General features: G+C 44.8%; 1 protein-coding gene across 1 annotated transcript; it reads right to left on the bottom strand.

Moving 5' to 3' along the window:
- Window positions 1–23,071: 23,071 nt before the first annotated feature.
- On the bottom strand, window positions 23,072–95,487 carry LOC115109740 (LHFPL tetraspan subfamily member 3 protein-like). Its single transcript, XM_029635034.2, has 4 exons — window positions 93,901–95,487; window positions 39,439–39,675; window positions 25,621–25,645; window positions 23,072–25,330 (listed from the first exon to the last, which is right to left on the bottom strand). The coding sequence occupies exons 1-3, from the start codon at window positions 94,331–94,333 to the stop codon at window positions 25,632–25,634; spliced, it is 684 nt and encodes a 227-aa protein (XP_029490894.1). The 5' UTR covers window positions 94,334–95,487; the 3' UTR covers window positions 23,072–25,330; window positions 25,621–25,631.
- Window positions 95,488–144,179: the final 48,692 nt, after the last annotated feature.

Below are 144,179 nucleotides of genomic sequence, written 5' to 3' on the forward strand. Positions count from 1 at the left end.
TTGAATTTTGTTAACAAAAACATGTAATGGCTTATTTGCTACATGTGGCTTATTTGATCAATTAGAAGTTTCGTAATTAATAAGTTGTTGCAAGTTCACTGATATACGAAAAAGTATGTGAACCCTTTGGAATGATCTGGATTTCTGCATAAATGGGTCATACAATTAGATCTGATCTTTATCTAAGTCACAACAGACAAACACAGTCTGCTTAAACTAATAACACACAAATTATTGTATTTTCTTGTCTATATTGAATACATAATTTAAGCATTTACAGTGTAGGTTGGAAAAAGTATGTGAACCCCTTGGCCAGTGCTTCTTAACCTGGGTTCGATCGAACCCCAGGGTTTCAGTGAGTCAGTCTCAGGGGTTCGGCAGAGGTCAAGACACACATCGGACACATGATTTGTGATGACACGCCCCGCATGGCCATCATTGGCTGCAGGTGATCACGCAACATCGCTTGGTCTATCTGTGCTGCAGGGAATTTGGTGTGCTCAGTAGTCGACTTGTGACTGTTGTGATGGTACGTCATGTGATTTCTTTCTTAATATTTTAATCCCTACCCGCGGAACTGAAGCAAGCAATTGCCACGCACTTAGATGAGCTTGCAAAGTCTCTCGACGGATACTTCCCTACAAGAGAGTCATATCCAGCATGGGTGAGACAGCCGTTCACGTTTAGTGTTGAGACAACAGATGTCAATGATGAATACCTCGATGAAATCATTGAAATTCAGCAGAGCCAGGTCTAACAGCAACTCTTCAGAACAACAACGCTTTCAACGTTTTGGTGTCAGCAAATGGTAACGTACCCTTTTATTGCTAAGAAAGCTCTGGAGATTTTCATACCGTTTGTTACAACATATCTTTGCGAGCAATCCTTTTCGAGGATAGTGGACATAAAAACGAAGAAAAGGAACAGACTTTGTTGCGAAAATAACATGAGAGTGGCACTTGCCAAGGTGAAGCTGCGCATTTCTGACTGGTCTCTGAAAGGCAACAGCAGAAGTCACACTGATTTGCAATAAATATTCATTATTATGTTTTTGTTTTTTGCGTGAAAATCATGTTTTGATGATTTTGTTCTTTGAACACAGTGATGTTGATGCACGGTTCTATGGTTAGTTGCCTGTATCTGCACTTGTTTATATATAGCGTCACATTCGTTTTGTTGTTTCTTCGTTAATGAATGTATTCACATCACGCTGTGCCTTGGTCTCCCTCATTCAACGAACGTGACAGGAATGGAGAATATGTACATAAAAATATATGAATGAGTGATGGTACAGAACGGCATAGGCAAGATGCGGTAGACGGTATAGAGTACAGTATATACATATGAGATGAGTAATGTAGGGTATGTAAACATAAAACATTGGCATTGTTTAAAGTGGCTAGTGATACATTTTTTAAATCAATTTTTACATTGTTAAAGTGGCTGGAGTTGAGTCACTATTTTGGCAGCAGCAACTCAATGTTAGTGATGGCTGTTTAACAGTCTGATGGCCTTGAGATACAAGCTGTTTTTCAGTCTCTCGGTCCCCGCTTTGATGCACCTGTACTGACCTCACCTTCTGGATGATAGCGGGGTGAACAGGCAGTGGCTCGGGTGGTTGTTGTCCTTGATGATTTTTGGCCTTCCTGTGACATCGGGTGGTGTAGGTGTCCTGGAGGGCAGGTAGTTTGTCCCCGGTGATGCATTGTGCAGACCTCACTACCCTCTGGAGAGCTTTACGGTTGTGGGCGGAGCAGTTGCCGTACCAGGCGGTGATACAGCCTGACAGGATGCTCTCGATTGTGCATCTGTAAAAGTTTGTGAGTGCTTTTGGTGACATGCCAAATTTCTTCAGCCTCCTGAGGTTGAAGAGCCGCTGCTGCGCCTTCTTCATCACGCTGTCTGTGTGAGTGGACCAATTCAGTTTGTCCGTGATGTGTACGCCGAGGAACTTAAAATGTACTACCCTCTCCACCACTGTCCCGTCGATGTGGATAGGGGGGTTATCCCTCTGCTGTTTCCTGAAGTCCACGATCATCTCCTTTGATTTGATGACGTTGAGTGTGAGGTTATTTTCCTGACACCACACTCCGAGGGCCCTCACCTCCTCCCTGTAGGCCGTCTCATTGTTGTTGGTAATCAAGCCTACCACTGTAGTGTTATCTGCAAACTTGATGATTGAGTTGGAGGCTTGCATGGCCACGCAGTCGTGGGTGAACAGGGAGTACAGGAGAGGGCTGACAGCGCACCCTTGTGAGGCCCCAGTGTTGAGGATCAGCGGAGTGGAGATGTTGTTACCTACCCTCACCACCTGGGGGCGGCCCGTCAGGAAGTCCAGTACCCAGTTGCACAGGGCGGGCTCGAGACCCTGGGTCTAGTTTGGAGCGTACTATGGTGTTAAATGCTGAGCTGTAGTCGATGAACAGCATTCTCACATAGGTATTCCTCATGTCCAGATGGGTTAGGGCAGTGTGGTTGCGATTGCGTCGTCTGTGGACCTAATGTGGCGGTAAGCAAATTGGAGTAGGTCTAGGGTGTCAGGTAGGGTGAAGGTGATATGGTCCTTGACTAGTCTATCAAAGCACTTCATGATGGCGGAAGTGAGTGCTACGGGCGGAAGTCATTTAGCTCAGGTACCTTAGCTTTCTTTGGAACAGGGACAATGGTGGCCCTCTTGAAGCATGTGGGGACAGCAGACTGGGATAAAGATTGATTGAATTTGTCCGTAAGCATACCAGCCAGTTGGTCTGCGCATGCTCTGAGGACACGGCTGGGGATGCCGTCTGGGCCTGCAGCCTTGCGAGGGTTAACACATTTAAATGTTTTACTCACGTCGGCTGCAGTGAAGGAGAGTCACAGGTTTTGGTAGCGGGCCGTGTCAGTGGCACTGTATTGTCCTCAAAGCGGGCAAAGAAGTTGTTTAGTCTCTCTTGGAGCAAGAAATCCTGGTCCGCGACGGGGCTTCTTTTCTTCTTGTAATCCATGATTGACTGTAGACCCTGCCACATACCTCTTGAGTCTGAGCCGTTGAATTGCGACTCTACTTTGTCTCTATACTGACGCTTAGCTTGTTTGATTGCCTTGCAGAGGGAATAGCTACACTGTTTGTAGTCGGTCATGTTTCCAGTCACCTTGCCCTGATTAAAAGCAGTGGTTCGCGCTTTCAGTTTCGCGCGAACGCTGCCATCAATCCACGGTTTCTGGTTTGGGAACGTTTTAATAGTGGCTGTGGGTACGACATCGTTGATGCACTTGCTAATAAACTCGCTCACCGAATCAGCGTATTCGTCGATGTTGTCGTTTGACGCAATGCAGAACATATCCCAGTCCACGTGATCGAAGCAATCTTGAAGCGTGGAATCAGATTGGTTGGACCAGAGTTGAACAGACCTGAGCACGGGAGCGTCTTGCTTTAGCTTCTGTCTATAGGCTGGAAGCAGCAAAATTTAGTCGTGGTCAGCTTTTCCGAAAGGAGGGCGGGGGAGGGCCTTATATGCGTTGCGGAATTTAGTATAACAATGATCCAGGGTTTTACCAGCCCTGGTAGCACAATCGAAATGCTGATAGGATTTATGGAGTCATGTTTTCAGATTGGCCTAGTTTAAATCCCCAGCTACAATGAATGCAGCCTCAGGATATGTGGTTTCCAGTTTACATAGAGTCAAATTAAGTTCATTCAGGGCCATCAATGTGTCTGCCTGGGGGGGAATATATGCGGCTGTGATTATAATCGAAGAGAATTCTCTTGGTAGTTAACCTCATAGTCCGCCCCATCCCGCATGCGGTATCGTTACTACAGCCTCAAGCTCATTACCATAACGCAACGTTAGCGATTTCTAAAAATCGAATATGAAATGAAATAAATATGCCTGCTCTCAAGCTTATCCTTTTCTTAACAATCCTGTCGTCTCAGATTTTCAAAATATGCTTTAGAACCAGAGAAAATCAATAATTTGTGTAAGAGTGGTGATAGCTAGCTTAGCATTTAGCGTTAGCATTTAGCACGCAACATATTCACAAAAACCAGCAAAGGAATCAAATAAAATAATTTACCTTTGAAGAACTTCAGATGTTTCAATGAGGAGACTCTCAGTTACATAGCAGATGTCCAGTTTTTCCTAAAAGATTCTTGTGTAGGACACATCGTTCTGTTTTGTTACTATGCATTTGGCTACCGAAACTAACCGAAAATTCAGTCACCTACACGTCAAACTTTTTTCCGAATTAACTCCATAATATCGACTGAAACATGGAAAACGTTGTTTGAATCAATCCTCAAGGTGTTTTGTCATATATCTCTTCATTGAAATGCCGTTCCTGGAAGCCTGCATTCTTCTCTGATTCGGATGGAAAAATACTGGTAGCTGACTTTTGCGCACCAATTTCCACGCAGACACCGTGCGGGACACTTGGCAATTGTAGTCTCTTATGGTCAATCTTCCAATGATATGCCTACAAATACGTCACAATGCTGCAGACACCTTGGGGAAACGATAGAAAGGGTCCGTTCATTCCTGTCGCATTCACAGCCATATAAGGCGATCATGGAAAACGTAGCTTCAGAAATCCTGTTCATTTCCTGGTCGCTCAAACATCTTGGTTTTGCCTGAAGGTTTTGTTCTAAGGCACTCACAGTGAAAATCTTTGCAGTTCTGGAAACGTCAGAGTGTCTTCTTTCCAAAACTATCAATTCCAAGCATAGTCGAGCATCTTTTCGTGACAAAATATTGCGCTTAAAACGGGCACGTCTTTTTATCCAAAAATGAAATAATGCCCCTAGAGGACTAACAGGTTAATGCGTTCGACATTTGATTGTGAGGAATTCTAAGTCAGGTGAACAGAAGGACTTGAGTTCCTGTATGTTGTTATGATCACACCACGTCTCGTTAATCATAAGGCATACATGCCCTTCTTCTTACCAGAAAGATGCTTGTGTCTGTCGGAGCGATGAGTGAAGAAACCAGCTGGCTGTACCAACTCAGATAGCGTGTCTCGAGTGAGCCATGTTTCCGTGAAGCAAAGAACGTTACAGTCTCTTATGTCTCTCTGGAATGCTACCCTTGTTCGGATTTCATCTAACTTGTTGTCAAGAGACTGGACATTGGCGAGTAGTATGCTCAGGAGGGGTGCGCGATGTGCCCATCTCCGGAGCCTGACCAGAAGACCGCTTCGTCTGTCTCTTTTACGGCGTTGTTGTTTTGGTTCGCCGGCTAGGATCCGATCCATTGTCCTGGGTGGTTGGCAAAACAGAGGATCCGCTTCGGGAAAGTCGTATTCCTGGTTGTAATGATGCTGAGTTGACGTTGCTCTTATATCCAATAGTTCCTCACGACTGTATGCAATAAAACCTAAGATTACCTGAGGTAACTATGTAAGAAATAACACTTAAAAACAAAACAAATTACCGCATAGTTTCCTAGGAACGCCATCTCTGTCGGCGCCAGAAGTGTTGTATCTGTGTTGTATCTGTGATTAATGCCTGTAATGTGACAATGGTTATCCCTCAACCAACAAGAGTGGACAACAACAGTGTTGGATTTGTGACTAATGCCTGTAAAATGTCCCAGGTTATCACTCAAACAACTAGAGTGGACAACAGTATTGTTTGATCTGTGACTAATGTTTATAAAATGACCCAGGTTATTACTCAACCAACTAGAGTGCATATAACTAGTGTTGGATCTTTGACTAATGCCTGTAAAATGTTCCAGGTTATCACTCAACCAACTGGAGTGGATTACAGAATCGTTTGATCTGCGACGAATCCCTGTAATATGAAACAGCTTATCACCCAAACAATTAGAGTGACAACAATAGTGTTGGATCTGTCACTAATGCCTGTAATATGACTCAGGTTATGACTCAACCTACTAGAGTGGACAACAATAGTGTTGGATCTGTCACTAATGCCTGTAATATGACTCAGGTTATGACTCAACCTACTAGAGTGGACAACAATAGTGTTGGATCTGTAACATGACCCAGGTTATCACTCAATCAACTAGAGTCCACACCATCAAAAAATATATATATTTTACCTTTATTTAAGAACAAATTCTTATTTTCAATGACGGCCTAGGAACAGTGGGTTAACTGCCTGTTCAGGGGCAGAACGACAGATTTGTACCTTGTCAGCTTGAACTTGCAACCTTCCGTTTACTAGACCAACGCTCTAACCACTAGGCTACCTTGCCGCCCCAATGGGGTTGGTTCTGTGATCAACCAATCAACCAATCAACCAACTAGAGTGGCCAAACAAAATTGTTGGATCTGTGAATAATTCATTTAATTTGACCCAGGTTATCACTCAACCAACTAGAGTGCATACCAAAAGTGTTGTATCTGTGACTAATGCCTGAAATATGACCCAGGTTATCAATCAACCAACTAGAGTGCATACCAATAGTGTTGCACCTGTGACTAATGCCTGTAACATGTCCCATGTTATCACTCAACCAACTAGAGTGGAGAAGATTAGTGTTGGATCTGTGACTAATGCCTGTAAAATTACCCAGGTTATAACTAAACCATCTAGAGTGGAAAACAATGGTGTTGGATCTGTGACATGACCCAGGTTAATACTCAACAAACTAGAGTGAACAACAGTATTGTTTGATCTGTGACTAATGCCTTTAACATGACCCAGGTTATCACTCAACAAACTAGAGTGGACAACAACATTATTGTTCCTGTGACTAATGCCTGTAATATGACCCAGGTTATCACCCATCCACCTAGAGTGGACAACACTCGTGTTGGATTTGTGACATTGTGACGGCCCTGAATTTTTCTGAACCGTCCCAGTGCTTCTCCTTCCAATAGGGTGCTTTCCCTTTAATTCCCAATTAAATAGCCAGCAGCTGCGCAAAAGTGGGGTTGTGATGGAGACGTGAATGAGGATGTGTTCAACCGTCAGTTCCCGAAGCTTCTCTATTCGGTTTGTTTTGTTGCCGTTAAACGTGTGTTTTGTAGCCTAAGAGAGTTTACCCAGGATCGGATCCACTCTTTGCGTCCGTGGACTTACACCTCTCCGTTCTTCGTGGCCTTTCTCCGCTGGAGATCTGTTTGCGGATTGGATTGTCTGACTGACCGACTGACTACCACTTTTAGGTATATGGTATTTCATTTGTTTTGATGTGATGTATACTGTGATTTATGTAGTTAGTTGTAGTTGAGGACTTAGTAAGAGTTGATACGCTTTAAAGTTCTGTGGTAAAATAATTGTTATATTGATTGTGTAGTATCTGGGATCTACATCTGTTTATATTAGTTACTGTGCTGTTACTAAGCAGTAATGCATTACGGCAGTGTTACGTTACTACACCTAATAGGAAATGCACATGCGCACTGGAATGCCGGGAACTGTAGGGCACGAGGGGTTTTTGACTAAACGACAACTAACTGTACTCCCGTCTCCTGCCTGGTCATTTCTCCACAACACAAATATTACAGTGGCGACGAGGTGATTAAACTACATAAACGGACATTGCTTGAAGGGAAGAATGTTGCGTGAGTAATGAAACTCAAAATAATTATGTAATTCGTCAGTTATTTTTTATTTTCTTTCGCCAGTAGAGTAGGCTAACCACTGCTAGCACTGCTAGTACAGTATTCAGGAGCTGCCAAGTAGCAAGACTATTGGAGTCCAGAATAGCGACACTGCCCTCTGGTGGTTAAATAAAAGAAACTGTCATTGAACCCATTGAAATTAGGCGATCTCAGTGGAGAAATATTGTCAAAGGGAAGAAAAAAAAGGAAGAAGGGACGTAACACGGTGTGTACATTAATACAAATGAGTGCAGTGAATGAAGTAATTGCAGAAACTTCTGAAGTGAAGAAGTAGATGAATATTCAGAAAATTAAGGAATATAAGGAAACTGAACAATTAACGGTGAAAATGGAAACCATTGGTCGAGTACCAGAGTTTGAGGCTACAAAAGAGGATTTTGATTCCATTTGGAGCGTTTTGAGCGTTGGCTGGCTGCAAATGAAATCAAAGATGGAAAGAAATCAGTCGTATTTCTCAGTGTTTTGGGTCCAACTGAGTATGGATTGCTGAAAGGTCTCATTGAACCAATGAAAGCAGTGGAGTTGAACTATGCAGAACTGACTGAAACTCTTTCAAGGTATTTCAAGCCTAAGCCAATTCTCATTGCAGAACGTTTCAGATTTTACCAACGTCACCAGAGTCAAGGGGAAACCGTGTCTGACTACATCCTTGCTTTGAAAAGGCTGGCAAGTACATGTGAGTTTGCACGATTTCTTGATGATGCTCTCCGAGACAAGTTTGTATGTGGTCTCACAGGTGAAGCATATCACAGAAGGCTCCTGTCAGAGAAGGACCTGACCTTTAAGAAAGCCTGTGATATAGCACTTGGACTCGAGCTTGCCCACAGGGATACTATTGAGCTATCGGGACAGGCAGAACGTCAGAAAGGTGTTCACAAGGTCAGTGATGCACGTGGTGAAAAAAGCTCACAAAAGTCACACTTTTTTCAGTCCCGTCCTCAAGGTTACACAAGAACAAAGCAGCCCACATCTCAAAGGTCTAAGCCAAGTTGCTACAGATGTGGGGGAGATAATCATCAGCACAGTGAATGTCGATTCCAAAAGGAAAAGTGCCACAATTGTGGAAAGGTTGGACATTTGCAGAGAGTGTGTAAAGCCTCGAAACGCACGGCAAGAGCGCACAAAGTGTCAGACGCAGCACAAGAAGAGGAAGGTACAACTGAAACAGTAGTGGAACTGTTCACAGTGTACACAGCTCAACAACTAAAAGATGGAATCTATCTCAACATGGAGTTAGCAGGAAAACCAGTTAAAATGCAGCTGGACACCGGAGCGTCTGTATCCCTGGTTCCAGAGAGACTCTACAAAGAAAAACTGAAAGAGTCTTCAGCCCGCGTCCATCCGCCTTTCTTCATACACTGGTGACACTATACCTGTGTTAGGGCAGATCCAGGTACCAGTCCGGTATGAGGGGAAGGAGTGGACGCTACCGCTTGTCATTGTTAACCTCTTGCCTCTACTTGGGACGCTTGCGTCCCAACTAGAGCTCTGGAAATGCAAATGCGCTATGCTAAATGCTAATAGTATTAGTTAAAACTCAAAAGTTCATTAAAATACACATGCAGGGTATCAAATTAAAGCTACACTCGTTGTGAATCCAGGCAACAAGTCCGATTTTTAAAATGCTTTTCGGCGACAGCATGAGAAGCTATTATCTGATAGCATGCACCAATACACTACAACAGAAAAGCACAGCAGGGGACGTAAACAAAATAATTAGCATTTCGGCGTTACACAAACCGCACAATAAAATAGAAAACAGTCATTACCTTTCACCATCTTCTTTGTTGGCACTCCTAGATGTCCCATAAACACTATTGGGTCTTTATTTCGATTAAATCGGGCCATATAAAGCCAAGATATCGTTATATGTAGACTGTGTGATAAACGAAAAAAACAGCGATTTCACAACGTAACGTCATTTTTTAAAATTCAAAAAGTAGACGATAAACTTTCACAAAACACTTGAAATACGTTTGTAATGCTACTTTAGGTATTAGTAAACGTTAATAAGCGATAAAAATCATCCGTAGGCGATGTAAATATCATTAGCTGTCGTCTTGGAAAAAAATTCAGGAGAGAGCTCTTCCGGAATGATCTGGGCGGAGACCGGAGGTAAGCGGTGCCCCTCTTTCGGTTCAACCAAGAATCAAAGATGATTCAATTCACAAGACTCTAGACAACATGGGGATGCTGTGGGAGTTGAATGCTCGGTCTTATCTAATTCGGCTCACTGTTAACAATTGCTGGACGTGGCGCAAGGATATTTATTTCCATTTTCTGTGATCAGGTTTTCCTGCGCTTTCCGATGTAACGCACGTTATGTAATAGCCACAGTCGTGATTTAACCAGTTTTAAAAACGTCCGAGGGTTTCCTATCCACACATTCTAACCATATGAACGTACTATATTCCTGGCATGAGTAGCAGGGCGCTGAAATGTTGCGCGATTTTTAACAAAATGTTCAAAAAAGTAGAGGGTCGACTGAAGAGGTTAAAGGAGAAAAATCAGCCTTGCTAGGCAGAAACTGGCTACAAAAGATCAAGTTGAACTGGGGAGAAATCTTCAGTCTGAGAAATGACAAACCAGTGAGTCAGGCTACACTCACTAACATGCTGGAGAAGCACAAAGAACTTTTCAAAGATGGCTACGGTGAAATACAAGACTTCACAGCAAAAGTCAGAGTGCAAGAAGGAACCAAGCCTATCTTTCACAAACCACGTCCAGTTCCCTATGCTCTTAAGGAAGCAGTATAGAAGGAACTGGACCGCCTACAGAAGAATAACATAATAACGAAAGTAACGAGGAGCGACTGGGCCGCTCCGATTGTTGTAGTCCCAAAGAAAGACAAGACCTTCAGAATGTGCGGTGACTACAAGGTCACAGTAAATCGATGCATACTACCAGAGGAATATCCACTACCAAACGCTGAAGATCTGTTTGCCACTCTAGCTGGTGGGAAGGTTTTCAGTAAGCTGGACCTGGCATTCGCTTATCAGCAACTGAAGCTGGATCCGGAGTCAGAACAGTATCTGACCATCAATACACACAAGGGGCTATTCAGATTCAATCGCTTGGCCTATGGAATCTCGACAGCTCCAGCGATATTCCAACAAACAATGGATCAGATCTTGGACGGTATAGACCATGTTGTGTGCTTCATGGACGACATCCTCGTGTCAGCACCAACCATTGGAGAGCACCTTGTAGTGCTGGACAAAGTGATGTCAAGACTGGAGAAATACGGAGTGAGAATGAAATGCAGCAAGTGTGAGTTCCTCCAGGACTCAGTGGAGTATCTCGGATACAAGATTGATGCACAAGGCCTGCACCCAACCAACAGCAAGGTGGAAGCAATCGTAAACGCTCCAGCACCCACAAATATCTCAGAGCTGAGGTCATTTTTGGGGCTCCTGAACTATTACGGAAAGTTTGTGGCAAACTTGTCCACATTGTTGCATCCGCTTCACCAACTGCTGCAGGCCGATACAAAGTGGAATTGGTCCCCACAATGCGAAGAAGCATTCAAGTCTTGCAAACAGTGTCTGCTAAAGAGCAAATGGCTTGCCCACTATAACACAGAGATGAAGCTGAGACTCGCGTGTGATGCATCTCCATACGGAGTAGGAGCCGTCATCTCACATGTTCTACCGTCAGGTGAAGAACACCCTATTGCATTTGCATCACGGACTCTGTCACCAAGTGAGAAAAATTATGCTCAAATTGAGAAGGAAGCCCTGAGCATAATATTCGGAGTGAAGAAGTTTCACAAATACCTCTACGGAAGGAAGTTCCAACTGCTGACAGATCACAAGCCTCTGTTGGCCATCCTTGGACCAAAATCAGCTATACCAACCCTTGCGGCACTTCGAATGCAACGTTGGGCTCTGATATTGTTAGCCTACGACTACGAGATTGAGTACAGACGATCCAGTGATCACGCAAATGCCGATGCACTATCGAGACTACCGTGCAATAGTGACTCCGACAGTGAAGATTGTAGAGCAGTCTTCCAGATCTCTCTCATTGATGAACTGCCCATATCTGCTTCTGACATAGCAGAGGAAACAAGGAAAGACCCAGTGCTTTCCAAAGTCTTGGACTTAACATTAGGCGGTTGGCCAACCTTCGTAAATGACGATAACCTTCGTCCATTCATCGACAAGAAAGACCAGTTGTCCACTGATCAAGGGTGTGTTCTGTGGGGATCAAGGGTGGTGGTACCTCACAAATTCCAGAGGAGACTGCTATCTGACCTGCATGAGGGACATCCAGGGATCACTCGAATGAAAGCACTCGCTCGCAGTTATCTGTGGTGGCCTGGACTGGATCAGGACATTCAACAGCATGTAGGCCACTGCTCACCTTGTGAAGCTGTTCGCAACAAGCCTGCTGCTGCACCTCTTCATCCATGGTCCTGGGCTGCTACACCTTGGGAACGCATCCATGTGGATTACGCCGAAATTGACAAGCAACACTTCCTTGTTGTCGTCGATGTCCATTCCAAGTGGATGGAAGTGTTCCCTACTCAACTGACCACAGCTGAGAAGACCATCAATCTTCTCAGACACCTGTTTGCATCCTTTGGACTAGTCAAGGAGCTCGTATCGGACAATGGCCCTCCGTTCACGTCAAACGATTTTGAAATGTTTCTCAAGAACAATGGGGTAAGGCACATCCTGTCACCACCTTACCATCCGGCATCAAACGGAGCAGCGGAGAGAGCCGTGCAAACCTTTAAGAAGGCCTGAACTAGACTCGAGGTTCCAGTCTGTGCCCATCCACCAAAGGCTTCCCCGATTCCTGTTTACTTACCGTAACACCCCACACACAGTAACGGAATGTACACCAGCTGAACTGTTTCTGAAACGCCAACCACGCCTGACATTGTTGAAACCAGACTTGTCAAGCACTGTGGCAAAGCACCAGCTACAGCAGAAGAAAGCTCATGACAGACACTCAAAGACTGTCAGAGAATTCAAAGAGGGAGAGAGGGTGATGGTACGTGATTTCAGACACCCCAAGCGCCTGTGGAACTCAGGTGTGATCTTGCAACGCAGAGGACCTTTGACTTACCAAGTCCAAATTGGTCATCGCCAGGTCAACGTTCATGTGGATCATCTGCTACGGTCCAAAACCCCAGCAGAAAAAACAAAAACGACCCCCAGGACTATTCTCCTGGCTGTGGACGTACGGGAGAGACAGAGCCTGACCTTCCACCCGAACCTGGCCCACCACAGGAAGCCCAGGAGGAGCGGAGATATCCTATTCGACAGCGAAGGGCACCTCAAAGGCTTGACCTGTGAGTTTAGCTGGTTAAGGAGATAACAGACAGTAAAACAAACACTTTAATATGTCCTAGATAAAAGGGAAGAAAAAGGACATTACCTGGGTTAGTTATTAGGACACAAACTCCATCTTCGGGGCAGAATAATCCCCTGGATTTGTTCTGGGCTCTGAAAAGTCTGCTTCAATCCAGTAGTTGAAAAATGTTTAAGAATGCATTGTTCAGATATTGCATTAGTAGTTACCTAACATATTTACCTTGTTCTCTGGGAGTTAAACACTATGGGGGAGGAGTGTAGTATCTGGGATCTACATCTGTTTATATTAGTTACTGTGCTGTTACTAAGCAGTAATGCATTACGGCAGTGTTACGTTACTACACCTAATAGGAAATGCACATGCGCACTGGAATGCCGGGAACTGTAGGGCACGAGGGGTTTTTGACTAAACGACAACTAACTGTACTCCCGTCTCCTGCCTGGTCATTTCTCCACAACACAAATATTACAGATTGTATGTTTAATACTGGGTTTACGCTACACGGAATGAACGGACAAACATTGCGTGACAAAAGTCACTTGTTCACTGAACTCCTTTACCGGGCTGGACTCTTTTTAGGCCCGAGGTACAGGACATTTCTGGAGGAACCAGAACTCATTGTGTTATATTATTATATGTGTGTGTAATCATTGATGTTGTTAATACAACCCACGCAAAAGAATATAGTTGTTTTGGAAGTTCTTTCCAATGTTTTAAGGGTTTATGAAAAGTTTATTTCCATCCTGACTTTTACATAAGTCCTTTGCATTGGTGTAGACTTGACGGACCAGATGGGACTCGTTCCCTCCCAAACCAAAAGGAGAAACCAATGTTTTCTCTGGTAGGCACAACCTACCTGGCACCCCTATAAATAATAACCTCAAGTCAAAACCGTTACAACATGACCCAGGTTTTCACTCAACGAACTAAAATAGACAACAAAAGTGTTGGATCTGTGACTTATGCCTATAATATGACCCAGGTTATCACTCAACCAACTAGAGTGGACAGCAATGGTGTTGGTTCTGTGACTAATGCCTGTAATATGACCCAGTTTATCACTCAACATTTCTAGACTGCATACCTGTAGTGTTAGATCTGTGACTAATGCCTGTAAAATGACCCAGGTAATCACTCAACCAACTACAGTGGACAACAGTGGTGTTGGATCTGTGACTTATGCCTGTAACATGAAACAGGTTATCACTCAACCTGCTAGACTGGACAACAGTAGTGTTGGATCTGGGACCAATAACTGCAATATGATCCAGGTTATAACTCAACCAACTAGTGTGCAAACCAATAGTGTTGTGTCTGTGACTAATGCCTGTATCATGACCCAGGTTATCACTCAACCAACTAGAGTGCATACCAATTGTGTTGGATCTGTGACTAATGCCTGTAACATGAAACAGGTTATCACTCAACCTGCTAGACTGGCCAACAGTAGTTTTGGATTTGTAACTAATGCCTGTACTATGACCCAGGTTATAACTCAACCAACTAGAGTGGGAAAAAATAGTTGTTGGATCTGTGACATGACCCAGGTTACCACTCAAATAACTAAAGTAGACAACAATAGTGACTAATGCTGTAATATGAACCAGGTTATCACTCAACACATCTAGAGTGCATACCTGAAGTGTTGGATTTGTGACTAATGCCTGTAATATGACCCAGGTTATCACTCAACCAGCTAGAGTGGACAACCGTAGTGTTGGATCTGGGACTAATAACTTTAATATGATCCAGGTTATAATATGATCCAGGTTATACCAACTAGTGTGCAAACCAATAGTGTTGTGTCTGTGACTAATGCCTGTGTCATGACCCAGGTTATCACTCAACCAACTGTAGTGCATACCAAAAGGTGTTGGATCTGTTACCAATGCCTGTAATATGACCCAGGTTTTTACTCAAACAACTAGGGTGGACCTGATGAAGACAGCTTGGCTGTCGGAACGTTGGTAATTACATTTTTGCATCTGAGCTCCTAGAGTGTGTGGCTCTCTTTTATTTTCAAGTTTTCTACTCCGCTAGCCAGCACCTCATCTTAATAGGTGTGTGTTTATTTTTCTTCTAAAAGGACCTGTGAGTAATGCCTTGAATATGACCCAGGTTATCACTCAACCAACTAGAGTGTACAGCAATGGTGTTGGATCTGTGACTAATGCCTGTAATATGAACCAGGTTTTCACTCAACCTACTAGAGTGGACAGCAATGGTGTTGGATCTGTGACTAATATTTGGAACATGACCCAGGAAATCACTCAGCCAACTAGAGTGCACACCAAAAGTGTTGGATCTGTGCTAATGCTTGTAACATGACCAAGGTTATCTCTCAACCAGCTTAGAGTGGACAACAGTAGTGTTGGAGCTGTGACTAATGCCTGTAATATGACCCAGGTTATCACTCAACCAATTGTATTTCATACCACTAGTTTGGATCTGTGACTAATGCCTGGAAAATGACCCAGTTTATAACTCAAACAACTAGAGAGGAAAACATTAGTGGTGGATCTGTGACTAATGCCTTTAATAGTTGGCTGAGTGAAAACCTGGGTCATATTACAGGCATTGGATCTGTCACTAAAAACTGTAATATGATCCAGGTTATAACTCAACCAACTATTGTGCATGCCAATAGTGTCGGATCTGTGACTAATGCATGTAATATGAACAAGGTTATTACTCAACCAACTAGAGTGGACAACAAGTGTTGTATCTGTGACTTATGCCTGTAATATGACCCATGTTATCAGTCAACCAACTAAAGTGGACAACAAATCAAATCAAATCAAGTGTATTTATATCGCCCTTCTTTACATCAGCTGATATCTCAAAGTACAGAAAGAAACCCAGCCTAAAACCCCAAACAGCAAGACATGCAGGTGTAGAAGCACAGTGGCTAGGAAAAACTCCCTAGAAAGGCCAAAACCTAGAAAGAAACCTAGAGAGGAACCAAGCTATGAAGGGTGACCAGTGCTCTTCTGGCTGTGCCAGGTGGAGATTATAACAGAACTTGGCCAAGATGTTAAAATGTTCATAAATGACCACCATGGTCAAATAATAATAATCACATTAGTTGTCGAGGGTGCAGCAAGTCAGCATCTCAGAAGTAAATGTCAGTTGGCTTTTCATAGCCAATCATTAGGAGTGTCTCTACCGCTCCTGCTGTCTCTAGAGAGTTGAAAACAGCAGGTCTTGGACAGGTAGCACGTCCGGTGAACAGGTCAGGGATCCTTAGCCGCCTGCAGAACAGTTGAAACTGGAGCAGCTGCCCGGCCAGGTGGACTGGGGACAGCAAGGAGTCATCATGCCAGGTAGTCCTGAGGCATGGTCCTAGGGCCCAGGTCCTCCGAGAGAGAGAAGGAAAAAGAGAGAGAATTAGAGAGAGCATACTTACATTCACACAGGACACTGGATAAGACAGGAGAAGTACTTCAGACATAGCAAACTGACCCTAGCCCCCCGACACATAAACTACAGCAGCATAAATAATGGAGGCTAAGACAGGAAGGGTCAGGAGACACTGTGGCCCCATCCGATGATACCCCCAGACAGGGCCAAATAGGAAGGATATAACCCCACCCGCTTTGCCAGAGCACAGCCCCCACACCACTAGAGGGATATTTTCAACCACCAACTTACCATCCTGAGACAAGGCAGAGTATAGCCCACAAAGATCTCCGCCACAGCACAACCCAAGGGGGGAGCGCCAACCCAGACAGGAAGATCACGTCAGTGACACACCGACCCTGGGGACGGCGTGAAAGAGCATCAGTAAGCCAGTGACTCAGCCCCTGTAATAGGGTTTAGAGGCAGAGAATCCCAGTGGAGAGAGGGGAACCGGCCAGGCAGAGACAGCAAGGGTGGTTTGTTGCTCCAGAGCCTTTCCGTTCACCTTCACACTCCTGGGCCAGACTACACTCAATCATATGATCCACTGAAGAGATGAGTCTTAAGTAAAGACTTAAAGGTTGATACCGAGTCTGAGTCTCTCACATGGGTAGGCAGACCATTCCATAAAAATTGAGCTCTATAGGAGAAAGCCCTGCCTCCAGCTGCTTGCTTAGAAATTCTAGGGACAATTAGGAGGCCTGCGTCTTGTGACCGTAGCGTACGTGTAGGTATGTACGGCAGGACCAAATCGGAAAGATAGGTAGGAGCAAGCCCATGTAATGCTTTGTAGGTTAGCGGTTAAACCTTGAAATCAGCCCTTGCCTTAACAGGAAGCCAGTGTAGGGAGGCTAGCACTGGAGTAATATGATCAAATTATTTGGTTCTAGTCAGGATTCTAGCAGCCGTATTTAGCACTAACTGAAGTTTATTTAGTGCTTTATCCGGGTAGCCGGAAAGTAGAGCATTGCAGTAGTCTAACCTAGAAGTAACAAAAGCATGAATACATTTTTCTGCATCATTTTTGGACAGAAACTTTCTGATTTTTGCAATGTTACCTAGATGGAAAAAAGCTGTCCATGTCTTGATATGTTCGTCAAAAGAGAGATCAGGGTCCAGAGTAACGCCGAGGTCCTTCACAGTTTTATTTGAGACGACTGTACAACCATTAAGATTAATTGTCAGATTCAACAGAAGATCTCTTTGTTTCTTGGGACCTAGAACAAGCATCTCTGTTTGGTCTGAGTTTAAAAGTAAAACGTTTGCAGCCATCCACTTCCTTATGTCTGAAACACAGGCTTCTAGCGAGGGCAATTTTGGGGCTTCACCATGTTTCATTGAAATGTACAGCTGTGTGTCATCCGCATAGCAGTGAAAGTTAACATTATGTTTTCGAATGACATCCCCAAGAGGTAAAATATATAGTGAAAACAATAGTGGTCCTAAAACGGAACCTTGAGGAACACCGAAATTTACAGTTGATTTGTCAGAGGACAAACCATTCACAGAGACAAACTGATATCATTCCTACAGATAAGATCTAAACCAGGCCAGAACTTGTCCGTGTAGACCAATTTGGGTTTCCAATCTCTCCAAAAGAATGTGGTGATCGATGGTATCAAAAGCAGCACTAAGGTCTAGGAGCATGAGGACAGATGCAGAGCCTCGGTCTGACGCCATTAAATGGTCATTTACCACCTTCACAAGTGCAGTCTCAGTGCTTTGTTGGGGTCTAAAACCAGACTGAAGCATTTCGTATACATTGTCTTGTCTCCAGGAAGGCAGTGAGTTGCTGCGCAACAGCTTTTTCTACAAATTTCGAGAGGAATGAAAGTGTTGGATCAATGGTGTTGAATCTGTGAATAATGCCTACGACATCACCCAGGTTATCACTCAACCATCTAGAGTGGACAACAATAGTGTTGGATCTGTGACTAATTCCTGGAATATGACCCAGGTTATCACTCAACCAACTAGAGTGCATATAACTAGTGTTGGATCTATGACTAATGCCTGTAATTTGAACCAGGTTATCACTCAGACAGCTAGGGTGGACAACAATGGTGTTTTTTCTGTGACTAATGCCTGTAACATGACCCAGGTTATCACTCAAACAACTAGAGTGGACAACAATTGTGTTGGATCTGTGAATAATGCCTGTGACATCACCCAGGTTATCACTCAATCAACTAGAGTGGACAACAATTGTGTTGGATCTGTGACTAATGCCTGTTTTGAATTTGATGACATCTGTGTTGGAGAGGTGAAAAACGACTTATCTATCAGTCATAAGCTACCTTGAATAGGCAACCTTGAAGGGAAACTATTGAGAATGGTAGTAGACTGTATTGCTACCCCTATTTGGTACATCTATAACCAAAGGGTGTCCAAAGGCGTGGAAGGAATCCTTAGTCATTCCCCTGCCTAAAAATGGTAATGCACCATTTGCTGGCTCTGACAGCAGCCCAATCAGCTTGCTGCCTTTTCTTAGTAAACTGGTGTTTGAAGAAATACAACGATTATTTTTAAGAGAAAAATTTAGCTACTGACTTTCAGCATGCATATAGAGATGGGCACTCATCTTGTACTGTACTGTACTGACTCCGATGACTGATAACTGGATAAAATAAGTGGATAATAAAAATGGTAGTTGGAGCTGTGTTGTTTGATTTCAGTGCAGCCTTTGATGTTATTGATCATAAATTGTTAATTTTGAAACTCACTTGCTATGGCTTTACATCACCTGGTTGGAGATTTCTATCCGATATAACTCAGAGTTTTCTTCAAAGGAAGCTTCTCTAACATTAGATGCAGTGGTTGCTCAACTAAAAGTTTTGAGATAATGCTGTGGGACTTGTGGTTTAGTACGGTACCCTGCGTCACTGCTCCAGACCAGCGCAAGGGGGAGTTAGAGCAGTGATTATGCTTACCGGAAAATACTCTTTCAAAATGAATGGAAGAGGCAAGTCGAAAGGAGAGAAGACGGCATTCAGAGGTCAAGACAACACTACTCTGAGACAAGCATGGGGGCTGGTCTTGAGAAATCAATTAGATTTTTATTTTCACTGAATCTCCGTTTGGGTATTGGTTAGAATACAATGAAGGTGTGGAAAGCTGAGGATTATTTGGCTTTTACTGTAATACTGTAGCCATCTATCGACCGGTCACGTTGTACAAAGCCATCATGGGCAACTAGCAGGACAATATATACTTTTGTGCAAGGCAATTGATCAGCATTAAAAACATTGTGGGTGGGGCCTCCCGGTCTAAGACACTGCATCTCAGTGCAAACTGCGTTGCTACAGATGCTGGTTCGATACCCGTTGCCAGCTGTGACTGGGAAACCCATGAGGGGACGGTGGGCTTTTGGTTTCTCTCCCTCTAAAAACATAAATAAATCAATCTAAATAACATATTGGCTTTATTCACAAATTAGCAAGAATGTCTCACACCATGTTCAAGAATGGCCTTTTTCCTCCCTCACTTTAGGTTATTTGAAAATGAAATCTCCAAATATATCAGGGCACAAGGCGAGACCCAGATGCAGACACGGAAGGCAGATGGTTTGAGTCTCAGAAATGTATTATAATCCAAAGGGTAGGCAAGATTTTGTATTAGCCTTTACCAGATCTATTCTACTACATTCCTTTCACGTTTCCTTAAACTTCAGTGTTTCCTTTCAAATGGTACCAATAATATGCATCTCCTTGCTTCAGGGCCTGAGCTACAGGCAGTTAGATTTGGGTATGTCATTTTAGGCGAAAATTGAAAAAAAGGGGCTGATCCTTTAATAGTACCTGCAAAACACCAGTCTCAACGTCAACAGTGAGGAGGTGACTCCGGGATGCTGGCCTTCTAGGCAGAGTTGCAAAGAAAAAAAGCCCAATCTCAGACTGGCCAATAAAAATGGGCAAAATGGACAGAGGAACTCTGAGTCGCCTCTTCACTGTTGACGTTGAGACTGGTGTTTTGCGGGTACTATGTAATGAAGCTGCCAGTTGAGGACTTGTGAGGTGTCTGTTTCTCAAACAAAAACAAGGACATTTCTAAGTGACCCCAAACTTCTGAACGGTAGTGTGTGTCTATATATATATATATATATATATACACTGTAATTCTAAATGAATAATAATCCCCCAAAATTTAAATAAGAATATTTTGGAGATTATTTTGTTTTCAAATAACGTAAAATGAACAAGAAAAAGTCCATTCTTGAACAAGGGGTGAGACATAGTTACTAATTGGTAAATAAGGTCAGTTTGTTATTTATAATGATATATTTCTGTTTTTAGAGGGAACCAAAAGCCTTCCTTCGCCTCATGGGTCTCCCGGTCATAGCAATGTAGTTTGCACTGAGACGCATTGTCTTAGAACACTGCGCCACTCAGGCTCTATACAAATGTTACTGGTTGGTAGTAGGCTACAGTGCTACAGTAAGAGCAAAATAATCCTAACATTTCCACATCTAATTGTAGTCTAAGTTTCTCTTAGAATAAAAACCTTAGAGTAACAACAGTTTTCGTAAGAAATACTGAAGTCGTGTGTAACAGCTGTTTGAAGAAGAGGACCAATGTGCAGTGTGGTACATGTTCATGATTTTTAATAAAACTGAACACCAGAACAAAAAAGAACAAAGCGGAACAAACGAAACAGTTCTGTCTGGTGCAGACACACAAAACAGAAAATAACTACCCACAAGACACAGGTGGGAAAAGGCTACCTAAGTATGGTTCTCAATCAGAGACAACAGTAGACAGCTGCCTTGGGACCCAAAAGCATAATCAGTGCTCTAACTCCCCCTTGCGCTGGTCTGGAGCAATGAAGTAGTGATGCAGAGCACTGTACTAAACCACAAATTACCTCTAAATCCCGCAGCATAATTGAAAAACGTTTAGCGGAGCAACCACTGTACATGTAGTTAGGGCAGGCCTACAGAGAACATAAAAAGTAAGCCTACTGTAACAATTAAAATAAATAAATAAAGCATAGTATCCCCACAAGCGCTGAAAGCTGCTCGATATAATCTCTCTCTCTCTCTCTCTGACATAAACAAACAAACCATTCAAATCGACTTCACATGACAGACCTTTTCTGTGAAACAGAATACCTTGTGACAAGTTGTGAAGTTGATCTCAGACTCACTGCTAATCTCCGGTTGAAGCTATTTCTTAAATTGATTGACTGAACAATTCCATTGCATGTGCTCTGCTTCATAGTTTACATTCTCTAAGGTGGTCTGGGCTTTTGCCGCTCAGACATGCAGTCATAAACGGACACGACAGACATGGCTATAGCAGTGTTTCCCTAACTCGGTCCTCGGGACCCAAAGGGTTGCATATTTAGTTTCTTTGCTGTATCACTACACAGCTGATTCAAATGATCAACTCATTATCAAGCTTTGATTATTTGAATCGGCTGTGTGTGTAGTGCTAGGGCAAAAACCAAAACGTGCACCCCTCGGGGTCCCCTGCCTAGTCCCACTGTTAAATTGTATTGATTCTGAGATTGAGGAACCTACATGAGTTCCTGCAGTATTGCTATGTGATCATGAGTCTGTCAGTCTGTGGTCCAGTACCTATGTTTCAAGCGCACACACTCACACACCTATGTTTCAAAGGTAGCATATCCTCATACACAAAGATAACAGCTCTTTCTGCCTGTGTTTATCAAGAATGGTCCACAACCCATATGACATCCAGTCAACTTGACACAACTGTGGGAAGCATTGGCGTCAACGTGGGCCAGCATTCCTGTGGAACACCTTCGACACCTTGTAGACTCCATGCCCCAACGAATTAAGGCTGTTCTGTGGGAAAAAGGGGGTTGGAGAGTGCAACTCAACATTAGAAAAAGTGTTTTTCTTGTTTTGTACACAAAGTGCATATACACTAGATGACTGACAGGAGGCGCTGTTTTGAAGCCACTGCACCTCTATCTTGGCACTTATCCACCATGGTAAATATTTTATAATTACATTTTAATTTTCACATGCTTTGTAAACAACCGGGGTAGAATTACAGTGAAATGCTTACTTACGGGCCCTTCCCAACAATGCAGCATTGGTTTGTGGTGGTAAATAGACAGCTGAAAAATATAGATGAAAACTCTCTTGGTAAATACTATAGTCTACATTTCATCATGAAGTATTCTAACTCAGGTCAGCAGAACCTTGATATTAGAGATCATGCAATATGGCCTCCCATAGCATCAGCAATCCAGGGATTATATACATAATTGTACACTTGCGTGATAAGCTGTATATGCACTGTGTCTGTTTTATGTCGAACAGACACGCAAGTGTACAGTTTTCTTACCCTGTTTACATCAATTATGTATATAATCCCTGGATTGCTGATGCTATGGGAGGCCATATTGGCCCGATCTCTAATATTAAGGAAGTCTCAAGGTTCTGCTGGCCTGAGTTAGAATACTTCATGATAAGCTGTGCTAGTGCTCGTTTCTATAACTAGACAGCATAGGGTGCCAAAGGTCCCATAACATGATTTTATTTAACTAGGCAAGTCAGTTAAGAACAAATTCTTATTTACAATGACGGGCTATCTCGGCCAAACCCGACGACGCTGCGCCAATTGTGCACCGCCCTTTGGGACCAGATGTGATACAGCCTGGAATCGAACCAGAGTCTGTAGTGACACCTCTAGCACTGGGATGCAATGCCTTAGACCGCTGCGCCAACTCGGGAGCCCCCAGTGATCAGTACTGCCCACAAAATCTATGCAAATCCATGAAAAAACACTGGGCAAACACACCATTGTTCTACAGTGAAAACCTTTATTAATCATATTCATATATTCTTTATAATAACTTTGTTTATTCCATTGCGGTTACCCTTCTCGTCCATGTATTTGCTTAATGTTTGGTATCTGTAATATATTTATATTTACATTGGTGGTACATAAATACATACAGAAGAGGCTGGGACAGGCCTTTCGTTCCTACAGTATTAACACTATTAGCTCCTCATATTCATCCCCTTTCTCCTCCCCCTCTTTTTGCTCTTCCTCCCCTCAGCTCATGATGGAGGTATAGGACTTAAATAACCTCACCAGGCCTTCTAGATTAATCAATCAATCAATTATTATATATGTCCCTCTCCACAATTAATATTACCTGCACGTCCCCATAATGAATTATGAATACATACTGAAAAAGAGACATGAGAGAGAAAGAAAGTGAGCGATCAAGAGAGGGAAATGAATAAATATGTACATGACTACATAGTATAAGACTCGTTATGAGATGAGGCTGGTGTGTTGGTACATTAAAAAGGTGCATTTAACAAACATACTCATACTGAAAAAACATGGAAGAGAGAGAGAGTTGATGTGTTGGTACATTAAAAAGGTTAATTTGACAAACACACTCATTCGAAAAACATGAGAAACAGAGAGAGATAGAAAGAGAGAGACAGCTGGAAAGGGGGAGAGAGAGGGAGTGTGCAATAGAGAGAGAATGAGATGGAGAAAGAGCGAGAGATCAAGAGAGAGGGAAATAAATACATTTGTATGTTCAGGACTATATAGTATAAGAGTCCTTATGAGACGAGGCTGGTGTGTTGGTACATTAAAAAGGTGCATTTAAAAAACACACACAGGTTTTGTTCTTCTATCCTCGTGGGGACCTAAAATTGATTTCCATTAAAAATCATATTTTCCTTAACCCAAAACCTAACTCCTAACCGCTAACACAAATATAACCCTAACCTTAAACCTAACATAGCCTTTGTTCTCATGGGGACATGGGAAGTGTCCCCCCTGTGGACAATTTTCCTTATTTTACTGTCATGGAGACTTTTGGGGATTTTAGAGCCCAAGGATAGAAGAACCAACCCACCCCCACCCCCCTACATTCACACTCATACAAACACGCATTCACCCAACAGCTACAAGATATGGAGCAGACATACAGTCAAATACCTCCCCCATCACAGTGAATAAGAATATACCATACCACAAACTACAAAACTTTGAGATTCTCCTCAAATGCAAGTAGTGTGCAAAACGAACTGAGCTGGGCATCGACGACGTACGCTTGAAATGGAGTAACAAACTGAATTCCAACAACAGTGCTTCTTTTATATTTGAGTATTTATACATATATTTCAGCCCCAACTTTGTAAAACTAGAATTAATTATCTATATACAGTAACTGTAGCCACTCACGTTAGACAACAGTGCTCTAGTAAAGACGGCTTTTGAGGAAGAGGGGGAGAATGAGGAGGAGGGATAGGTTTTGTTTGTAAGAGTTCACACATTATTTTGAGATATCGTAAATTTACACCCAATATTAGATGAGAATAGGTAATTTCCTTTTCACAACTAAAACATAAACACATACTCAGGAGATGGCATTGTACACTAATATACAATATCTACTGTTGCTCAACGTGTTAGCGTATGGATTTATTACAAGGTTAAAGTCTAAGGATATGTATTCACGTGTGACTTTAGATGTGTGTGTGTGTGTATTTGCTCACCCACGTGCATTTATGTATGTGTGAACTGTACTACCGTGTTTGTGTATTTGTATCAGTATAATACTTCAACATAGTACAACCCATCCACATTCTTGCAGATAATCCATACGTCTTCAGTTGCTCAGTCAAAGTCGCTGTCCCTGTCTTGGTTGATTATCGGTTGTGTAAGGGTTGTCAGTCTCTGTTGGGGTTCTACAGGCTCAGTGATAAGGGAGTAGTGTGGGGTAGAGACTCTCGATAGGGCTAGGACTATGAGCAGGACGGACAACAAAGACACACGTATGTACATATCATTGGCAGATACAGTATATATTATAAACTAGAGGGTGAGGGGTGGAATATTACAATGTGAACGTGCAAGTGTGAATGGAGTGGAGGCGTCTAGTTCCATAGCTATCCATTTCTCCTCCTCTTCCCTCCTTTCTCCCCCCTCTCTCTTTCTTCTCTCTCCCACAGCCATTGTGTGCTGTCCTCTTCTGGGGATGATGGGTAAAAAGCTGGAGAGTGATGAGCGGTGAACACACACACTAGGAAACACACCTGGGGGGGAGAAATAAAGGGGACATGGTTAGGGTGTGACAAATGAAATTGTTTATGCACAGACATTTCAATTTAGGACCCATTTCCTCTGTAGTCCCACAATAGCACAGTGAGGACATATATTACATTTCCATGCCAATCAAGCCAGTTGGAATCATATTCAATTAAATAGGTCATGATAGTTTTATGCGACGTGGCCGCCACTGCTAATTGAAATCATAGATACGTTTTTGGGAGCCAAAATGTAGTTTGTCAGTGAGGGCAGTTTCACTGTATTTTGGATCACTTACCTATGGATGTTTTAGGCATTCCCAGCTTCTGTGTGAGAAGAGAAGGGGAGAGGTGTAGAGCCAGTGGGGGAGAGAGAAAAATAGATTGTTTTAGCAAAAACACACTGATAAGTGGTGTGTGTAGTATCTATAACAACCAGCATTGTGTGTCACATGAGTGTAGTATGCCAATGATACTTCTGCAATTAACCTCGCTCTCTCTCTCTCTCTCACACTCACTCACTCACTCACTCACTCACTCACTCACTCACTCACTCACTCTGTTGTCTGGTTCCATTAAAACCTACACAGGGATCCCATTCCCCAACGGGGTCGTTTGCGTAAGGATAGAGCTCTATCAAGAACCATTTTCATCTGAAGAACCCCTTTTGGAAGAAAGCATTGTTTGGCGATTATTTGGGAAGAAAGAACAGTTCTACATAGAACTGTTCAGAATAAGCTTTTTATAGTAAATGTTTTTCTGTTAAATAGTGCCTGAGCATTAGTGGTTACCTCAGTGTTTAAACTTCAACATTAGGAGTGGGTAATCTGATAAATGTAAAACGATAGGAAGATGTGAGAATGTTTAAAACTGTACCTATAAGGGAATATTTGTGCATGTATCTGGTATTACATGAATCATTTTACATATACAGTACTTTTTTTTAACCTTCATTTTACTAGGTCAGTTAAGAACAAATTCTTATTTTCAATGACAGCCTAGGAACAGTGGGTTAACTGCCTGTTCAGGGGCAGAATGACAGATTTATACCTTGTCAGCTCGGGGATTCGAACTTGCAACCTTTCGGTTACTATTCCAACGCTCTAACCACTTGGCTACCCTGCCGCCCCAATGCATTTGGGAAGTATTCAGACCCCTTGACTTTTTCCACATTTTGTTACGTTACAGCCTTGTTCTAAAATCAATGAAATATTTGTTTTGCCTCATCAATCCCATCAATTTTTTGCCTCATCAAATTTATACTTAAAAAAACAACTTTCCATATGATATTACATTTACATAACTATTCAGACCCTTTACCCAGTACTTTGTTGAAGCACCTTCGGCAGCGAATACAGCCTTGAGTCTTCTTGGGTATGACACTACAAGTTTGGCACTCCTGATTTGGGTAGTTTCTCCCAATCTCCTCTGCAGATCCCTTTCAAGCTCTGTCAGTTTGGATGGGTAGCATCGCTGCACAGCTATTTTCAGGTCTCTCCAGATCGGGTTAAAGTCCAGGCTCTGGCTGGACCACTCAAGGACATTCAGAGACTTTTCCCAAAGCCGCTCCTGCATTGTCTTGGGTGTGTGCTTAGGGTCATTGTCCTGTTGGAAGGTAAACCTAAGCCCCAGTCTGAGGTCCTGAGCACTCTGGACCAGTCTCCCATTCCCTGCCGCTGAAAAACATCTCCACAAGCATGATGCTGCCATCACCATGCTTCATCGTAGGGATGGTGTCAGGTTTCCTTCAGACATGACGCTTGGCATTCAGGGCAAAGAGATCAATATAAAAAATTGTACCAGATAATCTTGTTTCTCATGGTCTGAGAATCCTTTAGGTGCCTGTTGAAAAACTCCAAGCGGGCTGTCATGTTTATTTTACTGAGGAGTGGCTTCCGTCTGGCCACTTTACCATAAAGGTGTGTGTGTGTGTGTGTGTGTGTGTGAGAGAGAGAAAGAGAAATTGCAGAAGTCTCATTGAAACACATACTACACTTTTTTTCTTCTTATCATTATTCTTTAAAAAATTCTTCAAACTCTGTCAACTTGATTGTGGATCATTGCTAGACAGCCATTTGATTTTCAGGCCAATTTAAGTCAAAACTGTAAGTAGGCCACTCAGGAACATTCAAAGTCGTCTTGGTGAGAAACTCCAGTGTAGATTTGACCTTGTGTTTCGGTTATTACCCTGCTGAAAGGTGAATTTGTCTCCCAGCATCTGTTGGAAAGCAGACTGAATCAGGTTTTCCTCTAGGATTTGTTTATGTTTATGGCTGCATTATTAAAAATGTTATCCTAAAAATACCTCCCTAGTCCTTGTCGATGACAAACATACCCATAACATGATGCTGGAAAATATGAACAGTAGTAATCAGTTGGATTTGGCCACAACATAACGCTTTGTATTCAAGACAAAAAGTAAGTTTAGTTGCCACATGTTTTGCAGTAGTACTTAAAGCTGCAATATGTAACTTTTTGTATTTTTTTAATGTTCAAAAGCTCCACTAATACCCTGACTACACCGCTCGCGTTGCAAAATTGCAACCACACTGCTCACGCACGTCAACGAGCGTCTGCGTTGCCAAGGGCTAAAATAGAAGTCATTCCTATTTCTGACGCAGATCTCGCTGCAAGTCCTGCCTCTCCCATCTCCTCATTGGTTAAACCCGCGTGGGTGATTTAAAGACTAACTGTTTTTCCGTTCGTCGTGGTAATACTATGAAAGTTTAGATGCCAATCACCATATAAGTTCAAAGATGAAAAAGCATGGAAGGAGGAGAGATGACTAGAAATGATTCGGTTGACCGTTTTATGTGTGGATTAATTGTCAGAGTAGAGGACCTTGTGCATTTCAGGTTAAATAACAACCTAATGTTTATATCCCAGGACAAATTAGCTAGCAAGTGCAAGCTAACTAGCTAAATTGCCATAAATGTTTAATGCTTTTCGACCTTGTTTTGATATATTTAACTTGCGTGTTGTTTTCTCGTTTCGGGGGACAAAATAAATGTATGCACTATGGCGCACGCACGCAGCTGGTTTTGGTTCCGTGTAAGTCGCTAGTGGTCATCCAAAGTGATGCAACAGTGACAATAGTGCGCCCCCAGCTTGCCTGAGAACTGCTGTATTCACTGATATTCATTTTCCCAGTAGGGTCAGATTTTCCCACTACATTTTGTGGTGTGCACAATGAGTGACTGGTTTTCTCAGTGATGTTATTAGCGAACTATTATAGCTAGGAGTCAGAAGGACAAAGGATTGAATGCATGCCAAAGCCAATGTTATTTTCTATGAATGGAGAGCTATGATAGTCAAAATTACACTTTTACAATCAATACATTTACATTTACATTTAAGTCATTTAGCAGACGCTCTTATCCAGAGCGACTTACAAATTGGTGCATTCACCTTATGACATCCAGTGGAGCAGCCACTTTACAATAGTGCATCTAAATCTTTTAAGGGGGGGGGGGGGTGAGAGGGATTACTTTATCCTATCCTAGGTATTCCTTAAAGAGGTGGGGTTTCAGGTGTCTCCGGAAGGTGGTGATTGACTCCGCTGTCCTGGCGTCGTGAGGGAGTTTGTTCCACCATTGGGGGGCCAGAGCAGCGAACAGTTTTGACTGGGCTGAGCGGGCCAGAGGTGGATGAACGCAGTGCCCTTGTTTGGGTGTAGGGCCTGATCAGAGCCTGGAGGTACTGAGGTGCCGTTCCCCTCACAGCTCCATAGGAAAGCACCATGGTCTTGTAGCGGATGCGAGCTTCAACTGGAAGCCAGTGGAGAGAGCGGAGGAGCGGGGTGACGTGAGAGAACTTGGGAAGGTTGAACACCAGACGGGCTGCGGCGTTCTGGATGAGTTGTAGGGGTTTAATGGCACAGGCAGGGAGCCCAGCCAACAGCGAGTTGCAGTAATCCAGACGGGAGATGACAAGTGCCTGGATTAGGACCTGCGCCGCTTCCTGTGTGAGGCAGGGTCGTACTCTGCGGATGTTGTAGAGCATGAACCTACAGGAACGGGCCACCGCCTTGATGTTAGTTGAGAACGACAGGGTGTTGTCCAGGATCACGCCAAGGTTCTTAGCGCTCTGGGAGGAGGACACAGTGGAGTTGTCAACCGTGATGGCGAGATCATGGAATGGGCAGTCCTTCCCGGGAGGAAGAGCAGCTCCGTCTTGCCGAGGTTCAGCTTGAGGTGGTGATCCGTCATCCACACTGATATGTCTGCCAGACATGCAGAGATGCGATTCGCCACCTGGTCATCAGAAGGGGGAAAGGAGAAGATTAATTGTGTGTCGTCTGCATAGCAATGATAGGAGAGACCATGTGAGGTTATGACAGAGCCAAGTGACTTGGTGTATAGCGGGAATAGGAGAGGGCCTAGAACAGAGCCCTGGGGGACACCAGTGGTGAGAGCACGTGGTGAGGAGACGGATTCTCGCCACGCCACCTGGTAGGAGCGACCTGTCAGGTAGGACGCAATCCAAGCGTGGGCCGCGCCGGAGATGCCCAACTTGGAAAGGGTGGAGAGGAGGATCTGATGGTTCACAGTATCGAAGGCAGCCGATAGGTCTAGAAGGATGAGAGCAGAGGAGAGAGAGTTAGCTTTAGCAGTGCGGAGCGCCTCCGTGATACAGAGAAGAGCAGTCTCAGTTGAATGACTAGTCTTGAAACCTGACTGATTTGGATCAAGAAGGTCATTCTGAGAGAGATAGCGGGAGAGCTGGCCAAGGACGGCACGTTCAAGACTTTTGGAGAGAAAAGAAAGAAGGGATACTGGTCTGTAGTTGTTGACATCGGAGGGATCGAGTGTAGGTTTTTTCAGAAGGGGTGCAACTCTCGCTCTCTTGAAGACGGAAGGGACGTAGCCAGCGGTCAGGGATGAGTTGATGAGCGAGGTGAGGTAAGGGAGAAGGTCTCCGGAAATGGTCTGGAGAAGAGAGGAGGGGATAGGGTCAAGCGGGCAGGTTGTTGGGCGGCCGGCCGTCACAAGACGCGAGATTTCATCTGGAGAGAGAGGGAGAAAGAGGTCAGAGCACAAGGTAGGGCAGTGTGAGCAGAACCAGCGGTGTCGTTTGACTTAGCAAACGAGGATCGGATGTCGTCGACCTTCTTTTCAAAATGGTTGACGAAGTCATCTGCAGAGAGGGAGGAGGGGGAGGGGGAGGAGGATTCAGGAGGGAGGAGAAGGTTGCAAAGAGCTTCCTAGGGTTAGAGGCAGATGCTTGGAATTTAGAGTGGTAGAAAGTGGCTTTAGCAGCAGAGAGAGAAGAGGAAAATGTAGAGAGGAGGGAGTGAAAGGATGTCAGGTCCGCAGGGAGGCGAGTTTTCCTCCATTTCCGCTCGGCTGCCCGGAGCCCTGTTCTGTGAGCTCGCAATGAGTCGTCGAGCCACGGAGCGGGAGGGGAGGACCGAGCCGGCCTGGAGGATAGGGGACATAAGAGAGTCAAAGGATGCAGAAAGGGAGGAGAGGAGGGTTGAGGAGGCAGAATCAGGAGATAGGTTGGAGAAGGTTTGAGCAGAGGGAAGAGATGATAGGATGGAAGAGGAGAGAGTAGCGGGGAGAGAGAGCGAAGGTTGGGACGGCGCGATACCATCCGAGTAGGGGCAGTGTGGGAAGTGTTGGATGAGAGCGAGAGGGAAAAGGATACAAGGTAGTGGTCGGAGACTTGGAGGGGAGTTGCAATGAGGTTAGTGGAAGAACAGCATCTAGTAAAGATGAGGTCGAGCGTATTGCCTGCCTTGTGAGTAGGGGGGGAACGTGAGAGGGAGAGGTCAAAAGAGGAGAGGAGTGGAAAGAAGGAGGCAGAGAGGAATGAGTCAAAGGTAGACGTGGGGAGGTTAAAGTCGCCCAGAACTGTGAAAGGTGAGCCGTCCTCAGGAAAGGAGCTTATCAAGGCATCAAGCTCATTGATGAACTCTCCGAGGGAACCTGGAGGGCGATAAATGATAAGGATGTTAAGCTTGAAAGGGCTGGTAACTGTGACAGCATGGAATTCAAAGGAGGCGATAGACAGATGGGTAAGGGGAGAAAGAGAGAATGACCACTTGGGAGAGATGAGGATCCCGGTGCCACCACCCCGCTGACCAGAAGCTCTCGGGGTGTGCGAGAACACGTGGGCGGACGAAGAGAGAGCAGTAGGAGTAGCAGTGTTATCTGTGGTGATCCATGTTTCCGTCAGTGCCAAGAAGTCGAGGGACTGGAGGGAGGCATAGGCTGAGATGAACTCTGCCTTGTTGGCTGCAGATCGGCAGTTCCAGAGGCTACCGGAGACCTGGAACTCCACGTGGGTTGTGCGCGCGGGGACCACCAGATTAGGGTGGCCGCGGCCACGCGGTGTGGAGCGTTTGTATGGTCTGTGCAGAGAGGAGAGAACAGGGATAGACAGACACATAGTTGACAGGCTACAGAAGAGGCTACGCTAATGCAAAGGAGATTGGAATGACAAGTGGACTACACGTCTCGAATGTTCAGAAAGTTGAGCTTACGTAGCAAGAATCTTATTGACTAAAATGATTAAAAATGATACAGTACTGCTGAAGTAGGCTAGCTGGCAGTGGCTGCGTTGTTGATTCGGGGGCTAGCTGGCTAGCTAGTAGTGTTGATTACGTTACGTTGCGTTAAAAGAACGACAATAGCTGGCTAGGTAACCTAGAAAATCACTTTAGACTACACAATTATCTTTGATACAGAGACGGCTATGTAGCTAGCTATGTAGCTAGCTACGATCAAACAAATCAAACCGTTGTACTGTAATACACACCTTCATAGCCATAGCTCTCAAGAATCAAGACAAGGAGCCATGCCCATAATATTATTAGCTAGCTAGCTAGTATAGGAGTCTGAGAAAGGCAAAGGACTTGCCAAATCCAAGGTTATTTTCCATAAAGAGCTATGACAGTCAAAATTCTTCCTTTTACACAGCTTTTTTTATGAAAGTGTGATAACTAATGTACTAAAGCTATCATCATTTTCAGTGGTGATTAAAGCATGTAAATCTTGTAAATCAAAGCCACCACACAACGCATCACTAAACAATACATTCATTGCAGTATAATGGTAACAAACGGTGCCCATAAACTGTTAGGGCCTACATAAAGCTGACCACACCTTACCACTGCTACACCTGGCTATCAGCGGAGACTTGTCTAGCAGTGAAACAGTTCATTCAGCCTCATTTACTGCCTTTAAAAAAAACATAGCTGATATGGCTGACTTGTTTAAACAAATGTGGTTTCTACAGACAATTGAGATGAACAAACTATGACATAAGGGGACGACGAGTAGATTAGAGGCAATCCATAATTTCGATTAAGACATGAATGGGCACTTTTGAAATGTACAGTGACAGAATTCAGAACATGGGCATTTCTCATTATTTCTCTTCATATGACAAGGATTGAAAAGGATTTGCCAGTAGATTGTCAACTTGATTCATGATGATGACTGCTAGCTTGCTAGCTAAGATTTTGAAAGAATGATGTTGATCAGTCCAATCAAAGCTTCTCTAGATATAACGTGATTTGACATCATTTTATCTGTGCCCAATGACCTTGAGCCTCTTGGATGGACACTTCTAATGTAACTCTATGGCAGCACCAAAGAGGCTAGAATTGTAGAGCTCTCCCCGTAAATTCTGAGGTGATGTAGTGTCCTCATGAGTGACAGAACACTGAGCCAATCACGGCGCAACTATAGAACATTACCAAGCCATATGCTCCGTATATTCCGCTGGCTCCCCCACCACCACAAAAAGCACTAACCTAGGCTGAAACACCTCCCTTTTGGAGCTGCCTTAGTCAAGAGGGCAAAAAAGAGACAATGTTTGTATGATATATCTATTTATTTATTTTTTACATTGTTTGCAAACTGTTTTGTGACACGTATTATTCCGAAAATAACATGCAAAACAGGCCAATATATATATATATATATATATAAACATCTGGGGCAGAGCCCTGAATGACAGGTCGGCACTGGTCATATTGTTAACTTGCACCAGGCAGGGAAACTCATGGTAGCGATTATCAACCATGTAGCTAGCTACAAATAACTAAGTTAGCTAGCTACCTTGAAATGGCTATTTTTTTAATTGAACCTTTATTTAACTAGGAAATAAAGGTTAAGGCTGTCCTTCTAAATTCTTATTTACAAGGATAGCCTACCAAAAGGCAAAATAAAAGGCCTCCTGTGAGGATGGGGGCTGGGATTAAAAATACTAATAAATATATAAAAATATAGGACAAAACACACACCACGACAAGAGAGACAACACAACACTACATAAATAGAGACCTCAGACAACAACAGCCTGTCAGCAACACACGACAACACAGCATGGTAGCAACACAACATGGCAACAACATGGTAGCAACACAACATAGCAGCAGCGCAACATGGTAGCAGGGTACAAAATTATTAGGCACAGACAACAGCACAAAGGGCAAGAAGGTAGAGACAACAATACATCGCAAAGCGGCTACAACAGTCAGTAAGAGTCTCCATGATTGAGGCTTTGAATGAAGAGATAAAACTGTCCAGGTTGAGTGTTTGTTGCAGCTCGTTCCAGTCGCTAGCTGCATTGAATTGAAAAGATGAGTGACCCAGGGATGTGTGTGCTTTGGGGACCTTAAACAGAATGTGACTGGCAGAATGGGTGTTGTATGTGGAGGATGAGAGCTGTAGTAGATATGTCAGATAGGGTGGAGTGAGGCCAAAGTAAAAAAAAAAAAAATAACCATCAACCAGTGGCCAGATGACCAGTTTACGGAAGAGTTTAGAGTGTAGTGATGTGTCCTGTAAGGAGCATTGGTGGCAAATATGATGGCCGAATAGTAAAGAACATCTAGCCGCTCGAGAGCACCCTTACCTGCCGATCTATAAATTACTTCTCCGTAATCTAGCATGGGTACTGATGGTCATCTGAATCAGGGTTAGTTTGGCAGCTGGAGTGAAAGAGGAGCAAATACGATAGGGGAAACCAAGTCTAGATTTAACTTTAGCCTGCAGCTTTGATATGTGCTGAGAGAAGGACAGTGTACAGTCTAGCCATACTCCCAAGTACTTGTATGAGGTGACTACCTCAAGCTCTAAAGCCTCAGAGGTAGTTATCACACCTGTGGGGTGAGGGGCATTCTTCTTACCAAACCACATGACCTTTTGTTTTGGAGGTGTTCAGAACAAGGTTAAGGGCAGAAAAAGCTTGTTGGACACTAAGAAAGCTTTGGTGTAGAGCATTTAACACATAATCCGGGGAGGGGCCAGCTGAGTATAAGACTGTATCATCTGCATATAAATGGATGAGAGAGCTTCCTAATGCCTGAGCTATGTTTTTGATGTAAATTGAGAAGAGCGTGGGGCCTAGGATCGAGCCTTGGGGTACTCCCTTGGTGACAGGCAGTGTCTGAAACGGCAGATTTTCTGACTTATACACTAAACTCTTTGAGAGAGGTAGATAGCAAACCAGGCCAAAGACCCCTCAGAGACACCAATACTCCTTCGCCGGCCCAAATAATGGAGTGGTCTACCATATCAAAAGATTTGGCCAAGTCAATAAAAATAGCAGCACAATATTGCTTAGAATCAAGGGCAATGGTGACGACATTGAGGACCCTTAAATTCGCAGTGACACAAACATAACCTGAGCGGAAACCAGATTGCCTACCAGAGAGAATACAATCAAGAAAGACAGTCAGTTTTTCCAACATGTTTGATATACAGGGCAAAATAGAAATAGGCCTATAACATAAGATCAGCTTGATCTCCCCCTTTAAATAAAGGATGCACCGTGGCTGCCTTCCAAGCAATGGGGACCTCCCCAGAGAGGAGAGATGGGCTTGGTGATGATAGGGGCAGCAACCTTAAAGAAGAAAGGGTCTAAACCATCTGACCCAGATTTTCTGTGGGGGGGGGGGGGGTCAAGTTTAAGCATGTCCCATTTTAAGTCACCTATCAGGACAAATTCAGACTTAGTGCAAGGGGCCAGGAGAGAGCTTAGGGCAGGTAGGGTATAGGCCGGTGCTGATGGAGGATGATAACACCCAGCAACAGTCAAAGTAGAGCTCTTTTAAAGTGTATTCCTTAAAACCAGTAAATCAAATTGTTTGAGGACAGACTTGGTGGAGACAACCAAGCACTGAAGGTGATCCTTGGTAAAGATTGCCACTCTCCGACCTTTGGAAGATCTGTCTTGCCAAAAAAGGTTATAACCAGAAAGTTTAGCATCAGTATCCAAAACACTCTTCCTTAACCACGTCTCCAACATATTGGAGCTGTGAACCCACACTTTCAATTGATCCATTTTAGGTAATAAGCTTCTAGTGTTAATGTGCAGAAAACCCAGGCTTTTACGAGAGCAGAAATCAATGAAGCATATATCAGAATTTGGGCTAGCAACAGTAGATAGGACAGGGTGTACATGCACATTTCCAGATATCATCAACAGTAATACAATCAAGGCACTGCAGAGGACAGGGAGAGCTCTGCAGTGTTGATTTATGACATTTGAATGTTCATTAGATGGCAACATGATGCTACTGTACAGCAATTCCATCAGGTAACATGAATACAAAGCCGGCGAGAGGTGGTTAGAATAGGATGGGAGGCCAAAAGTCTGTGTAACCAATAGAGTCAGAGTCCTGAGTGTGGGACCAAACATAGTCTGTCCCACAGGTTGGGTAAATAAAAAAGTGAATTGTCAGCAATGCATGCAGGAGTCATTTTGAAAATAGCAAAATGCACAAGGAAAAATATATAACGACATCGCCACAACAGAGAGGTAGAGAGGTAGAGAGGGGGAGTGTGGTGGGGGTACCTGTACCAGACAGGGGGAGACAGGCCAGGGCAGATGGTGAACAGATCGCCAGGTGGAATCCAAGCAGCAGTGCAGCAGGCAACGGGAGTAGGTGTCACACCCACTTCGGAGAAGCTTTTATTTCTGGAGGCAGATTTCTTGTATAAAATGTCAGTGGATGGTCTCTGAACAGTGGGAGAGAGCTGCAAAGGCCTCTGGATTTGGGTGGGGTAACCTGTGAGACTCCTGACATTTGTTGGGCTCAAAGGCATCAACACCTCTCACTTCACACCTCAGTGATAACTGAAGTTGTATCTGGTCTGTCTCAGTTCCAGGTTGGAAGGTGTCCTCAGGTGCTGTTTGTTTCCCAGAGCGCCCTCTGTTTTGCCAGGGAAAAGGAATCCTTGGTAGTTGTAATCCTTCCAGGTAATTTTGTCCAAAATTAGGTTGTAGGTTTGGAGTTTTGAATCTGGAGTGAAGGTTATGCTGTGAAGGGTAGTATCCTGTATAAGTCCCTGTCGTAAAATCCAAGTTTATCTAACTTCAAATCAACATGCTGAAAAATGTTAGAGCTCACACGCAGCTGTGTCTCTCTCTCTCCCTTCCTTTGTCTCACGTTATCTACCTTTCTGGCTGATAACGTAAATATTATAACATGTATAAAAAATGTGTACCTTTTCTGAAGACATTGTTGCTCAAATGGAATTATCTTCAATCTTGTCCGTAGCTGTTATCGCACAGTCTCAAATTTCCCGACACTTTTGGCTTGTCACTAGATAACACAGCCACAAAGTCTCAGAGCGGATGTTGATGCTACTTCATCCCAGCTGCGAATAACAATGAGAGCTGGGGTTTCTTGGATATCATGTTCAAATCAACAACAACAAATACTGCATTCTTGCCAGAGGGGTCTTCAAAAACACCTATACACACATAGTTACGCAGTTCATGTTTAATTGCTTTGTTGCAAACAGGATACATGTTTTGGAATAATTGTATTCTGTACAAGCTTCTTTCTTTTCACTATGTCATTTAGGGTAAGTATTGCGTTAGGAAGGAAGCCTGTATCTTTGTAGTGACTGGGTGTATTGACACACCATCCAAAGCCTAATGCATAACTTCACCATGCTCAAAGGGATACGCAGCATCTGCTTTTCTTGATATTACAAATCTACCAATCGGTATCCTTCTTTGCGAAACATTAAAAAATCCTCCCTAGTCTTTGTGGTTGAATCTATGCTTGAAATTCACTACTCGATTGAGGGACCTTACAGGTATGTGTGGGGTTCTAGAGATGGTGAAGTCATTCAAAAATCACATGAACCACTATTATAGAACACGGAATAAGTTCATGCAACTTATTATGCATGGACTCACTCCTGAACTTATTTAGGCTTGCCATAACAAAGGGGTTGGATACTTATTGCCCATTTTAATTAATTTCTAAAAATGTTCTACAAAGAAATGTGTACTTTGACATTATGGTGTATTGTATGTAGGTAGATAAGTGACACAAAATCTCAATGTAATCCACTTTAAATTCTCAACAAAATGTGGAAAAAGTAAAGGGGTGTGAATACTTGTGTGTGTGTTGTCATGACTCTCCTGTGAGGATCCAAGGATCAGGTTACGGTGGATTAGCGTCAATATGAGGGGGTTTTATGACACCTCACGTCAATCGCAAACTTTAGGCAGCCGATGATTCCTTTTGGGGTCTAATGTGGGCGAATGGAATGTCTCTTTGTGTTACAGAAGAGTTTGCCGCCTAAAAACTTCAACATCAAACAATGGACACTGGGACATTATATTTCAACATTCGAATGGAATATTGAAAATGTATGTCTATTTTGTGATGTCATTAAAATGATTATAAACATGTTATAACGAATACATTTTAACTTCAAGAGCTTTTACACTGTGTTTATTAGGTTTACATTCTTTACATTGTGTAGAAAATATCAAGGATAAAAATAATATTTTTGTGATTTTAGTTTTGTAACGAGATCATTGTAATTCTGATACCTTGCCTCGTAACTACCCCCCCCCAAGTAGCCCAGAGAGCATGTGTGAATGACGAACCCCCCCGTTTTACCCGAGGGTATAACAAGATTGAGCGAGGTCTACGATAGTCACGACCCCGGAATGCAACGTGAGGTTGAAGAAGACAAAATAACCCCTTAACAATCAATGCTATGGTCGAGTAACTGAACTGTATCTAAGAAGGTGATTTTAAGTAGGACCATCCGGTTCTTCTCTTCAAATCATTGTTTCCTACACTGCTTTCACCAATCTGGGATCATGAACACGGCTGATTAGCCGTCCTCAGGAGACCACTCTTCCAGAACGAGTGCAAGTAAACAGACACGATGGACATCGTGAACTCTTGTGGACAATCAGAGACTTACTCCAGAGAACAAAAGGAGAAGGCCATCCGAAATAAGAAGGCCCAATTGAACCCTCCTCACCAAGTGAAACCCTGCCCACGAAGGCCTGGGCCCGGCAGAGATACCCGATGAAGATCTTCAACACGTAAATACATGCATTACTTCTTGCCCAAAAGAGAGGCAGTTCGGGGCATGGTATTACGATGACTGTGAGCATAGTTCCCAAATGTATCCAAGTGTTGCTTCTCTTTCTCTCTCCTTTTAACTCTCCATCTTGTGTAACAAGTGTCATATTGCGTTAGACCGCCAGGGACTTGTTATCGTCGTAATCAATAACCTATACCGTGTGTGTGTGTATCCTATGTTATCATTTAGTGTTAGTAAATAAATTAACAAATCAATGTGTGGTATGGAATGATCAGTGAGACCCGGGTTTGTGCAGATCTACGACGTTCAGAACGAGAATATGAGGAAATGATTATTTAGTGACTGTAATGATATCCATATATTCTTTAGTTAATTCGGGAAACGGTAACTCATTAAACAACTTTTCCTTTGGTGCCCCAAATTCCTAATGAGTTAATTGTTACATGATTCATTTAATTGAGTATCAATTAAACATAGTTAGTTGATGAAATAAATAACAGTCGTCAGATTAATGAAAGTCACGTCACGACAGTGTGTGTGTGTGTGTGTCTCTGTGTCCTGTTTGTGTGCTGCTTGCTTGCAGTGTATTCATAGTGTCTTCTACACTCCTTATAGGAACCGCACAGCACATGATTTGCTCCAAAATGCTCCTATTGCTCCACCATACCTTTTATTTGGTTAGTTCCCTACCACTTTTGATCAAGACATTGTCAAGTAACTAGTCAAATAAAGGTATGGTGGAGCAATAGTGTGTACGGGTCCTCATGGACTGCATTGACTATTCTCCAGTATTACCCTTGCTCTCGGCCAGCAGTTCCTCGGTCATGAGTCCGTCCTGCCTGTTGCCCAGTACGAAGGCCAGGAAGGAGAGCATGAGGGCATTCAGGACCCCCATGATAGCCAGGATGTAAGCCCAACGCATGGAGCACGCTCCCAGGGAGTACTTGTCTGTCTGCTCACCGCACATCCTCCGCACCTCATCACTGTCCCAGCCATCAGGGTAGATTATACAGCCCATCACCAGACACACACCTGGAGGAGAGGAGGAGGGGGGAGAAGGGGTGAACGGAGTAGAGGAGTAGGAGGGGATGAGAGGTGGGAGGAGAGGAAGAGAAAAATGAAGAGTAGGGGTATAGCAAAGGAAAGTAGTGGGATAAGGAGGGTTAGGAGAGAGAGAGAATGATAGAGAAAAAACAAATATTATTTCCAGTGCTTTCCAAGTCTTTGCCCTTCTATCATCACCCTGTTTGCTATTAATGCATTCATCTATCAATCCCAGACCTCTGCTCTCCTGGGAACCACAAGAGTTTATATCTGCAAGCTCGCAGGGGGAAAGTGGATGTGATGGTCAGTGAACTGACAGTCCGGGCTGAGCTAGCCTGTTAGTTAGTCTTGTTCTGCTACATGACATATTCATAAACTCCATGCATAGTACACACACTGAAGAGACACGCAGACCATGCACAAATGTGCTGCTTTGAATTTGACTTTCACCCCTTCGCCTCTCCATCTTCAATATTAAGCAGCTACGGCTTGATTGCGGTTTGGTTTTCGCCCAAGGGGAAGAATCTCCCTGATCTTCAACTTGGATGAGGTGTATGTATGTGTGTGTGCTGTGTGTGTGCGCGTGCTTGAGAGTGTGTGTGTGCATGCATGTGTGCGTGCGTGCGTGAGAGTTTGTGTGCAGGCGTTAGAGTGTGTGTCTTTGAGTTGATGCTGTGGCAGTATAAGGTAGAAAAGGAGCTGACTGCACAGTTACCCAGAATGCATTTCAACATTAATAATACAACATGTTCCTCCACTTCCTCACCCCCACAACTTCCCTCACATCCCTTGACACTGTTTGTGTCTGTATATGGGTGTTTGTGTGTGTGTGTCTGGCTGGGTGTGTGGGTGTGTTGTCTTCATGATACAGTGTAAATGAGGATGTGTATGTGAATTTGGACTCTCATGCTCTCATCTCCTCCCTTTCCCTAAATCTTTCCTTTAGTACTTTGACCTCCTTTCATCCCCTCCTTCCTCTCACAATGATTTAGTTCTACAGAAGAGGGAAATTAACTACAACTGAGCTACTTGCTTCACGAGTACAGTACAGCTGCGGTAATATTCCTGAAAGACATCAGGAGGGAGAGGAGAGAGAAGGAGAGGAAGCAGAGTGTTTGTGTTTGAGAGAAAGGATAAGGCCAGACAGAGAGAGAGAGGATAGCGACATACAGTGTGTGAGAGAGAGGATAGTGACAGAAAGAGAGAGAGAGAGGATAGCAACAGACAGAGAGTGAAAGAAAATAATGAGAAGGAAAGAGCAGAGCTGTATGCTGCTGCAGAGCTGCAGTCTAACTGCATACTAAAAATAACTTAACATAACCCGGTTCTATTATACACTGCTCAAAAAAATAAAGGGAACACTAAAATAACACATCCTAGATCTGAATGAATGAACGGAGGTCTGGATTTGGAGTCACACTCAAAATTAAAGTGGAAAACCAAACTACAGGCTGATCCAACTTTGATGTAATGTCCTTAAAACAAGTCGAAATGAGGCTCAGTAGTGTGTGTGGCCTCCACGTGCCTGTATGACCTCCCAACAACGCCTGTGGACGTCGGGCCCTCATACCACCCTCATGGAGTCTGTTTCTGACCGTTTGAGCAAACACATGCACATTTGTGGCCTGCTGGAGGTCATTCTGCACTACCTGAGCCACTTGTGTGGGTTGTAGACTCCGTCTCATGCTACCACTAGAGTGAAAGCACCGCCAGCATTCAAAAGTGACCAAAACATCAGCCAGGAAGCATAGGAACTGAGAAGTGGTCTGTGGTCACCACCTGCAGAACCACTCCTTTATTGGGGGTGTCTTGCTAATTGCCTATAATTTCCACCTGTTGTCTATTCCATTTGCACAACAGCATGTGAAATTGATTGTCAATCAGTGTTGCTTCCTAAGTGGACAGTTTGATTTCACAGAAGTGTGATTGACTTGGAGTTACATTGTGTTGTATAAGTGTTCCCTTTATTTTTTTGAGCAGTGTATTATGAGTCGAGATCACTCATGATGGAATGGAAGATCCAATCACACAACGTCTGTCGTAGACAGACAGGAGCAACGGCCAATAGTGGACCACTCCACTTCCCATATAAGGTGCCGTAGTCCGCTCTTATCTTCACTTGTAAATACATGTCGTCTTTCTTACACAAAGCGTGAAGAGACCTCACTCTTAATATCAGAGAACCGGGGTTAGGTTAAGTAACCCTAAGTTCTATTTCAATTACTCGTTCAGTCTTTTACTTCTGGGGATATAGCGCTCATATACTCTCTGAACTCAAGTCTAGACAGGATCAACCCTCAGAAGTCCCGAAAACAAGCACTGTATGCGCTAACAAGGGGCGCAGAGACGTCCAGTCGGTAGAACCTCATCAAGGTAAAATGGCGGCAGAAGTTTTATGTGCCCCCAACGATTGTTTTTTTGTTTGTTTATGTGCGTTGATTGTAACTTATTTTTGTATAAAATGTTGCCGCTACCGTCTCTTATGACCGAAAATAACTTCTAGACATCAGGACTGCTATTACTCACCACGGTCTATCAGAATGCTTTTTCTTCTTTCGCGACTCTGACAAGCTTAAGGCGGAGGATATACGGCTCCCTTGGAAACAGGCCCCGACCCCAGTGATCTGCGTGAAGAGGAGGCGGAGAAAGAGAGGCCGGACGGCGAGTTTCCTTCTGAGGAGTAGGAGGCGATCAAATATACCCCCACTCCCCTCAATTCTGCTCGCAAACATGAAAACTTTGGACAATGAAATGGACAAGTTATTGGGAAGATTAAACCACCAACAGATATTAAAAACTGTAACATCTTATGCTTCACGGAGTCGTGGCTGAACGACGACGATATCAACATATTGCTGGCTGGTTATACGATGTACAGGCAGGATAGAACAGCGGCGTCTGGTAAGACAAGGGGCGGCGGTCTATGTATTTTTGTAAACAACAGCTGGTGCACGATATCTAAGCGCCAAGTACCAGAGCGCCAAGTCTATGTCCAAGAAGCTTCTAAACAGTTTCTACCCCCAAGCCATAAGACTCCTGAACATCTAGTCAAATGGCTACGCAGACTATTCACCCCCCCTTTCCACATAACTTTCACTCTCTGTTGTCATCTATGCATAGTCACATTAAATACCTCTACCTACATGTACATACTACCTCAACTAACCGGTGCCTCCACACATTGATTCTGTACCGGAACCCTACTGTATATATTGTTATTTTTTACTGCTGCTCTTTAGTTACTTGTTATTTTATCTCTTATTCTTATCCATATTTTTTTAAACTGCACTGTCAGTTATGGGCTCGTAAGTAAGAATTTCACTCTAAGGTCTACCTACACCCGTTGTACTCGGCGCATGTGACTAATACAATTTGATTTGATTTGATGGTAAGGGGGGGTTCCCCGACATGCTGTATTACAGATCTCTTGAACAGAGATGCCTTTGAATAATTCCCATATTGCCATACCTCCAGCCCTCCAGAGGTGTCAACCCCTTACAATATATGCCATTATAATATCTTCCACTATGCAATTGGATGTTTATCCCATCACTCGCTAGTGTTTACTAGCAAGTGATGGGCCTCCCTGTGTGGGGATGTGTCCAAGATTGAGGTAGTTAATGTGAGTGAGGTGGAGTTGTGGGGGCCATAGTCCGTTCTCATCTCTGCCCTCGTAAACTGCTCCCCACCCTGTGAGAGATTAGTCTGTCATCGTCACCTTCCTCATAGCTACTACCCCTAGGGGAGAGGCTTTGGCGAATGTCGAAGGGCCCCTCCAGTGGCTAAGAGCAGCAATGCAGGACGAGGATACCCTTACCCACTGTTCGAGATGAAGACGGGGACACACATGTTGGGCAGAAACTCAGCATTGGAAATCTCTCATTATCAATAATTCCAGTGGGACGACTGATATGGTGGAGGCCATCAACCCTAGTAAACGGAGTTTGTAGTTTGACTGTATGCCCTAATTGGAACAGGCAGAATGATGTGACTTGCCCTTCTGAAATGTGATTTATTCTGATACCCAGGTATTCTATGTTCAGAGCCGTTTCCACAGATTTACTGAATGTTCTTGGGAATAGAAATAGTTTGAATGGGACAACAAGATATTCTTAGGTCGTGTCCTGGAAGGCAACCTTGAGAAATATTGTTTGTGCTGGCAAAATGCTTATGTGAAAATATGCATCTTGTAGATCGACTGTGGTTAAACAATCGTCTTGAAGACAGCAGCCCCATTCTAAAACTCTCGCAGCGGCACAGCACCAATCTGCCTTTTAACTGTGTTACATAACATAATGTGATCAAGACAAAGGAGATGATAGTGGACTACAGAAAAAGGAGGACCGATGGGGCTGGAGTGTAGTGGAGCAGGGTGAGAGCGTCAAGTTCCTTGGTGTCCACATCAACAACAAACTATCATGGTCCAAACACACTAAGACAGTCATGAAGAGTGCACGACAATGCCTATTCCCCCTCAGGAGACTGAAAAGATTTGGCATGGGTCCACAGATCCTCAAAAGATCTTCAGCTGCACCATCGAGAGCATCCTAACTGGTTGCATCGACGCCTGGTATGGCAACTCTGTGGCCTCTCACCACAAGGAACTACAGAGGGTAATGTGTACGGCCCAGTAAATCTTCTACCCCCATTGCCCACACCCCACCCCCCATTTTTATGCTGCTACTCCATGCATAGTCACTTTACCGCTACCCACATGCACATATTACCTCAATTACCTCGACTAACCGATGTCCCACACTAGAGGTCGACTGATTAATCGGAATGGCCGATTAATTAGGGCCGACATCAAGTTTTCATAACAATCGGAAATCAGTATTTTTGGATACCGATTTGGCTGATTATTTAAAAAAACTTTTTAATTTTTTTATCAATAAGTGCATCGAGGACGTTGTCCCCACAGTGACTGTATGTACCGACGAATCTTATTTAATCTTTATTTAACTAGGCATGTCAGTTAAGAATACCTTCTTATTTTCAATGACGGCCTAGGAACGGTGGGTTAACTGCCTTGATCAGGGGCAGAATGACAGATTTTTACCTTGTCAGCTCGGGGATTCGATCTTGCAACCTTACAGTTAACTAGTCCAACGCTCTAACCACCTGATTACATTGTTATTGTGTTATTATGTTACAATTAAGTCTATGATTCGATAGAGTAGTCTGACTGAGCGATGGTAGGCACCAGCAGGCTCGTAAGCATTCATTCAAACAGCACTTTCGTGCGTTTTGCCAGCAGCTCATCGCTGTGCTTCAAGCATTGAGCTGTTTATGACTTCAAGCCTATCAACACCCGAGATTAGGCTGGTGTAACCAATGTGAAATGGCTAGCAAGTCAGCGGGGTGTGCGCTAATAGCGTTTCAAACGTCACTCGCTCTGAGACTTGGAGTGGCTGTTCCCCTTGCTCAGCAAGGGCCGCGGATTTTGTGGAGCGATGGGTAACTCTGCTTCGAGGGTGGCGGTCGATGTGTTCCTGGGTCGAGCCCAGGTAGGGGCGAGGAGAGGGACGGAAGCTATACTGTTACACTGGCAATACTAAAGTACCTATAAGAACATCCAATAGTCAAATGTATATGAAATACAAATCGTATAGAGAGAAATTGTCCTATAATACCTATAATAACTACAACCTAAAACTTCTTACCTGGGAATATTGAAGACTCCTGTTAAAAAAGGAACCACCAGCTTTCATTTGTTCTCATGAGCAAGGAACTTAAACGTTAGCTTTTTTACATGGCACATATTGCACTTTTACTTTCTTCTCCAACACTTTGTTCTTGCATTATTTAAACCAAATTGAACATGTTTAATTTTATTTGAGGCTCAATTGATTTTATTGATCTATTATATTAAGTTACAATAAGTGTTCATTCAAGTATTGTTGTAATTGTCATTATTAAAACGTTTTATTTTTATTTTTAAATTGGCCGATTAATCGGTATCGGCTTTTCCGGTCCTCCAATAATCGGTATCGGCGTTGAAAAATCATAATCAGTCGACCTCTACCCCGCACATTGACTCTGTAACCGAACCCTCTGTACTGGAACACCTTGTTTATAGCCTCGCTGCTGTTATTTTATTGTTGCTCCTTTATTATTTGTAATATTTCCATAGTTATTTTCATTTTTTTTAAATTATGTTTAAGTGCATTGTTGGTTAGGGTTTGTAAGTAAAAATTTCACTGTAAGGTCTACCTGTTGTATTCGGCGCATGTGCCAAATAACATTTGATTTGATTTAATAACAAAACCAAGGCTTAATCACAACCACAACCACCCAAACCAGCTGCGTGCGTGCACCATCGTGCATACATTTATTTTGTCCCCCTACACCAAACGCAATCACGACACGCAGGTTAAAATATCAAAACAAACTCTGAACCAGTTACATTAATTTGGGGACAGGTCGAAAAGCATTTAACATGTATGGCAATATAGCTAGCGAGCTTGCACATGCTAGCTAATTTGTCCTATTCAGCTAGCTTGCTGTTGCTAGCTAATTTGTCCTGGGAAATAAACATTGAGTTGTTATTTTACCTGAATGCACAAGATGCACTACTCAGACAATTAATCCACTCATAAAATGGTCAACCGAATCGTTTCTAGTCATCTCTCCTCCTTCCAGTCTTTTTCATCTTTGAACTTACATGGTGATTGGCATCTAAACTTACATAGTATTACCACAACGAGTGGCAAAACAGTTTGTCTTTCAATCACCCACGTGGGTATAACCAATGAGGAGATGACACGTGGGTACCTGCTTCTATAAACCAATGCGGAGATGGGAGAGGCAGGACTTGCAGCGCGATTTGCGTCAGAAATAGGAATGACTTCTATTTTAGCCCTGGGGAACGCAGACGCTCGTTGACGCAATAATTTACATGTCCAGCATTGTGGGTGCAATAATTTACGTGTCCATGCTGACCAGACGTGTCCGGTCTGGTCAGCATGTCAGTCCAGATTTTGGGATAGAGGGTTTAACAAACTGACCATCTCGAATCCCACCGTACCTTCGCTGTGCAATCTGGTTTCCGAGCCGGTCACGGGTGCACCTCAGCCACGCTCAAGGTACTAAATGATATCATAACCTCCATCGATAAAAAACAGTACTGTGCAGCCATCTTCATCGACCTGGCCAAAGCTTTTGACTCTGTCAATCATCATATTCTTATCAGTAGCCTCGGTTTTTCTAATGACTGCCTTGCCTGGTTCACCAACTACTTTGCAGACAGAGTTCAGGGTGTCAAATCGGAGGGCATGTTGTCTGGTCCTCTGGCAGTCTCTATGGGGGTGCCACAGGGTTCAATTCTCGGGCCGACTCTTTCCTCTGTATATATAAATGATATTGCTCTTGCTGCGGGTGATTCCCTGATCCACCTCTACGCAGACGACACCATTCTGTATATTTCTGGCCCTTCCTTGGACACTGTGCTATCTAACCTCCAAACAAGCTTCAATGCCATACAACACTCCTTCCGTGGCCTCCAACTGCTCTTAAACGCTAGTAAAACCAAATACATGCTTTTCAACCGTTCGCTGCCTGCACCCGCACGCCCGACTAGCATCACCACCCCGGATGGTTCCGACCTAGAATACGTGGACATCTATAAGTACCTAGGTGTCTGGCTAGACTGTAAACTCTCCTTCCAGACTCATATCAAACGTCTCCAATCTAAATTAAAATCTAGAATCGGCTTTCTATTTCGCAACAAAGCCTCCTTCACTCATGCCGCCAAACTTACCCTAGTAAAACTGACTATCCCACCGATCCTTGACTTCGACGATGTCATCTACAAAATAGCTTTCAATACTCTACTCAGCAAACTGGATGCAGTTTATCACAGTGCCATCCGTTTTATTACTAAAGCACCCACCACTGTAACCTGTATGCTCTAGTCGGCTGGCCCTCGCTACATATTCGTCGCCAGACCCACTGGCTCCAGGTCATCAACAAGTCCATGCTAGGTAAAGCTCCGCCTTATCTCAGTTCACTGGTCAAGATGGCAACACCCACCCGTAGCACGCGCTCCAGCAGGTGTATCTCACTGATCATCCCTAAAGCCAACACCTCATTTGGCCGCCTTTCCTTCCAGTTCTCTGCTGCCTGTGCCTGGAACGAATTGCAAAAATCGCTGAAGTTGGAGACTTTTAACTCCCTCACCAACTTTAAATATCTGCTATCTGAGCAGCTAACCGATCGCTGCATCTGTACATAGTCCATCGGTAAATAGCACACCCAATTCACCTACCTCATTCCCATACTGTTTTTATTTATTTACTTTTCTGCTCTTTTGCACACCAGTATCTCTACCTGCACATGACTACCTGATAATTTGTCACTCCAGTGTTAATCTGCTAAATTGTAATTATTTGCCTAACTCCTCATGCCTTTTGCACACAATGTATATAGACTTTTTTTCTACTGTGTTATTGACTTGTTTATTGTTTACTCCATGTGTAACTCTGTGTTGTTATCTGTTCACACTGCTATGCTTTATCTTGGCCAGGTCGCAGTTGTAAATGAGAACTTGTTCTCAACTAGCCTACCTGGTTAAATAAAGGTGAAATAAAATAAAATAAACTGTGGGGTTTAAACACACTGTAGGAAGTGACAGAGTTGACAACAGGTTGTAACCTGGTTATACTGTATATATTGCATAATTTCAACCAGTGTCACGGATCCCTCCGGAACTTTCATTATGCACACCTGGCCCCTATTCCCAGTGATTAGTAATTTTATAAGTGTGTCCTTGGTTTACCAGTGTCCTGTCAATTATTGTTACAATGTCCGTTGGTGCGTGTGAATACCTGTGCTGTGTGTTTTGGCTACTCCTCGCTCTTTTGATTGGGTTTCTACCCTGTGTTTTGTATAGTGTTTGTTTGGTCTTTGACCCCGTGCCTTTACACGGCACCCCGTGCCTTTACACGGCACGCTGTAATTTGGGTTTAATAAAAAAAACTATTACGCATTCCTGCGCCTGTCTTCCGAATCATTCATATTGACGTGACAACCAGGGTTTTTTCTCTCAACCCCAATCCCACTGCTTCAAGTTGCTTTGCACAGACATTTTAGGGAATTGGGGATATATTTACATTTACATTTTTACATTTAAGTCATTTAGCAGACGCTCTTATCCAGAGCGACTTACAAATTGGTGCGTTCACCTTAAGACATCCAGTGGAACAGCCACTTTACAATAGTGCATCTAAATCTTTTAAGGGGGGTGAGAAGGATTACTTTATCCTATCCTAGGTATTCCTGAAAGAGGTGGGGTTTCAGGTGTCTCCAGAAGGTGGTGATTGACTCCGCTGTCCTGGCGTCGTGAGGGAGTTTGTTCCACCATTGGGGGGCCAGAGCAGCGAACAGTTTTGACTGGGCTGTGCGGGAACTGTACTTCCTCAGTGGTAGGGAGGCGAGCAGGCCAGAGGTGGATGAACGCAGTGCCCTTGTTTGGGTGTAGGGCCTGATCAGAGCCTGGAGGTACTGAGGTGCCGTTCCCCTCACAGCTCCGTAGACAAGCATATATTAAAGTGATTCTACACAACACTGCTTATTGTAGTAAATATATTAATAATCTCTTATGCGCTGGTTATCTTTTATTTCTAAATGAAAGTCTGACATTAGAAATGAAGTAAATCATATATCACTAGCTAAAACATGCAATACTCTAGTACAGTTGACATCAGTGTTTATTTGTTCAAGCATTTCATTACTGTAAGTACATCTGAATGTGAAGACTGACCCTTCATTTACTGAGTAATATTCTGAGATGGGTGAATTATGCAATGAGTCATAGCAACAGCATCATTACCACCTGACTGCATGCAGCTGTCTATCAAAGAAGATGTTAACTGATGACATTTTCTCCTCTTTTAGCTATGCCCTTTTCTCTCTGTACCGTTCCCTCCAGAGCAAGAGAAAGAGAGAGAGAAAGAGCGTGAGAGAAAGAGAAAGGGAAGGAGAGGAGAGGGAAAGAGAAAGCGCGTAGAGAAAATAAAATGAGCAATTAGAAAGAGTGCTAGAGAGGACAAATAAGAGAGAACGGTGATGGAAGCAAAGAGAGAGGGAGTGATAGAAAGAGAAAGGAAAGGGAAGAGTGAGAGAGAGAGAGCTCACAGCATGTTCCCTGGATGGTACAGTACCACTACACATATCACACACATACACATGCACACACACACGTCATCATGACTCTGGCTGCCATATGCCTCAGCCTCGAGCCCAGAGTCCTTCGGCACAAAGAGGCTATTCTCAGGCACCCAGCTGAAACACTGGGATCTTGGGATTGGAAAACTGGGCTGTCTGAAAATGTTACCAGCCAAATGTGTAGACTTTACCGTGAAATTCTTACTTACGAACACTTTCTCAACAATGCAGAGTTAAAAAAAGTAAGAAAAGATGAGCAATTAAAAAGGAAATACTAACACATTAAAATACAATAACAAGGCTATACAAGGAGTACTGGTAAAAAAAAATGTAAGGTCACGGAAGTCTCGAACTATCCTAACAACATCCTTTCAAAACTCGTTGAATGGCTAGTTTTACCCCTTTAAGCACCTGCAACTGGTGAGATAAATTACACATTAAATGAGAATTGCCTCCAACCAAATAATTTAAACTTTTAATAATTTAGTCCAGACCATATTTTACTTTGAAGTGAAAAACCTCAATTCCAGATTATATATTTTTTAGTCCTGTGCAGTTGTAAACCAAATAAATGTAACCAATAGTTTTTTCAACTTTCTTTTAAAGAAACGGTGAATCATCCAAGGGTGCCAATATATTTGACCGCATCTGTAAAGTAATTTTCTGGCCGTTTTAACCAGTGTACTCCGATGAATGGTATCATTTTGTGATACAAATACACTAAAACAAATCAGTCCAATAGCTCATCATGTTACATTGCAGGCAGCATAACACAGAGAATATAATAGGAAGTATTCTGATAGCTGTACATCTGTCTGTATATATATTATTATATTGGTCTTTATATACCGGGAGGTTCGAGCCATGAATGCTGATTAGATGAAAGCAGTGGCATATCGGACCATTGGTAAGCAGTTTATAATAGCAATAAGGCACCTCGGGGGTTTGTGGTATATGGCCAATATAGCACAGCAAGTGCTGTATCCAGGCACTCCGCGTTGCGTCGTGCATAAGAACAGCCCTTAGACATGGTATATTGCCCATATACCATTGCCCATATACCAATTTGCCCACTGCCATATAGTGGGCAAATTGAGTACTGGTGCTGGTGCAAACGGTACTGGTGCAAACGGTGCCCACAAACTGTTAGGGCCTACATAAAGCTGTCCCAACAGCAGTCCCAACAGCTTACCACTGTTACACCTGGCTATCAGCGGAGCCTTGTCTGGCAGTGAAAAAGTTCATTCAGCCTCATTACTGCCTTTAAAAAAAACAGCTGATATGGCTGACTTGCTTACACAAATGTGATTTCTAATAACAATTGAGATGTACAAACTATGGCATAAGGGAATGACAAACGGATAATAGGCAATCCGTAATTTCAATTAAGACATTAATGAGCGAGCTAGGATGGACTTAGTCAATATAACTATTTGTTTAGCACTTTTGAAATGTACAGCGACAAAATTTAGAACATGGGCCGTTCTTACTGTGTTCTCCCTGTACACCAAGTCAGAACCATAGGACAAATAAAGAGGTCATATAAGCATACAATGAAAGCTCTTACAATATCTTATGATTACATTTCTCTAAAACAGGTTATAGGCTACATGTGCACCACCAAGTCAGAACAGTAGGCAAAATGAAGAGGGGTAAATATACCAAATTATTAGGGTGAAGCATATGGGCTACTAACATCTTACTACACAACATACACTATAATTACTTTTTTAGCTATAGTATACATATCTCCCTGGCATATTACATAATTAATGCTGCATCATACAATACATTTTTGGATTCACCTTGTTGTGCTCTGCTCACTTGAACAGAAAGGTGGCGCGGGAGTCCTTTGTGGGCAAGTTTTGTCATCAAAGTCTGGCATTCTCTGGATTTATGGTGCTTTCAAAACAACTGGGAACTCGGGGAAAAAACAAGGTCGAATCATGATGACGTTAAGGATCTTCAGGTCGTAGCTCTAGAAAGAGGCCAGATTTACAATTCCGAGTTGGATGACCGTTCAAAACATATTTTCCCAGTCGGAGCTCGTTTATTCCTGACTTCCCAGATGTCTTGATCTTGAAGTTTTTTTCAGTTCAAAGTTAACAGTTGTTTTGAGCGCAGCTCAAATCATGCTTCATTGACAGCATGGCCAATGTTGAATGTTTATAATTTTAAACTTGGAAAAGAGTCCCTTAATCCCAGATTAGGGACTACACAGCCACTGTCACTGATTCCTTCCAAACCACTCATTGTTGAATTTGCAATTTCCAACTTGTGTAATGTTTATGTCCAATGGCCCATGAGCACCGATACGTTTTATCTATAATTTCTCTTCATTATTTCTCTTCATATGACAAGGATTAAAAAGGATTTGGCAGTAGATTGTCGACTTGATTCATGAGCTAAGATTTTGAAAGTATGATGTTGATACGATCAGTCCAATCAAAGCCACTGTACATATAACGTGATTTGATATCATTTTATCTGTGGCCAATGACCTTGAGCATTCTTGGATGGGCACTTCTAATGTAACTCTATGGCTGGACTCAAGGGGCTAGAATTTTCCAGGTCTACCTTTAGACTTGGCGGTGATATATTGTCCCCATGAGTAACAGAACACTGAACCAATCATGGCGCAACGCTCTGTATTTTCTGCTGGCTTGGGCTTGCCCCACCACCACAGAAATCATTGAGCTAGGCTGAAACACCTGCATTTGGAGCTGCCTTACTTCATTATTAACTAAATTATTATCTCTGCGCCAGTTTACATACACTTAGGTTGGAGTCATTAAAATTCATTTTTCAACCACTCCACAAAATGTCTTGTTAACAAACTATAGTTTTGGCAATTCGGTTCGGACATCCACTTTGTGCATGACACAAGTAATTGTTTACAGGCAGATTATTTCACTTCTAATTCACTGTATTACATTTCCAGTTGGTCAATAAGTTGACTGTGCCTTTTAACAGCTTGGAAAATTCCAGAAAATGATGTCATGGTGTTACGGTTTTCTTCCGTCGAAGGAGAAGAGGACCAAAATGTAGCGTGGTAATTTTTATACATGTTTAATAAACGAATAAACACGAACAATACAAAACGAGAAACGTAACGCGAAAACCTAAACAGCCTATCTGGTGCAAACCAAACACAGAGACAGGAACAATCACCCACGAAACACTCAAAGAATATGGCTGCCTAAATACGGTTCCCAATCAGAGACAATGATAAACACCTGCCTCTGATTGAGAACCACTTCCGGCAACCATAGACTTTTCTAGAAACCCCACTGTACCACAATCCCAATACCTACAAAAAAAACAAGACGAAACACACCACATAATAAACCCATGTCACACCCTGGCCTGACCAAAATAATAAAGAAAACACAAAATACTTAGACCAGGGCGTGACACATGGCTTTAGAAGCTTCTGACAGGCTAATTGACATAATTTGAGTCAATTGGATGTGTACCTGTGGATGTATTTCAAGGCCTACCTTCAAACTCAGTGCCTCTTTGCTTGACATCATGGGAAAATCAAAAGAAATCTGCCAAGACCTCAGAAAAAAAATTCTAGACCTCTACAAGTCTGGTTCATCCTTGGGAGCAATTTTCAAATGCCTGAAGGTACCACGTTCATCTGTACAAACAATAGTACGCAAGTATAAACACCATGGGACCACGCAGCCGTCATTGCAGCTCAGGAAGGAGACGCGTTCTGTCTCCTAGAAATGAACGTACTTTGGTGTGAAAAGTGCAAATCAATCTCAGAACAGCAACAAAGGACCATGTGAAGATACTGGAGGAAACAGGTACAAAAGTATCTATATCCACAGTAAAACCAGTCCTATATTGACATGATCTGAAAGGTCGCTCAGCAAGGAAGAAGCCACTGCTCAAAAACCACCATAAAAAAGACAGACTACGGTATGCAACTGCACATGGGGACAAATATCGTACTTTTTGGAGAAATGTCCTCTGGCCTGATGAAACAAAAATAGAACTGTTGGCCATAATGACCATCTTTATGTTAGGAGGAAAAATGGGGATGCTTGCAAGCTGAAGAACACCATCCCAACGGTGAAGTACGGGGGTGGCAGCATCATGTTGTGGGTTGTGCTTTCCTGCAGGAAGGACTGGTGTACTTCACAAAATAGATGGCATCATGAGGGGGAAATTATGTGGACATATTGAAGCAACATCTCAAGACATCAGTTGACACTAAGCTCACTTCCAAATTTGAGGCAAAATGGCTTAAGGACAACAAAGTCAAGGTATTGGTGTGGCCGTCACAAAGCTCTGACCTCAATCCTATAGAAAATGTGTGGGCAGAACTGAAAAAGCGTGTGCGAGCAAGGAGGCCTACAAACCTGACTCAGTTACACCAGCTCTGTCAGGAGGAATTGGCCAAAATTCACCTAACTTACTGTGGGAAGCTTGTGGAAGGCTACCCAAAACATTTGACCCAAGTTAAACAATTTAAAGGCAATGCTACCAAATACTAATTGAGCGTATGTAAACTTCTGACCCACTGGAAATGTGATGAAAGAAATAAAAGCTGAAATAACTCATTCTCTTCACTATTATTCTGACATTTCCCATTCTTAAAATGAAGTGGTGACCCTAACTGACCTAAAACAGGGAATTTTTACTAGGATTAAAAGGCAGGAATTGTGAAAAACTGAGTTTAAATGTATTTGACTAGGGTGTATGTAAACTTCCGACTTCAACTGTATGTGTGAATGTATGCTGAACATTTTCTCATACATATTTTACAAATTGCTTCATGGTACTCCTGCCTCCTGGGACTTTATTGTGATGTCTGCCAAGCTTTGTACTTCATACACATTATGAGAGCAGAACATGTCAGTTCATGCTGAAAGAGCTCTGATGGGTTGGAGAATGTCCTAATTAGGAAGTTGTAATAATTACTGTGTAAGACTATGGATGGGGGTGAGAACCATTAGCCTCCTATGTTTAGTATTAAAGTCAATGTACCCAAAATGTCGCCGACAGAGGTGGTCGCATCGCTTTGAGTTCTTGGGAAACTTTGCAGTATTTAGATTTTTTAAATGTTTTATTTCTTATATTGTTACCCCAGGAAATGTTATTACATACAGCTGCTTAGAACTATTGGATATAAGAGCAACGGCAACGTACCAACATTACGACCAGAAATACGACTTTCCCGAAGTGGATCCTCTGTTTGGACCACCACCCAGGACAATGGATCTAATTCCAGTAACCAACCCAAAACAATGACGCCGCAGAAGGGGCTGTCTGCAGTCCTGGTCAGGCTCCGTACATGTGCACTTCGCTCATGAGTATACTACTAGCCAATGTCCAGTATCTCGTCAAAAAGGTAGATGAAATTCGAGCAAGTGTTGCCTTCCAGACAGACATCAGAGATTGTAACATTCTCTGTTTCACGGAAACATGGCTCTCTCGGGATATGTTGTCGGAATCGGTTCAGCAACCGGGCTTCTCCATCCATCGCGTTGACCAAGATAAACACCTCTCTGGGAAGAGGAAGGGCGGGAGTGTATGCTTGATTGATTAACGACTCATGGTGTATTCATAACAACATACAGGAACTCAGATCCTTCCACTCACCTGACCTAGAATTCCTTACAATCAAATTCCGACCATTTTACCGACCAAGAGAATTCTCGTCAGTTATAGTCACAGCTGTGTACATTCCCCCTCAAGCCAACACCAAGATTGCCCTCAAGGAACTTCCCTGTACTCTATGTAAAATATAAACTATATATCCGTAGGCTGCATTTATTGTAGCTGGGGATTTTAACAAATTTGGGAACAAGGCTACCTAAATTCTATCAGCATATTGATTGCATGACACGCAGGGCTAATACTCTCGACCACTGCTACTCTAACTTCCGCGATGCATACAAAGCCCTCCCCCGCCCTCGCTTCAGCAAATCCAACCACGACGCAATCTTGCTCACACCGTCTTATAGGCAAAAACTCAAATAGGATGTACCAGTGACGAGAACCAGTCAACGCTGGTCTGACCAATAGGAAGCCACGCTTCAAGATTGTTTTGATAACGCGGATTGTTCCGGTCAGCCTCAGAGAACAATATTGACCTATACGCTGACTCGGTGAGTGCATTTATAAAGAAGTGCATTGGAGATGTTGTACCCACTGTGACAATTAAAACCTTCCCTAAACAGAAACCGTGGATGGAAGCGCGACCCACTGCATTTAACCATTGGAAAGAGGTCTGGAAATATGGCTGAATATAAACAGTGTAGTTATTCCCTCCGCAAGGCAATCAAACAAGCGAAATGCGGTTACAGGGACAAGGTGGAGTGGCAATTCAACTGCTCAGACACGAGACATATGTGGCAGGGTCTACAGGAAATCATGGACTACAAAAACAAAAACAGCCACATCACGGACATCGACATCACGCTTCCAGACAAACTAAACACCTGCTTTGCCCACTTTGAGGATAATACTGTGCCAAAGACTGCGTCCCCCCTCTCCTTCTCCGTGGCTGACGTGAGTAAAACATTTAAACGTATTAACCCTCGCAGGGATGCTGGACAGCATCCCTAGCCGCGTCCTCAGTGCATGGCAGAAACTCATACCAGCTGGCTGGTATGTTTACGGACATATTAACCCTGACAAACTTTTACAGATGCACAATTGAGAGCATCCTGTCGGGCTGTATCACAGCCAGGTACGGCAACTGCACCGCCCCCAATCGCAAGGTTCTCCAGAGGGTGGTGCAAAATGCATCACCGGCGACACATTACCTGCCCTCCATGACACCTACAGCATCCGATGTTACAGGAAGGGCAAAAAGATAATCAGGGACATTGCCTGTTAAAACCACTATCATCCAGATGGCAAGATCAGTACAGGTGCATCAAAGCTGGGACCGAGAGATTGAAAAACAGATTCTACCTCAAGGCCATCAGACTGCTAAACAGCAATCACTAACTCAGAGAGGATGCCGCCTACATTGAGACCAAATCACTGGACACTTTAATAAAAAGATCACTAGTCACTTTAAACAATGCCACTTTAAATATTGCCACTTTAATTATGTTTCCATATCTTACAATACTCATATCACATGTATATACTGTATTTTATACAATCTATTGCACCTTCCCTATACCGCTCGGTCATCGCTCATCCATATACTCACATGTACATATTCTCATTCACCCCTGTCCTATACCGCTCGGTCATCGCTCATCCATATACTCACATGTACATATTCTCATTCACCCCTGTAGATTTGTGTGTATTAGGTAGTTGTTTGGGAATTGTTAGATTACTTGTTAGATATTACTGCACTGTCGAACTAGAAGCATACGCATTTCGCTACACTCACATTAACATCTGCTAACCATGTGTATGTGACCAATAACATTTGATTTGATTTGAGGAGGACGGAAGCTAGCTGTCCTCCGGCTACACCATGATTCTACCCTACAGTAATGTTGTAATGTTGAGGCTACTGTAGACCTTCATTGCAAAACAGTGTGTTTCAATCAATTATTTGGTAATATGTGATTTTACAGGGTAACTTTTTAAAAGTTTCACTATTTTTATTTTTATGAAATTCACTGAAGATGGTCTTCCCCTTCCTCCTCTGAGGAGCCTCTACTGGTGTGTGCGTGCATTTGCGTATGACTATGCGTGCGTGCATGTGTTCATGCCTGCATGCTTGCCTGTGTCCGTGCGTGTGTGTGAGCATCTCTCTGCAGGGCTCAGTAGCTGTGCTCTTCTCATCTCTGCATCATCTGCAGTAGCATATCTACAGTAAGAAGCCATGAAATGGGATTATGATCATACCAAAGTTTATTTGTTGCGTACACAAATTAGCAGATGTTAAAGCAGGTGAAGTGAAATGCTTGTGTTTCTAGCTCATGCAGTGCAGTAAATGTCTAACAATACAATACAAAGATAAAAAAATTAAAAAAGCGAAAGAAGAAATTAAGAAATATCAAAACGAGCAATGTCCCCCACAATTCCCCACTCTCCAATGCCGAATAGCCTGAAGCCACAGGGCTCTTCTCGCAGGCTCCATTTCCCTATGTGGGATCATTGCAAACTATACTGTAGGTCGAGATTTGTGACCTGTTTATATGTACATTGAACAACACAGCAGCTTTTCGGCATGTTTTGTTATTTACGCCGAAGTTGTCTCTTTTACACTGGGGGCCAATGGGAAAGAATGTTTGTTTTCCCCAATTTGTGGGCGTGGTCTAGGGGAATAACTTATTATAATGTGAATATTAACTTGGCGTATGGACGATATATAAGTATGTACAGCAGTAGTTAAATAGGAGGACCTACTTTATTTAGAGAATACAGCATGTACATATAAAATCAGATCAAATAAAATCTCAACAGAATAATGCTGCAGGAATGGTAATCTTATTTGTATCTAAGTAAGGAAACAATTTCAGAACAAAAAGCATTATTAAAGTGACCAATATTCAATGACTCTATGTACCTGCACAGCTTCCACTGTCCTTTCTGGAGCACAGCTATCTCCGTGCTCACATCCTTTGTTACATCTTGCAGTGACACATCCTCTTTGTGCCGATAAATACGTTTGCATGTTTACTTAACAGACAGTCTCCCTAGAAACATGCATATTAACTAGTGTCTGAAATGTCATAAGGCTGTCAGGATGGCATTTCAGGTAAAAAAAAAAAAGTTAAATGTATTATTCTGAACAGAACTTGCTATATTATTTTGGGGAGACAGATTTTATCCCTGTGGGGATTTGTATTATTATGAATATTTATCAGTATAGCCAGACAGTGTTACAAATGTTATTCTCCCAAAGCCACAGGAGCCACAGGTGCAATACTGACCCAAATGTGCCCAAAACACAATGAAGCAAAAATAACAAGAGTTTGTTCCCTAGTGTGGTTTAATAGGTATGATCCAGTTGGCTACCTGGCATGGAAACTATGACCTCTCCCCAGGGCCTTTGCCCTCCAGACTCTAGAAGATGCCCTGCCCTACAGACACTATGTGCTCCTGTGTGTCCCTGTTGTCTGGCATGATCTTACCAGTCTAGGACCTCCAGGCATAGGGACTCTGGCTATAGAGGATAACTGGATGACTGGATGAGTCACTCCCTGGAGGCACCACACTGCATGCCCAGACTGTGTGGAAGTAGTGGAGCTGGCTGCTGGTAGCTTGTGGCTGTGTGGATCAGTTGTTAAGTGCATGCTGGTAAGAGTGTGGCTCTACCAGCAATGCCAAAGTTAATTCCAGCAAGGATCACATACACATACTATGAGGCTGGATGAGGATGTCCTAAAATGGACTCCATACTGTGAGAACAGAACCAGCTCCATCTTCTCACTCACTAGGGACAATCAGTAGATCCCCAGTCAGACTAAGCTAAATCCCAGGTTCTGCTTGGCATAATTGAGGGACAAATAAATGGAGCAATTTGGATCATGCAGGAAGTAAAGACAGTTAATGACATGTGGAGAGTTTGAGGAACTCAGAGGACATTGAGAGAGAGCCCTTACTGTCAACATGTATTTTCTGTCCAGCCAGCAACATAATACCTGTCACATAAATTCAGGGATTATGTTCTGCTAGAAAACAGTTTAGTCCATCACCATCTCATCTCTGATGGACCCCTGATGGACCCTTTGTGTTTGGACTGAGTGAGAGTACGCGTGTGCACGTGCATGTACTGAATATAAGAGCAGCGTCAACTCACCATCAGTACGACCAAGAATATGACTTTCGCGAAGCGGATCCTGTGTTCTGCCTTTCACCCAGGACAACGGAATGGATCCCAGCCGGTGACCAAAAAACGACTTCGTAAAAGAGGGAAACGTAGCGGTCTTCTGGTCAGACTCTGGAGACGGGCTCATCGTGCACCACTCCCCAGTATACTTCTTGCCAATGTCCAGTCTCTTGACAACAAGGTTGATGAAATCCGAGCAAGGGTAGCATTCCAGAGGGACATCAGAGACTGTAACGTTCTTTGCTTCACGGAAACATGGCTCACTGGAGAGACGCTATCGGAGTCGGTGCAGCCAGCTGGTTTCTCCACGCATCGCGCCGACAGAAACAAACATATTTCTGGTAAGAAGAGGGGCGGGGGCGTATGCCTTATGGCTAACGAGACGTGGTGTGGTCACAAAAGCATACAGGAACTCAAGTCCTTCTGTTCACCTGATTTAGAATTCCTCACAATCAAATGTAGACCGCATTATCTACCAAGGGAATCTCTTCGATTATAATCACAGCCATATATATTCCCCCCCAAGCAGACACATCGATGGCTCTGAACGAACTTTATTTGACTCTTTGCTAACTGGAATCCATACATCCTGAGGCTGCATTCATTGTAGCTGGGGATTTTAATTTAAGGCTAATCTGAAAACAAGACTCCCTAAATTGTATCAGCATATCGATTGCGCAACCAGGGCTGGCAAAACCTTGGATCACTGCTATTCTAACTTCTGCGACGCATATAAGGCCCTGCCCCGCCCTCCTTTCGGAAAAGCTGACCACGACTCCATTTTGTTGATCCCTGCCTACAGACAGAAACTAAAACAAGAGGCTCCCACGATGAGGTCTGTTCAACGCTGGTCCGACCAATCTGATTCCACACTCCAAGACTGCTTCCATCACGTGGACTGGGATGTGTTTCGTATTGCGTCAGACAACAACATTGACGAATACGCTGATTCGGTGTGCGAGTTCATTAGAACGTGCGTTGAAGATGTCGTTCCCATAGCAACGATTAAAACATTCCCAAACCCGAAACCGTGGATTGATGGCAGCATTCGCATGAAACTGAAAGCGCAAACCACTGCTTTTAATCAGGGCAAGGCGACCGGAAATATGACCGAATACAAACAGTGCAGCTATTCCCTCCGCAAGGCAATCAAACAAGCTAAGCGTCAGTATAGAGACAAAGTAGAATCTCAATTCAACGGCTCAGACACAAGAGGTATGTGGCAGGGTCTACAGTCAATCATGGATTACAAAATGAAAACCAGCCCCGTCACGGACCAGGATGTCTTGCTCCCAGGCAGACTAAATAACTTTTTTGCCCGCTTTGAGGACAATACAGTGCCACTGACACGGCCTGCAACCAAAACATGTGGCCTCTCCTTCACTGCAGCCGAGGTGAGTAAAACATTTAAACGTGTTAACCCTCGCAAGGCTACAGGCCCAGACGGCATCCCCAGCCGCGCCCTTAGAGCATGCGCAGACCAGCTGGCTGGTGTGTTTACGGACATATTCAATCAATCCCTATCCCAGTCTGCTGTTCCCACATGCTTCAAGAGGGCCACCATTGTTCCTGTTCCCAAGAAAGCTGACTCACTTCCGTCATCATGAAGTGCTTTGAGAGACTAGTCAAGGACCATATCTCCTCCACCCTACCTGACACCCTAGACCCACTCCAATTTGCTTACCGCCCAAATAGGTCCACAGACGATGCAATCTCAACCACACTGCACACTGTCCTAACCCATCTGGACAAGAGGAATACCTATATGAGAATGCTGTTCATCGACTACAGCTCGGCATTTAACACCATAGTACCCTCCAAGCTCGTCATCAAGTTTGCGGACGACACAACAGTGGTAGGCTTGATTACCAACAACGACGAGACGGCCTACAGGGAGGAGGTGAGGGCCCTCGGAGGGTGGTGTCAGGAAAATAACCTCACACTCAACGTCAACAAAACTGAGATGATTGTGGACTTCAGGAAACAGCAGAGGGAACACCCCCCTATCCACATCGATGGAACAGTAGTGGAGAGGGTAGCAAGTTTTAAGTTCCTCGGCATACACATCACAGACAAACTGAATTGGTCCACCCACACAGACAGCATCGTGAAGAAGGCGCAGCAGCGCCTCTTCAACCTCAGGAGGCTGAAGAAATTCGGCTTGTCACCAAAAGCACTCACAAACTTCTACAGATGCACAATCGAGAGCATCCTGGCGGGCTGTATCACCGCCTGGTACGGCAACTGCTCCGCACACAACCGTAAGGCTCTCCAGGGGGTAGTGAGGTCTGCACAACGCATCACTGGGGGCAAACTACCTGCCCTCCAGGACACCTACACCATCCGATGTTACAGGAAGGCCATAAAGATCATCAAGGACATCAACCACCCGAACCACTGCCTGTTCACCCCGCTATCATCCAGAAGGCGAGGTCAGTACAGGTGCATCAAAGCTGGGACCGAGAGACTGAAAAACAGCTTCTATCTCAAGGCCATCAGACTGCTAAACAGCCACCACTAACATTGAGTGGCTGCTGCCAACACACTGACTCAACTCCAGCCACTTTAATAATGGGAATTTATGGGAAATGATGTAAAATATATCACTAGCCACTTTAAACAATGCTACCTAATATAATGTTTACATACCCTACATTATTCATCTCATATGTATACGTATATACTGTACTCTATATCATCTACTGCATCTTTATATAATACATGTATCACTAGCCACTTTAACTATGCCACTTTTACATACTCATCTCATATGTATATACTGTACTCGATACCATCTACTGCATCTTGCCTATGCCGCTCTGTACCATCACTCATTCATATATCTTTATGTACATATTCTTTTTCCCCTTACACTTGTGTGTATAAGACAGTAGTTTTGGAATTGTTAGTTAGATTACTTGTTGGTTATTACTGCATTGACGGAACTAGAAGCACAAGCATTTCGCTACACTCGCATTAACATCTGCTAACCATGTGTATGTGACAAATACATTTGATTTGATTTGATGTGTGGGGTGTACGGATGTGACAAATGTAAAAAAAATATCAGCATTAAAACGTCAATTTTTTGAAACGTTTAAACATTCGTTTTTTTTTATAATAAAAAGACGTGAATTCACATTTCAGATATGGTACTGCATATGACTGTGTGATGGAACATTTTATGTTTGTGCTTTTCTAATAACCCATTTCTATGTTCATGCAAGTTATTGACTCACTATCAGTATCTGCAATTTGGCAGTGCGCACAGAACCTTGTTTTGAGAATGAAATGGATATCCCAGTTTCAAGGTCTCAGCTTAGAGAGAAGAAGCCTCGTGAGGTATTGGTCTGTCACATGCATGAACAAGTATTGGTCAGTCACATGCATGAACCAAACATTAACCTGTTGCTTCTACCCGGGACGCTTGCGTCCCAACTAGAGCTCTGGAAATGCAAATGCGCTACGCTAAATGCTAATAGTATTAGTTAAAACTCAAAAGTTCATTAAAATACACATGCAGGGTATCGAATTAAAGCTACACTCGTTGTGAATCCAGGCAACAAGTCAGATTTTTAAAATGCTTTTCGGTGAAAGCATGAGAAGCTATTATCTGATAGCATGCAACACCCCAAAAGACCCACAGGGGACGTAAACAAAATAATTAGCATTTCGGCGTTACACAAACCGCACAATAAAATAGAAAACATTCATTACCTTTCACCATCTTCTTTGTTGGCACTCCTAGATGTCCCATAAACACTATTTGGGTCTTTATTTCGATTAAATCGGTCCATATAAAGCCTAGATATCGTTATATGTAGACTGTGTGATAAACGAAAAAAACATCGTTTCAAAACGTAACGTCATTTTTTAAAATTCAAAAAGTCGACGATAAACTTTCACAAAACACTTCGAAATACGTTTGTAATGCAACTTTAGGTATTAGTAAACGTTAATAAGCGATAAAATTCATCAGGAGGCGATGTAAAGATCATTAGCTGTCCGTCTGGAAAAATGTCCGGCTAGAAACTCAACGAAAATATCCGGTCCTAGACCGGATTAGATACGGTGTCCTGTATGTGTTTGACCAAGAAAAAACTCGAAGGGAAATGACAAGACTCTAGACACCCTGTGGAAGCTGTAGGTACTGCAACCTCAGTCAATTAATTGTGGTTCACGTTTATCAATGGGTTCAAGTAGCGCATGGATATATTTTCCCCATTTTCAGTGATCAGTTTTTCCTGTGCTTTTCGATGTAAATGCCGTTCTGGTAAAGCCACAGCAGTGATTTAACCAGTTTTTTAAACGTCTGAGTGTTTTCTATCCACACAGACTAAGCAAATGCATATACTATATTCCTGGCATGAGTAGCAGGGCGCTGAAATGTTGCGCGATTTTTAACAGAATGTTCAAAAAAGTAGAGGGTCGACTGAAGAGGTTAATGATGAATTAATTATGAATGATGAATAAGCTAAATCATGCAAATATAACTTGACTGTGTAAGCAGTATATAAGAGAAGTAACGGGACTGCTCCGGTGGAGCTCACTTCAGACCAGTACTTTATGCATCTAAGTTTGATTGTGATCTCTCCAGCTTGCTGTTAAAAAACAATGATTAATTTATGATTGACTTAGTGTCCCTGTGTATAATTTCAACAAACATGTGGTGTCAATGAACAGGATGATTGATTCTGCCTGTGGAGCTTTCCAGTGGGGGTCTGAGAGGAAAACCGGTGGCACATTTTATGAAGCGTGAGGGAAATTCCCGTCTGACCAAAAGACGACGAGAACCCGCCCAGACCAGACGCTTAATGTGAGCTGCCCAGAAGGAAACAAATCATCTGCAAATAATTGAGTGACATGGCAACTGAATTTAAGTAAGGTAAGTCAATTTCAATGAATCTGTATAAAAAAATAAAACTAATAGTACTGAACAATAAAAAGGTAACCATTGTCACTAGGCAGTAGGCAGGAGGCAGTGGCAGGTTTAAAACTACTGAATTTATTTAAGCACCATAGATCAAAGTGGGACGAAACCCAAATGCTGTTGTGCTCAAAATAATTATTCATAAACAAAAAGGCACTGGGCGAACCCAAATTGCAAAATATAAAGTGCTCAGGAAATAATAGGTGAGATTCCTCTTAGGAAAACAAGTAACATTTACAATGACTGACAAAGACAAAATGGAAGAGGGGGTACATATACAGTGATAGAGTGGGGATTGGAACCAGGTGAGTGTAATGATGACGAGACATGTCCGGGGTTGATGAGTGAAGGGCCGAACGGCTGAGCTGGACAGAAGGGGGAGCCAAAGCGAAGACTGGTGTGACACCCATAGTCTTATGGTGAGAAGACTAGAACGATGGTGAATAACGGTACCTTTGAAAGCCCAGCTGACAGCTGTCTGTAGGCATTTATTGAAGAAATGTCTACGTAGTCTGCAGCCACTACAAATAGCACAAGGTGTTACTGACCATGGGGTGTTATTGTATATGTATAGAAAGTAGTGGCAAGAGAAACATTGAAGATACAGTTGAAGAAAGAACTTTACATACACCTTAGCCAAATACATTTAAACCCAGTGTTTCACAATTCCTGACATTTAATCCAAATAAAAACTCCCTGTTTTAGGTCAGTTAGGATCACCACTTCATTTTAAGAATGGGAAATGTCAGAATAATAGTAAAAAGAATGATTTATTTCAGCTTTTATTTCTTTCATCACATTCCCAGTGGGTCAGAAGTTTACATACACTCAATTAGTATTTGGTAGTATTGCCTTTAAATTGTTTAACTTCGGTCAAACGTTTCGGGTAGCCTTCCATAAGCTCCCCGCAATAAATTGGGTGAATTTTGGCCCCATTCCTCCTGACAGAGCTGGTGTAACTGAGTCAGGTTTGTAGGCCTCCTTGCTCGCACACACTTTTTCAGTTCTGCCCATACATTTTCTATAGGATTGAGGTCAGGACTTTGTGATGGCCACTCCAATACCTTGACTTTATTGCCCTTAAGCCATTTTGCCACAACTTTGGAAGTGCAAGGGGTCATTGTCCATTTGGAAGACCCATTTGCGACCAAGCTTTAACTTCCTGACTGATGTCTTGAGATGTTGCTTCAATATGTCCACATAATTTCCCCCTCATGATGCCATCTATTTTGTGAAGTACACCAGTCCTTCCTGCAGCAAAGCACTCCCACAACATGATGCTGCCACCCCATGCTTCATGGTTGGGAAGGTGTTCTTTGGCTTGCAAGCCCCCCCCCCCTTTTTCCTCGAAACATAACGATGGTCACTATGGCCAACAGTTTTATTTTTGTTTCATCAGACCAGAGGACATTTCTCCAAAAAGTACAATCTTTGTCCCCATGTGTAGTTGCAAACCGTAGTCTGACTTTTTTATGGTGGTTTTGGAGTTTGAAGGTAGGCCTTGAAATACATCCACAGGTACACCTCCAATTGACTCAAATGATGTCAATTAGCCTATCAGAAGCTTCTAAAGCCATGACATCATTTTCTGGAATTTTCCAAGCTGTTTAAAGGCACAGACAACTTAGTGTATGGAAACTTCTGACCCACTGGAATTGTGATACAGTGAATTCTAAGTGAAATAATCTGTCTGTAAACAATTGTTATAAAAATTGTAGCTAGCAAAGATGGGAGATGGAGGGATGAATGGAGGAGTGCAGTCAGTGGTAACAGGAGCAATGTGCTGAGCAGAGCAGGGAGCACAGGTTGAAGAAGAGGTTTTTGTTGGGGGATTGAGGGATGGGGAGGAGTGCAGTCAGTGGTAACAGGAGCAATGTGCTGAGCAGAGCAGGGAGCACAGGTTGAAGAGGAGGTTTTTGTTGGGGATAGAGGGATTGAGGGATGGGGGAGGAGAGCAGTCAGTGGTAACAGGAGCAATGTGCTGAGCAGAGCAGGGAGCACAGGTTGCAGAAGAGGTTTTTGTTGGGGGATTGAGGGATGGGGGAGGAGTGCAGTCAGTGGTAACAGGAGCAATGTGCTGAGGAGAGCAGGGAGCACAGGTTGCAGAAGAGGTTTTTGTTGGGGATAGAGGGATTGAGGGATGGGGGAGGAGTCCAGTCAGTGGTAACAGGAGCAATGTGCTGAGCAGAGCAGGGAGCACAGGTTGAAGAAGAGGTTTTTGTTGGGGATAGAGGGATGGGGGAGGAGTGCAGTCAGTGGTAACAGGAGCAATGTGCTGAGCAGAGCAGGGAGCACAGGTTGCAGAAGAGGTTTTTGTTTGGGATAGAGGGATTGAGGGATGGGGGAGGAGTCCAGTCAGTGGTAACAGGAGCAATGTGCTGAGCAGAGCAGGGAGCACAGGTTGAAGAAGAGGTTTTTGTTGGGGATAGAGGGATTGAGGGATGGGGGAGGAGTGCAGTCAGTGGTAACAGGAGCAATGTGCTGAGCAGAGCAGGGAGCACAGGTTGAAGAAGAGGTTTTTGTTGGGGATAGAGGGATTGAGGGATGGGGGAGGAGTCCAGACAGTGGTAACAGGAGCAATGTGCTGAGCAGAGCAGGGAGCACAGGTTGAAGAAGAGGTTTTTGTTGGGGATAGAGGGATTGAGGGATGGGGGAGGAGTGCAGTCAGTGTTAACTGCAGTGTGCAGAGCAGGCAGCAAAGGTTGTAACTAGTAGAGCTGGGTGATGGAGGGATGAAGGGATGGTAGATAGATGGATGGGAGAGAGTAGTGCAGTTGATAACTCCAGTTTGTAGCTAGCTAGCAGAGGTGGGTGATGGAGGGATGGGGAAGAGTGCAGAAGGCAGTGTTAACTGCAGTATGCAGAGTCGAGCAGGAAGCAGAAAGCAGGCAGCAAAAGTGGGGCTGCAGAGCTCGCTCTCTCTCTTTCTCTCTTATATAACTGGTCCAGATGCGTCCCAAGCCCGACCCCGTATACCTCATTAGAGGATGGGGATTGGCCAGGCCGGGCAGGGCTACCATGCTGCAGCGAGGATCAAAAGGATTGAGAGCTGGACATTGGGAAGAGGCCATGACTGGATCTGAGGGCTTGTATCTTTCAGTCAGTGATTCACCGACCAAATAGTGTCAATGTGAATGCAGGCCAGGATTAGGGCTAAGGGCCTGTGGGGGTTTGGTACCGCCTGCTAAAAGAGGTCATTGACTTGACTAATTATGTGGCGAACACTTTCGAGCCATGCATTATGAAACCATGGAAATGGCCATAGAAAAAGAAAAAAGACAGACCGTTGCCCTAAATAAATCATGTACATTAATGTAACAGAGTAAATTAATGGTACATGCATACCCTACCAAGCAACAATATATACTATGCTAATCAGTTCTACCATTAGAACAAAACAAAAATGCACTGGCAAATAAACCTTCTGACCCCATACTGACATAGAGAATCTTTCCAGTACTATGCAAAAAGTCACGAATGAACACACACTCATGCACCCATGCACACAAACACTCACTCACAGACAAGCACACACATCCATGCACACGCGTACACATCCACATGCTGCTGCTGTCACTACAGTGTGGTGAGTTTTAATGGGTCACAGTGTCCTTGTTGTCTCACCTCATCTCTGGAATAAATCATCAGCAGTGTGTGTGTGTGTGTGTGTGTCTGTCCCTCCCAATCTCAGATCATAGAGATCATAGCTCCGATAGGAAATCTATAGTCCACACCCAGCGGGGAACTCTGGGACACTGGAGGAGTCAGGCAGGATGACATGGCATGTCATTTGGGACGTCTTACTCTTATTCAACCTGGTGGATCCCACTGATATACACAACCAATGTATTCATTCATCAGCATTGACCGTTTTGGTTTGAATTCCACAAACATTGTGACTTTCCCTAACCATATTCTTTATATCGTTCCTTTCTGTAAATTGTTTTACTGGTGAAATAGACATTTGTTTTAATATTCAGATCTGTTACGGATACAGTTATCCTGTGTGTGTGTATCCTGTGTGTGTGTTTCTTTTCTCTCCTTCTCCCCTCACAGGTGAAAATCATCACTCCCCAATCAGTCAACAATCAATCATCAATCAGAAGACACACCTCCTCCTATTTCCTACCCTATCACAGTTCCTTCCCCATGGTTTAAAAACTCCATCATTTGTTTGTTCGGGAGCAATCTCTAGCTCAATCTCTAGCTCAATCTCTCGCTCAATCTCTCTGTAAATGCCATGTCTGTAGGTCTCTGTGTTTCACTCTCGCTTTGTGTCTTAACCTCTCTTTTGTTTAAAGCACCTCCATAGCACTTTGTCATCACCTGTGAGTATTGTTTTTGGTTATGGTGTTTGTTTGTTGCTGGTGGGAAAAGGGGGAAACCAAGACAAGTCGCCCATGGGCATACACTACCCGTAGGTGAACTTTGTTAAATACACTAGTTAGAACTGGGCGGACCACCCACTGTATTTTTGGTTAGTTAGTTAGCTGTTGTTAAAGTAGGCTAGTCTAGCTTAGGGGTGTTTTTGAATACTTATTGTTTCTTTCCTTGGGTCCAGCTCAGCCCCTTTTCCTGCTCCCCCCATTACCGTGTGTTTATAAATAAACCTGGAGTTTGACGGTAGATTTCTGTTGTCGTGGTTATTTCGTTCACACTTTTACTTTGTCACAATAATAATTTGCATGAGTTATGTTACGGGTCTCATTACCATCCCCCCTAGACTGTCGGGCCGAAAGGGATTCGTAACATAAGTGGGGGCTCATCCGGGATCTGTCATAACTGACACCCATGCCGCTCATGTAGATTGTTGTAGTGGTATAGTTCAGTGATGAGCGTCATAGCTGAAGTAGCATTAGTGTTTGCTATTTTCTTTGGCACTTGTGAAGTAGTGTAAAATGACTACTTTTGATTTGAAATCCTTTTTGGATAACCCTTCGTGGGAGGTTTTTGACAAATGTCGTAGAGTTGATTTAATGACCTTGGCTGACCATTATTCAGTATCGATTCCACAGAGTTTAGTTAAGGCGGAGGTTAAACGGCTAGTATTAAATGTATTGTTGGAAGAGCAGGTGCTTGTGTTACCGCTGCCTGAGCCTACTACCCCTGTAGCGGATGTTGCTGCTCCTGTAAGCCCATTGGTGTCTGATAATGAGGGCGAGGCTAAAACACCAGCCACATTGTCCCGTTTTGATCCACTCTCCCCACTGTCAAATGGTGATGCCAGGAGGGATGTCCGTTTAGCACAGTTCCAACTGGAGGTGGAAGAGAGAGCCCAAATTAGGCAAGAGACTCTCCAGTTGGAGATGTGTAAAATAGAGGCAGAAAAAGAACGAGAACAACGGCATTTGGAGATGTGTAAAATTGAGGCAGACAGAGAACAAAGGCAGTTGGAGTTCAAAATGCGCCAGATGGAACTGGAGGCAGAGACAGCGAGGCTAGCCTCCGGTCCTACTGTGCTGCCTGTTTGTGAGCCGTCCTCACCTGCTGTGTCCTCAAAACGTTTGACATTAGTAGGCAGATTGCCGTAGTACCTTTGTTCAGAGAGTCAGAGGTTGACTCCTATTTTAGTGTATTTGAGCGTATAGCCGTAGCATTGAAATGGCCTGAAGAGGTATGGTGCCTATTACTTCAGTGTAAATTAACTGGTAAAGCCCAAGAGGTTTTGTCAGCGCTACCTCTGGAGGACAGTTTGAATTATGAAGTGGTCAAAGCTACTGTTCTTCGTGCCTATGAGCTTGTGCCTGAGGCATACCGACAGAGATTTAGGTCTCATAGAAAGTCTTCTAGTAAGACTTATATGGAATTTGCTAGAGACAAGGGAAATCTGTTTGATAAATGGCATGCTGCTAGTAAGGTAACTGATTTCAACTCTCTCCGGGAGTTAATCTTGTTGGAAGAGTTTAAAAATTGCTTGCCCGAACGCATTGTAGTTTACCTAAACGAACAGAAAGTATCCTCCCTGGCAGAAGCGTCTGTGATGGCAGACGAGTTTGTGTTGACGCACAAGAGTGTGTTTTCGGCTCAAACTGAGAGTAGAGCCACTGAGTTTCCTACCTTTAGCCCTAGTCGGCCAGCAGTAGTATATCAAGCACGCCAGACGAATGAGCGTCCCTGTTTCTATTGTCATAAAGTAGGACATATGATTAATGATTGCTTCCTGCTTAAATGCAAACAAGGGATGCCTCTTCGTGCCAAGCCACCAACAGGTGTTGCTCTAATTCGTACGGTTGTGAGGTCTGCAACAAAACAGGTGCCTCAGGGTAACTGTAGTTTGAAAGTCTCAGTCCCCGACCGCAGTTATGAACCATTCATTTTCGAGGGGTTTGTGTCCCTAAAGAATGACGAAGCGTCTCAGCGACCGGTTAAAATCCTTAGAGATACTGGTGCGACGCAGTCGTTTATATTGTCTGATGTGTTGCCCTTATCTGACGATACATACTGTGGTTCCAGTGTGTTAGTGCAGGGTATTGAAATGGGTTTTGTCCCAGTGCCATTGCACTTTGTGAAAGTACACTCTGAGTTAATCAGTGGAATATTCAGAGTGGGGGTACGCCCTATGTTGCCAGTGAAAGGTGTGACCTTTATAATGGGTAACGATATTGCCGGAGGAAAGGTAGTACCCGTATTGGAAGTATTGGATAAAAGTGACCACTCTCTCTCGAATGAGCTGGCACAGAGTTATCCACATGTGTTCCCCGCTTGTGCTGTCACTCGTGCTCAGGCACTACAAGAGGGTGACGTGATAGATTTGTCGAACACTGTTCTGTTCAAAGAGGTTGATCAAGAAGATGGATTGTGTGATACCTCTGAGAAGCTGATCACCTCTGACAAACAGCCCAGGAAAGAATCAAAGAACGTTGAACTTATGGCTGATGCAATACAGTTACCAGTCACTCGTGAGCAGCTGATTGCTAACCAAAAGGTTGACAACAAGCTTACTAAATGTTTTTCTAGTGTTGTCTCATTGGAAGATGTGAAGAAGAAGAACGTGGCTTACTTCATTGATGGTAATCTCCTCATGCGTAAATGGAAATCCCATGTTGACGCGGATGGAGATTGGAATGCTGTTTACCAAATAGTGATTCCTACAGCCTTTCGACAAAATGTGTTATCCCTTGCTCATGATCACCAGTGGTCTGGTCATTTAGGAATCACAAAAACTTATGATCGGATCCTTCGACATTTCTTTTGGCCGGGTTTAAAACAAGATGTGGCTCAGTTCTGTCGGACATGCCACACATGTCAGATAACAGGAAAACCAAATCAGGTTATTCCTCCCGCTCCTCTTTGTCCCATACCTGTCATAGGTGAACCATTCGAGCATGTGGTGGTTGATTGTGTCGGACCGTTACCGAAGACAAAATCGGGTAACCAGTTTTTGTTAACGATAATGTGTATGGCTACAAGATACCCCGAGGCCATTCCTCTGAGAAGGATTACAGCCCCGGTAGTGAGTAAAGCCTTAATAAAATTCTTCACGACATTCGGGTTACCTAGGGTGGTACAAAGCGATCAAGGAACCAATTTCCTATCCAAGCTCTTCAGGCAGGTGTTAAAATCCTTGTCAATTACGCACCGTGTGTCAGCGCCTATCACCCAGAGTCTCAGGGTGCACTTGAAAGATGGCATCAGACACTGAAGTCTATGCTACGTAAATATTGTTTGGAATCTGAGAAAGATTGGGATGAGGGAGTTCCTCTAGTTTTGTTTGCTGCTCGTGAAACTGTGCAGGAGTCCCTAGGTTTCAGCCCGGCTGAACTGGTGTTTGGTCACACAGTGAGAGGACCAATGAAAGTCCTTAAAGAACAGTTCTTGTCCCAAGAGTTGTGTACCAGAGATGAGAATGTGTTGGACTACGTTAGTCGCTTTCGTGAGCGCCTACACCAAGCTTGTGCTCTCGCAAAGGAAGCTCTGTCTTCCTCACAGAGGAGCATGAAAAGACACTATGATAAAGAGGCTGTTTCTCGTCCACTACAGCCAGGTGACCAAGTACTGGTGTTATTACCTGTTCCAGGATCTTCACTGTCAGCTCGTTTCTCGGGTCCTTATTTAATTGAAAAGAAAATAAGTGAAACTGACTATGTGCTTCAAACTCCTGATAGACAACGCCAATCTCGTGTGTGTCACATTAACATGTTGAAAGCTTACCACACCCGACCCATCACACAGTTAGAGAGTTCAAAAACAGAGGAAGGTACTGCTGTCTCCTCTGCTACTACTGCTATGATAGTGGACTGTCATATTGATGATGTTGATGGCTTGGAGTTGCGCAATACTCAGCAGCAGTGTGTTAGATTGCCCAACTCAGAAATGTTGCTGTCTATCCAATCCGGTCTGGTTCATTTAACGGATGGACAGGCCAATGATATTGTGAGGCTACTACACAGTTTTCCATGTCTCTTTAATGACGTTCCTACTCGCACAAACGTGTTGGAACATGACATTAATGTTGGAAATGCTACACCTATCAAGCAACACCCATATCGTATCAACGCTTCCAAGAGGAAGATAATGAGGGATGAGGTGAGATATTTGTTGGAGAATGACCTGGCTAAGCCAAGTTCAAGCCCTTGGAGTTCTCCTTGCATTTTGGTTCCTAAACCTGATGGTACGTCCAGGTTATGTACGGATTATCGAAAGGTAAATTCTGTCACAATGCCAGATTCGTTCCCGTTACCCCGACTGGACGACTGTATCGACACTATTGGTGCTGCTAAGTATGTAACTAAGTTAGACCTCTTAAAAGGTTACTGGCAGGTTCCGTTAACTTCACGTGCTTCTGAGATTTCTGCCTTTGTGACCCCAGACAACTTCCTACAGTACTCAGTCATGGCTTTTGGGATGCGAAATGCACCAGCCACCTTCCAACGACTGGTTAACTCCGTATTAGCTGGTGTTCCTAATTGTAGTGCATACCTTGATGACCTAGTGATTTATTCGTTTGAGTGGTCAGATCATGTTGACTCTCTAAGGGTAGTATGTGAACGGTTGGCAGCTGCTTCTCTAACCCTGAACTTGGCAAAGTGCGAGTTTGGGAAGGCTACTGTTACCTATCTCGGTAAAGAGGTTGCCCATGGACAGGTGCGCCCTGTTGATGCCAAGGTCTTGGCTATAACTGCATTCCCTGCACCTACCACCAGACGAGAGCTACGCCGCTTTTTAGGGATGGTTGGCTACTACCGTAGCTTCTGTAAAAATTTCTCTGCGGTAGTTGCTCCATTGACCGATTTGCTTAGTCCGGCTAGATCATTTGTGTGGTCCCCTGATTGTAAGAGAGCTTTTGAATCAGCGAAAGCACTCTTATGTAGTACACCTGTACTTGCTGCTCCAGATTTTGAACAACCGTTCAAACTTGAGGTAGATGCTAGTGCCAGAGGTGCTGGTGCTGTTTTACTGCAGCAGGACAAGAGTGGAGTGGATCATCCCGTTTGTTATTTTTCACGTAAATTTAATAAATGTCAAACAAACTATGCGACAATAGAACAAGAAGCTCTTGCTTTGTTGTTGGCTCTGCAATACTTTGAAGTATATATTGGTTCCAGTGCCCTACCCGTGATTGTATATACTGACCATAACCCCTTAGTTTTTCTCCACCGAATGTACAACCAGAACCAGCACCTTATGCGTTGGGCGCTGATTGTACAAAATTATAATTTGGAGATCCGCCACAAAAAGGGTTCTGATAATGTGTTGGCAGATGCTTTGTCTCGTGTGTGAAAATGATTTCTGTATGTTTTGCAAGGTTGTTGCTTTGTTGTGAGTATTCATTGAAATACTGTAGTCACAACCCTTAGGGTTGCTCTTTTAAGGGTGGGAGTGTTACGGATACAGTTATCCTGTGTGTGTGTATCCTGTGTGTGTGTTTCTTTTCTCTCCTTCTCCCCTCACAGGTGAAAATCATCACTCCCCAATCAGTCAACAATCAATCATCAATCAGAAGACACACCTCCTCCTATTTCCTACCCTATCACAGTTCCTTCCCCATGGTTTAAAAACCCCATCATTTGTTTGTTCGGGAGCAATCTCTAGCTCAATCTCTCGCTCAATCTCTCTGTAAATGCCATGTCTGTAGGTCTCTGTGTTTCACTCTCGCTTTGTGTCTTAACCTCTCTTTTGTTTAAAGCACCTCCATAGCACTTTGTCATCACCTGTGAGTATTGTTTTTGGTTATGGTGTTTGTTTGTTGCTGGTGGGAAAAGGGGGAAACCAAGACAAGTCGCCCATGGGCATACACTACCCGTAGGTGAACTTTGTTAAATACACTAGTTAGAACTGGGCGGACCACCCACTGTATTTTTGGTTAGTTAGTTAGCTGTTGTTAAAGTAGGCTAGTCTAGCTTAGGGGTGTTTTTGAATACTTATTGTTTCTTTCCTTGGGTCCAGCTCAGCCCCTTTTCCTGCTCCCCCCATTACCGTGTGTTTATAAATAAACCTGGAGTTTGACGGTAGATTTCTGTTGTCGTGGTTATTTCGTTCACACTTTTACTTTGTCACAATAATAATTTGCATGAGTTATGTTACGGGTCTCATTACCATCCCCCCTAGACTGTCGGGCCAAAAGGGATTCGTAACAAGATCATTAAATTACTCCACCAATCAGTGCAGATCGAGCAGATTTCTATGGACCGGCCAAGCTATTTGTTAACATGCTTGAAGAGCAGACAAGTGTAGGGCGCAAGATGTGAAGAAATGCTGCGGGTGGGGAAAGAGCAAGAGAGAGCGATGGATATGGAGGAGGCTTGGCATCATAATATGATGTGCATTATAATGTGTTTAGGATATTAGTAGGTATATCAATACTTCACTGAATTCCATCATTATATGAGAGTTGGCTCAATGCTGAGGCAAGCTGAATGTCCTGGACCAAAGCTAGCCAACAAACTTGCGTGTGCAGTGACACCAGAATTCAAAACACGTCTTACCTTTTTGTTGTTAATAAATCCAATGTGAAATGGGACAACTAAAGTATCCTTAACTAACCTAGAAAATTAGCCGGCAGACTGACACCGGAAGGAGAAGTTTCTGAGTGCTTTGCATAGACAGGCACTTCATTAACCAGTTCCCATGCTTCAAACATAATGGTTCTGTTCACTAGAGATCCCTTTCGTGCCCGGTTCTGATTTTTGTTACGTTTTTTTGGTTCGGTTCCCTGAACCGGTTCCAACTCCTAGTTTGGTAGTTTGACGCTGTCACGTTCTGACCATCGTTCGTGTGTGTTTTCCTTGTTTTAGTGTTGGTCAGGACGTGAGCTGGGTGGGCATTCTATGTTGTGTGTCTGGTTTGTCTATTTCTATGTTTGGCCTGATATGGTTCTCAATCAGAGGCAGGTGTTAGTCATTGTCTCTGATTGGGAACCATATTTAGGTAGCCTGTTTTGTGTTGGGTTTCGTGGGTGATTGTTCCTGTCTCTGTGTTAGTTTGCACCAGATAGGCTCAGTCACTTTGGTTTTTCTTTTTTCCTTGTTTTGGAAGAGAAGAGAAAGTGAGCCGGGTGCGCAATTCTCCTTGCGGAGATGGTGCAAAATCCATCAACACGGTCGGTCCCTGGGATTGGGCTGGCCAACACGATTCGGTTTGCTTGGAAGGAAAAGGAGTTGGAGCCTTTAGGAAGGGAAACTTTTGGAAGGACAATCTTGATGGGGATTCTAAAGCTGACGGTGAAGGACGTGTTTTGATTCCAAGGCAACTCGTTGGAGGGAGCATACGACGTGGCACTAAATTCAGAGGAGAAACATGATGATATCCTGAGAAGGGCAAGAGCAGTGGGAGGTGAGAGGCCGATGAGCCACTATGAAATAACAAGCCTGGCGAGGAACAACTTTAGGGTTGTAACTGTCAACATTTACAACCCATACGTTAAGGACGAAGAGGTGAGGGCCTTTCTGGGGAGATACATGGATAACATCTCCTCAGCAAGGCACCTCAAAGACTCCCTTGGGTTTTGGAATGGGAGGAGAGAATTCCAGGCCCTCCTCAGGGAGGACCCAAAGGGACATGGTGGCTACCTCCATCCTCCTGCTATGTTCTCCTAGGGGCTGACAGGGGGACGTTGTTTTATGCACGTCAGCCCCCATTTTGCAGGCGCTGTATGGCCTACGGCCATATCTTCGCCTCGCGCAGCACAAGAAAATGCAGATTTTGTGGATCTGGGGAGCACGAGGCGAAGGATTGTGACAAGCCTAAGGTGTGCCACGGGTGTGGCTCGTCATAACACCTGTGGCGAGGGTGCCCGGCTCGTCAGAGGTCATATGCGTCTGCGGCTGGGGGGGAGCAGGAGCGGGGGATGGGGGAAGAAGAGGAGGGGAAGGAAGCACGCCTCATGACCAGAGTACAGGTCCAGAGGGGAAGGCCGCAAGGAAGGAGGAGGAGCAAGAAGCGGATGGAAGAGAGAAGGAAACGGAAGGCACGGGAGTAGGAGAACCAGGAAAAGCGGCGGAAGAAGGCAACCGAGTGGAGGAGCATGAGAGAGAAGAAAGCGAGGAAGGGGTGGTGGAGAAGGAGACGGTGGAAGAGCAAGTGGAGTGGGGGGAAAGTGCCCTGGTGGAAGAGATGAGGGGTATGGTGGAGGAGCTGGCGGGGGGAGGGTGGTATCTCTCCACTGCCGCCATCACCAAAGAAGAGAGTGAAGAGGAGGGTGCGATTGGCCGACAGTGAGAGAGAGGGGATGGCCAAGAGAGCGATGGGGGTGGGAGAAACCTCTGGGTTGCTGCTGGTTTCCCCAGGCCCTCAACTTCTGTTGGGTGGGGACACACCTAACAAGACCCAGGACTGGGTACAGGAGGAGTTGGGGAGGTTTTTGTTTGGGGACTCCCCTATCTTTTTCCAAACCAGCTGCAGCGCTGGGGAGGGGGAAGAGTGTGGAAGTAGACCCAGGGTGCAGGGCACCCCGGAGCCAAACACTATTCCTGCATCCTGGGTTGGCGAGATGGAGGAAGAGACGTCGGGAGTGTGGATGGTGTTATCACCGGTAGATATGGAGCAGGGGAGCATCGGGTGAGTCTCCTGTTTTAGTTTTTTCTGTCTGGGTTTAGTATTTGAGTGTATTACATGTTTTTATTTTATTCTTTCATGGGGTCTAATTTTACTTTTGTTAGTTTAAATGTAAGGGGTTTAAGGGATTTTGTTAAGAGGAGGGCGGTTTTTAGTTATTTGGAGGGTGTTTTTGTTTTTTACAGGAGGTTCACCTGAGGGATGGAGGGGATGTTAGTAGGTTTAAGAGGGAGTGGGACAAGGGGGAGTCGGTTTGGTTTATTGGGGGATTCACTCATCGGGGGTAGGGATTTTGTGTGGGCACAGGGAGGTAAAAGTGGAGGGTTCTTTTGTGGTGATGCAGGGGAGGGTTATAGGGGTGGATGTTACGATAAGGGATTGTAAATTTAGATTAGTGGTGGTGTATGGGCTACAGGTGGTGGCAGACAGGAGGGAGATGGTCTGGCGCCCCTGTGTGTCACAAATAGGAAATTAGTGATAGGGGGAGATTTTAATACAGATTTAGGAATAGGGGGGATAGCAGTGCAGGCGCCATCACCGGGCTAATGGCTTGCCATGGTCTGGTTGATGGTGGCCTGCACACAACTCCGAAAATGGCCGGTCCTACATGGCGCAACTCCAGGGGGGCTCGACTATATTTTTGTATCCAGGTCTTTGGGTAAGTTGTCTGGGCGGCTGTTGCCTGTTTTCTTTTCGGATCACGACGGGGTGCTCCTGCAGGTGGGGTCGCCAGTCTGCCTCTTTGTTAGGGGGTACTGGAAGTTAGATCGGGATGTGCTGGAGGAGCAGGCTTTTGTTAACAGGTTTTTTTGTTTCTTTTGGAGGCTTGAAGGCCTCCGGTCCATGTGCGAGGGGGTGTTAGAGTGGTGGGAATTAGTTAAGGTGAGGATTATAGGGCTTTTATAATAGGGTATTTCAAGAGGGAAAAAAGGGAGGAGAGGAGGGAGGTGGATCGTATCCAAAGGTTAATTGAACTCGAGTACGAGGCAGGCAACCTTGGCGGGTCGTTTGACTGGGAGAAATGCAACCCTAAAGGCGCAGCTCAGGGAGTTGCAGGAGCGGAAGGCTCGAGCTTTCCTGGAGCGTGCGCATAGTGGCCTTCTAGTACACAATGAGACTTGTTCTGCTATGTTCTTTATGTCGGTTAAGTCTGTTATGGCGTTACGGAAGAAAATGGTAGTATAGTTAGAGAACCAGAGGATATGGTCAGGGTGACAACTGATCATTTCCAAGGTTTATTTAAGGAAAGGGAAATAGATGTAGAGCAGGGAAATGTGTTTTTAGAACACTTGTCCAGGTGGTTGCCGGAGGACATTAGAGAAGTGATGGAGGCCCAGATCTCACTAGAAGAGGTTGAGAGCACTCTTAGGAGGATGGGAAAAGGGAAGGTGCCTGGGATGGATGGGCTGCCGGCTGAGTTTTATCTCAAGTTTTGGGGTATACTTGGACCAGTGGTCTTCGAAGTCTTGAAGGCCATCCTTGAGACGGGGGTCCCGGGGGGATCAATGGCTGTTGGTGTGCTGTCACTTTTATATAAGAAGGGGGAAGTAACAGACCTTGGCAAATGGAGGCCGTTGACCATGCTGTGTGTAGATTACAAGCTACTTGCAAAGGTTTTAGCAGACCGGTTGCGCACAGTCCTTCCCTACGTCGTCCATGAGGATCAGACGTGCGGGGTAGAGGGCCGCTCTATTAGCCTGGTGCCGAGTTAGTGTAAATAGTCACTTGGGTGATGTTTTTGACCTCTCGTCTGGGGTCAGGCAGGGGTGCCCACTCTCGGCTCTCCTCTTCATTCTGTACATGGAGCCTCTGGGGGCTGCCATTAGGGCAGACACAGGGGTGGAAGGCTTGTTGATCCCTGGAAGTGGTGGGTTGCGTGTTAAAATGACGCAGTACGCCGACGACACTTCCTTGCTGCTGTGCAAGGACTCGTGCCTGACAAGGTCCCTTGCCATCTTTGTGGATTTTACCCGAGCGTCGGGAGCGGTTCTGAACCATGCAAAGTCTTCCGTCAAGTTTTTCGGAAGATGGCGCGGTAGAACGGATGTGCCCGGGGGGTTATCTCTCTGTGAGGGGGTCCTGAGGATTCTCGGGGTCCATTTTGAGACCTCTGGCTCAGCGACACTAAACTGGAACATGCGTATCGCAGTGGTACAGAGGAAGCTAGCAATGTGGAAGGCTAGGTATTTGTCTTTTATGGGCAAAGTCCTGGTCCTAAAGGTGGATGTGTTGCCGTCTCTTTTGTATTTGGCGTACATCTACCCATTGCCGGCTTGTCTGAGGAGGCCCCTAGTGAGGCTTGTGTTTCAGTTCATGTGGAGTGGCAGGTGCGAGTGGGTCGCCAGGGCACGCATGCTCTGTCCCATCGAGGAGGGAGGTAGGGGGGTACCACATTTCCCCCTCAAGCTGGACGCAATTTTTGTTTCTTTCTTGTTAACGGAGCTTGCTCATCCAGTGATACACCCGTCCGTTCTTCTCGTATCAGGCGAGAAGCGTAATGGTGTGGTCACGGGTCCTCGGGCGGAACAGCTGCCGTGGCACTTTGGTCATGCGGCCAAGTGGCTGCGTGCGCACCCTGAGGTTGAAGTTGCCCGAGTAGGTTTAGATCACAGGCACCTGTACGAGGAGGTCAGAAAGGCAGGGAGTCCGGCGCCTGTAGTGGGCATCTCGGAAGTGGTCTGGGAGGGAGTGCAGGCGCGGGGTCTGGACAACAGGCTCAAGGACCTGAATTGGTTGAGCCTCCATAAGTGCTTGCCGGTACGTTCCATCATGTACCGGTTTAGTTTGGTGCAATCCCCCACCTGTCCAAGATCCTCTTGTGGCAGGGAGGAGACGCCATGTCTTTTGGGACTGTGCCTTTGCCGGAGTAGTATGGGCTAGGGCACGGGTGTTGTTAGGTTTGGTAAGGGGGGATTTTGTATTGACGTGGGCCAGGTTAGAGAGAGGTGTAGGGAGAGCGAGAGGGACGGATAGGGACAGGTTTCTACTCTGGCTTCTCATGAGTCTCTTTAAACGGGGGCTGTAGGAAGCCAGGCAGAACATGGTGAAGACAGGGAGAGATTGGGGGGTGGAAGGGATAGTGAGGAGGGTGGAAGGAGATTTGAGGGGGAGGATGAAGAGGGAGGAGAGGAAGTGGGGGCAGCATGCTGCTCGGGAGAGGTGGAAGGGGGGTTTAGGGCTGGGTGTCATTTAGATTTGTAAGGGGATAGATTAGGGACGGGGAGATAGGGAAAGGTAGTTTGTAGGGTGACAGGGAGGGAAGATACTCCCCTGAGGTTTTGTTTGGGGTTTTTGTTTAGTTAAATTAAAATACCATTATTGGAGTATGTATGAAAATTATGAGTTGTAAAGAATGAATGGTATTGAAGGTAATAAATTATTTTTTTATTTAAAAAAAAATAGGGCTGTTTCGGTTTTTTCACATTTCTTGTTTTGTAGATTGTTCATTGTTCATCTTTAGTAAAAAGATGTTTACAAGTAACCACACTGTGTTTTGGTCCGCCTCTCTTTCCCCTTAAGAAAACCGTTACAGACGCCATCAAACGAGAGAGTGAAGTGCATGTGTGCGCATATTTGTCATGTGTGCATGTGTGCATGTGTTTGTGTGTGTGTGTGAAGTGCATGGCTGATGGATCCCCTATGCCTCTTAGCACCCTAATTAAATGGTGTTCAACTGGCTTGTTTCTTAATTAAAAAGCAGTACAGTAAGGTATTAATGCAGAAGTGGTTTTTAAAGCTAATCAGCTATGCAGAGAGGGGGGCGGAAGAGAAGGGGGTAGTGAGAGCGAGGGAGAGAGCAATACAGAGAGCGAGGGAGGTAGAGATCCACAAAGAGAGATTTGTTTACACGTACTGTAGTTACCTACATTGTACTGTACCTTAGACTGCAGGTAGTGGTATTTTTATTTTTTAAATGAATTGTTTTATTATATGTTCAAGGCAAGCAATAGGAATAATCCATTATTGGTTGCATCAATGTCTGGTCCAGCAGTTACAGCCACACACATAATTATGCCAGAGTCGTCATGGGTTCGAATCTCAGTTTAACAAAATTTAACAAAATTGTCTTTGGATAGGTGAAAATGCATAGACAGTTTTACGAAATGAAATATTAAAGCCACACAATACCGGCTTTCAATCCACAACAAGGATTACTTCAAATGAACCAGAAAGAATTCCGGCTCTCACAGACCTGTTAGTTTTTTTTAAAGAGTCCCTCCTGTTCTCCACTCATTAACTGTATTAACTGCACCTGTTTGAACTCGTTACTTGTATAAAAGACACCTGTCCACACACTCAATCAAACAGACTCCAACCTCTCCACAATGGCCAAGACCAGAGAGCTGTGTAAGGATATCAGGGGTAAAATTGTAGACCTGCACAAGGCTGGGATGGGCTACAGGACAATAGGCAAGTAGCTTGGTGAGAAGGCATTTATTAGAAAATGGAAGAAGTTCAAGATGACGGTCAATAACACTCGATCTGGGGCTCCATGCAAGATCTCACCCTGTGGGGCATCAATGATCATGAGCAAGGTGAGGGATCAGCCCAGAACTACACGGTAGGACCTGGTCAATGACCTGAAGGGAGCTGGGACCACAGTCTCAAAGAAAGCCATTAGTAACACACTAAATCCTGCAGCACACGCAAGGTCCCCCTGCTCAAGCCAGCGCATGTCCAGGCCCGTCTGAAGTTTGCCAATGACCATCTGGATGATCCAGAGGAGGAATGGGAGAAGGTCATGTGGTCTGATGAGACAAAAATATAGCTTTTTGGTCTAAACTCCACTCGCCGTGTTTGGAGGAAGAAGAAGGATGAGTACATCCCCAAGAACACCATCCCAACCGTGAAGCATGGAGGTGGAAACATCATTCTTTGGGGATGCTTTTCTGCAAAGGGGACAGGACGACTGCACCGTATTGAGGGGTGGATGGATGGGGCCATGTATCACGAGGTCTTGGCCAACAACCTCCTTCCCTTAGTAAGAGTATTGAAGATGGGTCATGGCTGGGTCTTCCAGCATGACAACGACCCAAAACACACAGCCAGGGCAACTAAGGAGTGCATCTCAAGGTCCTGGAGTGGCCTAGCCAGTCTCCAGACCTGAACCCAATAGAACATCTTTGGAGGGAGCTGAAAGTCTGCGTTGCCCAGCAACAGCCCCGAAACATCACTGCTCTAGAGGAGATCTGCATGGAGGAATGGGCCAAAATACCAGCAACAGTGTGTGAAAACCTTGTGAAGACTTACAGAAAACGTTTGACCTCTTGTCATTGCCAACAAAGGGTATATAACAAAGTTTTGAGATAAACTTTTGTTATTGACCAAATACTTATTTTCCACCATAATTTGCAAATTCATTAAAAATCCTACAATTTGATTTTCTGGAGAAAAAAAATCTAATTTTGTCTGTCATAGTTGAAGTGTACCTATGATGAAAATTACAGGCCTCATCTTTTCAAGTGGGAGAACTTGCACAATTGGTGGCTGACTAAATACTTTTTTGCCCCACTGTACCTTCGCCACTTTGGGCACAGGGACTATGGTGGTCTGCATGAAACATGTAGGTATTACAGACTCGGTCAGGGAGAGGTCAAAAATGTCAGTGAAGACACTTGCAAGTTGGTCCGCGCGTGCTTTGATTACACGTCCTGGTAATCTGTCTGGCCCTGCGGCTTTGTGAATGTCGACCTGTTTAACGGTCTTGCTCACATCGGCTACCGAGAGCGCAATCACACAGTCGTCCAGAACCGCTGATGCTCTCATGCATGCTTCAGTGTTGCTTGCCTCGAAGCAAGCATAAAAGTCATTTCGCTAGTTTGGTAGGCTCGCGTCACTGGGCAGCTTGCATTTGGGTTTCCCTTTGCAATCCGTAATATTTTTCAAGCCCTGCCACATCCAACGTGTGTCAGAGCCGGTGTAGTAGGATTCAATCTTAATTCTGTATTGACACTTTGCTTGTTTGATGGTCGTCTGAGGACATAGCGGGATTTCTTATAAACATCCGGATTTAGAGCCCCGCTCCTTGAAAGAGGCAGCTCTAGCCTTTAGCTCAATGCGGATGTTGCCTGTAATCTATGGCTTCTGGTTGGGATATGTACGTACGGTCACTGTGTGGGCGACGTTGTCGATGCACTTATTGATGAAGCCGATGACTGAGGTGGTGTACTCCTCAATGCGATGTGATGAAACCCAGAACATATTCCAGTCTGTGTTAGCAAAACAGTCCTGTAGCGTAGCATCCACGTCATCTGACCACTTCCGTATTGAGTCACTGCTTCCTGTCACACAATTCCTGCTTTAGTTTTTTCTTGTAAGCAGGAATCAGGAGGATAAAATTATGGTCAGATTTGCCAAATGGAGGGCGAGGGAGAGCTTTGTACGCATCTCTGTGTGTGGAATAAAGGTGGTCTAGAGTTTTTTTTTCCCCTCTGGTTGAACATGTGACACGCTGGTAGAAATTAGGTAAAATGGAGAAGTTTGCCTGCATTAACCTCTTACCTCTACCTGGGACGCTTGCGTCCCAACTAGAGCTCTGGAAATGCAAATGCGCTACGCTAAATGCTAATAGTATTAGTTAAAACTCAAAAGTTCATTAAAATACACATGCAGGGTATCAAATTAAAGCTACACTCGTTGTGAATCCAGGCAACAAGTCCGATTTTTAAAATGCTTTTCGGCGACAGCATGAGAAGCTATTATCTGATAGCATGCACCAATACACTACAACAGAAAAGCACAGCAGGGGACGTAAACAAAATAATTAGCATTTCGGCGTTACACAAACCGCACAATAAAATAGAAAACAGTCATTACCTTTCACCATCTTCTTTGTTGGCACTCCTAGATGTCCCATAAACACTATTGGGTCTTTATTTCGATTAAATCGGGCCATATAAAGCCAAGATATCGTTATATGTAGACTGTGTGATAAACGAAAAAAACAGCGATTTCACAACGTAACGTCATTTTTTAAAATTCAAAAAGTAGACGATAAACTTTCACAAAACACTTCGAAATACGTTTGTAATGCTACTTTAGGTATTAGTAAACGTTAATAAGCGATAAAAATCATCCGTAGGCGATGTAGATATCATTAGCTGTCGTCTTGGAAAAAATTTCAGGAGAGAGCTCTTCCGGAATGATCTGGGCGGAGACCGGAGGTAAGCGGTGCCCCTCTTTCGGTTCAACCAAGAATCAAAGATGATTAAATTCACAAGATACTCGACAACATGGGGATGCTGTGGGAGTTGAATGCTCGGTCTTATCTAATTCGGCTCACTGTTAACAATTGCGGTAGTGGCGCAAGGATATTTATTTCCATTTTCTGTGATCAGGTTTTCCTGCGCTTTCCGATGTAACGCACGTTATGTAATAGCCACAGTCGTGATTTAACCAGTTTTAAAAACGTCCGAGGGTTTCCTATACACACATTCTAACCATATGAACGTACTATATTCCTGGCATGAGTAGCAGGGCGCTGAAATGTTGCGCGATTTTTAACAAAATGTTCAAAAAAGTAGAGGGTCGACTGAAGAGGTTAAAGTCCCCAGCCACTAGGAGTGCCACTTCTGGATGAGCATTTTCTTGTTTGCTTATGGCCTTATACAGCTGGTTGAGTGTGGTTTTAGTGCCAGCATAGTTTGGTGGTGGTAAATAGATAATAATGAATAATATAGATGAGAACTCTCTTGATAGATTGTTTGGTCTACAGCTTATCATGAGGTATTCTACCTAAGGGAAGCAATACTTATGAGAGCTATTGACATGTTGAATGCACCGAGCTGTCTGTCTAAACTACTGGCACACAGCTCGGACACACATGCATACGTCACAAGACATGCCACAAAAGATCTCTTCACAGTCCCCGAGTCCAAAACAGACTATGGGAGGCACACAGTACTACATAGAGCCATGACTACATGGAACTCTATTCCACATTAAGTAACTGACCCAAGCAGTAAAATTAGATTTTAAAAAGAGATAAAGATCTTATGGGACTGTGAAGCAACACAAACATTGGCACAGACACATGCATACACACACAAGATAACATTCGCACTATCCAAACACATGGATTTAGTACTGTAGATATGTGGTAGTGGTGGAGTTGGGGCCTGAGGGCACACAGTGTGTTGTGAAATCTGTGAATGTATTGTAATGTTTTTAAAATTTCATAAACTGCCTTAATTTTGCTGGACCCCAGGAAGAGTAGCTGCTGCTTTTGCAGCAGCTAATGGGATCCATAATAAATACAAATACAAATACATTGAGCCTTCTTTAATATTAGACATCGCCCAACAGCTGTTATTGACAAATAGATACACAACCCCACCCCTCGTCTTACCAGACATAGCTTCTCTCTCCTGCTGGTGCATGGACAATCCCGCCAGCTCTATATTATACACATCGTCGTTCAGCCACGAGTCGGTTGAAACATAAGATATTACAGTTTTTAATGTCCCGTTGGTAGTATAATCTTGATCATAGGTCATCCATTTTATTTTCCAATGATTACACGTTGGCCAATAGAACGGATGGCAGTGGGAGTTTATTCACTCTCTAAAGAATTCTCAGAAGGCAGTCCGACCTCAGCCCCCTTTTTCTTCGTCTTTTCTTCACGCAAATGATCGGGATTTGGGCCCATTCTGGAGAAAGCAGTATATCCTTTGAGTCCTTAAATAAAAATCCTTCTTCCAGTTTGAGGTGGGTAATCTCCAGAGGTTATTTTCGGTCATAAGAGACAGAAGCAGCAACATTATGTACAAAATAAGTTTAAGAAAAACGCGGAAAAACAAAAGATCAAAGTTAGTTAGGAGCACGTAAAACATCAACCATTCCCTCCGGCGCCATTCTACATCTTCCTGATGCACCGGAAACATTTTAGTGACAAAAGTGATCAAATTAAGATCTGACATCTGTAGAATGCTTTAGTTGTTGCATATCTACTGTATGTAACATACCACTGAGCCATAGATTCACCATATTATTCACTAGTTGAATAATATAGAATGCAGATTTGCTGTCATGCTTTGTGTTTCGGCTCCTTTTGATCATGAATTAGAAGTGAGACACAGACACAGGTGAAGGAGAAGTTTTGAAGCTATACGTACAATGAAACTGCAGCAGTGAGAGCTACTCTGAGGACAGAGCCCAGTCAGCCCACATCTAAAACACACAATGCCCCTGCTCAAGTAGGAGATTGAAGCACTGAGTAAGAGGAGAGGAGAGGAGAGGTTTGGGAAAATGCACAAGCAATCTGTATTCTCAGGGGGTGTTCCTTCTTAGCTAGCGCTGCCTGAAACTGTCTGTCCTGAACCCTAAACCCTTTTCAATCAAATCTACTGGAGGCACAACACTACCATCTGCACATTCTCACACACACACACACACACACACACACAGGCATTCACACACGTACACACACACTTACACACTACACACCTACCACTGCCGCAGCCACATCATCAACTCAATCTGGTGATATAAAAAATGATCTCTGGAGCACTATCTCCCTACACTTCCCTCTCTCTAGTACTATCTATATTGCATTTCCCCCTTCTCTTTCTCTGTCTGTCTCTCCTCTCTTACCCCCCCTCTCCTTTCTCTCCTGTGTATCATGGTTAACTAACACTTCATGGCACTGAAACTCCATTAGTGTCTAGCTGTCTGTAGACAGTAGACACAAGAAAGTAATGTAGACAGTACACAACACTCCCCTGTTGTTTCACTATCTACATTAAATACATCTACCCCACTGGGGGTGTGAAGTCATCTACTCAGGAAAGTCTCCATTCACTTTCAGCGGTTCTGGAACGGTTCCGACCAACATTTTTACGTACAGAGCGCTCTGTGAACGGCGCAACATCAATTGCTGTGCCCTCCGAGATAGCTTTGGACCCGCTCGCATGGCGCTTTCCACTCTTATCTGAAATGCAGTATGTGAAATCTGACACCTAATTTGCATAGGGAGCGAAATGTCACATTTTCTGCCCTATCTAGACAAGGAACCGATTTTCCCCTGGCTGTGAACCTCGCAGTCCCGCTTACAATACGACATATGAAACGGAAGACCCTAGTGATTGCAGCAAACACAAACCCATCTTGCTGTTATATTCTCAGATGGATTTAGAGCTCTCAACATGAAAGAAATACAACAGAATTGTGTCGAATTGAAACAAGACTACCTTTTCTTGCTAATCAGAGGGACAAAATCCCCTTGTACTTAAAGCTGAAGTTCTTATACAGTAACAGTATAAGAAAGGTGAAATAAAAATCGTAAGTTGTTTAGAATTTGATTGTTAATATATTCAGAAGGCATTTCAATAATTTCAAACCCTATTCCCCCACGTTTGTGGAATATCAATTATTTCTTTAATCTTTTTCTCATATTTGTACTATATACTTGATCTTGTGTCCTCAAAAGTGACTAGTGCTCAGCAATGCATGACTATTTTTATAGAGAAAGGTGAGGTTTTACTCTTTCTGGCAATATAAGCATTACTATGTATTGTTCATGGCCCGCTCGTAATAGGTGTAAATCTACATTTTGATATTACATTTAACAGGTTGTCTCTCTCAGAGGAACTGCTGAGGATGACTCACTCCACTGATCCAGAGTCAGTTAGTCAACTAACTTTTCGCGAATTGCGTGATAACACATTACAACATCCCTGCTGTAAATTGACAGGGATGTTGTAATGTTTTAAAGTAGTGAAAAGAGTACTGGTCATATCTTTTGGACTGCTAGAATCAAGACAATTTGTCTGTAGTATTGGTGAAAACATACCTGTCAATTATTATCTAGGTGATATTTTTCTAGGTTGTACAGCAAGAACAGAGCAGACTGAAATGGCTTGTGTCAACTTGAGCTAACTAGCTAGCTAGTTAGGTTAGCTAAGAAAATAAATTCAACATTGGCTAGCAATAAAGATAATTATAAACAAGTCAAGGTACCTACCCAGCAGCTGCTAAAAATAGTCTTCCGCTTCACAGCTGCTTCAAGAAGATTTACTAAAATAGTCTGAGATTCATCTCACCCGACAGCACAAGGTAATAATAACTGATCATTTGAATCTACAGTAGGCCTAAGCAAATACTTTAAATAAATACAGTATGTTAGAGACATTTTTACAGGAGGCTTCCAATTACAGTTAATAACATTATTTTTCAGCATTTTACCCGTAATGCAGTGCAACCTACAGTATTAATGTTGTAAAACACATGTACTGTATTTTACTGTTCGACAGTATTTTACTGTTGAAATTACAGAAAAGTTTTACAGTGCAGGGATCTGCTTTTTGAAACACTCACACACTCCAATGCAGGAATGCATGCACACATGCATTTTGTATTGCAAAAATCTTCCCGAAACCAATTTTAGCTATCTAACTTCCACAAAGACTGACCACATCTATATTAACAAGGACAGGTCTTCATTTGTAATGGTGCAAGCTCTCTCTTCCACTCAGAGCTCGCTCTCTCTCTCCTGCAGCAATCCATCTCCAATTAACTGGTCTTTAATGCTCCTTTCAGTAACATCCTCTCAGTGAAGCTAATGGACTGTGAGAATAAGAGCCACAGAGAGAGACGGGGGGGGGGGTAAGGAGAGAGAGACAGAACGAGATATAGAGAAAGTGAGAGAATCATCATATTCTCAACCTCATATTTTCATGCACTGTCTGTCGTTCTTTTCTTTATCTTTTTTTATCCTTAATTTCTCACCACTCATTTATTTTTTCTCTTTAACACATCACGATGTGATGGTAGAGATTATATTCCTCCCCTCTCCCCAATGCTAGCTTGAAGTGGTTCTTCTGAGGCTAATATGTAATGACATGGAACATTACATTTACTGCCCAAGTTTCTCATTGAATTACATACAAACGCTCAAATGTTGGCTTTGATGCACACGCAAACACACACACTCCAAAGCACTAACAGGAACAAACACTACAGTAAGTCCCTAGGTGTGCAATTAAACGTAAGCAAGCAGTGTGTGTGTGTGTGTGTGTGTGTGTGTGAGAATGTGCAGATGGTAGTGTTGTGCCTCCAGTGTGTGTATGTGAGCCAGACAGCCATGTGGTTGTGTCTCATTTAAGGTCATGTTGCAAGTTAAATTTGGCAATAAAAATAGAAGATAGCCTTATTTGGTAGAAGACCAAGTCCATATTATGGCAAAAACTTCTCAAATAAGCAAATAGAAACGACAGTCCATCATTTCTTTAAGACATGAAGGTCAGTCAATCCGGAAAATGTCAAGAACTTTGAAAGTTTCTTCCAGTGCAGTCACAAAAACTATCAAGTGCTATGATGAAACTGGCTCTCACGAGAATCACCATAGGAAAGAAAGATCTAGAGTTACCTCTGCTGCAGGGGATAAGTTCATTAGAGTTACCAGCCTCAGAAATTGCAGCCCAAAGTTAAAATAACAAACACATCTCAACTGCTCAGAGGAGACTGTGTGAATAAGGCATTCATGGTTGCCGCATCTTTGCTATTCCGGATTAAGTGATATGACATGCTATTTAAAAAAAATATTACTCTGTAATTAATATTACCCGATTAAACTGATCATGTAAATGTAATTACTAGGAGGTCGGGGCACCACGGAAGAATGTTTATAGAGTTGTTGTCTTCCGAATAAACTCTTAAAGACCTGGCAATCTTTTATATCAATAGCAGTCAATTATTAATCGGCACCTTATTCAGTCTGAACGTCGTAAAATTCTTGGTTATCTTCACGAACCCTGACTAACAAGTTGAATCAGCAATACAACATTTGGTGTAATTATTTATTTCCAAAATAATCACACATAATTACATATGCAGATTTTTGGTTCCAACCACCATGTCTTTGAGAGACGCCGAGTCAGTGAACAGATGATTTCCGCAGGTGTATTTCCCACCGTGAAGCACGGAGGAGGAGGTGTGATGGTGAGGGGGTACTTTGCTGGTGACACTGTCAATGATTTATTTAGAATTAAAGTTACACTTAACCAGCATGGCTACCGCAGCATTTTGCAGCGATACACCATCCCATCTCGTTTGGGCTTAGTGGGGCTATCATTTGTTTTTCAACATGACAATGACAAAATATACCTCCAGGCTGTGAAAGGGCTATTTGACCAAGAAGAAGAGTGATGGAGTCCTGCATAAGATGACCTGGCCTCCACAATCACCCGAACTCAACCCAATTGAGATGGTTTGGGACGAGTTCGGACCGCAGAGTGAAGGATAAGAAGCCAACAAGCGCTCAACATATATGGAAACTCCTTCAGACTGTTGGTTGAGAGAATGCCTAAAGTGTGCAAAGCTGTCATCAAGGTATAGGGTGGCTACTTTGAAGAATCTAAAATCTAAAATATATTTAGATTTGTTTAACACTTTTCTGGTTACTACATGATTCCATATGTGTTATTTCACAGTTTTGATGTTTTTGCTATTATTCTACAATGTAGAAAATTGTAAAACATAAGAAAAACCTTTGAATAAGTAGGTGTGTCCAAACTTTTGACTGGTACTGTATATATTTTAGTCGACACACTTGTCCCTTACGAAAAGGATTGCAGTCAAAGTGCAATACAATCCAGTATTACTGCAGTTACAGTGCAGTATAACTGAATGTCAAGTGCAGTACACTGCAGTAATTCTGCAATTACTGCATCCAAAATGCCACAGTCAACTGTATTTACTGCACCTTTACTGCAGTTTCAAAACTGCAATCTTTTTTGTAAGGGGTGTGGTGTGTCTGATATACATGAATAAAAATGTATTCACCCTGGACATGACTTACATTTATTTTACACCTTTTGTATCATAAGCTGTAAGTTTATTTGTCTTAAAGTTATCACAGAGGTTAGTACAAATGTGAAAACCAATATGACAAACATACAATTAAAAAAGTATTGTTTTGTAATCTTTAAAAAAAACATAAATTTGTTGTTTTTGCAACACTCTCTTGCATTTGGTCATCCCCAAAATGTGGCCATTGAAAGCCTTGATAGATCCATCCTCCCTCAGTCTTGATAGATCCATCCTTCCTCAGTCTTGATAGATCCATCCTAACTGCAGCACCACGAGCACAGTGGTGCCCTCATTAAGACTGGCTTATTGCTGCCTTTATTCAGACCAAGATAACGCACTATAGACCTGGACTCCTTCCAAATAATCACCTTCTCATTCGGGTTGCATGTGTGTTTGGGTGTGTGCGTTCAGTGTGTGTGTGGTCAGAGATAGAGAAAGTAGGAACCATTTGATGCAATGCTTATTTACATGTTTAGATTGATGGGAGAGGAAGGAAAGTAGATTCCAAGAATGACAAAATGTGTACTAGAAGGTTCTAAAACATTATTTCACATTAGCATTATCCTACATTAGCATAAAAACACTAAGTAAATATACTGTATGTTGATGGTGGTCAATCCCATTTAAGGTTGAGTCCCAAATGTTACCCTAATTCCTATATAGTGTACTACTTTTGACCAGAGCCCAGGAAACCCAGCAGCCATGCAGTTCTTGACTCAAACTGATGCACCTACTACCATACCCTGTTCAAAGGCACTTAAATGTTTTGTCTTGCCCATTCACCCTCTGAATGGCACCCGTACACAATCCATGTCTCAATTGTCTCAAGCCTTAAAAATCATTTTTTAACCTGTCTCCTCCCCTTCATCTACACTAATTGAAGTGGATTTAACAAGTGACATCAATAAGGGATCATAGCTTTCACCTGGATTCACCTGGTCAGTCCATGTCATGGAAAAAAAAGGTATACTGAACATTTTGTATACTCAGTGTATCCTGAACTGCATGCACCTGTGACAATAACATGACTGCAGGTGCAAACCATATAGCTGTCCATTCAGCACCAAAGACAGCTCTAACCAGTCTATTTCTCTCTGCAGAACCACCCGCTAACCAACCAAAACTGAACAAAAATATAAACGCAACATGCAATAATTTAAATGATTTCAACGACTTTACTGAGTTACAGTTCATATAAGGAAATCAGTCAATTTAAATAAATTAATTAGGCCCTAATCTATGGATTTCACATGACTGGGCAGGGGCACAGCCATGGGTGGGCTTGGGAGGGTATAGGCCCACCCAATTGGGAGCCAGGCCTAGCCAATCAGAATGAGTTTTCCCCACAAAAGGGCTTCATTACAGAGAGAAATACTCCTCAGTTTCATCAGCTGTCCGGTTGACTGGTCTCAGACGATCCTGCAGGTGAAGAAGCCAGATGTTCCTGGGCTGGTGTGGTTACACGTGGTCTGCAGCTGTGAGGCCGGGTTGAATGTACTGCCAAATTCTCTAAAACAACATTGTAGGCGGCTTATGGTAGAGACATGGACATTCAATTATCTGGCAACAGCTCTGGTCGACATTTATGCAGTCAGCATGCCAATTGCAGGCTCCCTCAACATGAGACATCTGTGGCATGGTGTTGTGTGACAATACTGCAGATTTTAGAGTAGCCTTTTATTGTCCCCAACACAAGGTACACCTATGTAATTATCATGCTGTTTAATCAACTTCTTGATATGCCACTCCTCCGGTGGATGGATTATCTTGGCAAAGGATAAATGCTCACTAACAGGGAGGTAAACAAATTTGTGCACAAAATTGTAAAGAAATAAGCTTTTGTGCGTATGGCAAAATTCTGGGAACTTTTATTTCAGCTCACAAAACATGGGACCAACACTTTACATTTTACGTTTATATTTTTGTTCAGTATACATGGCTGTCCATTCAGCACCATGGTCAGAGTCAACCGACGAAAGTACAGCATAACAACCCCTACAGGTTCCTTCAGCACCATGGACATCGCCAATCACAATACCTAACCAATCTACATAGCTCTTCTTTCAGCACAATGGACAGTACCACATCACATATCTGTTTTCAGCACTCTTTTCAGACAGGATTAAAACAGTATTGCTGTTTGTTCAGCACCACCTGCCTACCACCATACAGTCGGCAGAACCGAATACCCTCCTAATAGGAAACATAATAGATGGATAGACATATGGCTATTTCCTAATTCATTGGAATTGTTACAATGTAGGACCAAAAATGTATCAGTGCACAGGCAGTCCGCATTAGTCTATTTCTTAATATGAAACATGAAATCCTAACACTTGATTAGCTCCATGCATAGGAAGACACTGAAATAATAGGCATTTGTGTTAACTTTTGATCACTTAACCAGGCCAGATAAGCTAACAATACATACTATTCAGTTCATTTGTAGGCATATAGCTAACCTAAAACGCTTTACACAAACCTTGCAGGTTTATGACTACTTCCAAGACATTACTCAAAAAACAAGCTGACCTAGCGGCACTCACTGACTTACCCGAGGCCCCCTGCATCCAGCCACAGATCTTATAGACGGTGGTGGTGGAGAACAGGAAGAAGAGAGTGAAAGAAGCAATGCAAGCTATCACCAGCATCATTGACATCCCGACGAAGAACGACGCGGCCTTGAACGCGGTGGAAGGGATCTGAGCGAACTCGGTGAAGGTCCCTGTGCAGTCGAGCTCCCTCTGGATCCCGTCGCCGGTGCAGAAGTGGAAGAGGCCGAAATAGCCGGCCTGTGGGGTGTCCACGCCGTCCCCGATCCAATAGGGCTGGCTGAAGATCACCACGTTCAAGATGGCGAACAGGATGGTGAAGATGGCCCACAGGAGTCCGATGGCACGGGAGTTGCGGACATAGTTATGCTGGTATAGTTTAATGTCTTCCGAAGACATCGATGGGAGCATCGACGCAGCCGATCCGGGTATCATTGTAGCACAGTTTGTGTTGTATCCCAGTCCCGGTATTCTTATGAAGTAGGTAAGCCTATTAAAGTAGGTATATGAGCAAAGGGGGGCACTGACTAATTAATTAGTTGAGCAATGGAGGAGTCAGTAGATATGTTTGCTGAATAAATGCAACCCAAAGTAGCCTATGCACCCATGCAACTGAATGAATCACATCAAAGGCAACATCTGGCAAGCATATTCAACTCATGACGTCGCACCCCGATGCTGGCGCATAAACTGAATAGCCAAAAGCTAATCTGCAAGCTTGTGCCTTTATTTAGCCTAAATGATAACTCTGAGAATGTGGCGACTCCTGAACTAGCCTATATGAGAAATAATTCCTTCCCACCTTTCTCATAGGCTATGTATGGCCGTCTAACCGTTTGTCAGACATCGCTTCTGGCACATGTCACTTGTATGCCTCTGGAATACCTCCTTGAAAACACAGCAAATATCAGATTGTTATTCGGATATTACCCATAACACATTACTCATTTTAATTAAGAGTCAAATCAATATCAAATAATAAGGCCTTCCAATAGCTAATAGAACAGCAGTTTTTTGCAATAGCCTATGGTTCTTTCCTAAGCAATGATAACGACAGTGACGGTGTCAAACCGGAGCAAACGAAACGCAATGTCTATGATGCCCTCCTTCTTGTATAGCCCAAATCACAATCCTGCGGGATAATTCACAGCATCTAGCGGGCTATAGATAACGCACAGCCCAGTCCAGGTAGTTGCGACAGAGATTTTTTTCACGAGCTACGGCAGCATCAGCAGCCTCCGTCAGGATGAGGAGGATGAGAGAAAAGAGAGACACGATACAATACCCACACCAGAGGAAGCCGACAGTGATGCGAGTGTCAGCGCTGACGGTGTTCAGTTCTCTCAATCTATAACAACTCTGTGTTTGTCTGTCCCATGAGCTGGTTTAATATAGGCTGTTACATTCTCAGCACTATCTTCAAAGATACACATAGCCTACGTGAAAAGCCGTCAAACGCACTGACGCATCACAATCCACTCTAGCTCTGGTAGGCTACCCTCTGTAGGCTAGGCTACGGAATAGCATCCGGATGACAATCCCTCCTAAATCAATGCAATCAGTTGATCCGAGCCGTTCGTTCGTCGAAATGGAGCGGGGTAAATTGTCCCTCACAGACAGATTCAGTTGAACTGGCCCGGTTTGGTTATTGCACGCGGCGCGCCTCCCCCGGTCTCCTTCCAAAATGGTAGACCGCTGCTGCTGTGTTCTTAACAGGGGCGGGGGGCAATATGTCTTGTATACTGAACAAAAATATAAACACAACTTGTAGAGTGTTGTTCCCATGTTTTAAGACCTGAAATCAAATATATTATTATTTAACTCAAATGTTGTGCACAAATTTGTTTACATCCCTGTTAGTGAGCATTTATCCTTTGCCAAGATAATCCATCCATTTGACAGGTGTGGCATATCAATAAGGTGATTTAAACAGCATGATCATTACACATGCACACCTTGTGCTGGGGATAAGGCCACTCTAAAATGTGCAGTTTTGTCACACAACACCATGCCACGGGTGGCTCAAGTTTTGAAGGGAGCTTGCAATTGGCATGCTGACTGCAGGAATGTCCACCAGAGCTGTTGCCAGAGAATGTAATGTTAATTTGTCTACCATAAGCCACCTCCAACATAATTTTAGAGAATTTGACAGTACGTCCAAACAGGCCTCACAACTGCAGACCACGTGTAACCACACCAGCCCAATATCTCCACATCCGGTTTCTTCACCCTCGGGATAGTCTTAGACCAGCCACTGGGACAGCTGATGTAACTGAGGAGTATTTCTGTCTGCAATAAAGACCTTTTGTGGTGAAAAACATATTCTGATTGGCTGGGTCTTGCTCCCCAGTGGGTGGGCCTATGACCTCCCAGCCCCATCCATGGCTGCGCCCCTGCCTTGTCATGTGAAATCCCTAGATTAGGGCCTAATGAATTTATTTAAATTGACACATACATGTCTAATATTTTCACAGTATCCCATGCACACAGTGTTTAAGGTTTGCACATATGCAGGAACATACAGATTTGGTTCAGTTTACAAGTTTGAAGTTTCATCCAATGAGGGATCACAGCTGGGGGGAGCAGGATGTTTCACAACACAGGAAGGAGATGATTTTGATCTGGATTACACAGGGTTCTAACAAACTGGCCCCTATTACATCATCGTCATCATGACGACTCATCACCCAGCCATGGTTTAGCTCGTTAGTCAATACAAATCGTTCCCAAATGGCACCCTATTCCCTACATAGTACACTACTTTTGACCAAAGCCAGTCAAAAGTGATGCACTATAGCGAGTATAGCACTATAGCGAATAGGGTGCTAGCTAGGATGCTGCCATGCAATGAGTAGGATGCTGCCATGCAATGAGTAGCCATATAGCCTGTTCTGCCTTTGGATTAATACATAGATTCATACACAATATTTGGGGGGATGTGTGTGTTAAGCGTTGTCTTTTAGGGCACATGATTGTCGTTATCCATGGTGCTGAGTGAAGAGCCATATAGGTTGGTGCTGTCCATGGTGCTAAACCAACACAGTAGCTAGTAGTTCTGTGAAAGGACTGCAATGGGGAGACTGCTTGTAGACCCCTAGCCCCTGCTACACCCTCAGCAGATCTGAGGCAAAATGGTAAGAGCTTCATCTTACCTTTTGAATGGCTGGGTCGGCATGGAAGGCAGGAAAACTATGGGCCTACTGGGGCTTGAGAAGAATGTATTCATTTATCTGTCGGTCTTACCATTATGTAGGCTAGTATCCTTTTGTGTTTTTTTATGTAACATTTCAGTAGGCCTAGTCCAGGTTGGGAAGGCATGTTACACCAAACTAAAATATTACACACCCTACCCTCTCATTGAATTAACTAAAAAAGAAGGATTACCACCACAAATAACAATAACTGTAGCAACCCTGTATTTATAAACGTGGATATCAACTTTACCACTTCAGCAAGCTTTTGTGGCAGAGTCGATACCACGCAGGGCTCAGGGCCAGAAGATTGAGGGTTCGCCGGCCACCACAGACGAGCTCACTCTCCCTGCCTGTCTCATTACACTACGATCAGAGCCAGCTGCAGACAATTATCATCTAGGCGCAGGCCTGGGCAACTCCAGTCCTCGGGGGCCTGATTGGTGTCACACTTTTTCCCCAGCCCCAGCTAACACACCTGACTCCAATAATCAACTAATCATTACCTAATCAGCTGTGTTTGCTAGGGATGGTGGAAAAGTGTGACACCAATCAGGCCCCTGAGGACTGGAATTGCCCAGGCCTGAAGGGGGGGGGGTAATTTGATTTTCAACATTTTGATGCTATATTTATAATTATATAAAATGTATGCTACCAATATTTTCTACCAACAGGTTTCTGTGCCAATAAGCAAAGCATAACTGCATACCGATTACCATCTTCGGGCGCTTCAACGTCATAGTTTGCGTTTTCAACACCACAATCAAAAACAGTATGTCAATCTCAACAAACTATATCCCTCCCTACAAAATATATCCCTCCCTACTTTGTACTCAGTATCAAAGGTCATTCAACTATTTGTTGTTTTGTAACAGATGTCTCTTTCCATTCATCAGTGGCCGGGGCACACTTTGGATGCTGGAATAATATCAGAGTGGAGTGGACCAACATACACAGGTAGCCTACAGGAGACTTTTGAAGTACCCTAATCAGATTAAAACTTTGACTGGTTGTGTTTACGCCACACAAAACATATAAAACATTTTAAAAGTTAAATGACAAGTATTTAGGCTATATTGAAGTGTTAGGTTCTAGGTATGTGAGGAATAGAGAGGCAGACTGCGTGTTAAGGATTCCTGATTAACTGGGCCAGCTGATCACATAGCCCTACAGGGCCTTTGGAAAGTATTCAGAACCTTTGACTTTTTCCACATTTTGTTACGTTAGATTTATTCTAAAATCTATAAAATACCACATAATGACAAATCAAAGCAGGTTTTAGAAATTTTGGCACATTTCTAAAAAAAAATAAAAACGGAAATATTACATTTACATAATTATTCAGATCCTTTAGTACTTTGTTGAAGCACTTTTGGCAGCCATTACAGCCTTGATTATTCTTGGGTATGACACTACAAGCTTGGCACACCTGTATTTGGGGAGTTTCTCCCATTATTCTCTGGAGATCCTCTCAAACTCTGTCAGGTTGGATGGGGAGTGTCGCTGCACAGCTATTTTTAGGTCTCTCCAGATATGTTAGATCGGGTTCAAGTCCGGGCTCTGGATGGACCACTCAAGGACATTCAGAGACTTGTCCCCTAGCCACTCCTACATTGTCTTGGCTGTGTGCTTAGGGTCATTGTCCATTTGGAAGGTGAACCTTCACCTCAGTCTAAGGTCCTGAGCGCTCTGGAGCAGGTTTTTTTTCATCAAGGATCTCTCTGTATTTTGCTCCGTTCATCTTTACTTCGATCCTGACTAGTCTCCCAGTCCCTGCCTCTGAAAAACATCCCCACAGCATGATGCTGCCACCACCATGCTTCACCGTAGGGATGGTGCTAGGTTTCCTCCAGACGTGACGCTTGGCATTCAGTCTAAAGAGTTCAATCTTGGTTTCATCAGACCAGAGAATCTTGTTTCTGTTTCTTATGGTCTGAGAGTCCTTTTGGTCCCTTTTGGCAAACTCCAAGCGGGCTGTCTGTGCTTTTTACTGAGAAGTGGCTTCCGTCTTGCCACTCTACCATAAAGGCCTGATTAGTGGAGTGCTGCAAAGATGGTTATCCTTATTGAAGGTTCTCTCAACTCCCTGACCAAGGCTCTTCTACACGGATTACTCAGTTTGGCCGGGAAGAGTCTTGGTGGTTCCAAACTTCTTCCATTTCAAATCGAATCAAATCAAAGTGTATTTGTCATGTGTGCCGAATACAACAGGTGTTACAGTGAAATGCTTACTCTCAGGCTCTAACCAATGGTGCAGAACAAAAGTGTGTGTGTGTGTGTGTGTGTGTGTGTGTAGGTAAGTAAAGAAATAAAACAACAGTAAAAAGACATTTGAAAAAAGAGTAGTAAAGGCTATATACAGACGTCTGTTAGTCAGGCTTATTGAGGTAGTATGTACATGTAGGTATCGTTAAAGTGACTATGCATATATGATGAACAGAGCGTAGCAGAAGCATTAAAAGAGTGGTTGGCGGGTGGTGGGACACAATGCAGATAGCCCGATTAGCCAATGTGCGGGAGCACTGGTTGGTCGGGCCAATTTAGGTCGTATGTAAATGAATGTATAGTTAAAGTGACTATGCATATAAGATAAACAGAGAGTAGCAGCAGAGTAAAAGAGGGGTTGAGGGGCACACAATGCAAATAGTCCGGGTAGCCATTTGATTACCTGTTCAGGAGTCTTATGGCTTGGGGGTAAAAACTGTTGATAAGCCTTTTTGTCCTAGAGTTGGCACTCCGGTACCGCGTGCCATGCGGTAGTAGAGAGAACAGTCTATGACTGGGGTGGTTGGGGTCTTTGACCATTTTTAGGGCCTTCCTCTGACACCACCTGGTGTAGAGGTCCTGGATGGCAGGCAGCTTTGCCCCAGTGATGTACTGGGCCGTACGCACTACCCTCTGAAGTGCCTAGCGTTCGGAGGCCGAGCAATTGCCGTACCAGGCAGTGATGCAACCGGTCAGGATGCTCTCGATGTAGCAGCTGTGGAGCCTTTTGAGGATCTCAGGACCCATGCCAAATCTTTTTAGTTTCCTCAGGGGGAATAGGCTTTGTCTTGCCCTCTTCACGACTGTCTTGGTGTGTTTGGACCAATCTAGTCTGTTGTTGATGTGGACACCAAGGAATTTGAAGCTCTCAACCTGCTCCACTACAGCCCCGTCGATGAGAATGGGGATGTGCTCGGTGCTCCTTTTCCTGTAGTCCACAATCATCTCCTTAGTCTTGGTTACATTGAGGGATAGGTTGTTATTCTGGCACCACCCAGCCAGGTCTCTGACCTCATCCCTATAGGCTGTCTCGTCGTTGCCGGTGATCAGGCCTACCACTGTTGTGTCGTCAGCAAACTTAATGATGGCATTGGAGTTGTGCCTGGCCATGCAGTCGTGGGTGAACAGGGACTACAGGCGGGGACTGAGCACGCACCCCTGGGTAGCTCCAGTGTTGAGGATCAGCGTGGCAGATGTGTTGCTACCTACCCTCATTTAATAATGATGTAGGTGTAGGCCACTGTGTTCTTGGGGACCAAGATCTGTGCCTCGACACAATCCTGTCTCGGACCTCATGGCTTAATTTTTGTACTGTCAACTGTGGGTCCTCATATAGACGTGTATCTTTCCAAATCATGTCCAATCAATGCAACTTACTACAAGTGGACTCCAATCAAGTTGTAGAAACATCTCAAGGATGATCAATTGGAAACAATATGCATCTGAGCTCAATTTCGTTTGTCATAGCAAAATGTCTGAATATTTATGTAAATATTTATGTAAATAAGGTATTCCTGTTTTTTATTTGTAATAAATGTACAAACATTTATAAAAAAACGGTTTTCGCTACGTAATTGTTTGATATTGTGTGTGGATTGCTGGGGTTATAGTTTTTTTTAAATCCATTTTAGAATAAGGCTGTAACGTAACAAAATGTGAAAAAAGTCACTATGTGGCCACATTATTACACAACTTGGGAGAATGCTGATCCGCAACAGACAGCGCATCTCAGTATCAGATGTAAAAATACAGCCAGACTGCCCTGCTATTGGGCCGTTCTAGACCTCATAAACTGTCATGAATAGTCCCACTACTGATCCAAATGGAATGAAACAACTGTTCTGTTCTTTCATGTGCAATGATGCACCTGGCCTCTCTACTGCCAACCAGCTATTCCTCTATGTTCTTGTGGATTTATATCGAAAATTGGCGCATGACCGGTTGTGATACCAAGGTCAACTGTGAACCTACTATATCAATTTGGGGACAGGTCGAAACACATGAAGCTTTCATGGACATTTAGCTAGCTTGCTGTTATGTCCTGGGAGATGAACATGGGTTGCGATTCTACCTTAGGTGCATATGGTCCTTTTTATGTTTCTGGATCTTTGTGAAGTTTTGACCAATTTTAGGTCACACAGAATCATGTGCTCTGTACCCACGGCAACCTTTCCACTGATGAAGGGGATAACCTTATTTGTTTTTGTTTGGTTTTCTTTGATTGGTATCTCCTCGTTTATTCTTCTTCTTCTATGGATTTTAAATGGTGGTTGGCAACCAAGTTTAAGGTGTATTACTGCCACCAATGGGACTGGAGTGTGGACCTTGTTCATCTTTCAATCACCCATGTGGGTATATGCTTGTAAAAAACAATGAGTAGATGGGAGTGGTGGGACTTGCAGCGCGTCAAGTTCTGCCTGGCTACGCAGACGCCAGCGAGCAGTTTGGATGAGATGATTGAATAACATCTATGTGCACTCAACTTGGGCGGTCTGGTCAGCATGTTATTCTTGGAAGACATGGACATTGCTTTTATTTATTTGCATGAAGTTCAGCTTTCCCCAAGTTTGCCCTGTTCACACGACCCTGCCCTTATGCCCCTCACCCAATGGTCCCCCGGCCCACTTCACTTCCCTGTATTGAACATTAATTGGGCTTTGTTGTTTCATTGCCCCCAATGAGTTATGTGAAAGTGAAGTGTTAGACTGGTATATTGACCTGTGGTATAGTAAGCACCCGGAAAAGCGTAGTGCATAAGGGAAGTAACAAGTCTGTCTGGCTGTCTGCCTGCCTGCCGGAAATTATGCACCTAATTAATCCAGCCTGTAGATGGCCCTGTTGCACTTGTTATAAAGCCTCCATTGCCATGCAGTATTCTAGTTGGCCAGCAGGGGTCAATACAAACTCACACTAGACAGAGCCGTAGATACAGTATCTCAATTTATGAGAATTTTAGAGCAGGGATATTCAAATCTTTCTCTACAAGGTCTGGGAGTACCGCTGTATTTCTGTTCTACTTGATAATTAATTGCACCCACCTGTTGTCCATGGTCTGCTGACACCTTAATTGGGGAGAATGGGTTTGTGGTAATGGCAGGAGCGGAATGGTATCAAATACATCAAAAACATGGTTTCCATGTGTTTGATGTCATTTCATTCACACCCTTCCAGACATTATTATGAGCCATCATCCACTGCTTCTTAAAGGGTAGAATGGAGGGGGGGGGGGATCTGTGGAACTGGCTTCTAGGTCCAGATGTGAATTTGAGGGTTCTAGAGTAAGAGCCAGTGAAAGCGATGTCATCTTATCATGCTTATCTGGATCCAATGGATAGAGAACATCCCTGGGTTATTTGATTATTATTTGGACACATTTTCATCCACAGCTAACTAACATAGAAGTGTTAATATATCATATCATATTTAACAAATGTTTTTATCCAAAGCAACTTACAGCATTCATTCATACATTTTATGTAGGGCTGATCTAGGGAATCAAACTCACTATTCTGACATTGCAGGCACCATGCTCTGCTAACTGAGCCACACTTCAGAAAAAGGCAAAACAGCACATCTTAGGTGTAGCACTTTATTGGAGTCAGTGGCCATAGTTTAATGTGCAGTGGCAATATGTTCAAACAGATAGACATGGTCTACAAAGACCTGTAAACTATGTTTTCTGTTGCCAGCATGGCTGGTCCTGGAGAGAGCCGCTGTGTCAGTAGGCGCAAACAGGGCCAGACCAATGGACCAAACGATGCAGAAGGCATACATGGGTTCAAATAGTATTCAAAATATTTTAAATACTTAAGCTGAGATTGTTTGAGCTTGCCTGCAGCAATGGAACCAATGAGCAAGTCCCAAAAGTGCAAACTAATCTTGCCTTCCAAATTCTATTTTTTTAACCTTTATTTAACTAGGCAAAAATCTTATTTTCAATGACTGCCTAGGAACAGTGGGTTAACTGCCTGTTCAGGGGCCAAACGACAGATTTGTACCTTGTCAGCTCGGGGGTTTGAACTTGCAACCTTCCGGTTACTAGTCCAACGCTCTAACCACTAGGCTACCCCCTAACCACTAGTCTACTCTAAATACTATTTGAACCTAGGTTTTGGAGACAGGGATGAGGTGGGAAACAGACAGGAAAGAGAGGGGAGGAATTAAAGAGAAAAAGAGGACAGAGATGGTGCCTGTGAGAGTTGGTGGGAAAGAATAGCTGAGAGAGGATGAGAGAGATTTGGGGGAAGCTGCCTCAACTAATTAAGGGATGAAAGATAGCCAGTAAACATCCACTACTGTTGACTGAAAACACAGTAGCAGTGTACTGTATTGCTGAACACAATCAGTGTGTGTCTGTGTATGTATGTGTGTGTAGGAGTGCCAGAGAGAGAATGCCTGGGTGGAAAGAGATAATGGGGAGGTTTGTTTTGTTTTCTCTGTGTGTGTGTGTGTGTGTATTGTTGTGAATGGAGATGGATGGTTTCTTGTGTCTCTTATCTTATGTTTTCTGGTACTGGTCCCTGTTCGTTGTTTGTGATGTTGTTGGTGAGCTCTGTGTTCTAAATAATGTTCTAAGAATTGTTCTAATATTTCTGTCTTAGAGCTCTGTGATGGTCATTGAACTCTCTAGGTTTGGTCATTTGTCGATTAGCATTTTGCCCACACGCTTCAAGAGCCTACGTACGAAACAGAAGACATTGGTTTCAAATACTAGATGGACAGTAAGTTATTTTGATACTCTGTGTCCAGTGAATAAACATTTAAAAGATGTTGTTTAGTACGAGTGATCAACAACAATTGAGAGAATGGAGCCTAGAAGGCGGATAAAGTTTTTCAAGTGATTGAGTATTTTTGTTTTTCAAGAGAATGCACAGCAAATAATAGTCTACACTCTAAGAAAGATCTAGAACCTAAAATGGTTCTTCGGCTGTCCCTATTGGATAACCCTTTGAAGAACCCTTATTGGTTCCAGGTAGAACCCATTTGGGTTCAATGTAAAACAATTTCTACAAAGGGTTCTACATGGAATCCAAAAATGTTCTACCTGAAACCAAAGAGGGTTCTCCTATGGGGACAGTCAAATATCCCTTTTGGAACCCTTTTTCTAATAGTGTATTTGGTACACAGGAGTCTGGTATTATTGTTGTTGATGCTAAATGGTGTCCCCCCCCCAGAGACTCAAGTTCTACAGACTGACACGTTGGGTTGTGAGTGACATTCCGGGCTTGTTGTTGTTGAAAACAAGCTGGCCTATTGTAGAGGTAACCTCTACTGTGTCCCACAACTAACCACTCTTTCTGTGTGTGTGTGTTCATACTTGTCTCTCTCCGTGTTTGTGTGTGTGTGCGCTCGCATCTGTGTCAATATGTGGGTGTGTGTCTGCTCTATTGTAGATGCTCTACCCCTACTGCTACCCACAACCACTCTCTCACACACTGTTTACCATGACAATACCGGCTCTGGCACTTTCCCTGGCTGTAACTGTCATTCCCTCTTATCCTTATGTCATTTCATTGTAATTAGCTAGTGTTTTCATATTTCCTTAAGCCCCGTCGTTCATTTTGGCGTTTCCCCCCTCTGGTTCCTTTCATCTGTTACTGGGGGATCATACAGAGAGGCTGCCAAAAGTTTGGTGTATTGTGTGTGTGTGTTGTGGTGCGCTCCCGGCTTGAGGATAATAAACCCGGCAGTAAACAAAAGATAAAATAGCCAAAGCCGAAGAGGGGGCAAAATCAACCCAATGAAAATCTGTTGGATGGATACTGTGCTGACTGTTGGAGTGTGTCAATCTTGAATCTTTCTCAGGCATTTGTGAAGTGCTTTGAGAGCTACAGTATCTATTGGAGTTTGGGACATGTCTTTGTGGAATTGTATAGTCTGCTTTGTTTGGTCAAAAGAGGCTGTGAGATCGATGTGTGTCAATAGTCTGCCTTCCCACTGGGCACAGATTCCAATTCAACATCTATTCTACGTTGGGGGTCAACATAATTTAATTGAAATGACATGGAAACAACGTTGATTCAACCAATGTGTGCCCAGTGGGTTTATTGTAAGTCAGTTGCAACTAAGTCCTCAATGTTTATAGATCTATGATTGAACTTGGTTTAGAATAGTTCTGTCACGATGATCGTCTGCTAAAAGCTGGCCAGCAGAGGCAAGAACGGGTTCAAAGTAGGGTTGCAAAATTTCCCCAAATTCCCATATTTTTCAGAAATCCTGTTTGGAAGATTCAGAGCATCAAGAGAGAATATGCAAGAAATCCCTGAATCCTCCAACTGGGGTTTCTGGAAAACTTGAGTAGTGTGGGAAAGCTACATGTTTTATTTTCAACCCTTGTACTATAGGTTCCCATATCAGGTTACGAGTAATCTCATTATGCCCTATAGTAGTTGTGGAGTTATATCAAGGCCTATTCGGAAGCTCTGTTAGAGGATCATGGTATCATGTCCCAGACTGGTTTGAAGCGTATGTCTACTCTGTGTCCTCTCCAGGCCTGTTACTACTATCTGTGTCTTCCCTGTTGGGAAGTTGGGCCTTCTGTCAGTGTCCTCTACAAGCCTGTTACTACTATCTTTGTCTTCCCTGTTGGGAAGTGGGGCCTTCTGTCTCTGTGTCCTCGGCCTCTCTCAACCTCTCTTATTATCTCTGACATTCCATGTTTACTACTGTCGCTATGTTAGTAATACTCGAATTAGACTGATAATACATGGTGTTGTGCAAATGAGGCTTCTTGCATAGATTGAGCGTGTGTGCGTGTGTGCGTGTGTGTGTGTGTGTGTGTGTGCGTGCGTGCGCATGAGTGTGCGTGTCTGTGTTTCTCACTGTTTGTACAGCATGTTCTGCCTTAGAGCAAACCAGGGAATTTGGGGCTGTAGTTGGTCTATGGCGTATACCTCTTTCGAATACTTCCTAGTTCTATCAGTTGCAGTATTAGCATACTGTAGGCCCCTTCAGTTCACACTGACATACTTTTTGATTTTTTAAACCCTAAAGCGCTGGCTGTCATTTATGAAGGTTAGTGAGGGCTCACTCAGTCTATATTCGCAGAGCGAGAGCCAGCTCAGTAATAGCCAGGAAAATATCAGTTGTAATATTCATCTTATTTGACGGAGCCAGTCAAAGCTTGAGGCCAAACATACTTTTACATCTCCCTCTTTCTATTATTGGTGGTATGTTTACTGGGCTTATAACATCAGAAAACCATTTAGCATAGGTATGGCATAACCATGTTATTATTGTTATATGTGTTATATATATATATATATATATTTATATATTTATGTCTTAGTAAAAGGTAGAAGGCTAGTCATGTGAGCAAAATGTGTGCTGAGTATAGGGTTGAACCTAATTTTTGTGCCACTAGATGGCAGAATGCCCTTGCCTCCTTACTTTGGTTGGGCTGCTCTACTGCTGTAGGAGTCGAACCGAGTCCTACTGTAGGAGTCGAACCGAGTAACCAAAAAAGTGTTAAACAAATCAAAATACATTTGAGATTCTTCATCAAAGTAGCCACCCTTTGCTTTTACAACAGCTTTGCACACTCTTGACATTCTCTCAACCAGCTTCATTAAGAAATATTTCCCCAACAGTCTTGAAGGAGTTCCCACATATGCTGAGCACTTGTTGGCTGCTTTTCACTCTCTCGAACCACATAGCTCTCTCTCTCTCTGTCTCCATTTCCCTCTCTTTCCACCATCTTTGCTTCATCCCTCCTTCCTACTCTCTGCCTCCATCCCTGCTCCATCGCTCATTTATACTCTCTGCCGCCGTCCCTCTGTCCCTCCTTCCCACTCTGTCCCTCCATCCCTGCTCCATCCCTCCTTCCCACTCTCTTCCTCCATCCATCCTTTGAACTCTCTCCGTCCATCCCTTCTTTACACTCTCTACATCCATCCCTGATCCATCCCTCCTTTCCACTCTCCCCCTCATTCCTGCTCCATCCCTTCTTTCCACTCTCTCCCTCATCCCTGCTTCATCCCTTCTTTCTAATCTCTATCTCCATCCCTGCTCCATCCCTCCATTCATCCTTTCCACTCTCTTCCTCCATCCCTCCATCCCTCCTTTTCACTCTCTCCCTCATCCCTGCTCCATCCCTCCTTTCCACTCTCTCCCTCCATCCCTGCTCCATCCCTTCTTTCCACTCTCTACCTCACCCCTCCATCCCCCCTTTTCACTCTCTCCCTCATCCCTGCTCCATCCCGCCTTTCCACTCTCTCTCTCTCCATCCCTCCTTTCCACTATCTTCCTCCATCACTCCATCCCTCCGTTTCACTCTCTCCCTCCATCCCTACTCCATCCCTTCTTTCCACTCTCTCTCCATCCCTGCTCCATCCCTCCTTTCCACCCTCTCCCTCCATCCCTCCGTTTCACTCTCTCCCTCCATCCCTACTCTATCCCTTCTTTCCACTCTCTACCTCACCCCTCCATCCCTCCGTTTCACTCTCTCCCTCCATCCCTATTCCATCCCTCCGTTTCACTCTCTCCCTCCATCCCTACTCCATCCCTCCTTTCCAGTCTCTCTCCATCCCTGCTCCATCCCTCCTTTCCACCCTCTCCCTCCATCCCTCCGTTTCACTCTCTCCCTCCATCCCTACTCTATCCCTTCTTTCCACTCTCCCTCATCCCTGCTCCATCCTTCTTTCCACTCTCTCTCCATCCCTGCTCCATCCTTCTTTCCACTCTCTCTCCATCCCTGCTCCATCCCTCATTTCCACTCTCTTCCTCCATCCCTCCATCCCTCCGTTTCACTCTCTCCCCATCCCTGCTCCATCCCACCTTTTCACTCTCTCCCTCATTCCTGCTCCATCCCTCCTTTCCACTCTCTCTCTCTCCTTTCCACTCTCTCTCTCTCCATCCCTGCTCCATCCCTTCTTTCCACTCTCTACCTCACCCCTCCATCCCCCCTTTTCCCTCTCTCCCTCATCCCTGCTCCATCCCTCCTTTCCACTCTCTCTCTCCATCCCTCCTTTCCACTATCTTCCTCCATCACTCCATCCCTCCGTTTCACTCTCTCCCTCCATCCCTACTCCATCCCTTCTTTCCACTCTCTCTCCATCCCTGCTCCATCCCTCCTTTCCACCCTCTCCCTCCATCCTTCCGTTTCACTCTCTCCCTCCATCCCTACTCTATCCCTTCTTTCCACTCTCTACCTCACCCCTCCATCCCTCCGTTTCACTCTCTCCCTCCATCCCTATTCCATCCCTCCGTTTCACTCTCTCCCTCCATCCCTATTCCATCCCTCCTTTCCACTCTCTTCCTCCATCCCTCCATCCCTCCGTTTCACTCTCTCCCTCCATCCCTGCTCCATCCCTCCTTTCCACTCTCTCCCTCATCCCTGCTCCATCCCTTCTTTCGACTCTCTCCCTCATCCCTGCTCCATCTCTCCTTTCCACTCTCTCCCTCATCCCTGCTCCATCCCTTCTTTACACTCTCTATCTGTATCCCTGCTCCATCCCTCCTTTCCACTCTCTCCCTCCATCCCCGCTCCATCCCTTCTTTCCACTCTCTACCTCACTCCTCCATCCCACCTTTTCACTCTCTCCCTCATCCCTGCACCATCCCTCCTTTCCACTCTCTCTCTCTCCTTTCCACTCTCTCTCTCTCCATCCCTGCTCCATCCCTCCTTTCCACTATCTTCCTCCATCACTCCATCCCTCCGTTTCACTCTCTCCCTCCATCCCTACTCCATCCCTTCTTTCCACTCTCTCTCCATCCCTGCTCCATCCCTTCTTTCCACTCTCTCCCTCATCCCTGCTCCATCCCTCCTTTCCACTCTCTCTCTCTCCATCCCTGCTCCATCCCTCATTTCCACTCCATCCCTCCATCCCTCCGTTTCACTCTCTCCCCATCCCTGCTCCATCACTTCTTTACACTCTCTCCCTCCATCCCTATTTCATCCCTCCTTTCCACTCTCTTCCTCCATCCCTCCATCCCTCCGTTTCACTCTCTCCATCCCTCCTTTCCACTCTCTCCCCATCCCTACTGCATCCCTCCTTTCCACTCTCTCCCCATCCCTGCTCCATCCCTCCTTTCCACTCTCTTCCTCCATCCCTCCGTTTCACTCTCTCCCTCCATCCCTACTCCATCCCTCCTTTCCACTCTCTCCCCATCCCTGCTCCATCCCTCCTTTCCACTCTCTTCCTCCATCCCTCCGTTTCACTCTCTCCCTCCATCCCTACTCCATCCCTCCTTTCCACTCTCTCCCCATCCCTGCTCCATCCCTCCTTTCCACTCTCTTCCTCCATCCCTCCATCCCTCCGTTTCACTCTCTCCCTCCATCCCTACTCCATCCCTTCTTTCCACTCTCCCTCATCCCTGCTCCATCCTTCTTTCCACTCTCTCTCCATCCCTGCTCCATCCCTCATTTCCAATCTCTTCCTCCATCACTCCATCCCTTCTTTCCACTCTCTCTCCATCCCTGCTCCATCCCTTCTTTCCACTCTCTACCTCACCCCTCCATCCCTGCTTTTCACTCTCTCCCTCATCCCTGCTCCATCCCTCCTTTCCACTCTCTCTCTCTCCATCCCTGCTCCATCCCTCCTTTCCACTATCTTCCTCCATCACTCCATCCCTCTGTTTCACTCTCTCCCTCTATCCCTACTCCATCCCTCCTTTCCACTCTCTCTCCATCCCTGCTCCATCCCTCTTTTCCACCCTCTCCCTCCATCCCTCCGTTTCACTCTCTCCCTCCATCCCTACTCTATCCCTTCTTTCCACTCTCCCTCATCCCTGCTCCATCCTTCTTTCCACTCTCTCTCCATCCCTGCTCCATCCCTCATTTCCACTCTCTTCCTCCATCCCTCCGTTTCACTCTCTCCCCATCCCTGCTCCATCACTTCTTTACACTCTCTCCCTCCATCCCTATTTCATCCCTCCTTTCCACTCTCTTCCTCCATCCCTCCATCCCTCCATTTCACTCTCTCCCTCCATCCCTACTCTATCCCTTCTTTCCACTCTCCCTCATCCCTGCTCCATCCTTCTTTCCACTCTCTCTCCATCCCTGCCCCATCCCTCATTTCCACTCTCTTCCTCCATCCCTCCATCCCTCCATTTCACTCTCTCCCCATCCCTACTCCATCCCTCCTTTCCACTCTCTCCCCATCCCTACTCCATCCCTCCTTTCCACTCTCTTCCTCCATCCCTCCATCCCTCCGTTTCACTCTCTCCCTCATCCCTACTCCATCCCTCCTTTCCACTCTCTCTCCATCCCTGCTCCATCCCTCCTTTCGACCCTCTCCCTCCATCCCTCCGTTGCACTCTCTCCCTCCATCCCTACTCTATCCCTTCTTTCCACTCTCCCTCATCCCTGCTCCATCCCTCATTTCCATCCCTGCTCCATCCCTCATTTCCTCCATCCCCTCCATCCCTCCGTTTCACTCTCTCCCCATCCCTACTCCATCCCTCCTTTCCACTCTCTCCCCATCCCTACTCCATCCCTCCTTTCCACTCTCTTCCTCCATCCCTCCATCCCTCCGTTTCACTCTCTCCCTCCATCCCTACTCCGTCCCTCCTTTCCACTCTCTCCCCATCCCTGCCCCATCCCTTCTTTACACTCTCTTCCTCCATCCCTGCTTTATCCATCCTTTTCACTCTCTCTCTCATTCCTGCTCCATCCTTCTTTCCACTCTCTCTCCATCCCTGCTCCATCCCTCCTTTCCACTCTCTTCCTCCATCCATCCTTTTCACTGTCTCCCTCATCCCTGCTCCATCCTTCTTTCCACTCTCTACCTTCATCCCTACTCCATCCATCCTTTCCACTCTCTTCATCCACCCATCCTTTTCACTCTCTCCCTCATCCCTGCTCCATCCCTTCGTTCCACTTTCTCTCCATCCCTGCTCCATCCCTCCTTTCCACTCTCTCCCTCATCCCTGCTCCATCCCTTCTTTCAACTCTCTCCCTCATCCCTGCTCCATCTCTCCTTTCCAATCTCTCCCTCATCCCTGCTCCATCTCTCCTTTCCACTCTCTCCCTCCATCCCTGCTTCATCCCTTCTTTCCACTCTCTATCTCATCCCTGCTCCATCCCTCCTTTTCACTCTCTCCCTCATCCCTGCTCCATCCCTCCTTTCCACTCTCTGACACCATCCCTCAATTTCTCCTTTCCACTCTCTTCCTCCATCCCTCCTTTTCACTCTCTCCCCTCATCCCTGCTCCATCCCTTCTTTCCACTCTCTCCCTCATCCCTGCTCCATCCCTTCTTTCCACTCTCTCTCCATCCCTGCTCCATCCCTCCGTTTCACTCTCTCCCTCCATCCCTACTCTATCCCTTCTTTCCACTCTCCCTCATCCCTGCTCCATCCTTCTTTCCACTCTCTCTCCATCCCTGCTCCATCCCTCATTTCCACTATCTTCCTCCATCACTCCATCCCTCCGTTTCACTCTCTCCCTCCATCCCTACTCCATCCCTCCTTTCCACTCTCTCTCCATCCCTGCTCCACCCCTCCTTTCCACCCTCTCCCTCCATCCCTCCGTTTCACTCTCTCCCTCCATCCCTACTCTATCCCTTCTTTCCACTCTCCCTCATCCCTGCTCCATCCTTCTTTCCACTCTCTCTCCATCCCTGCTCCATCCCTCATTTCCACACTCTTCCTCCATCCGTCCATCCCTCTGTTTCACTCTCTCCCCATCCCTACTCCATCCCTCCTTTCCACTCTCTCCCCAACCCTACTCCATCCCTCCTTTCCACTCTCTTCCTCCATCCCTCCATCCCTCCGTTTCACTCCCTCCCTCCATCCCTACTCCAACCCTCCTTTCCACTCTCTCCCCATCCCTGCTCCATCCCTTCTTTACACTCTCTCCCTCCATCCCTGCTCCATCCCTCCTTTCCATTTTCTTCCTCCATCCCTGCTTTATCCCTCCTTTTCACTCTCTCTCTCATTCCTGCTCCATCCTTCTTTCCACTCTCTCTCCATCCCTGCTCCATCTGTTCTTTACACTCTCTACCTTCATCCCTGCTCCATCCCTCCTTTCCACTCTCTTCCTCCATCCATCCTTTTCACTGTCTCCCTCATCCCTCCTCAATCCTTCTTTCCACTCTATACCTTCATCCCTACTCCATCCATCCTTTCCACTCTCTTCATCCACCCATCCTTTTCACTCTCTCCCTCATCCCTGCTCCATCCCTTCTTTCCACTTTCTCTCCATCCCTGCTCCATCCCTCCTTTTCACTCTCTCCCTCATCCCTGCTCCATCCCTTCTTTCAACTCTCTCCCTCATCCCTGCTCCATCTCTCCTTTCCACTCTCTCCTCATCCCTGCTCCATCTCTCATTTCACTCTCTCCCTCCATCCCTGCTTCATCCCTTCTTTCCACTCTCTATCTCATCCCTGCTCCATCCCTCCTTTTCACTCTCTCCTCATCCTGCTCCATCCTCCTTTCCTCTCTCTGACTCCATCCCTCCATTCCTCCTTTCACTCTCTTCCTCCATCCCTCCTTTTCACTCTCTCCCTCATCCCTGCTCCATCCCTTCTTTGCACTCTCTACCTCACCCCTCCATCCTTCCTTTCCACTCTCTCCTCATCCCTGCTCCATCCCTCCTTTCCATTCTCTTCCTCCATCAATCCATGCCTCATTTTCACTCTCTCCCTCATCCCTGCTCCATCCTCATTTCCACTCTTTGCCTCCATCCCTGCACCATCCCTCCTTTCCACTCTCTTCCTCCATCCTCCATTTCACTCTCTCCCCATCCCTGCTCCATCCTCCTTTCCACTCTCTTCCTCATCCATCCTTTTCACTCTCTCCCTCATCCCTGCTCCATCCTTCTTTACACACTCTACCTTCATCCCTTCTTCATCCCTCCTTTCCACTCTCTTCCTCCATCCATCCTTTTCACTCTCCCATCCCTGCTCCATCCTTCTTTCACTCTCTCTCCATCCCTGCTCCATCCCTTCTTTACACTCTCTACCTTCATCCCTGCTCCATCCATCCTTTCCACTCTCTTCATCCATCCCTCCTTTTCACTCTCTCCCTCATCCCTGCTCCATCCCTCCTTTCCTCTCTCTGACTCCATCCCTCCATTCCTCCTTTCCACTCTCTTCCTCCATCCCTCCTTTTCACTCTCTCCCCTCATCCCTGCTCCATCCCTTCTTTGCACTCTCTACCTCACCCCTCCATCCTTCCTTTCCACTCTCTCCCTCATCCCTGCTCCATCCCTCCTTTCCATTCTCTTCCTCCATCAATCCATGCCTCATTTTCACTCTCTCCCTCATCCCTGCTCCATCCCTCATTTCCACTCTTTGCCTCCATCCCTGCACCATCCCTCCTTTCCACTCTCTTCCTCCATCCCTCCATTTCACTCTCTCCCCATCCCTGCTCCATCCCTCCTTTCCACTCTCTTCCTCATCCATCCTTTTCACTCTCTCCCTCATCCCTGCTCCATCCTTCTTTACACACTCTACCTTCATCCCTTCTTCATCCCTCCTTTCCACTCTCTTCCTCCATCCATCCTTTTCACTCTCTCCCCCATCCCTGCTCCATCCTTCTTTCCACTCTCTCCATCCCTGCTCCATCCCTTCTTTACACTCTCTACCTTCATCCCTGCTCCATCCATCCTTTCCACCTCTTCATCCATCCATCCTTTCCACTCTCTCCTCATCCCTGCTCCATCCCTTCTTTCGACTCTCTCCTCATCCCTGCTCCATCTCTCCTTTCCACTCTCTCCCTCATCCCTGCTTCATCCCTTCTTTCCAATCTCTATCTCCATCCCTCCATCCCTATTTCATCCCTCCGTTCCACTCTTTTCCTCCATCCCTCCATTTCACTCTCTCCCCCATCCCTGCTCCATCCTCCTTTCCACTCTCTTCCTCATCCATCCTTTTCACTCTCCCTCATCCCTGCTCCATCCTTCTTTACACACTCTACCTTCATCCCTGCTTCATCCCTCCTTTCCACTCTCTTCCTCCATCCATCCTTTTCACTCTCTCCCTCATCCCTGCTCCATCCTTCTTTCCACTCTCTCTCCATCCCTGCTCCATCCCTCCTTTCCACTCTCTCCCTCATCCCTGCTCCATCCCTTCTTTCGACTCTCTCCCTCATCCCTGCTCCATCTCTCCTTTCCACTCTCTCCCTCATCCCTGCTTCATCCCTCCTTTCCACTCTCTTCCTCCATCCCTCCATCCCTCCGTTTCACTCTCTCCCTCCATCCCTACTCCATCCCTCCTTTCCACTCTCTCCCCATCCTTGCTCCATCCCTCCTTTCCACTCTCTTCATCCATCCCTCCATCCCTCCGTTTCACTCTCTCCCTCCATCCCTACTCCATCCCTCCTTTCCACTCTCTCCCCATCCTTGCTCCATCCCTCCTTTCCACCCTCTCCCTCCTTCCCTCCGTTTCACTCTCTCCCTCCATCCCTACTCTATCCCTTCTTTCCACTCTCCCTCATCCCTGCTCCATCCTTCTTTCCACTCTCTCTCCATCCCTGCTCCATCCCTCATTTCCACTCTCTTCCTCCATCCCTCCTTTTCACTCTCTCCCCCCATCCCTGCTCCATCCCTTCTTTGCACTCTCTATCTGTATCCCTGCTCCATCCCTTCTTTACACTCTCTTCCTCATCCCTGCTTTATCCCTCCTTTTCACTCTCTCCCTCATTCCCGCGCTCCATCCTTCTTTCCACTCTCTCTCCTTCCCTGCTCCATCCCTTCTTTACACTCTCTCCCTCCATCCCTACTCCATCCCTCCTTTCCACTCTCTTCCTCCATCCCTCCATCCCTCCGTTTCACTCTCTCCCTCCATCCCTGCTCCATCCCTCCTTTCCACTCTCTCCCCATCCCTGCTCCATCCCTTCTTTACACTCTCCCTCCATCCCTGCTCCATCCCTCCTTTCCACTCTCTTCCTCATCCCTGCTTTATCCCTCCTTTTCACTCTCTCCCTCATTCCCGCTCCATCCTTCTTTCCACTCTCTCTCCTTCCTGCTCCATCTGTTCTTTACACTCTCTCCCTCCATCCCTACTCCATCCCTCCTTTCCACTCTCTTCCTCCATCCCTCCATCCCTCCGTTTCACTCTCTCCCTCCATCCCTACTCCATCCCTCCTTTCCACTCTCTTCCTCCATCCCATCCGTTTCCTCTCTCCCTCCATCCCTACTCCATCCCTCCTTTCCACTCTCTCCCCATCCCTGCTCCATCCCTTCTTTACACTCTCTCCTCCATCCCTGCTCCATCCCTCCTTTCCACTCTCTGACACCATCCCTCCATTCCTCCTTTCCACTCTCTTCCTCCGTCCCTCCTTTTCACTCTCCCCCCATCCCTGCTCCATCCCTTCTTTGCACTCTCTATCTGTATCCCTGCTCCATCCCTCATTTCCACTCTCTTCCTCCATCCCTCCGTTCCACTCTCTCCCCATCCCTGCTCCATCCCTTCTTTACACTCTCTCCCTCCATCCGTCCGTTTCTCTCTCCCTCCATCCCTACTCCATCCCTCCTTTCCACTCTCTCCCCATCCCTGCTCCATCCCTTCTTTACACTCTCTCCCTCCATCCCTGCTCCATCCCTCCTTTCCACTCTCTTCCTCATCCCTGCTTTATCCCTCCTTTTTACTCTCTCCCTCATTCCCGCGCTCCATCCTTCTTTCCACTCTCTCTCCTTCCCTGCTCCATCTGTTCTTTACACTCTCTACCTTCATCCCTGCTCCATCCCTTCTTTACACTGTCTCCTCCATGCCTACTCCATCCCTCCTTTCCACTCTCTTCCTCCATCCCTCCATCCCTCCGTTTCACTCTCTCCCTCCATCCCTACTCCATTACTTCTTTACACTCTCCCTCCATCCCTGCTCCATCCCTCCTTTCCACTCTCTTCCTCCATCCCTCCATCCCTCCGTTTCACTCTCTTCCTCATACCTGCTTTATCCCTCCTTTTCACTCTCTCCCTCATTCCAGCGCTCCATCCTTCTTTCCACTCTCTCTCCTTCCTGCTCCATCTGTTCTTTACACTCTCTACCTTCATCCCTGCTCCATCCCTTCTTTACACTCTCTCCTCCATCCCTACTCCATCCCTCCTTTCCACTCTCTTCCTCCATCCCTCCATCCCTCCGTTTCACTCTCTCCCTCCATCCCTACTCTATCTCTCCTTTCCACTCTCTCCCTCATCCCTGCTCCATCTCTCATTTCCACTCTCTCCCTCCATCCCTGCTTCATCCCTTCTTTCCACTCTCTATCTCATCCCTGCTCCATCCCTCCTTTTCACTCTCTCCCTCATCCCTGCTCCATCCCTCCTTTCCTCTCTCTGACTCCATCCCTCCATTCCTCCTTTCCACTCTCTTCCTCCATCCCTCCTTTTCACTCTCTCCCCTCATCCCTGCTCCATCCCTTCTTTGCACTCTCTACCTCACCCCTCCATCCTTCCTTTCCACTCTCTCCCTCATCCCTGCTCCATCCCTCCTTTCCATTCTCTTCCTCCATCAATCCATCCCTCATTTTCACTCTCTCCCTCATCCCTGCTCCATCCCTCATTTCCACTCTTTGCCTCCATCCCTGCACCATCCCTCCTTTCCACTCTCTTCCTCCATCCCTCCATCCCTCCATTTCACTCTCTCCCCCATCCCTGCTCCATCCCTCCTTTCCACTCTCTTCCTCATCCATCCTTTTCACTCTCTCCCTCATCCCTGCTCCATCCTTCTTTACACACTCTACCTTCATCCCTGCTTCATCCCTCCTTTCCACTCTCTTCCTCCATCCATCCTTTTCACTCTCTCCCCATCCCTGCTCCATCCTTCTTTCCACTCTCTCTCCATCCCTGCTCCATCCCTTCTTTACACTCTCTACCTTCATCCCTGCTCCATCCATCCTTTCCACTCTCTTCATCCATCCATCCTTTCCACTCTCTCCTCATCCCTGCTCCATCCCTTCTTTCGACTTTCCCTCATCCCTGCTCCATCTCTCCTTTCCACTCTCTCCCTCATCCCTGCTTCATCCCTTCTTTCCAATCTCTTCCTCCATCCCTCCATCCCTCCGTTTCACTCTCTCCCTCCATCCCTACTCCATCCCTCCTTTCCACTCTCTCCCCATCCCTGCTCCATCCCTTCTTTACACTCTCTCCTCCATCCCTGCTCCATCCCTCCTTTCCACTCTCTGACACCATCCCTCCATTCCTCCTTTCCACTCTCTTCCTCCGTCCCTCCTTTTCACTCTCTCCCCCCATCCCTGCTCCATCCCTTCTTTGCACTCTCTATCTGTATCCCTGCTCCATCCCTCATTTCCACTCTCTTCCTCCATCCCTCCGTTCCACTCTCTCCCCATCCCTGCTCCATCCCTTCTTTACACTCTCTCCCTCCATCCGTCCGTTTCACTCTCTCCCTCCATCCCTACTCCATCCCTCCTTTCCACTCTCTCCCCATCCCTGCTCCATCCCTTCTTTACACTCTCTCCCTCCATCCCTGCTCCATCCCTCCTTTCCACTCTCTTCCTCATCCCTGCTTTATCCCTCCTTTTTACTCTCTCCCTCATTCCCGCGCTCCATCCTTCTTTCCACTCTCTCTCCTTCCCTGCTCCATCTGTTCTTTACACTCTCTACCTTCATCCCTGCTCCATCCCTTCTTTACACTGTCTCCCTCCATGCCTACTCCATCCCTCCTTTCCACTCTCTTCCTCCATCCCTCCATCCCTCCGTTTCACTCTCTCCCTCCATCCCTACTCCATTACTTCTTTACACTCTCCCTCCATCCCTGCTCCATCCCTCCTTTCCACTCTCTTCCTCCATCCCTCCATCCCTCCGTTTCACTCTCTTCCTCATACCTGCTTTATCCCTCCTTTTCACTCTCTCCCTCATTCCCGCGCTCCATCCTTCTTTCCACTCTCTCTCCTTCCCTGCTCCATCTGTTCTTTACACTCTCTACCTTCATCCCTGCTCCATCCCTTCTTTACACTCTCTCCCTCCATCCCTACTCCATCCCTCCTTTCCACTCTCTTCCTCCATCCCTCCATCCCTCCGTTTCACTCTCTCCCTCCATCCCTACTCCATCTCTCCTTTCCACTCTCTCCCTCATCCCTGCTCCATCTCTCATTTCCACTCTCTCCCTCCATCCCTGCTTCATCCCTTCTTTCCACTCTCTATCTCATCCCTGCTCCATCCCTCCTTTTCACTCTCTCCCTCATCCCTGCTCCATCCCTCCTTTCCTCTCTCTGACTCCATCCCTCCATTCCTCCTTTCCACTCTCTTCCTCCATCCCTCCTTTTCACTCTCTCCCCTCATCCCTGCTCCATCCCTTCTTTGCACTCTCTACCTCACCCCTCCATCCTTCCTTTCCAATCTCTCCCTCATCCCTGCTCCATCCCTCCTTTCCATTCTCTTCCTCCATCAATCCATCCCTCATTTTCACTCTCTCCCTCATCCCTGCTCCATCCCTCATTTCCACTCTTTGCCTCCATCCCTGCACCATCCCTCCTTTCCACTCTTCTTCCTCCATCCCTCCATCCCTCCATTTCACTCTCTCCCCCATCCCTGCTCCATCCCTCCTTTCCACTCTCTTCCTCATCCATCCTTTTCACTCTCTCCCTCATCCCTGCTCCATCCTTCTTTACACACTCTACCTTCATCCCTGCTTCATCCCTCCTTTCCACTCTCTTCCTCCATCCATCCTTTTCACTCTCTCCCCCATCCCTGCTCCATCCTTCTTTCCACTCTCTCTCCATCCCTGCTCCATCCCTTCTTTACACTCTCTACCTTCATCCCTGCTCCATCCATCCTTTCCACTCTCTTCATCCATCCATCCTTTCCACTCTCTCCCTCATCCCTGCTCCATCCCTTCTTTCGACTCTCTCCCTCATCCCTGCTCCATCTCTCCTTTCCACTCTCTCCCTCATCCCTGCTTCATCCCTTCTTTCCAATCTCTATCTCCATCCCTCCATCCCTATTTCATCCCTCCGTTCCACTCTTTTCCTCCATCCCTCCATTTCACTCTCTCCCCCATCCCTGCTCCATCCCTCCTTTCCACTCTCTTCCTCATCCATCCTTTTCACTCTCTCCCTCATCCCTGCTCCATCCTTCTTTACACACTCTACCTTCATCCCTGCTTCATCCCTCCTTTCCACTCTCTTCCTCCATCCATCCTTTTCACTCTCTCCCCCATCCCTGCTCCATCCTTCTTTCCACTCTCTCTCCATCCCTGCTCCATCCCTTCTTTACACTCTCTACCTTCATCCCTGCTCCATCCATCCTTTCCACTCTCTTCATCCATCCATCCTTTCCACCTTCTCCCTCATCCCTGCTCCATCCCTTCTTTCGACTCTCTCCCTCATCCCTGCTCCATCTCTCCTTTCCACTCTCTCCCTCATCCCTGCTTCATCCCTTCTTTCCAATCTCTATCTCCATCCCTCCATCCCTATTTCATCCCTCCGTTCCACTCTTTTCCTCCATCCCTCCATTTCACTCTCTCCCCCATCCCTGCTCCATCCCTCCTTTCCACTCTCTTCCTCATCCATCCTTTTCACTCTCTCCTCATCCCTGCTCCATCCTTCTTTACACACTCTACCTTCATCCCTGCTTCATCCCTCCTTTCCTCTCTTCCTCCATCCATCCTTTTCACTCTCTCCCTCATCCCTGCTCCATCCTTCTTTCCACTCTCTCTCCATCCCTGCTCCATCCCTTCTTTACACTCTCTACCTTCATCCCTGCTCCATCCATCCTTTCCAATCTATTCATCCATCCATCCTTTTCAATCTCTCCCTCATCCCTGCTCCATCCCTTATTTCCACTCTCTCTCCATCCCTGCTCCATCCCTCCTTCCACTCTCTCCTCATCCCTGCTCCATCCCTTTTCGACTCTCTCCCTCATCCCTGCTTCATCCCTCCTTTCCACTCTCTTCCTCCATCCCTCCGTTTCGCTCTCTCCCTCCATCCCTACTCCATCCCTCCTTTCCACTCTCTCCCCATCCTTGCTCCATCCCTCCTTTCCACTCTCTTCCTCCATCCCTCCATCCCTCCGTTTTACTCTCTCCCTCCATCCCTACTCCATCCCTCCTTTCCCTCTCTCTCCATCCCTGCTCCATCCCTCCTTTCCACCCTCTCCCTCCTTCCTCCGTTTCACTCTCTCCCTCCATCCCTACTCTATCCCTTCTTTCCACTCTCCCCTCATCCCTGCTCCATCCTTCTTTCCACTCTCTCTCCATCCCTGCTCCATCCCTCATTTCCACTCTCTTCCTCCATCCCTCAATCCCTCCTTTTCACTCTCTCTCTCATTCCTGCTCCATCCTTCTTTCCTCTCTCTCCATCCCTGCTCCATCTGTTCTTTACACTCTCTACCTTCATCCCTGCTCTCCATCCCTCCTTTCCACTCTCTTCCTCCATCCATCCTTTTCACTGTCTCCCTCATCCCTGCTCCATCCTTCTTTCCACTCTCTACCTTCATCCCTACTCCATCCATCCTTTCCACTCTCTTCATCCACCCATCCTTTTCACTCTCTCCCTCATCCCTGCTCCATCCCTTCTTTCCACTTTCTCTCCATCCCTGCTCCATCCCTCCTTTCCACTCTCTCCCTCATCCCTGCTCCATCCCTTCTTTCAACTCTCTCCCTCATCCCTGCTCCATCTCTCCTTTCCACTCTCTCCCTCCATCCCTGCTCCATCCCTTCTTTGCACTCTCTATCTCATCCCTGCTCCATCCCTCCTTTTCACTCTCTCCCTCATCCCTGCTCCATCCCTCCTTTCCACTCTCTGACACCATCCCTCCATTCCTCCTTTCCACTCTCTTCCTCCATCCCTTCTTTACACTCTCTCCCTCCATCCCTGCTCCATCCCTTCTTTACACTCTCTTCCTCATCCCTGCTTTATCCCTCCTTTTCACTCTCTCCCTCATTCCCGCGCTCCATCCTTCTTTCCACTCTCTCTCCTTCCCTGCTCCATCTGTTCTTTACACTCTCTACCTTCATCCCTGCTCCATCCCTTCTTTACACTCTCTCCCTCCATCCCTGCTCCATCCCTCCTTTCCACTCTCTTCCTCATCCCTGCTTTATCCCTCCTTTTCACTCTCTCCCTCATTCCCGCGCTCCATCCTTCTTTCCACTCTCTCTCCTTCCCTGCTCCATCTGTTCTTTACACTCTCTCCCTCCATCCCTACTCCATCCCTCCTTTCCACTCTCTTCCTCCATCCCTCCATCCCTCCGTTTCACTCTCTCCCTCCATCCCTACTCCATCTCTCCTTTCCACTCTCTCCCTCATCCCTGCTCCATCTCTCATTTCCACTCTCTCCCTCCATCCCTGCTTCATCCCTTCTTTCCACTCTCTATCTCATCCCTGCTCCATCCCTCCTTTTCACTCTCTCCTCATCCCTGCTCCATCCCTCCTTTCCTCTCTCTGACTCCATCCCTCCATTCCTCCTTTCCACTCTCTTCCTCCATCCCTCCTTTTCACTCTCTCCCCTCATCCCTGCTCCATCCCTTCTTTGCACTCTCTACCTCACCCCTCCATCCTTCCTTTCCAATCTCTCCCTCATCCCTGCTCCATCCCTCCTTTCCATTCTCTTCCTCCATCAATCCATCCCTCATTTTCACTCTCTCCTCATCCCTGCTCCATCCTCATTTCCACTCTTTGCCTCCATCCCTGCACCATCCCTCCTTTCCACTCTTCTTCCTCCATCCCTCCATCCCTCCATTTCACTCTCTCCCCATCCCTGCTCCATCCCTCCTTTCCACTCTCTTCCTCATCCATCCTTTTCACTCTCTCTCCCTCATCCCTGCTCCATCCTTCTTTACACACTCTACCTTCATCCCTGCTTCATCCCTCCTTTCCACTCTCTTCCTCCATCCATCCTTTTCATTCTCTCCCCATCCCTGCTCCATCCTTCTTTCCACTCTCTCTCTCCATCCCTGCTCCATCCCTTCTTTACACTCTCTACCTTCATCCCTGCTCCATCCATCCTTTCCACTCTCTTCATCCATCCATCCTTTCCACTCTCCCTCATCCCTGCTCCATCCCTTCTTTCGACTCTCTCCTCATCCCTGCTCCATCTCTCCTTTCCACTCTCTCCCTCATCCCTGCTTCATCCCTTCTTTCCAATCTCTATCTCCATCCCTCCATCCCTATTTCATCCCTCCGTTCCACTCTTTTCCTCCATCCCTCCATTTCACTCTCTCCCCCATCCCTGCTCCATCCCTCCTTTCCACTCTCTTCCTCATCCATCCTTTTCACTCTCTCCCTCATCCCTGCTCCATCCTTCTTTACACACTCTACCTTCATCCCTGCTTCATCCCTCCTTTCCACTCTCTTCCTCCATCCATCCTTTTCACTCTCTCCCTCATCCCTGCTCCATCCTTCTTTCCACTCTCTCTCCATCCCTGCTCCATCCCTTCTTTACACTCTCTACCTTCATCCCTGCTCCATCCATCCTTTCCAATCTATTCATCCATCCATCCTTTTCAATCTCTCCCTCATCCCTGCTCCATCCCTTATTTCCACTCTCTCTCCATCCCTGCTCCATCCCTCCTTCCACTCTCTCCCTCATCCCTGCTCCATCCCTTCTTTCGACTCTCTCCCTCATCCCTGCTTCATCCCTCCTTTCCACTCTCTTCCTCCATCCCTCCGTTTCGCTCTCTCCCTCCATCCCTACTCCATCCCTCCTTTCCACTCTCTCCCCATCCTTGCTCCATCCCTCCTTTCCACTCTCTTCCTCCATCCCTCCATCCCTCCGTTTTACTCTCTCCCTCCATCCCTACTCCATCCCTCCTTTCCACTCTCTCTCCATCCCTGCTCCATCCCTCCTTTCCACCCTCTCCCTCCTTCCCTCCGTTTCACTCTCTCCCTCCATCCCTACTCTATCCCTTCTTTCCACTCTCCCTCATCCCTGCTCCATCCTTCTTTCCACTCTCTCTCCATCCCTGCTCCATCCCTCATTTCCACTCTCTTCCTCCATCCCTCAATCCCTCCTTTTCACTCTCTCTCTCATTCCTGCTCCATCCTTCTTTCCACTCTCTCTCCATCCCTGCTCCATCTGTTCTTTACACTCTCTACCTTCATCCCTGCTCCATCCCTCCTTTCCACTCTCTTCCTCCATCCATCCTTTTCACTGTCTCCCTCATCCCTGCTCCATCCTTCTTTCCACTCTCTACCTTCATCCCTACTCCATCCATCCTTTCCACTCTCTTCATCCACCCATCCTTTTCACTCTCTCCCTCATCCCTGCTCCATCCCTTCTTTCCACTTTCTCTCCATCCCTGCTCCATCCCTCCTTTCCACTCTCTCCCTCATCCCTGCTCCATCCCTTCTTTCAACTCTCTCCCTCATCCATGCTCCATCTCTCCTTTCCACTCTCTCCCTCCATCCCTGCTCCATCCCTTCTTTGCACTCTCTATCTCATCCCTGCTCCATCCCTCCTTTTCACTCTCTCCCTCATCCCTGCTCCATCCCTCCTTTCCACTCTCTGACACCATCCCTCCATTCCTCCTTTCCACTCTCTTCCTCCATCCCTTCTTTACACTCTCTCCCTCCATCCCTGCTCCATCCCTTCTTTACACTCTCTTCCTCATCCCTGCTTTATCCCTCCTTTTCACTCTCTCCCTCATTCCCGCGCTCCATCCTTCTTTCCACTCTCTCTCCTTCCCTGCTCCATCTGTTCTTTACACTCTCTACCTTCATCCCTGCTCCATCCCTTCTTTACACTCTCTCCCTCCATCCCTGCTCCATCCCTCCTTTCCACTCTCTTCCTCATCCCTGCTTTATCCCTCCTTTTCACTCTCTCCCTCATTCCCGCGCTCCATCCTTCTTTCCACTCTCTCTCCTTCCCTGCTCCATCTGTTCTTTACACTCTCTCCCTCCATCCCTACTCCATCCCTCCTTTCCACTCTCTTCCTCCATCCCTCCATCCCTCCATCCCTCCGTTTCACTCTCTCCCTCCATCCCTACTCCATCCCTCCTTTCCACTCTCTTCCTCCATCCCTCCATCCCTCCGTTTCACTCTCTCCCTCCATCCCTACTCCATCCCTCCTTTCCACTCTCTCCCCATCCCTGCTCCATCCCTTCTTTACACTCTCTCCTCCATCCCTGCTCCATCCCTCCTTTCCACTCTCTGACACCATCCCTCCATTCCTCCTTTCCACTCTCTTCCTCCATCCCTCCTTTTCACTCTCTCCCCCCATCCCTGCTCCATCCCTTCTTTGCACTCTCTATCTGTATCCCTGCTCCATCCCTCATTTCCACTCTCTTCCTCCATCCCTCCGTTCCTCTCTCTCCCCATCCCTGCTCCATCCCTTCTTTACACTCTCTCTCCCTCCATCCATCCGTTTCACTCTCTCCCTCCATCCCTACTCCATCCCTCCTTTCCACTCTCTCCCATCCCCCATCCCTGCTCCATCCCTTCTTTACACTCTCTCCCTCCATCCCTGCTCCATCCCTCCTTTCCACTCTCTTCCTCATCCCTGCTTTATCCCTCCTTTTCACTCTCTCCCTCATTCCCGCGCTCCATCCTTCTTTCCACTCTCTCTCCTTCCCTGCTCCATCTGTTCTTTACACTCTCTACCTTCATCCCTGCTCCATCCCTTCTTTACACTCTCTCCCTCCATCCCTACTCCATCCCTCCTTTCCACTCTCTTCCTCCATCCCTCCATCCCTCCGTTTCACTCTCTCCCTCCATCCCTACTCCATCCCTCCTTTCCACTCTCTCCCCATCCCCGCTCCATCCCTTCTTTACACTCTCTCCTCCATCCCTGCTTTATCCCTCCTTTTCACTCTCTCCCTCATTTCTGCTCCATCCCTTCTTTACACTCTCTCCCTCATCTCTGCTCCATCCCTCCTCTGTCAAGCCCTGATCTGTTTCACCCGTCCCTTTGATTTTCTTCACCCCCTCCAGGTGTCGCTTATTATCCCCAGTGTATTTATCCCTGTGTTTCTGTCTCTCTGTGTCTGTTCATCATCTTCTTTCCACTCTCTCCCTGCATCCCTCCTTTCTGTCTCCATCCCTCTTTTCCACTCTCTCCCTCATCCCTCCATCCCTCCTCCCTCTCTCCCTCCACCCCTCCTTTCCTCTATCTCCCTCCTTCCCTGCTCATCCCTCTTTTCCACTCTCTCTCTCCATCCATCATCCCTCTCTCTCTCCATCCATCATCCCTCTCTCCCTCCATCCATCATCCCTCTCTCCCTCCATCCCTCCTCCCTCTCTCCCTCCATCCCTCATTTCCACTCTCTCCCTTAGCTCAATCTCATGGCCCTGGCTTTTCTTAGCGAACCTTTCTCTCATCCATTATTGAAGCTTGTTTTTCCCCCCCTGGGTCTCAGAATAAAGAAGGAGAACGGATCCTTTCATTTTTAATACCATGCGTTAAATATGTATCGTCAGTCATTCTGTGACTGTACCAACTAGTACTCTTTTTGCAGGACACAACACTCAAAGTCCCAAGAAGATGTGAGGAGAAAGACCGAAACACTGTGACCTCAGAGATGGAAGGAAATAAGAGATGGGGGATGGGTGATAGACAAAGGAGGATGGAAATTGACGGACAGGTCTGGCTAATGGGTAAAACAGCATATTTTCAGTGTTATCATTGACCAACTCTGTCAGAGAGAGGGCTAGAGCAGAAACGGAAGAAGAAAAAAGGAGAAATGACAATAACTTTCTTGGAGAGAAGTTTTATGAATATCTTATGCTATGAATGCGACATGTATACCACCTTCAAATAAAGTGTGACTGAGAAAAAGAAAAGGTATAGGGAGAGGACAGAGATGAGGGATAGGTTGATTGGTGAATGTTGATGGAAGAGGACACAGCCTGTCTTAGCTTTAGCTGAAGTGAAGGAAGCTGGATAATCATATTCACTGAATACCTGGAATTATTTGAATTCCAAAGCTATCTGGCGTACATGCATTGACTTCTCTCCTGGCTGGTGTGGGTTAGTTCTTCGAACTCAGTACTCAGTCACAGCAGAGAGCCTACCGTCATTTCCACACAACACCCCCGCTGAACACACCTGCCACACACACACACACACGCTAGCTACTGTCTGCCTGCTTGCCTGCCAACTATTGTATTCTGTCAGATTTTCTTTCACAGCTTTGCATACAAGGAGGGTAATGATGAGGCGCTGAGTTACTCATGCTGAAAAAGTGTGTGTATATGTGTGTAGAGAGAGCACGAGAGAGAGAGAGCTTCTGCTTTTATTTTTATTACTTCTTTAACTCCTTTGTTCATATTTTTGACCATGTGTATTGCACTATTTGAGGTTGGGTAGCTTACTTCCTAAATGTTATCTGTTACTGTTACTAGTTACCTGTCCAAAATGTATCAGTTACGTAACTTTCTGTTGCTTTCAATTACTTTTAGATTACTTTTTCCTTTATACAAAAATGTATATTATCAATTGAAAGACATCTATTGCAGGAAAAATCATAGTTTACATAGCTGGCCATAAATGGATGCTGCATTTTACTTCATGGATTATGTAGGATTCCTCTAACCCATTGCTTTCTACTTCAACGCAAATAATAATACTATTATGCTATCTTTACATTAAAAACCAAAGTCTATCAGATTTACAGTTGAAGTCGGAAGTTTACATACACCTTAGCCAATTACATTTAAACTCAGTTTTTCACAATTCCTGACATTTAATCCAAGTAAAAAATCCCTATTTTTAGGTCAGTTACATTTACATTTACATTTAAGTCATTTAGCAGACGCTCTTATCCAGAGCGACTTACAAATTGGTGCGTTCACCTTAAGACATCCAGTGGAACAGCCACTTTACAATAGTGCATCTAAATCTTTTAACGGGGGGTGAGAAGGATTACTTTATCCTATCCTAGGTATTCCTGAAAGAGGTGGGGTTTCAGGTGTCTCCGGAAGGTGGTGATTGACTCCGCTGTCCTGGCGTCGTGAGGGAGTTTGTTCCACCATTGGGGGGCCAGAGCAGCGAACAGTTTTGACTGGGCTGCGCGGGAACTGTACTTCCTCAGTGGAAGGGAGGCGAGCAGGCCAGAGGTGGATGAACGCAGTGCCCTTGTTTGGGTGTAGGGCCTGATCAGAGCCTGGAGGTACTGAGGTGCCGTTCCCCTCACAGCTCCGTAGGCAAGCACCATGGTCTTGTAGCGGATGCGAGCTTCAACTGGAAGCCAGTGGAGAGAGCGGAGGAGCGGGGTGACGTGAGAGAACTTGGGAAGGTTGAACACCAGACGGGCTGCGGCGTTCTGGATGAGTTGTAGGGGTTTAATGGCACAGGCAGGGAGCCCAGCCAACAGCGAGTTGCAGTAATCCAGACGGGAGATGACAAGTGCCTGGATTAGGACCTGCGCTGCTTCCTGTGTGAGGCAGGGTCGTACTCTGCGGATGTTGTAGAGCATGAACCTACAAGAACGGGCCACCGCCTTGATGTTAGTTGAGAACGACAGGGTGTTGTCCAGGATCACGCCAAGGTTCTTAGCGCTCTAGTTAGGATCACCACTTTTATTTTAAGAATTTGAAATGTCAGAATAATAGTAGAGAGAATAATTTATTTAAGCTTTTATTTCTTTCATCACATTCCCAGTGGGTCAGAAGTTTACATACACTCAATTAGTATTTGGTAGCATTGCCTTCAATTTTTTTTATTTGGATTAAACGTTTCGGGTAGCCTTCCACAAGCTTCCCACAATAAGTTGGGTACATTTTGGACAATTCTTCCGGATAGAGCTGGAGAAACTGAGTCAGGTTTGTAGGCCTCCTTGCTCGCACACACTTTTTCAGTTCTGCCCACAAATGTTCTATAGAATTGAGGTCAGGTCTTTGTAATGGCCACTCCGATACCTTGACTTCATTGTCCTTAAGCCATTTTGCCACAACTTTGGAAGTATGCTTGGGGTCATTGTCCATTTGGAAGACCCATTTGCAACCAAGCGTTTAACCTCTTAGAACTCCTGCTCTATACTGCCCCTGTTGGAGAAAGTGCGTACCCATAGTAAACTGAAAATATTTTTTCCCAAAATTGCTAATATATGCATATAAAAATTATTATTGAATAGAAAACACTCTAAAGTTTCTAAAACCGTTTAAATTATGTCTGTATGTAAAGCAGAAGTCTCAGGAGAGCCATTCTCCCAAACACTCTGTCAACAATGGAAAAGTTGGGTCTACTTTGACGTCATCGCCAACACCCTTCCCAGGCAGCTACGGATCCATGAACAGTCTCTGTCAGTTCAGCGCGATGTCTGCTTTCAAATGGCGCGTTCACTGTGAGAATCGCACGAGCCCTGCACCTTTGGCGCGCGAAATTCCGCGTGTCCCTCTCAAAACCGGGCACTCTATTGCGCGCGGCCGATTTGGAGTACGTCTTTTTCCAACATGCAGCATTCGAAGCCGGTTTGTCTGTTAGTGCTGTCCTTTGTTCTACATGCTAAAAACATCATAAAGCTCGATTTTGCACATCGTTTGACCAGTTTAATCGACATATAATATGTAAATTGGAAGTTTTAATGCGCAGAGTGCTGGACCAGAAGTCATTTTTGATGCATTCCAGCTGAAGCTGTTAGCATATGCTAATACAGGGACACACAACGTGAAACCAAACGATGTATTGGGTAAGTATGACTCCTTCTACGTCTTCTGATGGAAGAACATCAAAGGTAAGGGAATATTTATGTGGTTATTTTGGGTTTCTGTGGACTCCAAACGTACTGCTAATATCGGAGCGCCGACTCCTAGTATAGCCAAGTGAACGATGTCTGTAACGTTAAAAATAAATGTAATACAGCGGTTGCATTAAGAAGAAGTGTATCTTTGTAACTATATGTAGAACATGTATATTTAGTCATGTTTATTGCTTGTTATCTGACGTTATCTGTCGGAGCTATCATCATTTCTCCTGACATTTGAGTAGCATGTTTTTTTTTAAAATGTTGTCAACCGAGATTTATGGATATTATATAGCATATTATTGAAAAAAAATTAAATGTACTGTGTAACATGTAATATTACTGTCATCTGATGAAGATTTTCAAAAGGTTAGTGAATTATTTATTTTTTAATCCTACTTTTAAATTTGTATTTTTTTCTGGGACAAAATGGCCGCCGTTTGCCTTTTATTTCGGTGGTGATCTAATATAAATATGTGCTATGTTTTCGCCGTAAAACATTTTAGAAATCTGACTTGCTGGGTGGATAAACAACTTGTTTATCTTTCATTTGAGCTATTTTACTTGTTAATGTATGGAGGTTAAATATTTTTAGGAATATTTTTTCGCATTGTGCGTTATGCTAATGAGCTTGAGCCCTAGTCACGAACCCGCATACGGTATTGGTGGACTATGAGGTTAAGCATTAGATTATACCTACTATCAAAATGTTCTATACTCCAATTAAAGTAAGGGAAATCCACACATAAAACTTCATGATTTCAAACCCTTTATTCTGTGTTGTACAATGCTTCTAGTAAAACCTTGTGAATCTTAACTTCATAAAGTTACACATGCTTCATTACACAATTTCATTGGTGGAATCTGGCAATGACATTTCAGCTGGAGCTTTTGGTGTGAGTGGCACGTTAACAAGAAGTTCATCTTTAAACCTATGAAAAATATGTTTTGTTTTCTGAATTTTTATAATGAGCATTTCTGTATTGAATTTGGCCATCTCACTGGATGTTGGCCAGATGGGACGCTAGCGTCCCACGTACCCTAGAGAGGTTAAGGGATTCCTGGACGGCCCTCCAGGTCTCCTTGGAGACCCACTCCTCCACCGCAGGAGCCTCGGTCTGACTCTGATGACACGGCGCCAGGACTGGCTGGTAGCCCAACACGCATTGAAATGGTGAAACGTTCGTGGAGGAGTGGCAGATTGAGTTCTGGGCCAACTCCGCCCATGGTACGTATCTTGACCACTCCCCTGGCTGGTCCTGGCAATACGACTGCAGAAACCTACCCACCTCCTGGTTCACTCTCTCTACCTGCCCATTACTCTCGGGGTGATAAGCAGAGGTCAAACTGACCGAGACCCCCAGACACTCCATAAATGCCCTCCACACTCGGGCCGTGAACTGGGGAACCCGATCAGAGACGATGTCCTCCGGCACCCCGTAGTGCCGGAAGACATGGGTAAATAGAGCCTCCGCAGTCTGTAGGGCCTTAGGGAGACCGGGCAATGGGAGGAGATGGCAGGACTTAGAAAACCGATCCAACAACTAGGACCGTGGTGTTCCCCTGAGACGGGGAAAGATCGGTAAGGAAGTCCACTGACAGGTGAGACCACGGCCTTTGTGGAACGGGGAGGGGCTGTAACTTCCCTCTAGGAAGGTGCCTAGGAGCATTACTCTACACCTACCTGAACACTCCTCTGACCACCCCTGGAGAACCCCCTGTCTCCACGAAATCCTGGGATTGTGATTGGCAGGCCAGGGAACCCCCAGCACCACTGGAAACGCAGGTGAATTGATAAGGAAGAGACTAATATGCTCCCTATGATCTCCCTGCGTTACCATGTCCAGTGGAAAGGTGGCCTCCCTGACCAGCCCTGACCCTAATGGCCGGCTATCTAAGGAGTGCACGGGGAAGGGGGGATCTATCGGCACCAGCGAAATTCCCAGCTTGAGGGCGAGTCCGCAATCCATAAAGTTCCTAACTGCACCTGAATCGACTGGCGCCTTATAATGGGAAGAGGGAGGAAAATCAAGGAAAAAAATGAATACAAACATGTGACCAACAGGGGGCTCTGGGTGAGTTTGATGCTGACTCACATGGGGTGACCGAGAAGTCTTCTGCCTGCCCTCTCGACATGCTAGCTCCCTGCGGATGACCTCCCGGAGCTAGTAGGCCGGTGACGACGACCGCCGAGCGCCACCCGAACAGGAAGAGGAGCCACCTTCGTTAGGAGTCGTGACACTTCACTACATTCCTAAAGAAAATATTGCAGTTTTTACTCCATACAATTTCCCTGACACACAAAGTACTCGTTACATTTTGAATGCTTAGCAGGACAGGAAAATTGTCTATTTCACACACTTAACAAGAGAACATCCCTGGTCATCCCTACTGCCTCTGATCTGTCAGACTCAGTAAACAGTGTGAGTGTTGGGGCATGTCCCTGGCTGTCGGTAAATAAAATAAATAAAAAAGGAAATGGTGCCATCTGGTTTGCTTAATATAAGACATTTGAAAGGATTTCTACATTTACTTTTACTTTTGATACTTAAATGTAAGTATTCTTTATAGCAATTACATTTACTTTTAATAATTAAGTATATTTAAAACCAAATACTTTTATACTTTTACTCAAGAAGGTTTTTACTGGGTGACTTTTACTTGAGTCATTTTCTATTAAGGTATGTTTACTTTTACTGAAGTATGACAATTGGCTACTTTTTCCGGGCGGACGCTTCTCCCTGTCACGGATGCCATGGTTGCACTTAGTTTGAAGATGTAATCCAGAGACAGGTGTTTTCTCCATCTCCTAAGCTCTCATGCTCTATCATGCTCTAATTCCACTTTCAAAACTCTGTCCTCCAGAAAGTGGAGAGCAACACACTACTATGCAATATATATATTTTTATTTTTAAAGCTGCGTTAGACGTTACCTACACAGACTGACCAGCTCAAAAAGACAGAAGCGTGCTATTTAGCAGACCAATTCCAACTCCTCTCTCGGCATGTCCAGTCCACTCATTATCTCAGCCAATCATGGCTCGCGGGAAGGTTGCCAGACTTTTTCTGTGGCTAAACTAGGCTCGTAATTTACAGTTTATTTGTGTTTATTTGTGTTTTTATTTGTGTTTACAGGCATACAAGTTTGTTATTAAGGCACATGAAAGTTGACATGTTCCAGAAGATATTTCTGTTTTCAAATGGCTCTCCTGTGAAGTAGTGACCTGCGACATATGCCTAGTTTCGTGAAGTCAAATGTCTGGTGGCTGTTCATCAGTTTTAAATAAGACCATTTTTGGTTGAGAATAAACTCTAAAACGGCTGCAATAGTAACAGTACCAAGCAGGTGTTTCATATGTCTGCTTCATATGATGTGTTGCACCTGCAATATGCAGAACATATGGCCTGCAGCGCTGGACAGATAAAGTACTAATAGCCTGCTAGAGAGCTTTCGAGAGACGGCGAGGAGCACAAGGTTACGAGGAGGAGGAAACAGTACCAGCTAGCCAGACCTAGAGCTAATGAAACCGAGAGAAAGAGAGAAATAGTCAAATACGGTAGGCTACGACAACAACAGGAGGGTATACATTCATAATCATAAGAGGAGGAGGAAACAGATCTAGCTAGAGCCAGAGCTAATGAAACAGAGAGAGGAGAGATGATAGTATACAACAACAAGATGGTAACATCCGTAGTCATAAGATAGCAGGAGGTTCAAATGAGGAGGAAGAGAAGGAGAAACATAATTAGTCCAAGCAAATGAATCAGAGAGAGAGATATAGTGACAGTGAAATACCTCTACATTACAACAGTAAGCTATCCTAACAATTTAAAACCATATCCAACAAAGGTTACCCTCCTCTGTTTTCATGCAATCACCATTTGGCCTCAATTTCTACCGGAATGAAGTCTTAATAAGGAATAGCTTTTTTCCCCCCACTGGGGTTTAGATGAGGTCATTAAAGGAAAGGTTCACCCATTTTGAATGTTATATGGTTTTTGTGCATCTGTCTATTCCCTGGGTCATTTCATGTTTTCATGTTTATCTGAGTTATTGGCAATCAAGCAAGCATGACGTAGCACTGTGATAAAGTCGCTCTCACTAACCAGGAAAGTAATAGGAATACGACATTTAAATTGCAAAAACATCTATAATGTCAGATTTTAATACTGGCCATTGATCACATTTTTGCGATATTCCTACCTTGAGAAATGTGTAATTTAATGGAGGGTCTAACACTTCCAATTTGTCTGCCTCTTTAGTCCAGGGTGCATTGCATGGTGGCGTTGCCAGAGATATTATAGAAAGGAGATAGGAATCCAATGAATGAAGGAACATATGTTGTCCCACCCAGCAGACTGTCGACCAATCCCTAATGTTTTTGAGTTTGCGCCCAATAGACCCCCATTCACTCCTTGATGGAGAGCACAAAAGTATATCTGCAGTTGCGAATGTTAGACTCTTCTCTGTGAGGCACATCAATCTACAGGTTGAACATGGTGTGATTGTAGACTAATAAATTGATAGTTAGTGGAGTTTGTTTAGGTAGTTTTAAAGCTATCTATGTTACATGTTGATATTGTCTTTGGTATTATTGTGTGTAACTATGTTTGCTAGCCAAACCAAAGAGAGAGCATTGCATTGTGGATTTTGTAGTTGACTTGAGCTGCAACAGATTTCCACAATCTTTTTTTTCTTTTTCTAACCAGCATTATTATGACACCAAAATTGTACATTTGTTCACAAAACATATTCTCACATATTAGTGTTTTTAACACTGTAAATTAAAGGAATGATTGGTTTTGGGTGGATTTTTCCTTTATGAGTGTGACCCGATGACCTCGTCGCTCATTGAGGCTGGGGATGGTTCTCTTCCCTGAGCATCGAGCATGTGGTGTATGCCTGAGTACCAAATGGCAACCTATTCCCAATGTAGTGCAGTACTTTTGACCAGGGTCCCTATGTAGAGAATAGTGTGCCATTTGAGACAGAGCAGAGTGGGCCTCTACTCACACCACCACTAAACGGTTAAACCGTCCCAAATGTGTCATGAAAGTCATTAATGTGTTAATGATCTCACACCTTGTTTCTGAGAGTGACAGGACTTACCCCCTTTGCTCCCTCCCCCACACTCGTCCGATGCCCTCCTTGCACACCCACAAGCCCCCTCCCCCACACCCTCCTACCGGATGGGTGTGGGGGAAATGGTGTGGAAAACAGGGATGAGAGAGAGGTATGTCCCACAATGTCTATCAACCCTAATGGCGTGTGTGTGTTCATGTGTGGAAGTGACCTCCTGTGAAACTTTATTTCTGTGCCCCTCATCTATTGGTGATTATACAACGGAGTCTATGCCACAAGTTTACTCTGTTCCATCTTGTCACATCGGCTCCTGCAACACCCTCTACTGCTCATCCTGTGTCTCCTTGATCAGCCGCCACTCCCCCAGTTATCTCTCTCTCTTTCTCTGTCTCTCTGTCTGTGGGCAGAGACAGGTGTGCTCGAGTCAGAGCAGCCCCCACCAGCTGCAACCTGTTCCCAAGACCTCTACAAATGCTCAGCCCTGCCACTTGCATGCTGCCAGATTGTAATCTCTGCTCAGTCAGTCTACGTTTCTAGCCTTTTGTTACTATTCAGATCCTGTTGTGCCTGTTTTCCTTGCCTGACGCTGTTTTCCTCTCCACTAGAGTTCTGCCCGCTCTGACTCTGGTCCCTGTCTCCAGTCCCACGTCTCGTCATCCTGCTACTCTGTCCTGGTTTCCCCACTCTACTACGCCCTTGGATTCCCCTCCGGACCTGCTTAACCTGTCTCAACCCCTCTCACTCCGGCCTCAGCACCTGGTTTCCAGGAACCCACCGAGCTTCCCCTGACCTGCACTCCATCTCCCCTGTCTTTCAATAAATACATTGGTTATTTCCTCCCAGTCTCCTCGTCAGAGTCTGCTCTTGGGTTCTCCTGTTCCACTCAGCGTAACACATCTGACTGAGCAATCTACTGTCTCATCAGCGCAACCAGGCAAATTATGAACTTGATCTCCACTATAAAAAGCATCTAGACATTATCTTACGTTTCTTTTAGACTAACATTTGTATAAGATTTGTATAAACCTTGCTGTCTGTCTCTCCGACATTTGCAACATTGTTCGATCTCCATTTGTCCCATAGTAATGAACGTGTCAGGAGTTGGGACAAGGACAGGCAGTGTTTTTAAGCCAGTCTAAATCATGAATCAGCTTGCATAGTTTATGGATATACAGTGCATTTGGAAAGTATTCAGACCTCTGACTTTTTCCAAATAGCTTTTTTTAACGTTACAGCCTTATTCAAAAATTGATTAAATAAAACATTTTCCTTATCAATCTACACACAATAACCAATGATAAAGCAAAAACAGGTTTGGATTTTTTTGCTAATGTATGTAAAAAAAAAAAACTTTTACATAAGTAATCAGACCCTTTGGTATGAGACTCGAAATTGAGCTCAGGTGCATCCTGTTTCCATTGATCATCCTTGATGTTTATACAACTTGATTGGATTCCACCTGTGGTAAATTCAATTGATTGGACATGATTTGGAAGGGCACACACCGGTCTATATAAGGTCACACAGTTGACTGAGCATGTCAGTGCAAAAACCAAGCCATGAGGTCAAAGGAATTGTCCATAGAGCTCCAAGACAGGATTGTGTCAAGGCACAGATCTTGGGAAGAGTAGCAAATAATTTGTGCAGAATTTAACCTCTTGAAACTAGGGGGCACTATTTTCATTTTTGGAAAAATAACGTTCCCAAAGTAAACCGCCTATCTCTCAGGACCAGAGGCTAGAATATGCATACGATTGACAGCTTAGGATAGAAAACACTCTAAAGTTTCCAAAACTGTCAAAATATTGTCTGTGAGTATAACAGAACTGATATTGCAGGTGAAAGCTTAAGACAAATCCAATCAGGAAGTGACTCATGTTTTGAAACCGTTGTCTTCCTATGCACCCCTATTGGCCACTGAAAGGGATATCAACTAGATTCCTTTTTCTACGTATTCCCTAAGGTGTCTACAGCATTGTGACGTAGTTTCACTCCTTTATGTTGAAGAATAAGCTTAAACGACTACATTGCGTAAGTGGCCAGCTGAGGGCTCTCAGAGTGATTATTGCTTAAAAGACAGAGGTAGTCATTTTTCCTCTCGCTTCTACTGAAAAGCCAATTGTCTCGGTTGATATATTATCGAATAGATATTTGAAAAACACCTTGAGGATTGATTATAAAAAACGTTGTTTCTGTCGATATTATGGATATAATTGGCGTGACTGGATTTCTCAACATAAAGTGATAAACAAACGGAGGAATTTTGGGTATAAAAATAATCTTTATGGAACAAAAGGAACATTTGCTGTCTAACTGGGAGTCTCGTCAATGAAAACATCCGAAGATCATCAAAGGTAAACGGTTAATTTGATTGCTTTTCTGATTTTCGTGACCAAGCTTCCTGCTGCTAGCTGGACATAATGCTATGCTAGGCTATCGATAAACTTACACTTTGGCTGTAAAGCATAAATTCAAAATCTGAGATGACAGGGTGATTAACAAAAGGCTAAGCTGTGTTTCACTATATTTCACTTGTGATTTCATGAATATGTATATTTTTTGACCGTTGCGCTATGCTAATTAGTGTAGTTGATGACAATTCTCCCGGATCCGGGATGGGTAGTAAGGTCCCCAAGAACACAGTGACCTACATCATTTTTAAATGGTTGAAGTTTGGAACCACCAAGACTCTTCTTCGAGCTGGCTGCCCGGCATAACTGAGAATTGTAGGACAAGGGCCTTGCTCAGGGAGGTGACCAAAAACGTGGCGGAGCAGTGTGGAGATTGGAGAACCTTCCAGAAGGACAACCATCTTTGCAGCACTTCACCAATCAGGCCTTAAATGGTAGAGTGGCCAGACGGAAGCCTCTCCTCAGTGATAGGCACATGGCAGCCCACATTAAGTTTGCCAAAAGGCTGTCAGACCATGAGAAGTAAGATTTTCTGATCTGATGAAACCAAGATTGAAATCTTTTCCCTGAATGCTAAGGGGTACATTGTGTAAGAGACCTGGCCCCTACGGTGAAGCATGGTGTTTGCAGCATCATGCTGTGGGAATGTTTTTCAGCGGCAGTTACTGGGATACTTGTCAGGGTTGAGGATAAAATGAATGGAGCAAAGTACAGAGATCCTTGATGAAAACTTGCTCCAGAGCACTGGGGCGAAGGTTCACCTTCCAACAGGACAATGACCCTAAGCACACAGCCAAGACAATGCTGGAGTGGCTTCGGTACAAGTCTCTAAATGTCCTTGAGTGGCTCAGCCAGAGCCTGGACTTGAACCTGACCAAACATCTCTGGAGAGACCTGAAAATAGCTGTGCGGTGACGCTCCCCATCCAACCTGACAGAGCTTGAGAGGATTTGCAGAGACGAATGGGAGATACTCCCCAAATACAGATGTGCCAAGCTTGTAACGTCATACTCAAGAATTCTCAAGGTTGTAATTGCTGCCAAAGGTGTTTCAACAAAGTACTGAATAAAATATTTGAATACTTCTGTAAATGTGATATTTCAGTTTATATTTTTAATACATTTGCAAGTATTTCTAAAAAAATGTTTTTTGCTTTGTCACTATTAGGTATTGTCTGTAGATTTATGAGGAGAAAAAAAGATTTAATCAATTTTAGAAGGCTGTAACGTAAAAAAATGTATAAAAGTTGAGGGGTTTACACTGTATTCAAAGAAATGTCAATTGAAAAAAAGGTCTTTCCAGCTTCAGTTTGAAGTGATTGTTTTATCTGTGTTTATTAAATGTTATTTATCTCCTCTGAACAAGTATCCTGACGAGAGAGCACATTTTCTACTCCAGGAGAAATTGCTCCTCATTAGCTCATTGTTATGGATGTATCCAATAACAGCTACTTTGCTGTTATTCTGGCTGCACTTTTTTTGACGTGACTGCAAGTTACCCGTAGTTAGCTAGTGTTGGATTCTAGTTTGAAATTACTGTTATACTAGAAGTTAATGGTTACATGTATATGGTGGGGTCAATGGAGTGGGGATGACAAGGAATGGCCTTGAAAGTTACTAAGTAATTTAAATACACCTGCGTAGATAAATAAAAGGTAACATTTTACAAAAAAATGGAAAGTGGAAAAAGCAATCACTTGGTTGCAGTCACTCATAGATTTTGTTAACCATTATTTAACTAGACAAGTCAGCTAATTACAAATTCTTATTTACAATGAAGCCTACTGGGGAACAGTGGGTTAACTGCCTTGTTCAGGGGCAGAATGATAGATTTTTACCTTGTCAGCTCAGGGATTCAATCCAGCAACATTTCGAGCCCAACGCTCTAATCACTAGGCTACCTGATGAATGTGGGTCGAGGTTAGGTCAGGTCACATAAAGGGAGAAGGAACAGTTGATTACCCACATCACTTAACTTCCTGCCTAGCAACAGAGATGTAGTGTTTAGAGAAAAGGAGGCGACTCCACCTAAAGGAGGGTATAAATACTTGTGCTGGTGGTGGAAACGTCTTTGTGCTTGCAGCTGTTTGACCCAGTGGGTGAATAAACTTAGTTTGAGCTTTTCCTAGTCGTCTGTTAGGTTCTAAATTAAAAACAAACAGTTGGTGCTGTGAGCAGGGTTCACCAGGATTTACAGTCAAAATAGAGAGTTTGAATTAGTGGAGCAGGAGCTGGCACACAAAAAAAACAAGGTATCAAATCTATTCAAATGTATTTATAGAGCCCTTGTTACATCACCTGAAATCTCAAAGCGCTGTACAGAAACCCAGCCTAAAACCCCAAACAGCAAGCAATATGGAGGTGTAGAAGCACAGTGGCTAGGAAAAATCCCTAGAAAGGCCAAAACCTAGGAAGAAACCTAGAGAGGAACCAGGCTATGAGGGGTGGCCAGTCCTCTTCTGGCTGTGCAGGGTGGAGATTATAACAAAACATGGCCAAGATGTTGAAATGTTCATAAATGTCCAGCATGGTCAAATAATAATAATTATAGTAGTTGTCCAGGGTGCAGCAGGTCAGGACCTCAGGAGTAAATGTCAGTTGGCTTTTCTTAGCTGATCATTAAGAGTATCTCTACCGCTCCTGCTGTCTCTAGAGAGTTGAAAACAGCAGGTCTGGGACAGGTAGCACGTCTGGTGAACAGGTCAGGTTTCCATAGCCACAGGCAGAACAGTTGAAAGCAGCAGCACGGCCAGGTGGACTGGGGACAGCAAGGAGTCATCATGCCAGGTAGTCCTGAGGCATGGTCCTAGGGCTCAGGTCCTCCGAGAGAGAGAAAGAAAGAGAGAAAGAGGGAATTAGAGAGAGCACACTTAAATTCACACAGGACACCGGTTAAGACAGGAGAAGTACTCCAGATATAACAGACTGACCCTAGCCCCCCGACACATAAACAACTGCAGCATAAATACTGGAGGCTGAGACAGGAGGGGTCAGGAGACACAGTGGCCCCATCCGATGATACCCCCGGACAGGGCCAAACATGCAGGATATAACCCCACCCACTTTGCCAAAGCACAGCCCCCACACCACTAGAGGAATATCTTCAACCACCAACTTACCATCCTGAGACAAGGCAGAGTATAGCCCACAAAAATCTCCACCACGGCTCAACCCAAGGGGGGGCGCCAACCCAGACAGGAAGATCACGTCAGTGACTCAATCCACTCAAGTGACGCACCCCTCCTAGGGACGTCAAGAAAGAGCACCAGTAAGCCAGTGACTCAGCCTCTGTCATAGGGTTAGAGGCAGAGAATCCCAGTGGAGAGAGGGGAACCGGCCAGGCAGAGACAGCAAGGGCGGTTCGTTGCTCCAGAGCCTTTCCGTTCACCTTCACACTCCTGGGCCAGACTACACTCAATCATATGACCCACTGAAGAGATGAGTAGGCACAGTAGGCACAGTTCCTACACCTGTTACCACACATTCTGACATCTTGGGGAGATGAGAATCGTAGGCTGAACAATTATAGGATACGGACCTATAAAGCCTGAGTTCATTCAGCGGACCCATTGAGTAACAACCGGTCGTAAGTATATGGTGTAGGGTTGTTTTCTTTTGAGGATAGGTCCCGAATGGAGGTGTTCCTCTGCAAGATCCTTATAAATAAATGGTTTAAGGTAGGTTCCAGTGGGGTAGGTTCCATTGGGATAAGTCCCGAGTGGAGCTAGTTCTCTGTGAGATCCATGAGTGAAACTACAGTGTAGGGTAGGTTCTGTGTATGATAAGTCCCTAGTGGCGGTATTCCCCTGCGAGATCTGTAAGAGGGACGAAAGTCCCAGCAGCAGTGGCCGTGAGGCAGTAGTGTGTGTGGATGAACAATTTTGGTAGTGTGTGTTGTCAACAACAGTGATATTTGAGGCGTATCACTGGTATAAGACATTAGGTCACCCGTATTCTCCAGTAGTAAATTGGCGGACGCTTCAGTATTGGCTGTAATACAAGTTATCAGCTGCCGTGACCAATTATTAGGCACAAATACCATAACTACTCTCCGGGGAAGTAGGTATCACTACCTTGGAAAATAGTTAATAGAAGACGTGTATGAGAGTACTCTGGACACCATCGGGAGAGGCTTCGGAATAATAACTCTTGAAATGACGACTGGCGGCCCCGATTCTCCCTGTAAAGGACGGCAGGGTATCCTAGTGGTTAGAGCGTTGTACTCGTAACCGAAAGGTTGCAAGATCGAATCCCTGAGCTGACAAGGTAAAAATATGTCCTTCTGCCCCTGAAGAAGGCAGTTAACCCACTGTTCCTAGGCTGTCAATGAAAATAAGAATTTGTTCTTAACTGACTTGCCTAGTTTAAAAAAAGGGGGGTCTACAGGAAGAAAAGTTTAGTAAAGCCATACAGGTGCTGAAAGAGGTGCACAAGCTTTCTACCAAGTCAGCTCGAATATGGAAAAGCCTAATGTACCTGCTGCCTTTGGAGGGAATGCTGCAATGCAAGCTTTTGCATATTTGACAAAAAAACATCAGTAAACACTTTTGAATGCAGCGGGGCAGGAACATTTTATATAGCGGTGTCTGGCCGCTGTGGTCGATTGTAGTTCAGCGAAAGGATGGTTTCTATGTGAAGGAGGCCACGTCTCACACAATTTAGAATAGATCCTGGTGCTCAAATATCACGATGAGAAATCGGCTAAATGTATGACAGGAAAAAGTATTACATTCAGCAAGGTATCAGGCGCAGAATCGACTGCCTCTGATATCCCAGCATTGGTTCCACACTTGTCGCCGTGTAACAATATCGTGTTACTGGTCTTAATGTCAGTGACATGGGTAGTAGTCGGTTGGAAGACTCTATGCGATATGCCAGGCGATTGGATTCTAAACAGTAACAAGTTAGAATTGGCATGGCCAAACACTACTTGCAAACTCAGAATACCTTGGGAGGGGGGGTTAATCTCTTCGTGCTTCTACACCTGCATTGCTTGCTGTTTGAGGCTGGGTTTCTGTACAGCACTTTGAGATATCAGCTGATGTACGAAGGGCTATATAAATACATTTGATTTGATTTGACTACATTTGACTGTCTTAATCTGAAATAAATGTACAGAATTGACTAAAGGGAGGAGGGGTCACGAGAAAATCGAGTGGAGTTAATATTGTGAGTAAGTGTTAGTAGAGTTTTGAAAAAGCTTTTATGTCAAGCGACAGCATTGGGATTACCAAACCTAAAATTACCTTAAAATGTTCGTTCATGAACACGAAGGACATGGTAGTATGGTGGTTACGTAAAATCATGTGGAAAAGAGAGACCAGTCATATACGGGAGGAAATCCGGGAGTAAATGCCGCCATGTCTACAAGGATACATAAAAGATTGGGATGGATTAAAACAAACAATTGATCATTGGAGGGAGGACAGTGGACTTTATCATTATCATGCTTGTTTGTAATTAAAACTTTTGTGTTTCTGATTAAGATGTAGCATTGTGAATACTAATGAAATGTACACTTTCTCTTCCAGAAGAGGATGGGGTGTCCTTATCTCTCTCTTTGAAATGTTTCCCGAGACTGATGTCTTGGGAGAGCAGTTCATGAAATTCTGCAGTTCTATAAAGTAGAAAGGTTTCCGGATCCGGCAGTAAAGGGAGCTCCAAGATAAGTAAGGCTTGGCCATTTGTGTGTTTTTGCCCTATGTTTTACCACACATGCATACAAACCCACCGGTTATGAATATTTGTTAATGGTGTTAATACCATATTTGATTTATTGTGTGGGGTGTTTTCATTTGGTTGTAGACCGGGTACGCCAAATGATAGAAATGTTTGAAATGTTTTTAAATGGTTTCTGAATTACAGGGAAATAAAATGTTTAATGGTGTTGAATGACCTTTGTCCTGACTTACTGGTCAAGCCTCATCAACCTCAATAGAAAGGATAGAGACATTGGGTGAGATTTAAGTATAATAGGGTGGAGGGGGGTTTCTTATTTTTGTCTTGATACAAATCTCACAAGATTGGGTCTTATGTATGTTTTTTTAAATTGAATTTTGTACCTTTATTTAACTAGGCAAGTCAGTTAAGAACAAATTCTTATTTTCAATGACGGCCTAGGAACAGTGGGTTAACTGCCTGTTCAGGGGTAGAACGACAGATTTGTACCTTGTCAGCTCGGGGGTATGAACTTGCTACCTTCCGGTTCCTAGTCCAACGCTCTAAGCACTAGGCTACCCTGCCACCCTGTTGGGTTGGGATTCCTCCCTAAGTGTTAGCTTGCCAGTATGATAAGGGAGTATAAGCCAATTTGGAAAATGGTATCAACAGTGTGTTGGTATGCTTTTTGACATTTGTCTTAGGAATTTTGTATTATGACAATTGGGAAGGTAATCATTTGTGATACGGTGAATAGTTGTTTGGATTTTCTGATTCAGAAATGCCTTAAACTCTAGTTTTGGTCTGTCCTCTCTCGGAGATATGGTGATAGTGACTACCGATGGTATCTATATGCAGGGAAGGAATAATACGACAAGAACAGTGTGAGCTTCACCCTCCAACCGGCTGAAGAAATGGCTAAAATAGTATTCACCAAGGCCTTGTCCTGCACCACTTCTACTGAGAGCTGAGTCTGAGCCAGCAACCTGTGTACAAGCAGCAGGAGTGCGGCATGAGTCCTGAGACGATGTATGTGGGGTGAGCATGGAGAGAGATCACATCCAAACTTCTTTCGTGTTACTGGTGGGAAAATGGACCAGGCAGAAAGGTGGAACAGAATGGGTTGCATTGAGATACCAATCTGTCGTTAACATGCCACTCGCAACAGCAAAACAGGGACAAACGGGGGCCTTGATGGGAAAAGTTAATGCTGGTAATATAAGTATTGCATACTGTCTATATACTTTCACATGTCTATAAATGTACATACTAACAGTGGCGGTGTTTGCTAAGTTGAGGGTCTCGAATTCGAATGATAGACTCAATGTGAAGCAATAAAGTTGGTCATTCTAAATTTGAGTTGGATGATGTATCAAGTGTTTTAATCATGATTCAGAAAGGAGAGAAAGAGAGAGCACTGTCCCTAAGCTGTGAGGACAGGTCAAAGTGAGGGGAGGGTGGACTGCTCGAAGCTATTGAGTCTAGGGATGGTTGCCTCCCAGGAAACCTTTTATTTTTGTGTCCTCCTAGAGGGAGGTTATTAGAAAACCAAGTAGATGACACTTTGGGCTGGCCATGATGGGAACATTGATAGAAGGGGTTTAGTTTGACCATGTCATCAGAATCCTAATGTTAAAGTGCATGAATACATAAGGCTTTCTGGATGACACAGTACAATTAATTACATACAAGGCTCAAAGTCTGTGTCTTGCTTTGACAGCCGAGGATGGAAACTAGCCTCCCATTGGCATATAACAGAACGGATTGACGGTTCTTGCCCCAATCTCGTTCTCATCAAGGGTGGTGTGAAATGATTAAACATGTATTTTCTGTCTTCCTTGTTCAAGTCAATATGTTTTTTAGGTGTCGTGGAACATGAGCGTAATCATTGTTCCAGAGAAGGGATTGTTGGAAATTGACTAATTGACTTGAGCATGTATTAGTATTATTTTATAACTATATACTGTAGGTGGACTAGCTGTAGTGACTAACGTGTTATGGGTTAGATGGAATGATTTATATGAAAATGTATTTGTGGCCAGAGGCAAAGTACATAGGGGGCCTGTGTTTGAGACAGAAATGTTTGCATAAGGGTGTTAGTTGATCAATCTATCAGGATCGATATCGGTGTATTCTATGGAGTCCCCAAAACGAAGGCGTT

The sequence above is a fragment of the Oncorhynchus nerka genome, linkage group LG25 (assembly GCF_034236695.1).
Source record: "Oncorhynchus nerka isolate Pitt River linkage group LG25, Oner_Uvic_2.0, whole genome shotgun sequence".
In the NCBI taxonomy this organism is placed as follows: domain Eukaryota; kingdom Metazoa; phylum Chordata; class Actinopteri; order Salmoniformes; family Salmonidae; genus Oncorhynchus; species Oncorhynchus nerka.

Coding starts and splice junctions, on each gene's coding strand:
- LOC115109740 (XM_029635034.2), bottom strand. CDS start 94,333: ATGATACCCGGATCGGCTGCGTCGATGCTCCCATCGATGTCTTCGGAA. Junction 39,676..93,900: donor CTGGATGCAGGGGGCCTCGG/GTAAGTCAGTGA, acceptor CCTCTCCTCCAG/GTGTGTGTCTGGTGATGGGC.